General features: G+C 39.1%; 2 protein-coding genes and 1 long non-coding RNA gene across 5 annotated transcripts; all 3 read right to left on the bottom strand.

Moving 5' to 3' along the window:
• Nucleotides 1–31,640: 31,640 nt before the first annotated feature.
• On the bottom strand, nt 31,641–62,336 carry LOC108646154. The gene is made up of 3 exons (XR_001924177.2): nt 62,281–62,336; nt 37,224–37,304; nt 31,641–32,521 (listed from the first exon to the last, which is right to left on the bottom strand). It is a non-coding gene; the product is annotated as an uncharacterized LOC108646154 (long non-coding RNA).
• Nucleotides 62,337–73,872: 11,536 nt separating this feature from the next.
• On the bottom strand, nt 73,873–99,929 carry reep2 (receptor accessory protein 2). Of its 2 annotated transcripts, none has more exon segments than NM_001097293.1 (8): nt 73,873–78,654; nt 84,513–84,673; nt 87,597–87,744; nt 88,200–88,313; nt 88,727–88,847; nt 94,098–94,174; nt 96,920–96,992; nt 99,508–99,782. In NM_001097293.1, coding segments are annotated over 8 exon segments (801 nt in total). In that variant the 5' UTR covers nt 99,540–99,782; the 3' UTR covers nt 73,873–78,579.
• A 5,230-nt stretch (nt 99,930–105,159) lies between these two features.
• Nucleotides 105,160–141,816, bottom strand: kdm3b (lysine (K)-specific demethylase 3B). 2 transcript variants are annotated; one of them, XM_002936848.5, is made up of 24 exons: nt 140,903–141,816; nt 136,862–137,029; nt 132,515–132,628; nt 132,304–132,412; nt 131,226–131,350; nt 129,839–129,913; nt 127,413–127,925; nt 123,109–124,303; nt 120,152–120,353; nt 118,786–119,000; nt 118,554–118,706; nt 118,091–118,195; nt 117,838–117,965; nt 116,796–117,048; nt 115,794–116,041; nt 114,668–114,931; nt 114,137–114,308; nt 112,678–112,768; nt 112,110–112,240; nt 111,205–111,324; nt 109,211–109,350; nt 108,948–109,124; nt 107,998–108,132; nt 105,160–106,437 (listed from the first exon to the last, which is right to left on the bottom strand). In XM_002936848.5, exons 1-24 carry the CDS (start codon nt 141,068–141,070, stop codon nt 106,357–106,359), a joined length of 5,082 nt encoding a protein of 1,693 aa, XP_002936894.1. In that variant the 5' UTR covers nt 141,071–141,816; the 3' UTR covers nt 105,160–106,356. The 2 variants fall into 2 exon arrangements, with proteins under 2 accessions (XP_002936894.1, XP_004912946.1); XM_004912889.4 differs by having other exon boundaries at nt 118,091–118,192.
• Between the last annotated feature and the right edge of the window lie 2,363 nt (nt 141,817–144,179).

Below are 144,179 nucleotides of genomic sequence, written 5' to 3'. Positions count from 1 at the left end.
GGGGTTGGAGAGCAACATGTTGCACACGAGCTACTGGTTGGGGATCACTGGATTAGTGGAAGAGTATATATGCTGAGGACTTCCCATACCAGTCAGTTGAACTGAAGAAGCTGCTCGGATGAGTAGTGAAATGTCTTCAATGATTACTTTACAAGTCCAGTTGCAATATACCATGACCTGGATGAATGAAAATCTTCATAGTCATATTAAAATCATGCGTTTTTGTTTTTTGTGTGCGCCTTGTTCTCTTTAATCTTTTTTTGTCCTATTTTGCATATACAAATTAGGGTTCAGTTCGGGATTTGGGGTTCGGCAGAATACCAAAAATAGTGAATTTGATGCATCCCTACAAGTTACCTCTTTGTATGTAGGTCCAGACAGTTGGCTATCTGGGGCTTTTTACAAGTATGGGGCCACTTTCAAGCACAAAGTATTGCTTTTCCAGCCACCAGGAATGATGGCCCCCACAGATTACTGTGCTCCCAGATTTGTAGAAGCAATTTAAATTCATCAGCTCCTCATTCTTATTTGTTTTGACTGATCTGCTTATAAATGGAAATAAAAACAACTATAAAGCCCAAAATATACACACATACATTTTCCCCACACGTAATCATATAAATGTAGCATCTTTTTATCTGTAATGCACCATCCAACTCTACCAAACTGCACAGCTCACATACAAACTATAATGATAAAAGCACAATAATCACTAAAGGTTACAGTTTGCTAGAATGCACAAGGGCTGCACTTTACAACCTTCATATATAATAAAAAGGGAGCTCATTCATATTTTGCTTTTCCCATGACAGCATGCTAAAGACCATTTATATTGCAGGTTTAAAATATGAGGAGCTGGTCACAGATATAGGTGAATGGTTTTTTTTTGCTCTTGAATCTATTCTGTCATCCCTAAAGAGGAAATGCCATGTCAGACTTCTCTAGAATGTGTTTTTTTCAGAGTTAGCAGAGCCGATTAAATCTGTGATAATGACACTGACCCAGATTTATGTTAATGGGATGTGGTCTAGGTATGTGGTAATGTATACAGAATTTTCAGGTTATGAGGGTCAAAAGGTTGAAATGTTGTTTTTTCCCCAGAGCTCTAACATTAACATAGTTTTAAAGGAACAGTAACACCAAAAAATCAAAATGTTTTTAAGTAATCATAATACAATGCACTGTTGCCCCGCACTGGTAAAATTTGAACATTTGCTTCAGAAACACTTCTATAGTTTATATAAAAAGCTACTGTGTAGCCATGGGGGCAGCCATTCAAGCTGGAAAAAGGAGAAAATGCACAGGTTACATAGCAGATAACAGATAAAACACCATTGTATTGTACAGAACTTATCTGTTATCTGCTATGTAACCTGTGCATTTTCTCTTTTAAATGACTGCCCCCATGGCTACACAGCAGCTTCATTTACTAAACTATAGTAATGTTTCTAAAGCAAATACACCAGTTGAACCAGTGCAGGGCAACAGTACATTATACTGTAGTTCCTTTTATACATTTTGATTTTTTGGTGTTACTGTTCCTTTAATGTAGTGTTGCCTACATCCTCACTCCTTTTGACTCCTATGAATTCATTCTTCAGGTTGGAAAAAAGAGGTGAGAACAGCATTACTAAATTTTGCCTAAACTGAAATAGGTTTTGCCAGATTAGGAAGCAGGTTTGCAGGTTTCCACTGGTGCCTGTTTTCTAAGCTTTCCAGATATAGGAATGCCAGAAAAGGGATAGAGATACTAGTTAGTCATTCACCATCAAATCCTGTGCATCAGTTTGTTACAAGCTTTTATTTATCTCAATATTATGCCAGTGTGGAGGCCATTGAATAGAATGAAGGATTTTGAGCAAAATAGAACATATGGGCTTTTTCTTTTACAAAGTACAAATGAAATATAATAAGAGGTATACATCCCTAGCTGATGATGCTTGGTTTATAAAGTGATTTTTCCCCAAACAACAAAGCTTTGCACAAAGGTTAGGCAGCCATTTTTCTTGTTTTATTTGAGGCAGTAATGATTTTTACTCTGGAAATGATTGGAACCTGCTGTAAAGAGACAGAATTATGGAGACTGGAGAAGCAGAAAGTCCCAATTTTTAAATCAGTTATGTTAGTATGTTATATGCACCATCGTATGGAAGCAGGTCTGACTGGCAATCTGGACTGCTATAACCTACCATGGCTGGCAATATTTATTGGTTGGGCCTCTGTGTACCTGAAATGCCAGAGGGAATTTTAAGTCTCAGTTCAGGCATGTATGGAAGCCATTTTGTAGTTACCTAATAAAAAGCCTCAGGGCTGTTAAGCCATTTTGGATGTTTCATAGGTAATGGTGCTTATCTGTTGTGATATTCTAGTTTACATGGTAGGATTGAGAGTAATCATTGGTGGCTCCTTTTGGCATAATCCAGAAAATATCATATACTGTATATTGGCTTGCAAATGCCAAAGAAACCATTAAAGCAGGGGTGTAACTATAGAGGAAGCAGACCCTGCAGTTGCAGGGGGACAGGGGGGCCCGGACCATAGGGTCTGCTGGTTTAGGAAGTCCCCCCTCCCCAGCTTCTCTCTTACTTACTCAGCGGAAGCAGACGGGGAGCAGGGGACACAGCAGGCTGGTGGTTGGAGGGAGGGTCAGGTAGGTGCATTTCTGGCCCCTCTAAAGATTCTTTTCTGTGGGGGGGGGGGTTGGCCTGGCATGTTGTTGTTATGCCTCTGCATGAAAGAAAATATATATTTCTAAGACACGTCCTAACATACATTAATTTAAAATGTCCTAAAATACATTAATTTAAAATGTGCAGTTAATATTGGGGGGTATACATTGTTTCGGAGGGACAGGGGCAATAGGAAAGGAGGAAGAGTGTGTCTGTTCATTAAGCACGACTTAAAAGCAAATATTAATGAGGAAGTGATGGGTGTAACAGAGGAAGCTGAATCCTTATGGGTTGAGCTTCTCACAGATAGTAAAGAATCTACCAAGCTAATTGTAGGGGTATGCTATAGACCCCCTAATGTAAGCGAAGAGGAGGAGGCCCAGCTCCTGTTGCAAATAGAAAAGGCTGCTAGTTTGGGGCAAGTGATAATAATGGGGGATTTTAATTACCCTGATATTGACTGGGGCAATAGTACTGCCAGGACAGTAAATGGGAACAAGTTTATAAACTTGCTGCATGACAACTTTATGTCACAGGTTGTTGAGGAGCCAACCAGGAACCATGCTATACTAGATCTAGTGATCTCTAATGACCCAGAACGTATAGCAAATGTGCAAGTGGTGGAACCCCTGGGTAATAGTGACCATAATGTTATTTCATTTGATGTTTGGTGCAGGAAACAAATTTACACGGGGCAACAAAGACACTGAATTTTAGGAAGGCAAATTTTAGCTCCTTAAGGGCAGCGCTTCAGGGCATAGATTGGGGCATTATGTTTTCTGATAAAAACACAGAGCAGAAATAGTTGTCATTTAAAATGATATTAAATCATTACTGTTCTCAATTCATTCCATTAATAAGAAAAAGCAGAAGTGTTAAGAATCACCCCATGTGGCTTAACTCTGAGGTAAAGAAGTTAATAGGGAAAAAAAGGAAAGCTTTTAAGAAATATAAGTTAGAGGGGACAGTAGCTGCGTTTAATGAATATAAACACTATAACAAGTGTTGTAAAACAGCAATCCGGAAGGCAAAGATAGAAAATGAGGAGCGCATCGCGGCCGAGGCCAAGACTAACCCCAAAAAGTTTTTTAAGTATATTAATAGTAAAAAGATGCAGGTTGAGGGTGTGGCCCCATTGAGTTATAATAACAATATGGTTACAGCGGATACAGAAAAGGCAGATGTGCTTAACCAGTTCTTTTCTTCTGTGTATACAGTAGAGGAGCCAGTGGGCCAAGTCTCACCCAATAGCTTCACTGTTGCCTCAGCTCCAACTACACAGTGGTTGGCACAGGATATGGTGCTTAAAGGGTTACACACGATAAATGTAAACAAGGCACCTGGGCCAGATGGAATACACCCTCGGGTACTGAGAGAGCTAGGGGCAGAATTGCAGTGGCCCTTGTTTCTGATATTCTCAGACTCGCTCTCATCGGGTATGGTACCTAGGGATTGGAAGAAGGCGAATGTCACTCCCATATTTAAAAAGGGAGTAAGATCTCAGCCTGGCAATTATAGGCCTGTAAGTTTGACATCCGTGGTGGGCAAGTTATTTGAAGGCTTGTTAAGGGATCACATTCAAAATTATGTAGTGGAGAATGGCATTATGAGCAGTAATCAGCATGGCTTTATGAAGGACAGGTCATGTCAGACCAATTTAATTGCTTTTTATGATGAGGTAAGTAAGAAGCTGGACAGTGGGGATGCAGTAGATATCATCTATTTGGATTTTGCCAAAGCATTTGATACCGTTCCCCACAAACGACTGCTTTCTAAACTAAGGTCTATTGGTCTTAGTGAAGTCGTTTGCACATGGATAGAAAACTGGCTACAGGATCGGGTACAGAGGGTGGTTGTTAATGGTACATTCTCTACTTGGAATAAGGTCCTCAGTGGGGTCCCTCAGGGTTCTGTACTGGGTCCACTTTTGTTTAATTTGTTCATAAATGACTTAGGGGAGGGTATTATGAGTAATGTATCAGTGTTTGCAGATGACACAAAACTCTGCAGACCAGTCAATTCTATCCAGGATGTGACATCCCTGCAGCAGGATCTTGACCAACTGGCAATCTGGGCAGCTAAGTGGCAGATGAGATTTAATGTGGATAAATGTAAGGTCATGCACCTGGGATGTAAAAATATGCAAGCCCCGTATACCCTTAATGGGACTGCACTAGGCAAATCCATAATGGAGAAGGATCTTGGAGTCCTTGTAGATAATAAACTTGGCTGTAGCAAGCAATGCCAGGCAGCAGCTGCAAGGGCAAACAAGGTTTTGAGCTGTATTAAAAGGGGTATAGATTCACGGGAGGAGGGGGTTATTCTTCCCCTTTACAGAGCGCTGGTAAGGCCCCATCTAGAATATGCTGTTCAGTTTTGGTCTCCAGTGCTCAAACGGGACATTATTGAGTTAAGAGAGGGTCCAGAGAAGGGCAACTAAGCTGGTAAAGGGTATGGAAAGCCGCAGTTATGAAGAAAGACTGGCCAAGTTGGGTCTGTTTACACTGGAGAAGAGGCGCTTAAGAGGTGACATGATAACTATGTATAAATATATAAGGGGATCATATAATAACCTCTCTAATGTTTTATTTACCAGTAGGTCCTTCCAACGGACACGAGGGCACCCACTCCGTTTAGAAGAAGGGAGGTTCCATTTAAATATTCGGAAAGGATTTTTTACAGTGAGAGCTGTGAAGTTGTGGAATTCCCTCCCCGAATCAGTCGTACTGGCTGATACATTATATAGCTTTAAGAAGGGTCTGGATGGATTCTTAGCAAGTGAGGGAATACAGGGTTATGGGAGATAGCTCTCAGTACAAGTGAGGGAATACAGTGTTATGGGAGATAGCTCTCAGTACAAGTGAGGGAATACACGGTTATGGGAGATAGCTCTTAGTACAAGTTGATCCAGGGACTGGTCCGATTGCCATCTTGGAGTCAGGAAGGAATTTTTTCCCCTCTGAGGCAAATTAGAGAGGCTTCAGATGGGGTTTTTTGCCTTCCTCTGGATCAACTTGTAGTTAGGCAGGTTAGGTATAGGCATTATGGTTGAACTTGATGGACGTATGTCTTTTTTCAACCCAACTTACTATGTTACTATGTTACTATGTTTCAAATGTATTTGTTAATGCAATAGCAATTGAAGGCTGTGTTTATCTGCCCCTTCCTGTTTTGATTCCCTTCCTGAATTTGAATTTTGAAACAATGTAGCAGATGTCAGTTCTCATCCAGGTCTGTTATTCAGCTGGCATCTCCATTGTTTCAGGAATCAGAACCAGAAGTGCAAAGAATATAAACAACCAAATACAGATTGCAACAGTAATTAGATTTACATTTGACTTTAAGGGCAATGGCACACAGTAAGGTTTGTTGCCGGCGGTTAAATCTGCGCTACCATGGCCAACATGGCTTTTTTTAATGATCATATATTGAAAAGTTGGTCAAAATTGTATTTTGCCTCATGATGCAAACAAATAGTTTTTTTTCTGGAAATCCCCTTTAAAGAAGACGAAATGTTAAAAAAAAAAAAAAATCTTCAAGAAATGAACCATTAGAGATTAGAAGTTGTGTAACATTTTGGGACATGTATTCTTAGACAAAAGATTCTTCTAAATAAAGTATTTGTACAGTTTTTTGTAGCCAGATGGGAGGAGGATTTCTTATTACTATGCTGTAGTGTTTCTTTAATACAATGGAAAAAGACTTGGTTTATCTTTGTCTTTTAAACTACACATCCCTTTTTTTCTGTTCTGTTTTTTTTTTATCTCTCAGATCCTTGCCACTCTCGCCTGTGACTGCTGTCTGTGCTGCACCCAGCTTATTTTACGCTACTCTCTGTGCAGGAAGTTCTTTCTAAGTTTGGTTGTGATTTGGCTGGAATCCAATGTACATGCCTTTGAAATGATCCTGTATCAACATCACGCAATATTTTCTAGTGTCTGCCTCCCCCTCTTGTACAAAGTAACTAATGCTAATTCACTGGTGATCACTGTACAGTGTTATTCCACTGCCCATCCAGTAGTTATAGTGCTTACATGCAGGATTCACAGGAGGCTCCAGTGAGCTTTGGACTGTTCAAAATTAGACCCTATTCTGTTATTAATTCTAGACAAAGAATTATTTAAGAAATATAAAAGTACTGTATAACTGTATATTTGGCTTGTTTTATACATAACTCAACACAGTGAAGTGGGTAATTTTCCCCATAATGCACGTGTATTGGCTATGGGGATTTTCTTGTTATTAGATGTGCAGCATCTGAAAATTTGTTTAAAGGTGTATTGGCAAATTAGTGGCAAATAAAGTAACTCCTTGGCGGTCATTGGGAATTGAGTTTTATGAAACAGTTGAGGGCTCCGGCACACCACTACATTTATTCTTGATCCAGTGTTTGAACTCCCCAGTTGTTCCACACCAGCATTATGAAAACAGGGAGAAGCACATGCAATTTATGGACAAAAGCCCTACAGCATATGTTACAAAAAGAGGGTTAGGACAAATTTTTGAAGGTGTATGCCACTTTTCCGGTGGCTAACAGAGTTGCTCCCTGGAGGTTAAGTGGTCACTGACCGTTGCACCTTGACAGAAAAAGTGCCAGCATTACCAGTAGTGATGGGGTGGTCTCTTTGCACTAGTAACCTCAGCCCCCAACCCTCTGTAGGACTGTACTTCCTCTCTAAGCTAAAGCTGAAGACAATTTTGTTTTCTTTATCCTGTCTCCATTCATTTATTACTAAATCCCTTATTTTCTAGTATAATTGTGGTGACCCAGATACATGTTGTCAGTGTCTCCTTAAAGGTTGGTTCGCTAGGTTATAATGTATAAACTAGAATAACTCATCGAATTATCAACACCCTTTATGAGTATACTAGTATATTTTGATGGCTATATGTTTGAGCTGAGCACACAGGCCAATAGCATGATTGTCAGTGCTATAACAGGAGGGAGTAGATCCACTTGGATTAGGTTTTTCAGAAATGCAGGTGTAGAAACAGCCTTGTGTGTAAGATGTAACAAAGCACAGAGATGATGTAAAATGATAATTAGTGTTTCCGTAGTGAGAGCAGAAGAAATGTATATTTATTTGTGTTGAACATATTTTACCCCTTTTTCTTTTCATGCATGAGATTACTGTGACTAGTTAAGATGACCACCCCCAGAAGCCCTCATTCAACGACATTTCCATCCTCACAACAAATAAGGAAGTTAATCTTAAATCATCCATGAAAAGAGTGGTTTGAAGTTTGATCAGCAAGTCTTTTTTAAATATTCCAAACATTCTATCAGAAGTGAAAGTGAGGGTTTTATTGTTTACATTATCGGATGGCTTCAAGTTATCTACTATTTCTGATAACAACCTTCATGCCTACAGTAGTCAGTGAATGGCATGATTAACCTGATCACCAGAGCTAAAACAAGTACTGAATGGGAGATCAAGACCACTAATTCTAGCATAGATCCTTAATGAAATTAGTCTAAATTTGTAGCATGGACACTTAGCCCTTACTGCTTCCTGTTGTCTTCTTGTTTCCCATGCCCCCATTTTCCCCCACATCCATGCACGCAACATAAGCAGCTGCTGTGAGTGTTGGAGCATTTCTGATCTAATCCTATGTTCTCTAAGAGGATTCCTAGAGCACAGTAGTTCAGTGCTGCAGTTAGGAAGTCTACAGAAGAAACAGCAGGAATAAGACCTACAGGGGAACCCTTGCTTGAGTACTTCTTTTAAGTCAGGGCCTAAGCCTTCAGATCGATGACACCCAGAACTATGCATACAAAATTTAAAGGTGTAGCTTTCTGTAATATGTGATGGAAATGCAGCTGCTGCTATTAAGCAGTGAAAAAACAAATACAAATAAAAGATTTCAAATAAAACACAGTGAGAACCATGGCACTAGGCATGCCTCACTAGTATTTTTCTGAAGACAAGTAGACAAGTTATGACCATTATGTGTAACACAAAGGGTTTGACATTTTGTGATATTAATTTTAGGGTTTTATTGGTTATTATCTGGTTAACAGTGGCCTGGGACCTGCAGCATTTGTAGGTACCGTGATACCATACAATATAGCTTCTAGAGTAGGTGCAGTGCCTACAGTACATCCTATTTCTGTGATGTTGATGGCAACACTCTCAGTAAATATCTAGCGTGGGATTATTGTTCTCCCCTTGAGAACTGTGTGTGTATTTTTTATTCAGACTTCTCATTATCGCTATTTTAAGTTACAGTGAAGTCAGAAGCCTACAGTCACTTATCACTAATCTTACCAAAAACCCATCCTGTCCTATACATGATCTACAAATCGGTTCTAAATTGGTAAACAATCACTGGAAAATTCAAACCTTTCTGTTTCCGTCTCCTAAAAATAACTGTTGCTTTTTTTAAAGAAGCAAAAAAAGCTTAAAACACACATTTTCCACTACAGATCTATGGCCGCAGAGCTGTGTCACTGAAAAAAACAAGTGCTGTGTTCTTATTTGAGCTGCGGTTACAAGTGACAAAGGAAGTGTTTAGTTTCTCTTATATCACAGTTTCCATGAGCCCTGCACACCAAAGTAGATACTGTATGAGTGGAACAAAGAGCAGCTCTATGAAAAAAATGGCAGAGGAAAGCGGCAGATAGCAGTACAGTAAATATATTTTATTGTATTTCTGTTTCTACACCAATTTGGGCATATTTATATATATCCATTTGTTACCACTTTTTTAATTATACTTGGCTTCTAGTCAATGCAGTTAAATGGAGTCTGCCCAGCTGCGTGTTAGGGTTATATTTAAGTCTATTTACAGTTTTGTTGTGTTAAGTGAACGTCAGTCATAGATATTAGTAGTTGATACTTATAGCTAGCAATAAAGTGTTCATTGTTTTCTATAGGACTCTATCTGGACTGCTTGCCCCAAATTACAATGCATTTCTAGCCTGCTACAAGTAGCAGCTACTTTTTGCACTTATGAGCTTCCAGCTCCAGTTCTGATTTTATTTCACTTTTCACAATTACGCTGCATTCTTTTTGTATTGTCTCTTTTCTAATCCTTAGTTACGTAAAGGACGTTTTAAGGGCAATGTGCCCTTAAAAACTTTTTAACAGGTTTTTTCAAGGGCATTTAGAAGAGGAAAAAGGATGCCCAGTTACAACTTGCAATGTTCAGTGTTAATTTTCCACAGATAGAATCCTCTCCATACATGCCACCCATCAGAATTGTGCTTCTGTGGATTCCTGTGCTGCCATGTGTGGCCACCTGTGCTTTAAATATTAAAGTCTTGCAGGAGAGAATGCAGACTGTCATTTTAATCATGGCTTCCTATGTCAGGGGAGAGAACGCATTCACACAGAGCCCACAATTTAAGAGAGAAACCCCCTTTACCAGGAAATGTACTTGGTAAAATATAACTGGCATGTTGATACAATGTATAACACTCATTTGATATTCTTAATACAGTAGAATATACGTTTTTTTGGGGGGACCCAAAAAAAATGGTGTAAAATCTGGGAAAATGTAAAATAAGGGAAATACTTTATTCATTATATATTGATGGGGCCACAAAAATGGTGTAAAATGCAGGAAAACTTAAACCCATGGCAAAGCAAAATGGGACAGATTCACTCATAACTAAGGGCCGCGGCAGGCGGGGAGATTAGTCACCCACGACAATCTCCCCGTCTGCCACGGCCCTAAAGGTGCCTATACATGGGCAGATTTAAGCTGCCAATTCAAATCCTTTAAACCGTTTCAGCAGCATATCTGCCTGTGTATGGGGACCCCTGATGGGCCCCCCCCCCAATCGATATCTGGCTAAAAATTGACCAAGTGTCGATCAGCAGGTTTGATTTTCCCATGGGATCGGACCTGCATTGCATTGGTCCTAGGGCCAATCGACTAAATTATCCCAATGTTGCTCAACTTAGGTGGGCATATCAGAAGATCCACTTGTTTGGCCACCTTAACCCATCAGATCTGTGGCACCAGCTATTTTTAAACTTTTACTCCAACATATGCACTTTAAAGCAAATGGAGGTTGGGCAGCATTAAGATACTAAAGACCACTTTTTCCTTTCTTACATCAGTTACATATGCTATGTACAATTAGTAATTAATTAAATTAATTAATGCCGACTGTTGTTCCTGTGCACACTGCCGGTAATAACCCTATTTGTGCTGCTGGTTTTCTATGAGCAGAATTGCAAGTTGCTAGGCATTGTGTAAGGTTTTACAGTTTACAGCACTTTGTGTGAAGCCTAGTGCTCTCTCTAACTGGCATTTTCATAGAGAGTGGAGAGTCAGCCCCATTATATCACAAAAATCCACATCTCAGATATAAACAAACTTCTGTAATATTTACTCCTTTTTTTGTCTACATATAAGTATTGAGCCCTGAATTTTCTCTGTTTGTATTATTGTGTATTATATGTATAGTTCTGGATTAACTGCAAAACTGTTGTGTTGCATGATTTAAATAAATAATTATTGCCGTTTACTTATTTGTAATTATTTGACTTAGTTAGTAAAGCAGCCCACAATGTGGGACATCTTTGCACACTAATATACTAAATTGTACCAGCTTTCCTTTTCTAACTAGTACAAAACCATGTGACCCAGATTAAGTCAGGGATTCAGTTGAGTGTAGAACCTATTTTTCATTGTAGGGAGACTTTATAACTGTAAAGGGGATCATGGTGTTCCACCCTAAACAGTTTAGGTTAAAAATCCCTAGATTTTATATAACCAATTGCTGATTTCTCTTACCAACTACACTTGTGCAATTTAGCATCTGCATTAGTAGATTAGCTCCTTTAATGTTGTTAAATGAAATATATAGATGAAGATATAGATTGTAAAATGTCAACTGTCTGATTCATAGCAACTTCCAGCATGCACAGTCTACTCGCGAAGTTGTAATGTATGGAATCTGCAAACCTATTACCTACATAGCTTCAAATTACAGGAAGCCCATCCCCCACAGAGTACATAGAAAGCAAATAATTCAAATTTAAAAAAAAACACAAATTTATTTTTTTCTACCTTATACCTGATGGAAACTAAACTGCATGAATCATTATTGGTGTCAAAACATCATTTTTGTTTTATTTAATGTTTTACAGTAGGTTAAAGTTATCAAAAGACCCCTAATCCGGGAAGCCCCAGATCCCTGTATTGAAATATATTGTGGTTTAGTCTGATACCCAGTCTGATACACAGCCATTAGATGCTCTGTAAAGCCTATTCCAACACTTCTGGTTTCTGTAAGGGCCCTATAAATGTTTATTCAACAGTCATTTTTAGGTTGCATGTAATTCTATTTACAATTTTATAATTACATATAGTTTGTGATGTTTCAAATGACTGGGTGTAAGCATGTGGGACCTTGGTGCAAGGAGACTGAAGACTGCTAAACTAGATAATTTACACACAACACAAGAACCAATTAGGTTAGCAATGAAATAAGAATAAGTTTTCATTTATATTATGCTTCCTGTGTACTGGCATTCAATAGTCAATATTATAGAATTATTTGCCGACACAAGTTACAACTGGACCTTGGCGAGTCAGTCAAGGTGACCAACAATTAGTGACCTACCACCATACATGCTTTTCAATAAAAATCTTTGTGAAAACATCTGAAATCAGCAGAAATTAGTTTCCCACAAATTCAATCTATTCTAAATTTTATCATACAAAACATAATTCTGAGTGCTTGCCAATGAGCTGCACAAGAAGACTTTAAGCAATATTATTGGAACTACTACACACTTTATTGTATTAGAAAATTCAAACCTCACTTTATATTATGAAAGAACGCAATTATAAAATGTTTTTCATGCTATTTCCACTCTCCTAATTAGAAAGAAATGCATTATGTGTCAAATTTAGAACTCACTAATGTATCATATAATTTATTGCAGCAGTCAGAAGTCAGGCTCTGAGAGGAAGTGAAAGTAGCTTTTTTTATGCACCGGTTCTTGGTTAATTGTGCAAGCGTCTACTTCCTTAAAAAGCACAATGGAAACATGTACGTATCACTATGCACCAGTCATTGCAATTAACTGTTCCACTTTCCTAAATGTCTGCTCTCTTTCGCCTGACAAATTTACATAGCTGAAAATATACAAAACCAAATATGTCATTTTCCATCACAATTCAAATTAAAACTTTATCTAAAATTAGCTCTGTAAATTACACTGCAAGTTAACTGGACAGAATACACTCGTAGGACACTGCTATTTACAGTAATACACAAAATCACCTGGATCAAAGAATACTTTTGAAGGAGTGGTGTAACTAGATACTACTGGGCCCTACAGAAAATTTAGGGCCCCATTAAGTTTAAGTAAGCTGATCTATTCTACCAAGATATATTGAAACTGATCATTAATTAGGGCCTTACTGGGCCCTTCACACGTTTGGGCCCCCCTGCAACCACAGGCTCTGCATCCTCTGTAGTTACACCCCCAGAGCAGTAGTTGTTAGACTTTTTCAGTAATGTCCCTTTGGTCAGGGCCCCCCTAGCTCAAGTTTCAGATATAGTTGATATAGTAAAATTTCAGTCAGCTGCAGCTCATAGACTATCCACAGCAGCAAGTAAGAGGTCCCACCAAATCTCACCCTAAAGATGACCATGCACGTTCAGAATTTAGTCTTTTTCCAACGAACGTTCAGATATTGGTCGTACATTTAAATGCAAGGATCTGAAACTAACATTCAGACTGAATGTTGTAGGATAAAGCCCTAAAAATACAAATCGGCGGATGTTATGAACATGAAATAGTTGGCAGACACCAATTGTACGAAAGTGACTTCCATTGTAGGTCTTAACAATTTCATACATTTATGTAAAAATCGATGCATCTATTTACTCCGCCTTAGCTTAGCCTCTTTATCCCTAGCAGGGTCACACGTTTCTAGTCCTTGCTTACAAGCAGCATGCAGACTAGGGGGCTGATTTACTTACCCACGAATCCGACCCGAATTGGAAAAGTTCCGACTTGAAAACGAATATTTTGCGACTTTTTCGTATGTTTTGCGATTTTTTCGGATTCTGTATGAATTTTTCGGATCCAATACGATTTTTGCGTAAAAACGCGAGTTTTTCGTATCCATTACGAAAGTTGCGTAAAAAGTTGCGCATTTTGCGTAGCGTTAAAACTTACGCGAAAAGTTGCGCATTTTTCGCGTAAGTTTTAACGCTACGCAAAATGCGCAACTTTTTACGCAACTTTCGTAATGGATAGGAAAACTCGCGTTTTTACGCAAAAATCGTATTGGATCCGAAAAATTCGTACAGAATCCGAAAAAATCGCAAAACATACGAAAAAGTCGCAAAATACCGATCATTACGAAAAAAACGCAATCGGACTCCATTCGACCCGTTCGTGGGTAAGTAAATCAGCCCCTAGGCGTGAGTCCTATACTTTTACTGACCCATGTGGGAAAACAAGTTTGTATGAACCAGAGCTGTTTGAGCCCTTGAAGTTTAATTATAATGTCAGGGCTGGCAATAAACACAAATATATGGCATCATGTAATTATTACAAAATGTTTTTATCATGCATACCACATCCAGGGCTGTCTAACTGTATCCCTTCTCTCTTCGGTTATTACATGGGGTACCAAACAAGGCAGAGTAGGCTGCACAGGTAGATACATGAGAATTACAAAGACAAATAGATGTAATAGAGTGAAGCCTAAAGGCATTAATAGAGGCCAAATATGTGCTGACCCATTCCATTAGATTTGTTATTATACAGCAGGTGATGATGGAGGACTAGGTCAATACACCAATACATTTGACACCCCATGTAATTCAGTCACTTTGTGTTTTAACCCAGGCTGGCGCTTCTTTCCATAAAAAAAAAAAGCAATGGACCCCTGTGAATTCAGGTTTTCTTGTTATTTAGGCATGCTGTACATGTACAGATATTGTTGTTTGATACTTAGTTTTGTACATTTTTGATATAGAGACACAATAGCTACATCAACAGAATATATATATATAATTCTCTGAAACATTTTTATTGATTGGTTTATTAGTGATGAAAGTATGGTCTACTCCTGTGTCTTTTGATTAAATTAAATCCCTTCTACCTTCCCTACAGAAGTTCTGCTGACTTTAAATAAAGAATTAAAAAGAAAACAGTAGCAAAGGAAAACAATGGTATGGGGTGCATTACCGAAACCATGCATGTTTGAGCCCCATCCCAAACACTATACCATGTATATTGGTATTGTGTCTCTCTCTCTCTAATATATTATATATATATATATATATATATATATATATATATATATATATATATATATATATACACTGTATATATATATATATATATATATATATATATATAAAATCCTTTGGGAGGATCTACTCAAACAAGGGCTGCCTTATATAGTGTTTATTCTCTAGCTAGGCAGAATCAGCAACTCTGGATTAGTTTGAAGAGTGTTTTGAAAGACTAAATTTGATTTACATGTCTTTTACAGCCTTAGGGATATGTACCTTTGTAAATTCCATCAATCCTTTCTTCATAGCTTTTAGTCAGCTATTTCCATAAATAAATAGGTTGCTTTTCTAATCCTTTTTAATTTCTCTGTACGCCTACTCTTTTTATGCATGTGAAGACATTAATGAAGGAACATTAATGTGCCATAAAACTCACTAATTTGTACCCCTTAGCTCCCCCAAGTAGGACTTGCAAGCTTAATTTTTAGATGCAAGATGATTCACCTATGAGCATCAGATGGGATAGAGATAAATGTGTTTAATGTCTCCAGTAATAAACAGGGATCTGGGTGTGTACAGAGCAGGCTGAATTCCCATTAGAGAACCCTCTACATCGGAAGAGAACTTGAAAATTCCCTGGTGTCCCAGTACCCTTAGGTAATAAGTACCATTGTCTAAGGACCAGATAATAAGTCTGTATAATGAGCAGAGATAGAGCAAATATCTCTTGATGCCCAGGGCAACAATCCCCTCTGTCTGCCCGCTGGCAGTCCCAACATGCCCTCACACCAACCTAACTGCTAGCTCTCCCCTGCCAGTCTCTGTTCTCCTGGAATCCCCACCACTCTGTCCAACTGCTGCTCCTCCACCTCCCTATTGATGCACCCAAGACACATGCCTACACCTACTTCTGGCCCTGATAATTATGTTATGTAATGAAAAGGTGTAAGGTTTGCTACAGGTCTAGTCACCTAAAACAACCTATCAACAGGTAGCATTTACTGGTTACCTTTTTAATATCAGTTGATTGATTGTTATAGGTTATTGCACCTGTGCAAACTTTGTGTCTTTTATAACATATGGGGGTCTGAAATATACACAAAGCTCAGTTTAAGGTTTTATTCCTTTCAGGAAAGCAGATACTTGTAAAGAGTAGTTCCCCTGTTTATGACCTCTGTGTTATAAGTTATAGAGTAGGAGGAAATAGGTATTCATATGCCTTCTGGGACTGCTTGCCATATGGCTTAAATATCACTTTTTATAGATATGTGCAATTAAATGTTTTCAAATACAATCTATTCTATTTTCTTACTGTGCAAATAGAAACAAACAATCAATGTACTGTATATTTGAGGAGTATTGCACCACCTAACCACACAGTGTACAATTTTTGAAGCTATGACATTTTCCACTTCTTCTCTAGAGTAATGCTGGACTTCCCCATATACTCAGTGACCCCATTCACTACTTCTTGGGAAAGTGCATCATTGATTTTAAAAAAACACAGCTTTTTATTAGTAAACTTGTGGTTAGAAATCATGTCTTCCTCATATACGTGAGCCCTTATTCTCATTACGGCTGAGAGTACCCTCTAGGGAGACTGCAGTTAAAAGTCTGTGATGTGCTGCATTTATGAAACAGTAAAGTTACACAGCAGATCATGAAATGATTAATTTAAACTTTTATCTTGACTGCAAGCATGATACTTCAGTTCAGCTGCAAGTAAATGCATGATGCTGCCATGATTTGACTGTGCCCATGTATGGGGAATCTGTAGGTGCTGTAAATGTGCATACACAAAAGTCACTTCAGTCTTGCCATTATTAATTCAGCAGATATATTCTTTATACTAACGGTCACATAAATCTTAAGCCCTGTGAAATGATACTATCTGCACTTGATTGAACTCTAGGGCTATGTACTAGCAGGTCCTGCCAGTTATAGACAGCCCTCTGCTGGAGAAATAAACCAGAGAGTAAGGGGTGTGTTTAGTAAGATTGGAGATAAATATCACCGGTGATGTTGCCAGTAGCAAATTCACTCTACTCGTTGTTTTCCCTACCTCCTTCAGACTGCAACACATATATTTTTAAGTTAAGAGCTCTGGTCCAGTTTAATTAAAAACAGGATATGCTGCAATGCTTTGAGATTCAGCTTAAAGACAATGGGACAGTTCTGTATAAAGCTAACTTTTGTAGAGGGTAACTACTTACCCTATCAATAGTGATGATATAGGCACTTCCAGAGTTGTTGTTTCGCAGGTCTGTTTTATGGTTTGGAAGGTGACAGTTCTCTAAAAGTCATATTTGCTTTAATCTACCATGTAACCAGACATTTTAATTTTGACTCCAACTATGCAAGAAATATTATCATTACACTTTATGGGAAGCTACTCAACAAAACAAAATATATCTTGATTAATGATTACTGGAGAGGGAAAGGTAAAAATTAAGTAAGCTTTATCAGAAAGGTCTATGTAAATACAGTCATAAGCGCTTACAGTAATGCTGCACTGAGTCCTCTACCAAAAGAAACACAGGATTTCTTGTCTCCTTTTTTGTAAACATGTTCTTTGGTATCAGACTTCCTCTCTCAGAAAAATCCTTCATTCCCAGGCTAGAGTCTGCTCAGCTCTCTCCCCTCTCCTGCTCCCCCCTCCCACAAATATGCTAGGAATGTGTAATCTAAGCTAATAGCCTCTAGAGCTGCAGCTTGAAGGTAGGAAGACCGAGCTAACATGGCAGCTGCAATATTAAACAAATGGAGGGAATGTCTAGGGCTCTTTACTTGGGTATGGTAAAGATTTCTGCAGAATTAATATAGCATTCTAGGTGGCACTAATGTGGCAAATCTATTGGCAGTAAATAGCCAAAATGACTTTCCTTCTCTTTTAATGCATCATTTTGCCTGTCACCTTTTGCACTACTGATTGCCAATATTATCAAAGGCTACTTGTAATCCCTAAAGGAACAGTTCAGTTCAGAGTAAAAATGAAACTGGGTAAAATAGATAGTAACATAAAAAATGTTTTCAATATAGTTAGTTAGGCAAAAGTGTAATGTATAAAGGCTGAAGTGGACGGATGTCTGACATAATAACCAGAACACTACTTCCTGCTTTACAGTTCCCTGAGCTGTTAGCAGTCAGTAACAAATCAGTGACTGTGGTAGACAAGATAGATGAGGTAGTGGGCATAGTAAGGGAAAATGGGGGAGGAGACTTGCTTCGGGATACTGATAATGGCAGGGAGGCCCATAAGTTGTTTACACGTCATTCTCACGCTGGTACCAGTATTAAATGTATGTTTACCAATGCAAGGAGTCTGACTGGTAAAATGGGAGAGCTGGAGGTACTGGCGTTGGAGCGGAAATATGATGTCATTGGTGTTGCTGAAACTTGGTTGAATGAGTCTCATGACTGGGCTGTTAATATTGGGGGGTATACATTGTTTCGGAGGGACAGGGGCAATAGAAAAGGAGGAGGGGTGTGTCTGTTCGTTAAGCAGGAACTAAAAACAAATATTAAAGAGGAAGTGATGGGTGTAACAGAGGGAGCTGAATTCTTATGGGTTGAGCTTCTCACAGATAGTAAAGAATCTACCAAACTAATTGTAGGTGTATGCTATAGACCCCCTAATGTAAGTGAGGAGGAGGAGGAGGCCCAGCTCCTGTTGCAAATAGAAAAGGCTGCTAGTTTGGGGCAAGTGATAATAATGGGGGATTTTAATTACCCTGATATTGACTGGGGCAATAGTACTGCCAGGACAGTAAATGGGAACAAGTTTATAAACTTGCTGCATGACAACTTTATGTCTCAGGTTGTTGAGGAGCCAACCAGGAACCATGCTATACTAGATCTAGTGATCTCTAATGACCCAGAACGTATAGCAAATGTGCAAGTGGTTGAACCCCTGGGTAATAGTGACCATAATGTTATTTCATTTGATGTTTGGTGCAGGAAACAAATTTACACGGGGGCAACAAAGACAATGAATTTTAGGAAGGCAAATTTTAGCTCCTTAAGGGCAGCGCTTCAGGGCATAGATTGGGGCATTATGTTTTCTGATAAAAACACAGAGCAGAAATGGTTGTCATTTAAAATGATATTAAATCATTACTGTTCTCAATTCATTCCATTAATAAGAAAAAGTAGAAGTGTTAAGAATCACCCTATGTGGCTTAAAGGAAGAGCAACACCAAAAAATAAAAGTACTTTAAAGTAATAAAAATATAATGCACTGTTGCCCTGCACTGGTAAAACTGGTGTGTTTGCTACAGTAACACTACTATAATTTATATAATAAGCTGCTGTGTAGCCATGGGGGCAGCCATTCAAGCTGGAAAAAATGAGAAAAGGCACAGGTTACATAGCAGATAACAGATAAGTACTGTAGAATACAATAGTGTTTTATCTGTTATCTGCTATGTGCCTGTGCCTTTTCTCCTTTGAATGGCTGCCTCCATGGCTACACAGCAGCTTATTTATATAAATTATAGTAGACTTTCTGAAGTAAACACACAACTTTTACCAGTGCAGGGCAGCAGCACATTATATTTTAGTTACTTTTATACACTTTAATTTTTTGGTGTTACTGTTCCTTTAACTCTGAGGTAAAGAAGTTAATAGGGAGAAAAAGGAAAGCTTTTAAGAAATATAAGTCAGAGGGGACACGTTTAATGAATATAAACACTATAACAAGTGTTGTAAAACAGCAATCCGGAAGGCAAAGATAGAAAATGAGGAGCGCATCGCGGCAGAGGCCAAGACTAACCCCAAAAAGTTTTTTAAGTATATTAATAGTAAAAAGATGCAGGTTGAGGGTGTGGCCCCATTGAGTTATAGTAACAATATGGTTACAGCGGATACACTGGATGTGCTTAACCAGTTCTTTTCTTCTGTGTATAGAGTAGAGGAGCCAGTGGGCCAAGTCCCACCCAATAGCTGCAATGTTGCCTCAGCTCCAACTACACAGTGGTTGGCACAGGATATGGTGCTTAAAGGGTTACACATGATAAATGTAAACAAGGCACCTGGGCCAGATGGAATACACCCTCGGGTACTGAGAGAGCTAGGGGCAGAATTGCAGTGGCCCTTGTTTCTGATATTCTCAGACTCGCTCTCATCAGGTATGGTACCTAGGGATTGGAAGAAGGCGAACGCCATTCCTATATTTAAAAAGGAAGTAAGATCTCAGCCTGACATCCGTGGTGGGCAAGTTATTTGAAGGCTTGTTAAGGGATCACATTCAAAATTATGTAGTGGAGAATGCCATTATGAGCAGTAATCAGCATGGCTTTATGAAGGACAGGTCATATCAGACCAATTTAATTGCTTTTTATGATGAGGTAAGTAAGAAGCTGGACAGTGGGGATGCAGTAGATATAATCTATTTGGATTTTGCCAAAGCATTTGATACCGTTCCCCACAAACGACTGCTTTCTAAACTAAGGTCTATTGGTCTTAGTGAAGTCGTTTGCACATGGATAGAAAACTGGCTACAGGATCGGGTACAGAGGCTGGTTGTTAATGGTACATTCTCTACTTGGAATAAGGTTCTCAGTGGGGTCCCTCAGGGTTCTGTACTGGGTCCACTTTTGTTTAACTTCATAAATGACTTAGGGGAGGGTATTATGAGTAATGTATCAGTGTTTGCAGATGACACAAAACTCTGCAGACCAGTCAATTCTATCCAGGATGTGACATCCCTGCAGCAGGATCTTGACCAACTGGCAATCTGGGCAGCTAAGTGGCAGATGAGATTTAATGTGGATAAATGTAAGGTCATACACCTGGGATGTAAAAATATGCAAGCCACTTATACCCTTAATGGGACTGCACTAGGCAAATCCATAATGGAGAAGGACCTTGGAGATAATAAACTTGGCTGTAGCAAGCAATGCCAGGCAGCAGCTGCAAGGGCAAACAAGGTTTTGAGCTGTATTAAAAGGGGTATAGATTCACGGGAGGAGGGGGTTATTCTTCCCCTTTACAGAGCGCTGGTAAGGCCCCATCTAGAATATGCTGTTCAGTTCTGGTGTCCAGTGCTCATACGGGACATTATTGAGTTAGAGAGGGTCCAGAGAAGGGCAACTAAGTTGGTAAAGGGAATGGAAAGTCTCAGTTATGAAGAAAGACTGGCCAAATTGGGTCTGTTTACACTGGAGAAGAGGCGCCTAAGAGGTGACATGATAACTATGTATAAATACATAAGGGGATCATATAATAACCTTTCTAATGTTTTATTTACCAGTAGGTCCTTTCAACGAACACGAGGGCACCCACTCCGTTTAGAAGAAGGGAGGTTCCATTTAAATATTCAGAAAGGATTTTTTACTGTGAGAGCTGTGAAGTTGTGGAATTCCCTCCCCGAATAAGTCGTACTGGCTGATACATTATATAGCTTTAAGAAGTGGCTGGATGGATTCTTAGCAAGTGAAGGAATACAGGGGTATGGGAGATAGCTCTCAGTACAAGTGAGGGAATACAGGGGTAGGGGAGATAGCTCTCAGTACAAGTGAGGGAATACAGGGTTATGGGAGATAGCTTTTAGTACTAGTTGATCCAGGGACTGGTCCAATTGCCATCTTGGAGTCAGGAAGGAATTTTTTCCCCTCTGCGGCAAATTAGAGAGGCTTCAGGTGGGTTTTTTGCCTTCCTCTGGATCAACTAGTAGTTAGGCAGGTTATATATAGGCATTATGGCTGAACATGATGGACGTATGTCTTTTTTCAACCCAACTTACTATGTTACTATGTTACTTGAGGGGGGCTATAAGGAACATAACTGCTCAGTTAGTTTGCTTTTGAGTCTGCTTGCTCACAAACTAACTGAACAGCTGTGTCCCACGTGCCCCCCTTATAGTTACTGACTAAATATTATATTAAATATTAGATATTAGGAGTCATATTGGATTTCTATGACCTGTATAAAAGCAATCTTTTATCCTTCTGTCTTTGTATGGCCGTGGCCTTGGTGCCTTATCATAGCCCTATATTTTATAGTAGGGAGTACATTATTCACTATATAAAAGTTCTAAAGCTGCACTTCCAGGGTGTCAAGAACTAAAAGTGTATTCTAATATACTGCTTTATACTGCAAAATTTCACCGCCATTTTGGCTCCTTTTACAGTTTTATACATGTGACCAACACACAGAGATCTACATAACTGAAAACAAAAGTGTCTCCACCTTTTTCTTACTATGCAGTAAAATTGAAAAAAAAACTTTTTTGACCTCTAACTCTGAAGTGTCTTGATGATAACACATTAAATTGGCGTGGTGGTAGCATACAAATTAAGTACTTACACGCTCTAACATTTAACCGGGGAACGAGTTTCGCATTAATGCAGTCAAGGTTATTCTCCCAAGGTAGCTGGCAAGAATGGCAGTTGCCATGGTGACCATCTATATCATGTGCATTAGAATGCTCCCTGGTAAACCCTCACACATGGGAATGTATGGAACTGACTTGCAATAATGACCAGCTCCATCTGCAAGAACTGTAGTACAGGTATGGGACCTGTTATCCAGAATGTTTGGGACCTAGGCTTTTCCAGATAAGGGGTCTTTCCTTAATTTAAATCTCCATACCTTAAGTCTACTAAAAAATCATTTGAATATTAAGTACACCAAGTAGGATTGTTTGCCTCCAATAAGGATTAATTATATCGTAGTTTTATTATTAGAGAAAAAAGGAAAATCAGTTTTCAAAATTTGCATTATATGCTTATAATGGAATCTGTGGGAGATGGCCTTCCCATAATTTGGAACTTTCTGGATAATGGGCCTACAGATAACTGGTCCATACCTGTACTACCATTTATTATAAAAAAAAATAAATATATATATATATATATATATATATATATATATATATATATAGGGAACTTAAAAAGCAATAAAGTAATTTTGTTAGGGTTTTTAGGTTTCTTGTGCCCAATATAAAACATTCTACTACAGGTATGGGACCTGTTATCCAGAATGCTCAGGACCTGAGGTTGTTAGGATAAGGGCTCTTTTCTGTCATTTGGATCCTAATACCTTATGTTTACTAAAAAATAATTTAAAAATGAATTAAACCCAATAGGATTGTTTTGCATCTAATAAGGATTCATTATATCTTGGTTGTAATCAACCACAAGGTTCTGTTTTATTACTACTACAGTGACAGTAATGTAAATGATATTACAGTTCAAGGGATGCCATTAGAGCTATTTGGACTACAAATGAGATAAGGTATTTTCTTCATCACCTGCCATGGTTTTACCCACTTCTCTCACAGCTTTCCTTTTCACCCCACTAATAATGACACTCTGTAGAAGAGATGCTTCCCTATTGTATCTGTGTGACACTACTTTACTCATTACTTGTGTTTTTGTCCTTGATTCTCACAGCCGTACCGCTTTGTTCAATGTGTGTGCGCCACAAAGATGGTGGTTGGCTGCTATTTCTGTCTCATCGACACTGTATGGAGTGTTTGCCAGCAGCTCTTTAACAGAGCCTTGACAAATGCCCCAGTTTGCAATACTGTAATGACATACCGTCCAGTTTTCCCATTCCAGAAACATGCATTATTAAACCATCAGCTATAGCTTTAACCCTTTCCTGAACTCCCATTCTAACCCTCAGTGTGATTCTCTACATTAGGACATCTGTCAGCCTGGTATGACCTTGGCCGTGAACTTAGGGCAGAGCATAGATTCTTAAGTTCTGAGGTGGATCGCACCACTCTTGAAAAAAGATGCACACACTTTTATGATGGGCAAAAATGACACGCAAAATCATCCTCCAGACAATAGGGCTGATTCACTAAGGTGCTTAGAGGCTATTATCCCCACTGCTACTATAGGCACCATCTCTCCCTACTATACCTGTTATCCCACAGCCACAGTCCCTTCCCAGAGGCTATTATCCCACAGCTACTATAGGAACCATCTCTCCCTACTATACCTATTATCCCACAGCCACAGTCCCTTCCCAGAGGCTATTATCCCCCCACTGCTACTATAGGCACCATCTCTCCCTACTATACCTGTTATCCCACAGCCACAGTCCCTTCCCAGAGGCTATTATCCCACTGCTATGATAGGCACCATCTCTCCCTACTATACCTGCTATCCCACAGCCACAGTCCCTTCCCAGAGACTATTATCCCCCCACTGCTACTATAGGCATCATCTCTCCCTACTATACCTGCTATCCCACAGCCACAGTCCCTTCCCAGAGGCTATTATCCCACTGCTACTATAGGAACCATCTCTCCCTACTATACCTGCTATCCCACAGCCACAGTCCCTTCCCAGAGGCTATTATCCCCACTGCTACTATAGGCACCATCTCTCCCTACTATACCTGCTATCCCACAGCCACAGTCCCTTCCCTGAGGCTATTATCCCCACTGTTACTATAGGCACCATCTCTCCCTACTATACCTGCTATCCCACAGCCACAGTCCCTTCCCTGAGGCTATTATCCCACTGTTACTATAGGCACCATCTCTCCCTACTATATCTGCTATCCCACAGCCACAGTCCCTATTTATTTTGCCAAATTGTTATTTGTTATCAAACAGGAAGGGGATTGTGTTGGACCCTGACATGGACCATAAGCATGCTAAAAATCAGATGAATTATCAAGCTTTCCCACACTGCCTATTCCAATGTTGCAGTTGAAGATACCTAACACCCAGCACCAATCTGGAAGGCTGTGCATAGCATGATCCTCAGTCTGTTGCAGTTGTGTTTAACATAAGGCACTGCTGTTTAACTACAATTCTCTGCATTGTGGTGGGAGATCTTGTGGTGTGGTGGGAGATCTTGACATTCAGTAACAGATCAAGAACACACAGTACAGTAATTAGAAGTAATTAGTAGAAGAAATACTACATATCTTAAGTTATTTTATTTCCTGCGTTATTTTTTCTCATGCCAAAAATGAAAAATTGCTATTTAAATATTCTTTTATTTTAAGAAAATATATCTTCATAAAAAGGCCACCCACAATCAGGTTGTATGTAAAAAAATTCCATTCCATATTCCAAGTTTTTAGGCTTGTTAGAGTAGCTGCACCCATATATAATTTAGCATCTGCAGGCTTGAGGATTATACACTAAATTGTGTATTATTATGTATTTTCCCTTGTTTCCACATACCCACAGCAAAGCAGGACCCTGACATGAACTTTGGTTGTAAACAGAGGGGTGATTAATTATATTCAGAGTTCCCTTCGCTTTGTTATACTGTTGTGTCTCTCATATTCAACTTGTTATTACAAAGAACTCATTTTCTTGTATTTGTTAACGTCTTGCCTTGTCATTGCCTTCGTTTTCTCACGCAGTTATGCTTCTGTTTGTTCACTGCCAAATATCTTCTATTACCCTTTACCTACCGCATGTAATCAAATACCTAAGCAAAAGTCATCAATGACTCTGGGTGAATTCCTCCTCCATATTTGCTGTGGCTGTTTACTACACCCCAGCCCCTCATTAACCCTCAAGCTGAAATTAAATTCATGGGTAAAACTGCTAAAGAGCAAACCAAATACAAGAAATGTGTGACTCTACAATACTTCTGTTCAGTTGTGCCTGAAATCAGCGAGAATTAAAAAACTACTCAAATTCTCCTGTTGAACTGTGCACACAAGGTATACATACAGCAACATTTTATAGTACAGGTATGGGATAGCTTATGTGGAAACTTGTTATTCAGAAAGCTCTGAATTATCAAATTATTCACATTTGTAAAAAAAGAATTTCTTTTTCTCTGTAATAATAAAACCATGCCTTGTACTTGATCCCAACTAAGATATACTGAATCCTTATTGGAGGCAAAACAATCCTGTTGGGTTTAAAGTCCCACACGGGCCAATCCACCTGCTTGGCGATGTCGCCAAGCGAGCAGATCTTCTCCTGATATCCCCCACCTACGGGTGGGTGATATCGGGAGAATCCAGGCTAATTCGATCATTTGGCCCTGGGGCCAAACGATCGCATTATAACAACGGGCATAGGAAAAGTTGGTCCGGGGGACCACATCAATGAGCCAATGCGGTACCCGATCCGTCTAGATATTTTAACCTGCCCGATCGAGATCTGGCCGATTTCAGGCCAGATATCGGTCGGGGACCGATATCGGCAACCAGAATCAGCCCGTGTATGCGGACCTTTATTCATGTTTTATATGATATTTTAGCAGACAAGGTATGGAGATCCAAATTATAGAAAGGGCCCTTTCTTGGAAAACCCCAGGTCCAAAGCACTCTGGATAACAGGACCCATACCTGTGTCTCTAAAACTATGGCTGTGATCAAAAGAACTATTGTTAGGGACAAAAACACTACTCATGTATTTAGTACATTTTTGTCCATTTCCAGATGGCCACATTCCTCATTGGGATACAGGCTTTACTTGTCAGCACTCCTACCTGTCTCTTACTCCTAGAGCAAGCTGATACAAATTTCTTCTCTATCTAGCACTATTTCACCTTAGTCTTTACATATTGATACTTTATTATAGCCAGAGAAAACTTTTCACAAGACCTGTGCTAGTTTGCTCCTTCTCTGTGCCAGTGCCATGCTGAATTGTATAGAACTTTCCTTCTGCTTCTGCATCCTCTGTCCCTATGTCTGTGTCCTCCTTGTTTGGCTTGAACTTCCTGTTCTCCTTCTATGGTCAGCAGCAATAATATCACTTGATCTGTAGGAAGGGAAATTAAAGCTGCTATCTTGTAGATATTTATGTAAATATGTCTCACACCATCACAACGTATCCCCAGCATTTTTCACACAACAAATGAGTGCATGTATTTATAGTCAGAAACTTCAGAAGAAAGTCGAACAAAATCCTTTCTGCTCAATAATTTGGATCTCTCTTACAGTGTTAATAATTGTAATCTGACATTATTAAAGAAAAACTATACCCCAAACAATGTAAGTCTCTATAAAAAATAAATTGCATAAACAAGCTCAAACCCTGCTTCATCTAAATAAACCATTTTTATACAAATATACTTTTTAAGTAGTATGTGCTATTGGGTAATCCTAAATAGAAAATTGCCATTTTAAGAATTAAGAGCCGCCTCCTGGGATCATAGGATTCACAGTGCACACAAACAAGACAAGGCACACATACATGCTAGGCCCCATCAGCCAATGAATGGACAGAGTTCTGCCTTTTGCTTCCACACAGTTCAACTGTTGGTGGCAGCATATAGGAGCACTTTGCCTGTACAACTGCTTTACCTCTTTTACCATCCTGACCCCTTGATGCCACTCTGTAACTGTTTGCTCATGTTACAAACTGGCCCACGTCCACTCTTTGTAGCCCAGCTTCTATTCTCTTCTCTGATTCGCCACACTGAGCAACTGTTAGAACGGAGAGAGCTTAATATTATTCTTTTTCTCTAAATTGTGTAGGCAGGCAGAAGTTTCCTGGGGTTTGGTGGCAGCTGTAATTTTATTGTCAGTCACTCACACAGTAGCTCATTCTGTAACTATCCAGAGGCTTGGGGTGACACATACATTCCCTTATGCCACATAGAGAGGCACAGGATTTTTTTTCTCCTCCATCATATTTATATGTACATATAAATATTTACCATATGAGTTACAGCTTAGTCATACTTACTTCCCACTCTCTGTCCCTCAGTTAAACTGTGGCTCTCAACTCGTCCCTTTGTCACTCACACCCTCTGTCATTGATACAATTTAATATTGAGATATATTTTGAAATTAAAGATATTAGTGTTTATAAACTGATTCTGAGAAACACACAGAAAATTAGAAATTATTTGTAATGCAATAGCCCATAACCTATGATAGTTTCTGGAAAACTATCACTTGCAAAGTTATTTGTGGCACTTCCCATTGCTGGTAAAGACTAGCAACCTGCAGGTGTTATACTTTCAACTAGCAGCAGTAATCTTAATATACAAGTTGTAAGATTAGATGGTGTACAGGGATGTAACGACAGAGGAGGAAAACCCTACAGTTGCCGGGGCCCATGAGTATAGAGGACACAGTGGCTCAGTTTCAATAAATATTATTTAGTCAATTTCTAGATGAATTGTATAAACATTGAAAGGGCAATTGAGGCAACAGGAGCTGGAGGGCTGCCCTGTTTATACTTCTGGGATGTTTTCTCAAACTTCCATCTGTATCAAGACCAGTTACACTTAAGTAGTTTGGCTTGTTGCTATAAAGAAAGCAGAGGTTTGGGCCCATTCTCTGTATAATTATACAAAAGGAAAGGTGACTTGAATTAGCCTGCCTTCAGCAAAGTGGGACACCAATGTGCGAGGTTAATGTAGGTGTCCTGAGCAGAACTAATTAAACGGCTGGGTTTTTTTATATGGACACCAGATAATGATATGTGTTGATGTGTATAAATTTATCAGAGATTCCAGCCCAGATGTGAAGTTATCTGGGGGCATTTGGCCACATCTGTCACATCTTAGTCACACCATCTTCCAGAATGGGTAAGTTAAGTTTCATGTGCAAATTAGCACATAAACAGCAGCAGACAGACATTTTAATGTTGGTGACCAGGTGAGAGAAACTTAAATTAAGGAGATTCCCAACAAATACAGGGGAGTTCCCACATGCCCAATAAACTATAGCGTGCTTGTGCTCATACGACTGTATACATATTTATATTAATGCTGGAAAAACTGATCATTGCACAAAAATGAACATTTGCCATTTGATTTTCTTTTGTTTCTTTAGAAAGGCTGAAGGTTATAAAATTGACAGTATAACAAATAAAAAAAACAGTTAGAAGTATACGCTTACCCCTGTAAACAGAGGGTCTGGGTATACATTCCCCACACTTTTAGCATAGGGAGCAACCCCGTGGAACACTATAAGGAGGCTGGCACAGATCTAGACCCAAAAGTGAAGACTAGAAGCAGCTAATTGTTTAAAAGAATTTTAAGTTTATTTTACATCATTACATGATCACAAAACAGCCTTATGCATTTTGTGCCACCCATGGCCCATTATCCAAGGCTGTTCTTTCCCAATCATAGTTTTTACTGACCTTTAATGATTAAACAATTAGCTGTTCAAGTCTCCACTTTTGGGTCTAGACCTGTGCCAGCCTCCTTTTATTGTTCCATATGAAATAAATGGCGCTGGCTTTAAGTCATATTGCCAGTGCTTCAGATTTTACATTTCCGGTTTGATTTATTCTAGCAACCCACATTGTGGCAAGTTCAAAAAGCACTGGCACAGAAATAGTTAAACAGGTTCTGACAATGTAAGAGTCCCATGAGCTGCCAATAAGTTGTACTGACACACATCCATTCCCTGGAAGCATCACCTGCCATGTTTCGCTTCAAGTGCAAACAAAGTGTAAAAAAAAAAAGCAGAAAATGGAAAATTATTTGTTTTCTTAAAAATAAGAATCTCTCTAATAGATGGACTAAAAGGGGTTTATTTTTAATAAAGGGGCAGTGGTGCTCCAAGCAATGAAAGTTCTATTCAGTATATTATAATACAAGGTGATCCAACACCATTTCCTCTGGCTTAGTCAAGGTAGGACACAATGGGTCAGATTCAAATCAATGAGAAAACATTATTTTTATGTTTTATCATGTGAAAACGTATGGGCAGAATTCAGTTTGAGGAGAATAATAGTTTTCTCCTAATTCAATTCTAGTTTTTCTTGTTTTTTCAATAAATTTTTCATGTGATAAACAGTGAGATAAGTATTTCTGGAATTGAATTCAAAGAGAAGCACCTCATCAAACTGAATCTGGCCCAATCTGTTGGGCCCTTTACACTATGTTAAGAGTGCATTAACTTAACGCTCGATTCACTAAAAGGACACGTGTCATAATTAAGAAGCAATGTTCTTTGCATTATTTAACTTGCGATGAGTGTTTTCTTGCGTTATTTTCCGCCGTGTGCGTTTTTTCCCGCTGCGAGCGATATATTTCGTCGCATGCTATATTAGTGCACGATATTACGCACGTAACCATTACTTTCGGGAAACTACTGTTCTGAAAATGACCATTTGCATTTGGATGCATCACTCTAGGGCCAACACATACTTGAAAAAATCCCACTGCAAAGTCCATGTTGTGTTGCAAAAAGCTCACGAACCACAATTTTCTTTAAGTACCACCTGCCAGGGGCGGGCTAAGCAGACCGGGCGCCCTAGGCAAACCGGTCGGCCGCCTCCCCCTTGCACCCCCTTCCCCCGCTAGTGTGTTTTGGCAATCGGCACTCTCTCTCTCTCTCCCATCCACCATCCCCCCCCAACGGCGCATGCGCACCAAAGCACATGCAAGGGGGGCGGTGCAATCGGTCATTGCCTCCACCGTTAATGACAAGCGGCGGGGGCAATGACAAAGTACCACAGACTAGGGGTAGGCAGGAGAGGCTCCTGCCTGGCACCCCCCAATCGTTGCGCCCTAGGCAGCTGCCTCTTCTGCCTACCCTTAGTTCCGGCCCTGCCGCCTGCCCCAAGTAGGTGTTAATCTTTGCACAGACTAATGCGATATTTAGCGCATTTAATGTGTTTGTGAATCATGGGTTAATATTATTTCTATTCACTAATTTAAAAAAAGGAAATTAAATAACGCATTGCGATATGCGTCTTAACGCATGTGAAATGACTTTGATGAATTAATTATTGCATGCTTTTTAACGCAAAAAAGCATGTTATCGACCTTTATGTTATTTTCATGTTGGCATAGGGTGCTCCAGTTTCCTTCCACGGGTCAAAAATATACTTGCATGATAACACAGAGCCTAGCATTTGTGTGGCAGTAGAAAGCTGTGCTAAGGCCAGACTGACGTGCTGATGTGCCTTTAACCATTCACTACTGTATTAATAAAAGATAAGAAAATAATTATAAAACAGGATAAAGCTAACAGGAGTGTTGCACTGGAACTGAATGAGGGTTTGCTGGAGAACTCATGGCCTCCTGTCACTGCCCAAAGGTACACACCAGGGGGTCAAACTCTACAGTTTGGGAACCACTGTCCTAATTATAGAGCTACAAGTCAACAAACAGAACAGTAATAGTAGAGAAAAATATCCTACCTCGGGAAAGGGACTGGGGTCCCTGGGTTATACCCAAACTGTTAAGCCACTGCATATTCTACTATTAGAATTCTCCAGTAGGATGGCAGACTTCCAGGCATTATATAATAGTTTGATTGCTACATGAGGTACTGTTTGTTTATTATCTTTTGGGGATGCTCATCATCATAAGGAAATATGTTGCCTCATAAGTCCATGTATCAGGACCCCAGCTCTCATTACAATTTTTAAAGGGACCTATACCTTCCATAGTAGTATTGCTCTGCAGTGTTGCTGACCTACAGCTTTCAGCATTTTGTAGCACATCTTTAAACTTCACAATTGTGGATATAGTGCTGTTTAGGTTACTTACCAAGAAACTAAGAATAGAGACAACAGTCAGTAAACACAAAAGTGATACACAATCTGTTCCTATACTGACTCACTGACCATGGCCACTGTCATAGGAGGGATAGGCACCTTGGGTGGCATCCCTATGGCAAGAAAGGGCTTGGGCTTTCCACAAAACAGGATGAGGTTTGGTGCATTGAACAGTTGAGTGGATCGGGTGGGCACAATTGGTATTAATACATTTGTTCTGTGGAATCTGTGAGTGAATAGTTTATATAAAAAGTGAATTCAACTATTAATAAAGCCAAATTTGGGGTACTTACCAGCCAGATCCTATTACGTGGCACAAACGCACCTTCCGTATTTGTTTGTCATTATCAGCTTTTCTACATAAGATTCAATACCACTTGACATTTTTTCCTGTGCTTTATTTTACATTGCTCAATACTTGTAACCATGGCAATGGACAATTCTGGTTCATGTTTATATCCCCGGTGAAAAGTAATAGAATGAATAAAGGGCAGCATATTTATGTCTGCGCTATCTCCACAATAGATCTGGCATATTTATTCTTGTATTTTTCAGATCAATATGCACTTATTCTGCCATACAGACAGGAAAATTGGATATTTGTGTGTGTCATGCACGTGTACTGTATGCAAACACACAGCAAACACAGAATCAGAATTTTATAATGCAACAATAGCATTTATGTAATTATGGTAACATTATTTTTACTTTGCCCATCTGGGGACTATATACCATAATTAAACTAAGGGAGTAGCCATAGTTGGAGAAGAAATTAGCATGCAAATACAGGGGGGCTTTTAAATTGTGTTTGTGTAGCAGAAAATGATTGAGTGTGTGTCATTTTGTTTTGCCAAAAGTGAGAATTTGGAGCTAATTTAACTCTTTTACTGTGAGAGCCGTATGCAACATATTGAAAAGCACTTATACTGCCCCAGGGGAGCCCAAGATTAGGGTTAAAGCAATGCAATAAAAAAAATAAATAGCTGTTGTGAGAGGCAAGAGAAGGAGTGGGGAAGATTGGATAAGCAGAAAGTTAGCGCAGCTCTACTGAGTCATCAGTCCCAGGAGAAAGGGGCCGAACCACAGAAATGTCACACAGCCCTTCTGGCATCTCAATAAGAAATAATGAAGATCTCCTGCTCACTCGCTGCCTTCCAGATACAATACAGCAATACGGCTTTCAGAAAAATGGACACAGTTGAATTCCATTGCCACAGATGTGTCCCCCTAGAGAAGGAGATGGAGTGACTTATTACTGGGGAGGTTAATTCACTTAGATATAGGAACTGTGATCTGGATGGGATTTTTCTTTGCCCACACTGAGGTTTATAAACAAACACAGTGCTGCAAAGTGTATAACTAAGTGTATTATATGATTCTATTCAGCCCCTCTTCTATTTATATTCCATTCTTTCATTCAAACCACGGGTTGATAGGGTAATTTGGACCCTAGCAACCAGATAACTGCTGAAATTCCAAACTGAAGAGAGATTTTTCTTTGCAGCACTGTGTTTGTTTATAAACCTCATTGTGGGCAAAGTATATAGCTAAGTGTATTATATGATTCTATTCAGCCCCTCTTCTATTTATATTCCATTCTCTCATTCAGACCACTGGTTGATAGGGTAATTTGGACCCTAGCAACCAGATAACTGCTGAAATTCCAAACTGTAGAGAGATTTTTCTTTGCCCACACGGAGGTTTATAAACAAACACAGTGCTGCAAAGTGTATACCTCTTTACGGAGGGTTTGATATGAACATGGTTGCCTCCTTCCAAACTACAGCTGAATGTAATGCCTCTCACGCCCATCAGCTCACTCTCTTTACCTTTAAACAATACCATGAATCAAGCTAAGGATTTGCCTGTTTTTGTTTTATTGTTGTATTGTTTTTTTGTGCATACCCATGAATAAGATTATATGAAATTTTGGTTGATCTAGTACAATGCTGTTAAAGAACCAAAGGTAATTTCACACTGATGCTAAGTAGTCATAGGGCAGGCACGCCATCACCAATAGGGTAAACAAAATAGTCCTTTCATGCTCTATAATAAAAGTTGCTTTCTTAAGCAGTGTTCTACCAGGTAGTAACATGGACAAAGTTTGCCCTGGTCATTAGCAACCAGTCACATGTCTCATTATTCTAACTGTTCTAAATAAGCTTAAAGGGGTAGTTCACCTTCAAGTTAACTTTTAGAATGTTATAGAATGGCCAATTCGTAGAAACTATTCAATTTATCATTGTTTTTTTAATAATTATAGCTTTTGAATTATTTGCTTTCTTCGCTGATCCCCAGCAGCCAAAAAACTATTGCTCTGTGAGGCTACAATTTTACCATTATTTTTATCACATACAGTAGCTTTCTATTCAGTCCCTCTTCTATTTATATTCCATTCTCTCATTCAAACCACTGGTTGATAGGGTAATTTGGACCCTAGCAACCAGATAACTGCTGAAATTCCAAACTCAAGAGATGCTGAACAACAAGCTAAATAATTCAAAAACTACAACTAATAAAAAATTAAGACCAATTGTAGATTGTTTTAAAATATCACTCTCTACATCATACTGAAAGTTTATTCAAAGGTAAACAACCCCTTTAGAGCTAGTTACTGATTGGATGCTGTAGCTTACGGCACTATGGCAAAACTTGTGCATGTTCCTGCACAGCCCATCTTTGTACTAAGAAGTGGGTAACAACTAGTGTTTGCTCAAGTTATACATAAAGAGTAGATTACACTGTAAAAGGTGCCAGGTAGCTGAATGTACTATTTTTAAACCTTTATTTGTGTCTGGCACCACCAGAAAAGTAGAATCTACAGCAGGGATCTCCAACCTTTCTTAAGGTGGCCATACACGCACCGATAATATCGTACGAAACCTCGTTTCGTACGATATTCGGTGCGTGTATGGTATGTCGGCGAGTCGACCGATATCGCAGGAAGCTGCTGATATCGGCCGACTCGCCGATCGGACCAGTTTGAAAATTTTGATCGGGCGCCATAGAAGGCGCCTGACCAAAATCTCCCTTCAGCGCTGAATCAGCAGAAGGAGGTAGAAATCCTATTGTTTCTACCTCCTTACCTGCCGATTCAGCCCTGAATGGTGTGTGGCGGATCTGACGATGTTTTGTGCGACCGATGGTCGCATGAAACATCATCAGATCGCCACGTGTATGGCCAGCTTTACTCGTGAGCCACAATCAAATGTAAAAAGACTTGGAGAGCAACACAAGCATCATAAAAGTTCATGGAGGTGCCAAATAAGGGCTAAGATTGGCTATTAGGGAGCCTCTATGCACACTATCAGCTTACAGGGGGCTTTATTTGGTAGTAAATCTTGTTTTTCTACAACCAAAACTTGCCCCCAAGTCAGGAATTGGGGTCACTAAGAGCAACATGGCATGCTAGTAATTCCATGCCAGTTCTATGATCCATGGCACAGAGATGCACTGACTCTGTCTAGCTGCTTTGCCTTGCCACCTAGCAAGTACAGCTATGGCCATACAGAGCAATCTCTACTACTTCTGAACTGGCAAAGATTTGATTTACAGCAGATGCTGCAAAATTGAAAAAAGGCACAGTAACAAATAAACCCTGGTTAACCAAGTAAGTAAAACATTTCTTTTGCAAGACAATTCTTATTCATTTTTATTTTGGCCCCTTTCTGCTATTGTACTTATTTGATATCCATTTTCATTAAAATACGAAAAAATCTGTTTACTGCCTTAGATGTAGCAAAATGCGATTTTCTTATTGAAAGTGAAATAACTTAGGGCAAAATTGTGAAAATAGGTGAAATTTTCCTACCTATAGATAACTCTTCACAGCAATAGAAAATTAATGGGATTTTAGTCATAGTTTCTGTTTCAGTGAAATTTCTGATAATGGCAACTATTTCAATTTGCTTCCATAGAACTTTTTAATGTTTTACAAAGAGACCATTGGCAACAAATATCCTATAGAGCAGGATACTTGTTTATACATAGGAAATTTGTTTAAAGTAGTTCTGTTTTAATTCCAAATCTGGATATCTTAATAATAGACAATTTCTCCCCATTAACATTTACATATTGATATGAAGTGCTGTAAGCAGAGAGTCTTAGGGCCAGCTACAAAATGGTCATTTTCACATGCGGCAATATACACTGCGTCACAGCAAAGATGCAAGTCTGGAAATAAATTAATCATTGAGCCAAACCAAAGAATGCACTGGTCTCTTGTACAAAGGAACAATGAAAATCAATGTCCTGTTGAATTATCCAGCATATTTTCCCTTTAATCATTTATAAGAAGGAGTAATTGAATATGCTGCTATGACAGAAAATCACATTGTAGAATGCTTAAAATGAATTTAATAGCTTTTCTGATAAGTGGTGTGTTGCTGGTCATTTTAGCAGACACTGGGCTAGAATCGGTTATTCGTTGTCTCATTATATAGTTATTTTGTTAGCAAAGAAAATCACTTTGCACATATTATCCCATTCTAATGCTATTAGATATCATCTTGAGTTTGTCTCTTTTCTTTGTCCTGATTATAAAGTGTGCAAAATCATGTGGCAAAATATTCCACCTTTTGTTATTTTCATTACAAGACTGTGTTTACTTGAAGTTACAGTTGTACCTCATCGCTGTAGTATGTTGCAGGGCTCATAACTAATCAATCAGGTAATGAATGCTGAAGACTGCACTGATTTTATACTGTCATGCCCTTTGCATTTTGACAAATTTTAAATCAACTCAGAGTGTTTGGATTTTTTAAGGGTGATTAACAACAAAAAGGTTTAACAAAAATCAGGTGTTTATGTCACTGCAGGATTTTGATCCCTAAAGAGAATTAATTAGCAAAGTGGTTTAGATATGAAAGCTCAGAAAGACAAGGGAAACAGCACATAATGGTAAAAGTTGTGCATTTGCTTCAGAAACACTACTATAGTTTATATAAACAAGTTGCTGTGTAGCTATGGGGGCAGCCATTAAAATGAGAAAAGGCTCAGGTTGCATAGTAGATAGAAGATAAGCTATGTACAATATAATGGTGTTCTACAGAGCTTATCTGTTATCCGCTGTTTAAAATGTGCTATTTAGCCCTATTTAAATTTCCTCCATTGCTATACAGCAGCCTGTTTATATAACTATAGTAGTGTTTCTGAAGCAAACAGATTAGTTTTATCAGTTCACGGCAACAGTACATTATATTTTAGTTGCCAGGGTCGGACTGCTGCACCCCCTAACCCCCCACAGGAGCCCCCGCTGAGCCTCCCTAACCCTCCGCAGGGGCCCCCGCCCCACATCCTCCCCTGAGCACGTAAGTTTAACGTGTCAAGGGAGGAAAAATGCTGTTTATCATTGCCCTAAATGTCATTTTATAAAAACTGCATCTGTTTAGTAACAGAAAGGTGCCCACGCTGAAACTTATAAGCATATATAAATGGAAAAAAATTAAAACAATATTTCTTAGGGATAATAGTATCACTTGCAGAGATCATTTTCTTAAGGTCTAGAAGGAAAGTACTAAAGGGGTATAAGCCGAACTCCTGCTAAGCAGCTAAGGTAACTTGTTGATTTCTGTTCTGGGATGTCCTTCCTCTCAGGATTCTACTAATGGCATGTCGCACAATAGTGCACCTAAATAAACCCATGAGATGGGAGCTTCCTCGGCAAGGCATTCCTTGTAAAGATTTCCAGCTTTAAATTGGAAGTTATTAATGTTATATGCACACATTGCTTCTGTTTTTTCCCTCAAGTGCTTAATGTATGTAGGTCTTTGCACACACTAATTATCCCTAACTCCTCCACAAAAAGAACCTATAAATAGCATGGAATGACATGGAAAGAACTGCAAATGTCAGCCACTGGTGAAAAGGTGCCATTTTCTAGCAGCTGGGAAGGAAAATGTGTTGAATGGTAACAGTTTTAATTGCTCACTGTTGATGTCATGTGGTTCTGCATCTTTGAAATCCAACGGATCCAGCACTTTCTTGTCAGAAAATTCATCTCGGGTGAAAGCTGATGATTTAAATCTTATTGTTAGGCATTTTCCGTTTCTTTGCACAGAAAAGACACATTCAAAACAGACAGGCAGTATCTGCAGCTCGCTGAGGTAAAGCCACTTCTACCAAGTAAAAATATCTGCATGGCTTCTGTATCACACATTGTGATGGGAACAAATATGAATGTATACACTAGGTTTAATTCTTCATCTTTATATGTGTAATATTGTATGATATTTTTCTCATTGTTGTACTGTTGCTTTGTTAAATACGAACAGAGAAAATTATAGATACTTAAAGGAGATATTTGCCTTTCCTAAAGCATTTGCCCCTAGCCCCCCAAAGAATAATGAACATAATTACAAAAGTGGTTAGCATTACTACCCTGCACCTCTCAGGTCCTGTGTTGGATTCCGACCACCATGGGCACTGCATGGGTATTTTCTGGGTACTCTTTTTTTTTTCCACTAAAAACATACTGTCTGGTTAACTGACCCTATTGTGTGTGACTGTTATTGTGACCTTAGATTGTAAGCTTCACTGGGACAGGGAATAATACAGTGGCAGAAATACCCCCACAAAAAAGTCTTAGGAGGGGCCCGGCGCACACAGGGACCCCCGACTCACTTGTGTCCCCCGGGGTCTGCTTCATTTATGCAATGCTTAGAAGTGCTGGCACTATTTAAATAAAGGATGATGTTTTATTGAACAGGCTCTTCTTTACCGCCTGTATCAGTCAATATTCATATGTAATATGCATATTCTAAGTTTTACCCACCTACAGAATATGTTTGTGCTTTATAAATATATATATTACTTATATATATATATATATAAGTAATAATAATAATGAAGGGGATTGTCCAGTAAATTTTACCTATCCCAGCACCATATCAGTCACCTGTCAGGGAGGGGCAGACATAGGGCGCGTTAGTGTGAAAATAGCACGGTGGATTTTATTTTGATTTTATAATGATTTACATTATATATCTGCTTTGACATATGAATCAAATCTTAGGTTTGAGTCAAGTAAAACCAGCAGATTTTGGGACATCTATTGTCCAGTGTTCAAGGTACAATGTCTTTGTTCTATGTATATTGCTGGGTAAACAGTAAACACAGGTATTGTTACCCAGCAAATATCCTTGGAATAAACAAACAGACAGCATATAGACAATACACTTTATGTACAACTTATTTGAGAAACAAATAAGGCTTTCTACAAAGTTAGTAAACTGTCTAGTTAATAGGTTTTGTTCATGACAAAAGTTTGTACACAAGTTAGCACTCGGTGTTGGGGGTTTTGCTAAGAACTCTAGTATAAAAGGGAGCCTCCACCATGTGTCAGGAGCTTCGCCTAGGACTCCTGAACGAGTGCCGGGACATTTGGATCATCGATTGGTTATCGGGAACCTGAAGGTCTTGCACCAAAGGTTGTGGGGCTCCCCGATTGTGCAGAACTGGCTATACTTGTAACTATAATCATACAAAGTTAAGTAATCTATTTAATTCTATTATTACTTGTGTGTGTGTAAGTTATTGCTCACTAACAGTCTATCAGAAGGTTTAATCATTGATCCTGCATATATATTAATATTTGTTATTAATGTCACTTAATACAAATTATTAATATTAATAAAGGTTCACCCCCTTTATTACAATATGCATTTAATGCAGCGGCAAAGAGAGGGGACTGGGTAAACAAAGAGAAGGCTGGCCCTCAAAAATTGGGAACAATTTTATTGAACAGTGTGTCTTTAAGAAGCCATTCCTGCTTCTGCTGGACTACAGTAGTCAGTATGCTCTAACCCTTCATAATATGGCAAAGTATGGTAGGAGTTGTACTTCAGCAACATTTGGCTGAGCAACTCTGTTATGCAAGATGCATTTCCCCTCTAAATGAATATAAAGTGGATGAGCTTAAAGTTTCCATAAATCAACATAAGAGTATGGTGTACCTTTTATTTCAAAATGACACTGTCTACGTAGCAAATAATTCACGTAACAGTTAAAATTTTCATTTTCCATTTTTTTGGCTGTAATAGGCAGCCATTTCAGTGCATTGTGCCTGATTCTGAGCTTTCAGAAAGAGCCAGCGCTACACATTAGAACTGCTTTCAGGTAACCTATTGTTTCTCCTACTCCCATGTAACTGGAGGAGTCCCAAGCCTACTACTATTAAGTGCTATTCTGATATCTAATGGGAGCTGCTATCTTGCTCCCATTGTTCTGCTGGGGGAGGGGGGTGATATCACTTCAACTTGCAGCTCAGCAGTAAAGTGTGACTGAAGTTTATCAGAGCACAGGTCACATGGCTGTGGCACCCTGGGAAATTAAGAATATGGCTAGCCCCATGTGAAATTTCAAAATTAATTATAAAAAAAACGGTTTGCATTTTTGAAAAATGGATTCTTCTGGAGAAGCTCTATTAACTGATGCATTTTAAAAAACAACATGTTTTACCATGACAGTATACCTTTAAACTCATTGTTCTTATACAGACCACACTAATCACAACAGGCATTTAGAAATTTCTCAGAATTCCTCAGTAGGTAACTACAGCTAGAATGAATGTGAAATGAATGAATCACCTTCATGTTTAGAAATGATAACAATAGTAATGCCATTTAATAGCGATGCCATGGCACAGGTGCATAGTTACATGAATTGCTAAATGCTGGAAAATATATTTAACTGTATAAAATCAAAAACCTTATGAAAACAGACTATTCATTGCGTACTGGCTTGTATTTGTCTCTCATGTAGAAATGGTCATTGTTGAGCTTAATGAAGAGGCAGCAAAGTTAATGGTTACTGTACTTCAGAAGTTATGGGGTAATGTGCTAAAAGGCAGAGGAATAATCATCCATAGCAACCAATCAGCTGATTGTTTTCAAGGCCTTGTATTGTTGTATTAAATGGTTCAAAATGGTGCCCTGACCTTAAATAACTTGCAGATATTTTATTCATTGTATTTATTTTGTTTCCTGCTTTTATTATCTAGTTACATGAGGTTACAAAAACCACATATGTTTACCATGTTCAACCTTTTGGCCATGTTATTGCTGCTTGTTAGCACAAATACTTTCCCTGGTTGTACAGTAACTGACCAATATCGCAAAACCCCGAGGCTGCAGATCCCATTTATAAGGAGAGTAGTAGCAATGAAAAGAAGACATACAGTACATTGGCCTGCTAGGGCCAGATTCTTCTGGGTAGATTCATTATGTGTGGCAGTCCTGTCATGGGCAGTGTCTCAGTGGAAACCTGATCAGTTCAAGTTCTTTGGGTATCAAAAGAGATGGCTCTTGCTGGGACTGGTTCTTCAAATTCAAGATTTTTTCTAATTGGGATCTACCTATTCCACTGGGTTTCAGATTTTCTGATGGACACCCTTCCTCTTATTCTGATAAGATTTGCTAAGCTGCTTGTTGACAAGCATGGAGAAAAATCACAGAGATGTTTGGAAAAGCTCATCTGACTTCTGCACATTTCTTTCCCACATGATTATCAAAATTCCAATTATACAATTCATAGAATATGATTCAGCTGAATGATTTAAATGCTCACAATGTTTCTGTAAAACAGAAAAAGTTCCAACCAAACCACCAATAATGACTAAGTTAACCCAAAAGTATTTCCTAAAGAGCCAGATTGTCAAAATGCTTTTAAACTTTGATTAAGTTGGCCTTTGCAAGAGTTGTGAGAAAGAACCTTGAGGTGTTCTGCTTCATAGAGTGGATAATGTGATTCTGTCCTACCTCAGTGACTTCTGATGGACTTGTGCCATGGAAAGGACATCTGTTTACATGGAAAACAGAGTCACTGGGTCCATATAAGAACTACCTGCAGAAATAAAAGCTGGCAAGCACATCTTCCAAACAGAAGGACTGCACGAGACAAGCATAGTGGGGATCAATTATAAACAAAACTCGGCACAAGGGGGCTTGGTGGCTCTGCATGGTGTCTAGTGTACATTTATACATAATATATTTATAATGAACTAAATTCCATGTTTTCAGCTTCTAATACTGAAGATGAAACTTGTTTACCCATTTTATTGCACTTCTTGGAGAATACTGCACCAACATGTACAGACACATAAAATACATAATCCAAAAATACTAGGCAATTGCTAAAAAATACTAGGCACATGGATATATCTATCCTTTACATAGTGCAACTTGGTTTTATTTTTGAGAACAAGTCATTGTCCCTTTGAAAAATGACCTTCAGTATCTCAGTTAACCTGTCCCTTGTTCCATGCTGAGGAAAGTAAACATGGATAATATCTACATATAGAAAAGGTACCAAAGGGTTACATTATTTTTTATTATTTTGGCAAAATTAAACATTTTAATGGTTTCTTGTTTATTTCTGTTTAACTTTTCTGATTATTCCAAATTCATTTTGCCCTTGGCTGCTCCATTTCATCACTGATTAGTTTTTAATTAAGCTTGCTCACTGACTAATCATAAGTTTGTTAGCAACATAGGAAACTACATCCCTACTCTGCCACATATGCCCTCAGCTCATGGTCTCTTTCAGTCTGTGCTGCAAAGTCATAACTAGGACTATGTGCCTTTTCCCTCTGTCTCCTATTTGTCGAACAATTAAACCTTTCTTTGGCTTTCCTGTCATTATCTATTATGTATCACAGTAACCTAGGGAGAATAACTAGAAAGGAAAGCTGACCTTTGTGAACATACAATAACCTAAAAACTAAGAATACAAGGTGGAAAGAAGAGGCAAAGATGCATGCAGAGAGAGTTATAACTAGCTTGCACACATATATACCTAATATAGAACTGACTAGATTGAGCAGGCAGGATTAAAAGGAATGTTAAATTTTAAGAGATCACACATGTTAAGGTGTTATATCTAAAAGTAAGCATGCCCAGCTTTAGTCAATCACGAGCTTGTACTTAGCATCCAGATGGCTAGCAGATTCCCTGCTATGCTATCAGAGCCATCCAGTAGACCTAGATATTGCCCTTTTTCCAAAATTTCAGGAGGGGACCATTGCTATTAATACAGGCTTGGGATCCAATTTCCTGGGGACCTGGGTTTTTCCGGATGTGAGGTCTGTAATTTGGATCACCATATCTTAAGTCTACTAGAAAAATTTTAAACAGGATTGTTTTGCCACTAATATGGATTTAAGTAGTTTATATTGGTCCTTTTGATCAGCAAGGTGCCTGCTCGACAAGATATTATAACAATATAATCAGAACCCTGTTTCTATATCCATACCCTACAGAATAAGGGCAGCAACTTGTCATATTAGTTTCCTTTGATACTTCCAGGACAATAATCTTCTTGGACATATATTTAAAACTAGATTTACCTGTGAATCTGTAGGTGGTCATAATGCCTAAACAGGGAAACAAGCAAACCTTTAGGGGCCTTTAAGGTTTTAGGTTCAAGAGTGTAATAGAAGAATTGAAGGAGCCCAGCCAACTCAATTTTTTTAAAACATGTTTTTTCTTTATAATTATCACCTAAAAAACAGTACTCCCCCAAAAGGGGGGCCAAAGCTGACTGGAATGCAGTGCTGCCCTTTCATATAATTTTTCTGTAAACAATAATTGATGTAAGCCGTAGTGAAGGAGGATGATTACACACTCGGAGAAGAAGTCATAGGCGTGATGTTACTTGGCATGTCAGGGGATAAATGATATTGCAGAATTGTGTGTTTAAGTACCATAGATACCTTGAAAACCTTAGATGTAATAGAGATGGCATTAACCTCAAAACAAGAGAAAGAGAGTTTGAGGGAAAAGTGGATACAATCTGGGACACAGAGTGGGAGAACTGGAGACCTTGAGATGTGAATTAATGAGAGATCACTGTAGGGAGTAGCTAACCCATAGCAAACGTTGCACCTTTTATTACTTTTCCCCCAAAGAACGAATAGGCAGAACACATTTTTTTTACATGAGACCTACTTGTTGGGCACAATATAGGTGTTTTCATATGTTGGTCTGTTTACCATGCAGAGTCAGACTTGGCCCACATGCATTGGATCTGACACACTTGTGAAATGCCAGCTATAGTTAAAGAATCACATCTCCCAATATCCCCAGGTGACCAGAAATGTAATGCTGATGTTTGAAGTTCAGCTGCATTCTCCTACTCCTGCTTTAGCACATTCAAAAAGAGAAACTAGAAGGTAAATCCACTTCTTAAAAGGTTGAACTTGATGGATGTGTGTTTTTTTTCCAGCTTTTCAGCTTCCCTGCAACCAATGATCACAGGAAAGGTCATTACTGTAATTTGTACCACCTTAACCCATGTCTGGGATTGCTTCAGTTGCCCATCATACATGCCTGATCACACAAAAACAAAGTAGTCAAAGTGGAAAACCAAAGAGAACAATGATTCAATTTCACTAATCTGGAATGGAGGGGCCAACTCAGGTAAGTACAATCAAACAGTACAATCTGTTCTTTCATGGCCTAATTCTACTACAATCAGCCAATGGTAATAGATATCCAGGAGCGATTTTACCTTAAACACCACCTGAGGCAGCTTTTCAATGCTGCCACCTCAGCCCCCCCCCCGCTCAGTGCCTGAGGGTGTCTATAGGGGCCAGAAATTGGGCTTCTAAAGTGACCAGGAGTGGCTTTTTGCAACTTGAGGTGAGTATCTCACTTCATGGCAGCAGTGCCCCTGTAGATATCCTCAGGGGCGGGCACCGTAGGCAACCCAGTCGGTCACCTCGTCCCTGCGATATCGCATTGCACCCACCAAACACCCACCTCCCTGGTGCGTACGATGCGAATCAATAGTTCATTGCCCCCACCACGTGATGACAAGCGATGGGGGCAATGAAAATGGAACACAGACTATGGGGCCCATTTACTTACTCACGAACCGGCCGAATGCGTCCGATTGCGTTTTTTTCATAATGATCGGTATTTGGCGATTTTTTCGGTAAATTATCTTTTTCGTTGCCATTCCGAATGTTGCGCAAAATCTGGCGATTTTTTCGTAGCGTTAAAACTTGCGCGAAAAGTCGCACCTTTTTCGTAGCCATTCCGAAAGTTGCGCAAAATGTTGCGATTTTTTCGTAGCGTTTGGATTCATTCAAGCTTCAGTATGGTGACTTTTCTTGGGCCAGGTTGGAGCTGCAGAGTGCCATTGAGCCCTATGGGAGACTTTCCTTGGGCCAGGTTGGAGCTGCAGAGTGCCATTGAGTCCTATGGGAGGCTTCCAAAATCATGCTAAGTCTGAAAGTTTCACCCACCGCTTACGAGTGCTCAATACGAAAAAGTCGCGACAAGATACGAGCGAATCGTAATGGCTACGAAAAACTTGCGTTTTTCTCGCGAAAATCGTATTGGTAACGAAAAAGTCGCGACAATTTCTGAAAAGTCGTAAAGGCGCCGAAAAAAATCGGAAAAAATACGAAAAAGTCGCAAAATGTTCGTTTTCCAATCGGAATTTTTCCAATTCGGATTCGAATTCGTGTCTTAGTAAATCAGCCCCTAGGGGTAGGCTAGAGAGGCTCCTGCCTGGTGCCCCCTAATGGTTGCACCCTGGGCAGCTGCCTCTTCTGCCTACCCCTAGTTCCGGCCCTGGATATCCTTAAACATGGTCAGTGTGTGATCAGCATTAACATACAGCTTCAATGATGGAGCATTAAATCATCTGTGCCTCTAATGGCTTCCTGCATAGTCTGATTAATCTTCTTTCATAAACCAAATTACATTTTACCTAAGGTTTTCCATTAATAAAACAACAAAATGTTGTTGCTCAGCTGCCTCTAAAAACATTTATATTACTACAACCACTAAATAAAAATCTTTTTTTGTGCAACAGAGGAAAAGATTCTGTGTATCATACCAATTATGTTGAATTTGTGCTGTGAATTAGTATTATTTTCTCTGATTTTAATGGGTATTCCCTTTCTTATTTCCTGTTACTGTGTTTTTTTCTGCTCTGTACCTGCATTCTCATTTTCTAACTGGCCTGTGGGGACACATAATCCCAGCAAAACCTGATTAAAATGGGATTTCCAGTATCTGACGTCAAAGGGAATCCTAGCCCATCCATCACTGCTGAGGCTTTGGTACTGGTGGCGTTTGGAATAACAGGGCTTGTGTTCTCTATATGAATCCATCAGTGAGAAGCGGCAGGTGAGCTGCAGGGGGGAGGCAAGCAGGTGCAGGCCGGAGAGACACAGACAACGTGCAGCTCCCACTGACAGACACACATTAGCAAACAAAGACTTCACTTCATCACAAGTGAGCTGCAGAGAGGCCATGTCTGGCATCCTTGTAGCTCAGTGATAACCACCACCCTGACTAATGATCCAATTAAAGGTTATACTGTTGCTGTTCTTTATTATGGAAGAAGATGATTTCATTTGACCTTGCGTAACTATTACAGCTCTGATTAAAAATATGTACTTACTGATTACCGTAACTGTTATTTTCTTTTAGTCTGTTATTTTTAGGGACAGCTGTGGGTTTATTTTTCTGCATAATGTGCCAAGTTGCTTGTCAGGATAAGGGTAAATGTATAGATAAGGCTTAGGAAACCTCAGCATCCCCCCGGCAGCTGAAGGATCATTAAGTTTCCCATCATTGCTGTAGCTTGCTCTTAGACAACACCTGAAATCAGGGCAATATTTTCTATATATTCACCGTTGGGCCAGCGTAGGGCAGAAGCCTTGTGGCTTCCATCTATGGCCAGACATGTACAGAGAAATTTGAGGGGGTGGCAGGGGTCCTACTCTTAAGGTGGCCATACACAAACTGATTTTTTATTTTAAAACAACTGATTCCAGAACAATACAATAATATTGTTAACTTATTGTATAATTCATGGTGCACGAACGATTGTTGGGCCACTAACTGGGCCAACATTATCGGGCAAAAAATTGATTGGCTGGGTTTAAAAATTTTGGTCGTTCAGCGATAAAATCTGCCAGTTGGTGTTAGGGCCAAAAAGGTTAATCTCATTTTAGATTATATAACAGATATGTGGTTAATGTCCACTGCTAATGAATGGGGGGATGTCCCCACAGAACATAGTTTGCTTTAAATTTAGTAACCTATAAAAATCATGTTTTTGCTAATTTTCCATGGAGAAAATTTAATATATTGTGGTAGTCAAATTACAAAACTTTTGAGGCCCTAAATTGAATTTGCAGTGGGGACATCTAGTTATGCCACTGATGGTGGTTAAAGACTGTCACCTCCACTGAAACAGGCTCTTATATAACTTTGTGCATTAAAGTGACTATGATGGAATTTGGGTGTTAATTGGCAGCTTGATGACACTGCTAATAGAAGCATCCCCCTCCAGCCTGTAGCCACGGCAACAGGAAAATCCTGTGTTCTGGTCAATCACAACATAGGAACTGCCTTTCTGGTTCTGCCACAGGTTGGAGTGGAATCTTTAGTGGCAGTGTCTTCATGCTGCCATCTAACAGAAACACACCACCAAGGTACCTGAAAGAGCCACCCATAGACTTGTATTGAAACTGACAAGCACTTGTCCCAGTGTGTTAATGGTCTTATTTATTAAACGTTGGTGAGAAACGTCACTGGTGATGTTGCCTATAGCAACCACTCATATCTTCGTTTTTTGTTTACTAACTTGTAGGTGACTGTTGAAATCTAATTGCTGATTGTTTGCTATGGGCCATATCACCAGCAATGTTTGTCTTCAGTGTTAATAAATACACCCAGGGTCAGACTGGGAAAAAACCTGGCGGGCCCCTATCGGCCGCCTGTCTGGAACTGTGGGGGGTATTGGGGTGGGGGGCCCCTGCCATCCCAGTCCCATACTGGATACACCCCCCTGGGGGATGGCAGGCAGGTGAGGTGATTCCCAGTATTTGTTCCCTGTGTGATTTCCAGCTTGGCAGCAAAACACTTGCTATTGACTCTTCATTCACTTATCATTAGGGATAAGGAATTAGAGTTTCCCACAATACAGGGCTTAATTTTGACACTGCAAATTTGCACCCAGTCAGCGATTAACATTTCCTGTAGGTGGAAGAATGAAAGCAAAAATGTGATTGGTTGCCATGGGTTACTGCCCAGGAGCATGGAGCTGACAAGAGGGTAAACATGGTTACAAAAAAAAACAAAAAAAAAACTCGTACCCTTTACTGATAATGACGTTCCTAAGTTTTTCTCTTTATATGGAACGGTGAAAAAAAACACAAACCACAGAGCTTCCTCTGGTTCCTCTATCTATTTTTAAGCCGTCGGAAATAGGACCATTAGTCACTCTCAGTCTCAGTGTAGGTAGACCTTTTAAGGTTTTGAATTCTGATTATTTGACTCTTTCCTGGTGAACAGCTTGTATGTTTTTTTCCCCTGGATTTGGAACCCTGGTGAGAATGTTACATTTACTCAGAACATATGTAGAACATGAAAGCGGATTTGGTAACCATGGCTATAAAACAATGGCTGCCACTTGGAGCATATTGTTTCGCATTTATTCTATGAAAGGAGCCCGTGATCCTACTAAAAGTCAAGCTGGGAGATAACCAGGCTGCAAAATAATTACTGCTATACTTTTGTTGCTACCAGCTGAGCTTCTAAATAAATAATACTCTGCTTTCTTGTTGATCTAATCCCTTTGTGAAATATTTATAGCCACTTTTAACACAGAGTTATAATATATTTATGTTTCAATTACAAGAACGCAGTTGTCTTTGTTTCAGGTGCAGCCAAAGTGTTCATTGCAAAATACAATTGTATTTCTTTTTATAGGACGGGGAAACCACACATGGGATTACAGAGGCTGGAACATCCGCTTAACTGAATGTCAGCAGCTACCGCTGGCTTCCATCTACAGAGGGCAGTTATTTGCTTTCATTGGCATTTTTCTATTTTATCAATGGTGCAGTGGACGGAGTATCCCTGAAAGGGGACAGCATATTTTGCAGTCAGTCAGCTAGCAGATACTCTATATTCCTAGCAGTGGATTCCTGCTTCTTGCTTTAAACCTTAAAAGGGGTCCATAAAGAAATGAAAATGACAAACAGTTAACACTATAAGGGGCAAATTTACCCAAATCTGAAAAGAGGAATCTTGAAGGATTCTCGGCCATTTGAATGTATTTCATTTTTTAAACATTTTCATTTCTCAAAAATATTCCTGACCATCAGAAAAAGCATGTCACAAGCTGATATATTCAGCAAATGCTCAAATGAGTCAATTCATCAGAATGTGTTCAACTAATTTGAAACTGTTAAGATCACCATTCTGTTTAATGGGTTGTTAGAGCTCAGCAGAACATTAAAGGAACAGTAACACCAAAAAATGAAAGTGTATAAAAATAATTATGATATTATGTACTGTTGCCCTGTGCTGGTACACCTGGTGTGTTTGCCTCAGAAAGACTACTATAGTTTATATAAACAAAGCTGCTGTGTAGCCATGGGGGCAGCCATTCAAAGCAGAAAAGGCACAGGCACACAGCAGATAACAGATAAAGCCCCATTATATTCTACAGAGCTTATTTGTTATCTGCTATGTAACCTGTGCCTTTTCTCCTTTTTTCCAGGTTGAATGGCTGCCCCCATGGCTACACAGCAGCTTATTTATATAAACTATAGTACCGTTACTCTAGCAAATACACAACTTTACCTGTGCAGGGTAACAGGGTATAGTTTAAATACTTTAATACACTTTCATTTTTGGCGTTACTGTTCCTTTAAGTTATATGGAGGTTAAATGTTTTTAGTTGCCCTCAGGCAGTGATCCCCAACCAGTGGCTATGGGGCAACATGTTGCTCACCAACCCCTTGGATGTTGCTCTCAGTGCCCCCAAACCAGGTAGTTATTTTTGAATTCCTGACTTGCTGGCAAGTTTTGGTTGAATAAAAACAAGATTTACTACCAAATAAATCCCCCTGTAAGCTGATAGTGTGCATAGAGGTTACCTAATAGCCAATCTTAGCCCTTATTTGGCACCTCCATGAACTTGTATGATGCTTGTGTTGCATACCTCCCAATTGTCCTAATTTTCATGGAACTGTCCCTCTTTTGACAGCTTAACCTGCAGTCCCAGATTCTTACTGAAAAGTCCCTCATTTCATTTTGATCTCCTGCACTGAAGCTAAAAAAAAGATACAAATTTAATTAAAACGTAGCTTTTGGCAGAGAGCCCAGAAATCTTAATGAGCATCATCTGCACTTAGATACATTGTTTCTCACTATTAATTAAATAAGTGGGCTTTTGGCAGAGAGTCCATAAAGGTAAAAAGCCACACCTGCACTAAAATACAATTGTAACTAATAAGCTAAACAGGTCTCTTAGGCTGATGCCACACCAGGCGTAGGGCTGATTTTTTCGGCAAGCGGAAAAACGCTTGCCGAAAATTCAGCCCTACGCCTGCTACTTGTGCCTGCACCCGAATGAATGGGATACGCTCGGGTGCAGGCACATGTAGCCCTACGCCTGGTGTGGCATCAGCCTTAGGGGAACTGAGACTTGCAGCTCAAAGGGCAATTTCACCCTTTTCAGCAAAACTGTATTAACACATAAAACAGGACCTCTAAACCCCCAGAAATGTGTTCAAACTTTAAATAAACTGCCAAATTTAGTCAAATGGGAAAAGTATTTAGGGTGTGCGGTTGCAAAAATGGGCGCGGTCAAAAAAAATGCCGCGATGCGCGTGGCATTTATTTTTGTCCCTCATTCCATTTTCAAAATGCTGGGAGGTATGGTAAGGCATAGTCCTCCATACTGTATTACAGAAATACCTTGTATGCTGGTGATAGATAACAGAACTGCAATTTTGAAAATTCTACATTATATTTGGAATACATGATATTTTATTTATATTCACCAGAAAAGCCAAACTCAGTTATCAAGAACACAGCATTTGGTAGCAGTTCAGCAACAGCAGCCAATCAGTCTCCATAATGCACATGGTCAGACTGGCCCACCGAAATCCCTGAAAATTAAAGATGGTTGTTCGTTCCACACAGGCATTTTTAAATTTTCCTAATAGGTACAGGCTGATGTTGGGTAATAAGTAGCTGTGAGGAGCAGTGGGGCAGGGGATTTCATTGCAGCAGTGGTTGGGTGGTGGGCCATTGACTGGCAGGGGTTGGGTGGTGGGCCACAGGTACCCCAGTCCAACACCACGAACCTTACTTACAGGTCTTATAGATGCTTTAAATGGTTCACAATCCAGTGGTTCTGCTGGATCCTCAGCCTGTTATAGACTTTTTAATTGTATTTATAAATACACATAGTTTGGTTTTGTGGGGCTTAAGGAAAATGGCCATTAATATGTGTGATCTTGAGCTCAACTAAAAAAAACACATTAGGTTTATAGAGCTATATTACAATAGATATTTACCTAATCTGAACAGGACATAAATATTTCTAAAGTATACCATCTAACTTGTTTATAATGCATGATTAACATTATGTGTTTAAAGGTTCATTATCACTGTCTCCTCAGCCAAAGGAGATATAGGTGTGCTCACACCTGCAGTTACATTCTGACACATTGGAGAATAGGAATGTCTGTATCTAAATATAACACTTGCACCTGCGTTCTTGTAAGAAGGACACATTTACTTTACTAAGAGGGTTTGTCCCTTGGGTAGGTGTTCTAGTTAGGTCAGATATATGCACTATTACTTTATAGCCTATTCCTGGGCACCTTTGTGTAAAGATCTCAAGCTACTCCTCTAAAGGTGGTAATACACAGACAGCATCAGTGGTTATTACATTCAATCTTTTGAAGTCATATCAATGCTTGATTATGTTGACAATAGCCAATCTCTTTTGCATTCTCTTTTAATTTTGTAACCACCAATATACGTTACAATTTAGTTGTTACTTTCCCCTATGTTTAGCCATCTGCCATCCTCAGGTTGCTAAAGACTGCAATATACTGAGAAATCTGTCTCTCTATCTCTGCTAATTAATCTGTGCTTCAGTCTATGTATAATTTGTATACACAAGTTATTACTATAACTAATTAGAGAGTGCTGTGCCATTTCTAGTTTTTAGACTTGGGAAAAAAAAATCTCTAGGGGCCATGCTGTGCATCATCCCTGCAGGGAATTTAATCAAGTTTATTAGCTCTAAAGTTGCAGCTGCCATAGTACTTCTTGGCTGAAGATAAGGAGCGGACTGCAAGCATATTGCACAGATAGATAAATCAAACTCCTTAGAGTCAGAAAGAACATATTATTGACAGCCCTGCTATAATGCAGTGCCTGATATCCCCAGCACCAAGTGCCACTTTAGCAGCAAATGACCCCAAACTACAGAATAAGAGTAAACATTATATCCAAAGGTAAGCACCAGTGGGTGTGTGTAAGAAAGCTGCCAGTAACAGGCTTTTAACAGGTTTTATCTGATCATTCATCCTTTTGGACAAGCTAAATACTTTGTAGATATAAGTGAAAGATGACCACATTGACTTGTGGCACTGACCAGATCACATGGCAGAAGCGTGACCCGTGCATTATGGAATCTAATGCATTGTTCAGCCTGATCTTCCAAACTTTGGAGCAATAGCACCAAATTTCCTCTTCAGGGTTGGAGTAACACATGGGTCAAGGATCATACAGTTTGTCAGTACAACAATAAAAAACTGGTGTTTCTGAGTCTAGCTAAGAGGAGACTTAGCCCAAGGTACCTGTTATCTTTATTAATTGAAGAATACAGCTGTTCAAAACATATTAGGGACCCTAAGTGACAACCACCCCTAGCCTGTGTATGGGATAATAGATAAGAAACACTGTTCTAAATGACTCATGCATTGTTATTACTCACAAAATATATTATGAAGGAGCCAGGAACAAAGCACATAACCCAAGGCTGCTTCTTTATATCACTCAGTATATTTTATTGGATAGTATGACATGTTATTTAGGGCTGAATAATTCAGTTTTGAGGACTTGATCTGAGAAAATAGACCTTTTGTTGGAGTGCTTATCCAATACAGCACAGGGGACCTTTTGAGCTTGAGCTATATGTTACAAAACGGTCTATGGTGTGTGCTTAGGAACACTCCCTCTGTTTGGTTTTCTTCAATATATCATATATATTGTTTTTCTTTCTATTTTTTTTTTTTTTTTGCTTAGGTTAATCACTGTACATTATGACTCCTTATTTAATATCAGCAAATTCAGAGGCACATCACACCATTCTGCAAATAACTGCAAAAATATTGTTTTATTTATCAGATAGTGTCAAAGCTTGTCCTGTGGATCTCCAAACAATGGAAAGTCTACATTCACCATCTTATCAGCACAGATGGCTGTAATATAGGCACAGATGGGTCGCTCACAGTGATTGGGACCCTATTGGATCCACCTGTCCCTCTGTAAATGAATATATATCCTACATGAATTCTGATATCCAATCTGCTCTTGAATTAGACACTGTCAGTGACACACAAACATACATTTAGTGTTTATAGAATACTTTCTTTGCCGTGGACTCCATAACCCAAAGTGAACAATCAGTGAGTAGCCTGGGTAAGTCATTGTGTGTTTCAGTAGAAAAAAGAATAACTTTAACCTGAACGTTTTATTCTATTTCATTATGTATATATTGTTTTAAAATTATAGCAAGAATATGTAAATATATCTGTTGTCTGAGGTCCTTTTGTAAATATTTGTGCATGAATGCTATTACACTGTTATGACAGTATAATATCAGCATAATATCCACATAACACAAATGCTAACAATATTAGGGACAAGACATTGGGACCACAAGCAATCATTTTTAGAAAAACAGTAATGTACTATAACAATAAAATGTTATTTGTTAATCTGTCACTGATTTGTTTCCAGAGTGTAGCAGTTTGCATTCACTGGTTTACTATTAGAAATGCTAAAAGAACATCCAAATATTTCGCTACTTCCAACTCAGGCACGCCTTCAAAGCTCAATTTATGACACTGGAGCTAGCACCTGCCCCCTCAAATATCGAGCTAGTAGCAAGGAACCCCTGTACAGGCAAATTAATTTCCAGATTTTATAAAACTCTGCTGAACAGTATTTCCCCCCCTTTTAACACGGCCCGCTGTAAATGGCAACAAATAATCCCCAACATGAACAATGGGATGAATCTATTGATATTGCTATATACTGATCTGATCTCAATTCGCGACAGACTAATACAATATAAGTTTATCCACCAACTGTATGTTACCCCCCTCAAACTGCAAAAAATGGGACGCAGTCCTGAGGCCACATGCCCTAAATGTCACAACACAGGATCTGCTTTCCTACATCTAGCCTGGGAATGTCCACCAATCCAAAGCTACTGGTCTAGGGTAACTAAATACATGGCAGACAACTTGGGCCTTCCTAATCTATGCACCCCAGAGGTATGCTTGCTGGCTCAGATCGAAGATCTTGTGCCACTCAACAAAACTAGATCCCTATACCGAACTATTCTGTACTATGCTAGGAAAGTCATAATACTAAACTGGATGGGCAATACTGTACCCTCACCGGAATTATGGCAAACCCTCATCAATGCAGCGCTGCCCTCTATCAGACTCACTTATGAAGCTCGTGGGTGCCCCTTGAAGTTTGAAAGAATCTGGTCCCCTTGGTTGGAACTAAATCCTGGTATACCCGATGGGACATGAAAATCCCAGTTAAATAACCCCTACACCCTTAAATGGACCGCTATACTAACTTCGCCCAATCCATCCAGTGTAATAATTACTGCAATAGTGTCGCAAAATACAAATATCGTACTGTTCGCCCTCTGTATGGTAAACCTCTGTACAATGTTATCCTCACTATGCATGTAAACTGTACCGTGACAATGTAATGTACTTCCGTTGATCCCCCTTCCCCCTTCCCTTCCTTCCCACCTTTTTGTGTTAAAAAACAATAAAAAATGAAACTTTAAAAAAAAAGAAATGCTAAAAGAAACATATGATTTGTCTAGGTTAAGCTGACCATACTGCCAACTTGGTCCCTCCAGTCCCATGGAAAGGGCCCCCACTAAAAATCAGAGAGATATTAATTGGACAGATTGAAAGGTCCCTTCAGACAAGGAGCAGTTTGGCGCATGCGATCCTCAAGCAACAGGGGGTATATTTATTTATAGTGTGTAAGCCAATATCACTAGTGATGTTGCCCATAGCAACCAATCAGATCTTAGCTTTTTGTCATCTAAATTGGTGGTGACTGTTTAAATCTAATTGCTAATAGGTTGCTAAGGGCAACATCAGCAGTGATGTTGGCTTACACACTATAATAAATATGCCCCAGGTATATTGTTGGCCTTATTGTATCATCCGATTAGTGGCCCTAGGGTAACAATAAATGTAGTCTGATTTGTCCTAGCCCGGGGGGGGGGGCTGATTTTTACATTCCTCAGCACGTTTCAGTATGGTATGACTTAACTTGAAATTCCCCAAATGCCCTATAAATCTTTTGTATGTTTTTTTTATGAATAAATAAGCATATAGGACTTTTGTATTTTTATCAAGATCACAGGTGCCCTGGAATTCTGGCCTACCCTAAAACAGACCTGCCTGTACTTAGAATATAAAGCCCAAAAAGTGCCAACTTGGGGAAATGGATTTTAAAAGAACTGATTATACAATTACTGCAAAGGGGAGTACCAACACGATGTCAAAGCCTAAAATTAAATCAAAGAAGGTGTGCAAGGTCATAATTATATGAACCTATTATTTTACAAAAGAAAAAGTATGATGCACCTTTATGATCATACTTTTTCTTTTGTAAAATATTAGATTTTTACAAGAACTGTCCTTGCTGTTTGCTACAGTGGGTAAAATTCTAAATGGTACCTGCTCCCCCAACCTGACATTTTAGCATGGTACAATCTATTGCTTCTGCTGTCAGTCTGGGACTTGCACTATAAGTAATGGTTACAATATACAGTGGCTTGCAAAAGTATTCGGCCCCTTTGAACTTTTCCACAATTTATCACATTACAGCCACAAACATGAATCAATTTTATTGGAATTCCACGTGAAAGACCAGTACAAAGTGGTGTACACGTGAGAAGTGGAACGAAAATCATACATGATTCCAAACATTTTTACAAATAAATAACTGCAAAGTGGGGTGTGCGTAATTATTCAGCCCCCTTTGGTCTGAGTGCAGTCAGTTGCCCATAGACATTGCCTGATGAGTGCTAATGACTAAATAGAGTGCACCTGTGTGTAATCTAATGTCAGTACAAATACAGCTGCTCTGTTATAAAGTTATTGAGAAATTTAAAGCAGGCTTAGGCTACAAAAAGATTTCCAAAGCCTTGAACATCCCACGGAGCACTGTTCAAGCGATCATTCAGAAATGGAAGGAGTATGGCACAACTGTAACCCTACCAAGACAAGGCCGTCCACCTAAACTCACAGGCCGAACAAGGTGAGTGCTGATCAGAAATGCAGCCAAGAGGCCCATGGTGACTCTGGACGAGCTGCAGAGATCTACAGCTCAGGTGGGGGAATCTGTCCATAGGACAACTATTAGTCGTGCACTGCACAAAGTTGAGTGGCAAGAAGAAAGCCATTGTTAACAGAAAACCATAAGAAGTCCCGTTTGCAGTTTGCCACAAGCCATGTGGGGGACACAGCAAACATGTGGAAGAAGGTGCTCTGGTCAGATGAGACCAAAATAGAACTTTTTGGTCAAAATGCAAAACGCTATGTGTGGCGGAAAACTAACACTGCACATCACTCTGAACACACCATCCCCACTGTCAAATATGGTGGTGGCAGCATCATGCTCTGGGGGTGCTTCTCTTCAGCAGGGACAGGGAGCTGGTCAGAGTTGATGGGAAGATGGATGGAGCCAAATACAGGGCAATCTTGGAAGAAAACTTCTTGGAGTCTGCAAAAGACTTGAGACTGGGGCGGAGGTTCACATTCCAGCAGGACAACGACCCTAAACATAAAGCCAGGGCAACAATGGAATGGTTTAAAACAAAACATATCCATGTGTTAGAATGGCCCAGTCACAGTCCAGATCTAAATCCAATCGAGAATCTGTGGCAAGATCTGAAAACTGCTGTTCACAAACGCTGTCCATCTAATCTGACTGAGCTGGAGCTGTTTTGCAAAGAAGAATGGGCAAGGATTTCAGTCTCTAGATGTGCAAAGCTGGTAGAGACATACCCTAAAAGACTGGCAGCTGGAATTGCAGCAAAAGGTGGTTCTACAAAGTATTGACTCAGGGGGCTGAATAATTATGCACACCCCACTTTGCAGTTATTTATTTGTAAAAAATGTTTGGAATCATGTATGAGTTTCGTTCCACTTCTCACATGTACACCACTTTGTATTGGTCTTTCACGTGGAATTCCAATAAAATTGATTCATGTTTGTGGCTGTAATGTGACAAAATGTGGAAAAGTTCAAGGGGGCCGAATACTTTTGCAAGCCACTGTATAACTGCAATATAAATACCACCCCCTAAGGTTTTCTCACCTTCTATATTACTAATATATATATATATATATATATATATATATATATATATATATATATATATATATATATATATATATATATATATATATATATATATATATATACAGAGGGAGATTGGGACCTCTAAACAACCCAGCTAAGGGACTATAAAGGATGAGGGTCACCCTGTGGTTATAAAACAATTGCAAGTCTACAAATCTCCTAGAGAACATGAAGCAGCCTTATTGCTAATTAACAGCTGTCAAGAAAATCCTGAAAAAAACCTTATTGTTTCCTTTCACAAAACAGTTAATTTCAGCTTTTTTTTATTTTTAACAAATCCCTGAAAGCTTATTATTATTATTATTATTATCATCATCAGGGCACGACTGGGGTTAATAATACAAAACAACATCGAGCTGATTGATTTATCCCAGCAATGAAAAAAAATAACCATGACAACTACATATAATTCATAGGAAAGAAAACGAATGCGCAGAATAACCTAAATAAGAAGCAGGATGCCGGGAGCCTGATTGCAGCAGCATCCAGAGAGCAGGGAACATATGCATTTATGAAAGCAAAGTGATCATTTAGAGTGTTTACGGAACTAAGTGGCAGAATAGCTGTGATTACCTGAAATAAAACAATGTAGTGCGAATGCTTTATTTTCAGCTATGAATTCCATCAGCAGGAGAACTATTGTCCCGTAAACCCTCTGCCCCCCATTTGGTACAGAGTTCTTAAGGCTTGGTATCCATGGCAACCATCAAGAAACTTGGAAGCCGCAGGGGGACAAATCAGCCATAATGCCAAATGCTGCTTCCGTACTGGTGCTACTTTACAGGTCCTTTTTACCCTCATTCTGGGCACTTGAAAGAAAACTACAGGCACAATATAAACTGTTAACTTTCGCTATTATGTATTTCTATTCTAAGATAATTTGCAAATAAGTTTGCATTTTTCCAAAATAAAATATCAAATGCCCTCTGTTTCCTGTTGTCAATGATCCCATAAATAGGAAAGCAGGATGATGACGGCTAGATTTTTTTTTTTTTTTTTTATATTATAACTATTTATGACTAAGCTTTCTATTCAGAAGCAATCATATCCATGTTCCAGTTATTTCATTTAAACCAGTGCCTTGTTGCTATGGTCCTTGGAACTCCAGCAACTTAGAACTCCAAACTGGAACTGTACAGGTAAAGTTAACTTATTTTTGCCAAGGTTTGTCATAACTTAACATTAATAAGGGCTAATTTCACATAGAACTCACAAAAAATGTAGACTAAATAGGATCAAAATGATTTCATGAGCACTTCTGCAAATAGTTTTCATTAGACACATGCCTGGGACCACAGCATGGAATATATATATTTTTAGACATCTTTAAATAGACACTTCAAAATATTGACTATTGCTAAGATATTGTTTATAGTAAGTACTCAGGGTAACTGCAGCATCTCTTGCTATCTGAATATTACATAGACAGTGTATTTAGGCCTTATTTATGCTACAGATAGCCTCTATGCTCTACCTTCTGGTCCAGTGGTGTAATTAGAGATTACTGGTCCCAACACAAAATCATTTTAGAGCCACCTACACCTTGCAAATGTTTCATAAATTTATACTGAAACTGCTTATCAGTCACTGCCCATTGGGCCCCTATACCTCCAGCCCCCAGCAGTCGCAGCTTTTGCTTCAAAAACAGTAGTTCCCAAACTCAAACTGTGGGACTGACCCACCTAGGGCAGCCCCTAGATATTCCTGGTAGCACAACTTAAAGTCAATTAGAGCAAGATTTTATTTAAACACTTATTCAATGTTCTAGATATTTTTAGGACAATGGATGAATAATATAGGGGTATTTTCCTCTGTTTATTATGGACTAAAAGGTGGTCCTGAACAAGTCTGAACACCACTGCTCTCTATGGTACCCCTGGCGGGGTCACAGTGGACAAGCAATCCAACAGTTGTAAATGTCTATGAAGACATATGGGAACCGAATATGCATCAAATTTCCATGACCCATTTCCCAGTCACAGCTTGAAAACACATGTATTCAATTTTATGTTCTTACAAAATAGCATTTTACTGAGCTACATCAGATTGTAAATAAACCAAATTGACTAATCTGACACACGCAGATGCATCACAATCTGAAGTGTGAACAGGGCCTTATGCTCCTCCAGCATCTCCTCATAATATGTAGCCTTCGCCTACTACTGAAACACATTCTTATACAGAGTAGTTTAAAGGCCCCGTGAAGCCCAGCATGGTAATCTGAGATCTTATAACAGCAATTGCCTTACCCTTACTTCTTAGGATACAAACTGTTGGTGCAGTCTTGTAGGCAGTGTACAAAAGGAGATTTATCACATCTATATGTGCATGTGGACACTTTCATATATACATAACTATATATATTTTTTCTTTTCTCCAAATTGTTTAGTGATTCATGGTGACCATGGTTGCCATAGTTGGTAAAGCATAATGTAAAGACAAGCGGGTTTTGATTAGACACAGTACTGAGCTAAAGAATAAAGTTTGCCAAGACTCTCTCCAACCCTCAATCCAAACACCTGAACAGGTTATGTAGCTGTCTTTTATAGGAGCCTGGAACAGAGATATCCATGTGGAACTGGGCAAGGCATAGATTGTCAATATAATTTGCAGACAGTCTTCTAGCTCTAAGTATGCTTGAACCCATCAGTTATACCCAAAAAGACGTAAGATTTGTGAATCATTCTACAAGAGACAGATGCTGGTTTGTCAGCAGTTGGTGCTCTAAGACATATTTTTAGGATTTGTCCATGCGAATGTGCAGTAGCCTGATTTGAAATTCTGACAAAACAAATTTGACTGTTTAGACTATATATTTCTTTTTCTTATTGATAGACACTGTCTACTTTTCTGACAACATCCATGGGGCTCCTAGTACCTGAGGCAGCAACTTAGATACTGATGCTTTTACCTCATTTAAACTCCTACCAGGGCAAAGATGGGACACATATTAAATGTAGAGAGGGCAATTGTGCTCTCTGCACTAAAAGAACTAAAGTTCTGGTTAAAATAGAAAAATTATTCTCTAACAATTACTAGGGCCAGCATGGCAAGAACACCCCGGCCATTGTTGAACAGCAGTTGCTTAAAGCTGCAAAATTACTACTCTGCTTGAACAAAAAATCCACTGTCTCCCCTTAGAGAATACATAAAGAAAATATGTCAAGGTCTGGTTGCCATGGTTTACTTCCAAGGAAACTGCCTACTATAAAATCTTTATCTTGCCTCAACCAGTAACCTCCTCCCGCCCAATAACTCCTCATCCCATATAAAAACACACACATATATATATTCCCCCCCCCCCCCCCCCCCCCCCATACTCAATCTCCTCCTGCCAGTTATCAGTATCCATCCTAAGGTATAATTTACGAAAACCTTTGGAATCATTTACAAGATGTTTTTTCCTATTTGGTGTTGTTAATTATGGCAATGCCCATTAAATTGTAACACCCTAAAAGGGAGGTCAAATGAAATCCTTTTCTTCCACACAACTGATATCAAGTCAAATGATTCTCTTTCTCAGCTGAAGTGACTGAGGGAACTGTGTTGTAGCTGAACTGTAAATCTCACTTTAGAAAGCAGAAAAAATAAGTGGTGCCAGTGGTTCTCAGCCAATTATATTATGTATATTTATTTAACAAATCTATAAGAATAATAGGTACTCCCTTTGTACACTGATGAGGAAAACAGATTCAATGTACTCACATGCCAATACTAGTGAATCCCCTCCGTGGGTACCTCCCAGGGATAATAACGGTAGCATTTCGTTTGGTTCCTACACCTTGTGGGCATTTCCTGGGGATTACCAACACCATAGAGTTAGTATGTAACTTGTTAAACCTTGTACATGAGGGCCTTTAGCCCTGGGTTTACTAAGGTGTTGGCTAACCTTAGGGTTCTAAAATTTTTCTCCAGTACTGAGGCTCCCTTGCCCCAGGCGCTTCAGCATATCCACCCTCACAGTAAGAAGGAAAAGCTATGGATTCTCTTCCCTAGACTATGGAAACTCTAAAAAATCTTTAATGCCCATGGACAATGGAAATTCCTACAGAGCATAAAAGTCAAAAAAGGAGGTTGTCTCTGGCAAACCCAAAGCAGGGCAGTAGCACTGCAATCTCATTGCATTCCAGAGCTTGTGTTACCCAAGTTTTAATGTGCATCTCAGATAATTTATGTCGTCTTAAAGGGCCTATTAAAGAATCTTACCAAACTTGATTTTATATATATCAGAATATTGCCTTTTTACATCTTTTACCTTAAGCCACCATTTTGTGATGGGCTGTGAGCTCCCTCAGAGATCACCTTAAATAATGCAGCTCTAACTGTAACAGAAGTAGTGTGGGAGTAAAAGGCAGAACTTTGCCCATTAATTGGCTGATGGGGCCTAGCATGTATGTGTGCCTTGGCTTGTATGTGTGCACCGTGAATCCTATGATCCCAGGGGGCGGCCCTTATTTCTTAAATGGCAATTTTCTATTTAGGATTACCCAATAGTACATACTACTAAAAAAGTATATTTTTATGGAAATTAATTATTTAGATGAAGCAGGGTTTTACATATGGTCTTATCCAATATACAGTATTTTTATAGAGACCTACATTGTTTGAGAGTATAGTTTTCCTTTATTGCCACTCGGAGCTGGATACTTTTTAACCTTCCATATGCTCCATTTGCTGCTTAGTGGATAATCTCAAAATGGCAGAGCTCCCAGAGGAGAAAAGAGCAGAATTCACATTTGAGAGATTATGAAATAAACCTTTGGCTATTAAAGAGAGGAGTTAATAAAGGCTACAGCGCACACTGGCATTCTGTAGTTGATTTGTTGTGTGTAAGCCGTGTCAGTACAGGAACTAATAAAGGATTCCTGCAGTGACATCATCTGGAGCAACTTTAACCCCCAGGAGCCATGACTTTCCAGATGTTAGTGCTCCGCAGTGGCAGGTGAATGTGAAGAGTCGGCATATCTAAATGTGTTTCTATCCCAGTAGGCATTATATCTACTAAACATAGCCAAGCGCAGGAAGATTATTGCATGTGATATAGGGGCTGAGAGCTGCAATTCACCACCATCTATCTTCTCTGGGTAAAAGTAATGTTTAAGCCTGTTCAACTGCAATTGTTTGCTGAATTCTCTGATTATAAGGCTTTGTGTGATGCCAGTGGCTCCATGGCAACTGCACGTTTCTGGAACACGCGACAGCAACACTGGTGTTATAGTAACTAGTAACATCGATTAAAAAATCGGATCTATAAATACTTGCACTCATTTGCAATGCAGAGGAATGTCCGGCTTTCATTAGCACAATGGTGCTGTTAGGTTTGCTTCCCACCCTCTCCTCTGTGCAAGAATTTTCAAAGGAACCTTCAATTAAACACAGATAATTAGCTTTGTAAGGACACAATTTAAGCAAATGTACGGATTAGCCTTAACTCAAACACTTTCTATGCTAAGGCTTTCGGGATAGACGTTAAAATCAGCACAGGTACATATAATGCAACAGGCCTTCCTCTACTCACGTTTGCACTTCCTGCTAGCACCCTGGAGCCAGTGCCGGGTCTGGGTCTGAATAAAGGGAGGGAGCTACAAATGAATAAGTCAATGGGGGCTATAAACACTGGGCAAATTTGCACCTGGGCAGTAACCCATAGCAACCAGTGATTAGTGGTTAGCTTTTTCCAGCCAGCTGCATGTTGAACACTGCAAACAATTGGTTGCCGTGAGTTATTGCCCAGGTGCAAGTTTGCTCAGTGTTTATAAATGACCCCCACTGTTCCCAGGATCTTCACTTTTTTAAAGATCCTTTAAAAATCTATTTTACTGTGGGGGTTTTTTGCATAACCAGGTATAGGATCTATTATTTGGATTGCTTGGATAAATGATCTTTACACAATTTGGATCTCCATACCGTAAGGCTACTAAAATTATTTAAACATTAAATAAACCCTTTGTTTGCCACCAATATGGATTCATGTCTTCAAGTACAAGGTTCTTTGGAGATTGCCTTTGGAGATGGTAATTTGGAGCTATCTGAATAACAGTTTTCCCAATTTCTCAACACAGGTTATAGTTTAAATGACCATAGAAGAGAAATTGGGAGCTTAAAACACTTTGTAAAAGGGCATTACATACATTAATGCATAAGAAATGTTTATTAATGCTGCTTTGCTGAACTGGAGCTCTAAATTCAATGCCAACCAGAGCACTATCTGCAAGGAGAATGTTGGTACTCTTACTGGGGCAGGGACTAATGTAAATGATTGATCTCTGCAAAATATAAATAAATGATAATACTTAACTATAAATACTTAACTTAAGATATAAAGAAAGGTTTGCAAAATTTGGTTTGTCGTCATCAAATATCTGTATATATCTACACAAATACAGCCATGGCCACTCAGCTCTTTCTTCTGGGACCATGCAGGGCCAGTTGTCAGTGGCAGAATGAAGTATGAATAAAGCAGGGCTGGGCCTAGTAGAGCTAGTGCCCAAGACAATGGACATCCCCCACCCCAGAATGAACAGGAGAATACGTGAAGTGACAAAAAAGCATTCCACCCTGACCCTGAATTAGGGGTATCAGACAGAACAGTTACATGACAATCTCACCCCAGTTTGCGCACTAGGCAGGTGCCTCTTTTGTTTTGACTGTGAATTTTGGCCTTGTGTGAGGTTTTCAGTGATGCAGCACATGTGTGCACTAAGCTGACTATACCTGCACTGACTTGCCACTACAGGAACATTTTATAAGCAATGACACTCACAAAGCAATACAACTGGCCAGTAAGGATTTGGGCAGGCTAATCTAGCTCAGTCAGTATATTCATTTACACACCTGCCTGCTGCACAGTTCTAGCAAACAATACAGAAAGAATGACATGACCAGAAAGCCAGAAATGCATGGGCAGTACCTGCATAAAGCAGTGAGGTTGTACAGTGCAGCACAGTGGGCAACAGAGATGCTAGAAGCCACATTACATAAATCTGTAGGAACAGCATCATTTGCTGTCCATGGTGCTGAAACATGAACCTTCTCAGTCTTCTACATCTGTGCAACTGATAGAATCTTCCTTTTTTTGTTATTTGGTAACAGCGGCAGCGAGTTGGCAGCAGTGTAAGTGTGCTGCTCTCTATTCCCTAGCATTCTGTGGGTGCACACACTCTCATGCATTGGAGTTCATTTTAAAGATATACAGTAGTTGATAGGGGGCTTATGTTGTACACAAAGCTTTTATAGGATTCCAGTTCTAATTTTAACATGGTTTATTGTCAGTATAATGATTTTGTTCTAATCGTGAACCAAAAAAGGCAGAGCTCACTAAATATTCAGTAAAAGGCTCACCATGCACTGATAACTTTTATAAGTCCTTCCTGGAATATTCAAGTGAGCTCTGTCAGGGATTTGGACTGGTTGTGTTTTCAGAGGCATTTAGAAGGACATTATGTATATTGTGCTGCATTCCCTTTAGGTTGATGGCACAAGGGTTGCTTTGCCTCCTGCAGTAAAATTGTGCTCCTCAGGTCTGGACTGGTATTTAAATTAGTCCCTCAAATTTCAAATACACAGAGGCCCAAACAGCCCCCCACCAGCCCACCTAATAGTGACTGTCTGTGGCATCTTACAGCAGCCCCTCTGGCATCTGCCACAATTTACAGATTGCCTGATTGAATCACATAATCATGCAAAAGTGCAAATGAAGGCATTTAGAATCTCAGCTCTACCACTTAAATTACATTTTACAGCTTATTGCTATTAAGCTGAGAGAAGCGGGATGAGGTCAGCTAGAGACAGTGCACCAGAATAATGTTTTCTTTTTTTTTTATAGTGTTACTATATATTGAGAATGTCCTTAATGTTATGCACTCACAGTATGGCCTTCTCTGTTGTCCTATACCTGATATTGTTTCATGCCTGTCAAGAGCACATGTAGGTCTGAGCAAAGCCTGCACATTGAGTAGTGTTTGGCACCCAGCAGGAGGCAGACAGCTCCATGAACCCCATGCACTTTACATTGGCTAATCTTTAGCAAGATGTGGGGTAAAACAATCACACTGAGTAAATACATTTATTCTAGTAAAACTTTACTAGATATACATTTAATGCAATTGCCACACCTACTTCTTCCCAAACTCTGCCCTAGTAGAGTAGATTTATTAAGGTTTTACAGTGAAACAGTATTTCATATCCAATAAGCTCCTGTAATTTAAATATTTTATTGACACTGCCAGTTTGAGTGGGACCACAGGTGGAGGTGAGTGCAAGATCAATAATGTTCATTGTGAGCCATCTTTTAGTGGCAATAACCTGTCCAAGCATTACAACAAGCAGCAGAGATTTGGGGCATCTATATGTTTCCTGTGCAGCTTTCTATGGGCGACAGCAATGATCTTTATTCCCACCCTACATGTACCCTTGCATCACTCATTTGCTCAGTAATTCTGTTTTGGTGGCCGTAAGAAAAACAAAAGTGTTATAAAATATTCAATGCAATGCAACAGAGACATGTGAATTTCCCCAGCCAAGACAAGGCAGAGCAATAGCAGCTGACAGTAATGCATTCTATTAAATTTTGAGTTTGACACTGCAGCAGTAGGAAAATGATTTTTGTAATCCAGTGTCAGTCTTAAGATGAGAAGCTTAAATGGCTGTATTGGGAGATGTGACCTAGCGCTGCTGGGGAGGACTGACAGCTCTCTCGCCTTGTGTTATGATACTCCCTGCTCTCATGTGACTCAGACAATTATTTCGCCATTGAGTGGTTGATAGCTTTTGCATTTAATCAATCATTCTTTAATGCAATGGCAATTAAACACATTGCACCGATTAAAGCAAAAAGCAGCTACAGATTGGATGGGAGGGAAGGGAATTCTGATACCTTCAGAGAACAAAGCACTCATTTCTGATTTTCTGATTCTAGAGTTTCCTCCATCTGTTCCTAGGCCTGGCTGTTCAGATGTGCATATGTAGTTTGTTGCCTAGCAGTCATTGAAATGTTGGTCTTGCAGTCAGGCTTGGACATATAAAATCAACATGGAAGATAATGTATTTGATAATAATGTTGGTACCCCTACCCCAATCATGTTCTTTTAATACCTGCCTTTCTGGAAGGGGAAATACCTTAAAAGTTAGAAATATAACTCCCCATGGTATCACAATGGACTAAATCGGGAAATGACTGAGCAGAATGACTATAATACTCTCTCTATCCTCTCTATTCTTTTTCTTACTTTCCTTCTTTCCAACTATGGTTTCACACTATCTCCCCTCTTTAATCCCCTTCCCCTATTGTTATATCATATTTTGAATTTGTTATATTTTGAAAATCCAGACAGCGCACTAACGAAATTCACTAGCCTATAACCTTTCAAGCAGAGTTTAGAAGGATAATGGTACAGAGGAGCGCTTGGACGCCCCTCAATGACGGGAATCCCATCTCCTGAAATATCAGCTACTCTCTCTTCACGCAATACTACCTCATACTGATGGTTACCTATCTTTCTTTTTGGGCATAATCTGATACATTTATGTTGTGGAATAAAAATGTACTAAATGTGCGCTGTACTGGACTGTTATGCTATAAATTTCAATAAAAAATAAAATTTAAAAAAAAAAAAAGAAATATAACTCCCATTGACTTCTTTAGAATTTTTTTACTTGAATTTTCATACAAATGGAAAACCAATATACAATATTTGCCTTCAAATAACATAAATGATACGAGAAAAATGTCTTGGAATGTTTTAGAAATCAGCAGATTGAGGTTGTCTCCTGTAATCTGTAAACTGGGACATTTCAAATCATTTACTTAACAACAGCACAGATATTTGCACATCACTTTGCACTTAAAGGGTGTATTTAGCACTTATTAACAATCACGCATCATGTAGGCAATGATAAATAACATATGGCATCGATTTGGCTCAAAAGGGATTGTTATGTTTAAAATGTATGCCTCTACTAAAACACCCCATAGATCCTTTAGAGGCAATAGGAGTTTGGTGGTAATATCCTAATGGTCCTTCCACAGAAGTACATAGAGATGTGTGCAGCCAATCACTGCTAAGCCTTCATACAGGGAACGATACACTGCAGTTCCCTAAAAGATTCGCTAAGCTGCTGGCTGCCCACAGCATTTTCTGGTTTCTACAGTGCAAAGTCCTGAGTGCTGCTGGCTCTTCAGAGCTGCCTGGGAAAGCAGCAAGCAGGAATGAAATGTCTGACTGCTGCTAACACAGATACATTTCTTTAAAACAGCACAAAAGATTCCTTAAATTCTTTCAGGTGTATAATGCAATAGGAATGACTTAACACTATAAGGGTCATTTACGAATGCAATGAATATGAAAAGTAAATTTTTTGGAGGCAAACTACCATGCTTTTTACCCACAATGTATCGCTTCAGCCACCAGGGAGAAGCAGTTGTCAAACCTTATCAAGCCTTGGAAGGCCAACCTTTGGTCATCTGTTGTTACAGTTATTGGAAAATATTGATAAACTATTATCCTACTATAGCTCCAGGAGGACCCAGCACTCATGCCAAATCTTACCCTACTCGGCCATTAAAACAGGCCCCCCTTAGCTCATAGCAGGGTTACAGATACACAGAAATATTGGTGTAACACTCAGCCTGCTTTAGTCCTAGGTCTGTAAATCAGCACTTACCCCAAATCTGGCTGGACTTGCATAGCACTTACCAGTGCTGCAGATATACAGAAACACTGGTATAATAGTCACCCTCATATAGTTACAGGTTTACCCAGAGAAGCAAAAAGGCACTTACACTATACTAAATCTTACCCTAACTAGCCCTTTAGGCTTGCCCCCTCATTACAAATAGAGGAAAATATTGGTGTATTGGTCAGTCAACCATAGTCTGAAAAATAGTGTGGACATGAAACACGGTTTCAACTCAACTCTCATACTAATTTGACTTTAAGCAGGGCTTTCATATGCTTATGTCTTGTATTGGATATTGCCTGGACTGCATGTAGCTCTTATGACTGATTTCTTAGTAAAGGGGGACTTGAATAAATAGGTGCAACAAACCAAAAAGTTTGAAACCCTGTGCATCAGATGAATATGAAGCCCCCCTTTCTTTAGATCTCTATACTAATAACAATAATTCTTATTTGTATTACTTGTGGGCTAATCAGTTAGAGCCGTGTAGCCAACGTGTTTGGGTCCAGAGTGCTGCCCATGTGGGTAACAAGCTAAAACATTACATAAAATGCCTTGTTATCAGTTTTAAATAACAGTTTTCTTTCCTGAATACTTTATAATATAAATGAGTTATCTGCATTTTACTAAATGTGACAGACACATCTGGAGACAGGACATTCCCATGTCAACTCAATCTTCATTACCGATTTCTATCTCCTTTCCTTTGCCTTTATCTCTACTGACTCATACTTTCTCCCACTGAATTAATTAAAATGCAAGCAGCTAGGAAGAATCCTCATTGCTGCCTTATATGTACATATACGTATTTTTATTGAAGTAACCAAACGCGCTGTGCTTTCCCCATGTATTCCTCCACTGACTCCCCTGCTGTGTGGAATAGGTTAAATGTAACCCAGCAGAAAGGCACACAGTTGGCTTACTCAGTAACTGCATTCCTATACACACACACAGATGGGAGACCTCCTCCTATATCACCAGCATTGATGGGGATCCTCACATTGCTACTGCAGTGGTGATCCCGCCCCTTTAGCTAGATATTTGTGTGGGCGCAGGGATGGCACTCTGACATTAATAACATCTCCTCTGGGCAGCCAGAGAGGTAGACTTCCACCTACGCAACACGTCCCAAGGGAAACCCACGCTGAAAAAGAAAACAGGCTGTATTTCAAAGCCAAGGGATTCCAGTCCAATCAAAACTCAGAGGGAGAGAAAGAGAGAGATAGAGTATTAGTGTGAGTAATCTCCATGAGCCTGTCCGAGACTCCAGAAAAATGAGGAAAACAAGAGCCTTCCTCTCCATACTGTGTATGGGAACTCTGATTTGACCCTTTCCTGGCTGTAGGAGAGGCCCTGCTATCCTTCCCCTCCACTAAGGCTTCCCCTTCACCCTACAGCTGTTGCCTGCAGATGTGCACAGAGGCTGGGCATGGGTGCTGCTGCTGGAGAAGGGTGCTGCAGATGGGGATGGGTGCTGCTACTGGGGATGGGTGCTGCTGGGGATGGGTGCTGCTACTGGGGATGGGTGCTGCTGCCTCACTTGCCTTTGCAATATGCTCTGTCTCTGCTGTACTCATGCACTGTGCGGCACACAAGCGTTACTATCAATTACCAGTTCTAATTAGCTCTCTTCTCTTTGCTTGTTTTGAAATCTTCCTGTATCATTTGAAAAATGAATTCCCAACTTCTGTAATAAACAGATCAATGGTAATGCTAGTGTGTTTGCAGTTGTGCTGTTCATCAGTATCACACAGAGCATGATTCTATGTGTAAATATCCCCCCCATTTCTTTTCAGCATTTACAACTTGAAACATTTTGCATTTGCTTTAAAGGGAACATTTTGTGTAAAAACCATTATTGTGCCGATAAATTGTACTCATCTAAATATAGAAGGAATGTGCTTTAAAAAGTTGTGTTTTAGGCTGATTTATTGAAAATTTCTTCAAAATCCCTACTAGTCCCGCACATCTGTTCCACTTCCTGCTTGCTCCTTTTCCAGGCTGTGCAGGGGGGGGCGGCAGCATTTAGCCCACTGTACTGCAGCTGCAGCTAGGCTGACCTGATAGGGAACTGAAGTATGTGCTTTTGGCAGGAACCACTAGGACACGCCCACCCCTCATTTGGAACACGGACAGGGACCTGAGAGTATCTAAAGGAAGCTCCAATAAAGGGACCATTTTTACAGATAGTATCAATTTTTGTACCAAAGTGAAACCAGCACCGTATATTATTCATAATTGCCTACAGGATTAGTCGTTTAATTAATACCATCAAATGTTTGTGGTTTTCCCTGCAGCACAATTTGTTATTATCTGATGTCAGTGGTATGCAGGTGGAAGAAAAGTCTAGGTAACTACAGTCTGACAGTTTATACAGGGACAGCTACTGTGGCTGGAGGAGATAAAATAAGAAATGGGTGGAGCAAGTTGCTAAATGTTCTAACAAACTACAACCATTTTTAAACTTTAGCATTAGCAAGACAAAAAAAAATACTTCAAATCCTTACTATAGTTAATATAAACAGAGCTGCTGTGTAGCTATGGGGAAGCCATTCAGAGGAGAAAAGGCACAGGTTACTTGGTAACACGTAACAGATAAACCTCCATTAAATTCTATAGAGCGTATTTATTATCTGCTATGTAACCTGAGCCTTTTCTCCTTTTTCCAGCTTGAATGGCTGCCCCCATGGCTACACAGCAGCCCAGTTATATAAACTATAGTAGTGTTTCTGTAGCAAACACACAACTTTTACCAGTGCAGGGCAACAGTGCATTATATTTTAATTACTTTTTAAAACACTTTAATTTTTTGGTGTTACTGTTCCTTTATGCTGGCCATACACATTTGTAAAAAGATCTTTTTGTAATCGTAGCACCAAGCTTATCTTGAAATGATCAAAACAACGATTTGTCCATCAACAACCATTTCAAGGGATAGCGTCTAGCTGATGCTAGGAAAACTACCTGCTTGGTCCCACAAACAGCTGGACAATGGGCAAATTTCATTGCTAACAATAACATTTTCAAACTTGCCTGACTGATTTTTAATGATAAATCAATAGATTTGTTGGATCGCTCTGGTTCTTAGTGAGAGAAAAATCGTGTATGGCCAGCTTTAGCCGGTGCCTGAGTGGAACTGGTTCTAGTTTCTGGTCACCGTGATTAAAGGCTATCCCTAGCTACTGTATATCTATTTAAAGATATTAATACATATTGTGTGATTGTTCCCTGTCAAGCCTGTATATGGTGCCATCATTTTAGAGCCCATCTCTAAACTCTATCAAGGAGATTGCTAATAAACCCTGCTATGTTCTCTTGGCTGCCCATATGAAGCAGCAGAAGAATAACAGCTGGGATAGAAACTTAAACTCAGATCCATACACAAATTTTAAAAACTCATTGAAATGAACAATGTGAAGCTATTAATTACATTAACAACAATGGGAAATTTGCAAGTTAATGTTTTTTTTACCAGTAAAAACAATCTCATTTGAGCGCATACACTGCACACACTCTTGTGCCTCTTTTAGACACACTCAGCCCCATTATAAATGCATTCTGTTTGAACTATGTATTATTTGTGCTCATGTCACAAACAAGACTCAATGGAAATTAATTTCAAATGAGCTAAAATAAGAGAAATCAATAATAATAAGCATTTTCCCTTGTGAACTAAATGTGATGCTTGTGACATCTAGTGGGCTGAAAGGAAATGTTCCTCTGAGTGTTTGCTGGGCCGAGAGGCTGCTAGCACCTTCCCACTACACTTATATTAGTTAGTGATTTCTCAAGTGTAAAGTTATCGAGTGTAAGCAATATTATCAATAGGACACACCTTAATCTCCCGTATTTATAACAAGGGGACATAGGCAAGTTTGCTGTAAAGCACTTATTTTGTAAATAATCTTTCTTATCCAAAACCTATTCTTTCCTATTCAGTACGGATAAACTGAATCCATAAGCTTCATAACTGGGGAGGGCCAAGGTTGGCCATGGCACACCTTCCAACTGTCCTGATTTTCCCAGGACAGTCCCAATTTTAACAGCTCAGCCCATAGTCCCAGATTCTTACTGAAAAGTCCCTCATTTCTCTTTGATCTCCTGCACTGAATGCTAAAAAAACATGCACTGTCTCTCAAACTAAATTAAATAAGTAGGCTTTTGGCAGAGAGCCCAGAAAAGTTAACAAGCCACACCTGCACTGAGATACAATTGTAACAAATAAGCTAAACAGGTCTCTTGGGGAAACTGAGACTTGCAGCTTAAAAGGCGAAAAAAAAAAACACATAAAACAAGACCCCAAAACACCCAGAAATGTGTTCAATCATTAAATAACCTGCCAAATTTAGTTAAATGGGAGTGATATCTAGGTGGCATGGTGGTGAAAATGGACGTGGTCAAAAAATGTTGTGCCGCTACGTGCACCATTTCTTTTTTTTTCCCCTCTTTCCACTTTTCAATGTTGGGAGGTATGGCTGTGGCCACTCTGCACAGACTGCTAGTGAGAACATCTTCTGCTGTCTATGATCTCAATACAATTTGCAAGATTTGGTTGAATCATTAGGGGCAACCAATTTAAGTCACCACATTTAGAAGCACTTCCCAAATAAAAGTGTTACATTTTTGTTCATAAATTAGTTTATTTTTAAAGTCACATTTAAAGATGTAAATATGTTAATTAGGTTTCAAATTAAGTTTGGTGTTCAGCCAAAATGTTTCTGGAGAATTCAGTATTCAGTAGGGAGACAGTGTGCCTAAGCTCCTTGGAAACATGGAAGTCACTAATGTTCTGGAATTCTTTTTGCATATTTATATCTGAACACCCAGTAACCCAAAGGGTGCCTAGAGGCAGTGTTGTGACCTATAACTTTGAAAGGCAGAGAATCCTGTGTTTTTTGGGCCAATCGTCCCCATGCTGAAATGGTGAGACTGAGGTAGGCCCAAGCTCCCCTGCTAATAAAGGGTATTCTTTCCTATAAAAGACAGGTGCAAGGTGCCCAACTAAAATGGATTTATTCCAGTAATGCTCTATAGTAGTGCAGGGGTGAGAACCAGTGTTAAGGCATAGCCTAAGTGATTGTAATACACTATGTTATCTAGCAATGTAGGCATGGGGGGCTACAGGGGGCACAGTTATTGCAGCAGGACCCAAGGAGCAGAAGGAACAAAGAATTGACAATCTAAATACAAAATTCAAGTGCCTAAAACACAATCCTTGATTTAAAGGTGCAGCATGACCACAATTTTTACCTGGTTAGTAGTTAGGTTGCAATATGAAAAGAAAAAAACAGGATGGTGGAAAAGCTTTTGAAGACTGTAAAACACATTCTTAAATGTATTAACTGTTACTTAAAATCAATCAATTTCGACTTCCATAGAATTTATTTTTTAATATTACTATTTATTTTTGTGTACTTTTATGGGGATGTTGGGATATTACACCAGTGCCAGCATCACTAATTCTGGGGGGAAACAAAAATACATAAAGTGTTATGTAAACTGGGCAAAACTATAAGTTCCATGCAGGATGCTGCCACTTTGTGGAGCAATTTGACTAAATTAGAAAACTTGGCTTGTTAAAAGGCCACACGGCCTGAAACGTTGCTGCTGTTTGCCCCTGAAACTTGCAATAAAGGCATTTTAATTTAAAATACAAGAGGTGCTGTTCTGGATTGTTTGTACCTAAATTAGTAAACTGGGCAGCAAACTGGAAAATGAGGTTCAATGAGGTTGAAAAATGCAAAGTTATGCACTTTGGTAGAGATAATAGAAAAGCAAGTTATACGCAAAATGGTAGTGTGTCAGAGAATCTGGGGATTTGTGTAGATAACAAGTTGTCTAATTCCAGGCAGTGTCATTCAGTGGCTACTAAAGCAAATAAAGTGCTGTCTTGTATAAAAAAGGGCATTGACTCAAGGGATGAGAACATAATTTTGCCCCTTTATAGGTCCCTGGTAAGGCCTCACCTTGAGTATGCAGTGCAGTTTTGGGCTCCAGTCCTTAAGAAGGATATTAATGAGCTGGAGAGAGTGCAGAGACTGCAACTAAACTGGTTAAGGGGATGGAAGAGTTAAACTATGAGGTGAGACTGTTGAGGTTGGGGTTGTTTTCTCTGGAAAAGAGGCGCTTGCGAGGGGACATGATTACTCTGTACAAGTACATTAGAGGGGATTATAGGCAGATGGGGGATGTTCTTTTTTCCCATGGTCGGTGGGGACCATGATGGCCAGAGCCCACTGGGTTTTTTCCAGGCGGTGTCCCAGTCTGACTGTGAGGGGAAGGGGGATTCTGATTTATAAGAGACCCAAGAGGTTCTTATGTTTTTGACTCAACACTAACCATTAACACACTTCAAAGCCAAGGTGTTTGGTTTGATACCCAAGTCACACAACACAAAACAAGACATGATTTAAATATTTTATTGTTTACATTCTTTTTTTTTTTTTTTTCAATTGTCATTGCTCATAACACATTCAATTATTCAGAGTGATTCCAATAACATTGTTCATTTTTCACAGTACCATCAGTGAATGTAAAAGCTTCTGTTTCACATCCTAATGTTCCTAATTGTGGCCCATCCCTGCTTTGAGCCTTTGCAGGCAGTGCACGCCATTTATTGTAGTGCATGCTAAGTGCAAATTAAACAGGAAAGTAAGGGAAGCGTGTGTTCATTATATGTATGTACTGTACATGAGTTTTTCATGGTCACTGATGTTCCACTGCCTTTTTCTCTGGGTGAGACATTCACTTCTTTGGTCAACAATATTTTTCATAGTAATTTATGAAAAGGAAAACAATTTGTAAAAATGCATGGAGAAATTCTATGGGGTTATATAATAAAATGGCCAAACATTTGCCCTCTCCAGTGATCTACAGCAAACAATAATTTTTCTACATGATCATTTTTCTAATGATCTACATTTTTCTAACAGTACTAAACCTATAGAAGTTAACTGCTGATTGGTTGCTATGGGTTATAAGACTAAGGCAAACCTTATCTAGGTTACTGAATAAACTTGTATGTAGCGCCAGCGCAGTGGGAACTTGTCAATACCAGGTGAAACCTACTGTCTTCTTCTAATACTGTAACTGGCTCAACCTAGAATGCTAATGGGTTTCAATAAGCACCAATCATATTAATTGGCAAAACACAATATAATTTATAGACTCAATTACAAATGGACTGAGTAATCAAATACAATCAAAAGCAGTGCAAGTGTTACCTCTAGTCCCTGCACACATACTTGGCTCCCATACTTAGTCCTCTAAATGGGTCGATCACCTTTAAATGACATTTTAGTATGATGCAGACATTTTGCAACTGGTCTTCATTTTTCCTGGTTTTTTTAATGACTTCATTTTTAGTTTCAATGATATCTGGTTGCTAGGGACCAATATACCTTAGTGACCAGGCAGTGGTTTAACTAGAACTTTAAATATTAGCAGGAAACGACCTAAATAGAAAGATGAGTAATAAAAAAATAAATATACAAATGTCGTTTTTTGGCTGATGGGGTCGGTGACTCCCATTTGAAAGCTGAAAAGAGACAGAAGAGGAAGGCAATTCAAAAACTATTAAAAAAAAATGGAAACCAATTAAAGTTACTAAGAATAGGCATTATAGATCATACTAAAAGTTAACTTCCTAGATCCCTAGAACAGAAGCTGGTTGTTACAACAAATTATATTCTAAACTTGTTAAATAGAGCAAAATGTACTGTGTGTGCAAACTGTATGTATATGAATCCATCACCAGCTTCCTTTTAACAGGCCAAATCAAAATGATTGCAGCCAGATGAAAGGACACAAACTATCTGTGTCTGTCATAAGCTTTCAGCAGTTCTAGTCACTGTCTCCCTTACTTACAGCTTAGCAGACACAGTTACTGCCCAGGAGTGTAAGGCTCTGATCATAGGTGGGTTTCAGACTGATTTTCAGCAGTGTGTCCACAGGCAGTAGAAAAAGCAAAGCAAACTCCACATGTATATTTCATGTTTCTATTAAGGATATACTAGTCTCCCTCCAGTTGTTTAAGGCCTTCATTTTCCAGTAACCCAAGTATATTTGGAAGTGCAGCTGAAGAGTATCTGGAGATCAGGGGAGTTGGATACCCTTGTTACTATATATCATACATAAGTTATAACCTCTGTCTGTGCCAAATGGAATTTAGTTTCACAGTAATGTCTGTAAACTGTGTTATTATTTAATTTTTATAATGTTTTTAATCCTAGACATCGCAAATACATATATTAGATGTTGTAATAGTGCCTACCCTGTATATGCTGCAGAACACAGGCTGTTGTCTAAGGTTTACAAAAAGGCCAGAGTACAACTGTCCCAGTTACTAAATGTATACCAGCTAGGTTCAGGGTTCCTGCGCAGGTACCAGGAGAGGGGGTCTTGTATCTTATGGTGCCTATTCAGCTGCTTATCAATGATTTTTCAGTCTACAGGACCATATACTATGCCAAAAGGATGCCCAGATAGATCAGTATCTAAATGGAGTCTGTTCAGATATTGATAAATCAGGCCAAGAACCCCCACAGGGACAATCAATTCTGCCCAATTTAACCTAATATATAGGTGCTCAGATAAGGCAAACATCCGCTTACCTGAACTGGACAAAAAGGATGATATGTGTTTGTGAAACAAAACATCTTCTTTAATATTTAGGATCCTAAAATGTGTTGCTGCATTGCCCACTAGCTCCTAGTTATGCCTTTACTGTCGACACCATAATCTGCTGCATTTAGTGCACCCATCCCATCCACCACTGCCAGGTTAGCTCCAGTATTTTCTTAAACCTGTGAAACAGGTTTAAAGGAGAAGGAAAGTCATTTTTCCATTTACTGCCAATAGATTGGTCACATTAGTGCCACCTAGAACACTATATTTATTCTGCAGAAAGTTTTATTATACCTGAGTAAGGAGTCCCAGAAGCTCCCTCTGTTTGTTTAAGATAGCAGCTGCCATTTTAAGTAGCTTCCTTCTGCAGCTCTAGCAGTTGTAGCTCAGATCACACAATCCTAAGGGAGGGGGAAGTGACTTTTATGAATTCTTATGGGAGGGGGAGCAGGAGAGGGGAGAGAGCTGTGCAGACTCTGGCCCCCAGAATGAAGGGGTTTTCTGAGGGAGGAAGTCAGATACCCTAAGAACATGTTTACAAAAAGAAGACAAGAAATCCTGTGTTTCTTTTGACAGAGAAGTCAGTGCACCGTTTCAGTGAGTGCTTATGGCTGTATTTACATAGACCTTTCTGATAAAGCTTAGTTTTTACCTTTCCTTCTCCTTTAAGCCCTTCAAGCTAGCATACATAATATAATGCTCTTTCAGTCAGTCATGGAATCATACCAGCATAAAAACCTTACTCTGGGAAGATAAATCCCTTTTCCCCCAATGAGATTCTATTAGTTCAGCCGACAGTTTGTTTTACACTGGAAAAAACAGACACCGTGTGATGAGTGATCAATCAGCCACTTAGTTCACTAATACAATGGGTCTACATACAACCAGACAAAGCCTGCGTGAGTTTTCCAGCTGCTAAAGAAATTAGCTGTGCAAACATATAACATTTCACAGAAAAGTTGTGTCACGCTGGTTGGATAGCGATGATTTGAACAGGTTTGCCTGTTCTGCCCTGCCCTGCATGCAAACCTCATCATATTCTCCAGCCCCGTCAGCTAGCTCAGGTTTTGATGTTTAGCTTGCTTAAAACTGGCATTAAAAGTCTACTGAGCTAGGTCCAATTCAACTAGAAGTTCCTGCATTCCTGAGCAAAATAACTTTAGGGCCCCCCAAACTGAGTAAGGTGGCCTTTTGAAATGACACATTCCAGTAATAGAGAAGAGCCTTCTTTATTACTGGAGCCCAAGCAGCCATTGGCTTGCAGCCCCTACTGAGCACTCTAACGCTAGTTTTAGAGCAAGCAGAGATACTGCTATCTTCTGTAAATTACCTTACACTACACTGCCACATTTTTGAGCCAAAATAAACATAGAATGCAAAAATCAGTCAGCCTCTTGTGGTTAATCGCAATGTACACAGTAGAACATGGCACAGGCAGGAAGAGCACAGCTAAATTCACTGACTTGTCAGTAGCACAATGATACATTTCTCCCAGCGTATAGCTGCCAGCCTTGGGCAACAGGAAACAATCACTTTTATAAAGTGATGCAATATCATTATTTACTTAATTGTGAAGCCATGCCCTGTGTGTGCTTTCCATGGAGCACTGAGCCGTACTGACAATACACAGGCCACAAATGAGCAGTAGCAAAACCCATTGCAGCCCTTTGTGTGTGTATGTGGCACCGACATTCCCCTATGCACCCATCTAATGTAAATGAAAAATGATCCCATTAGTAGTGGAAATTACCATATATCACTGGAACAATATATTTGCTCCCATTTTGTGGGAGTGTTACAATCAGAAAGAGCACCATATCTGAATCCATAAATGACTACACTATGCTAAAAATACTGCCTGTCCATTTGCCATTTGTACCCTGCTGTAAGAAAATGATCACCTTAAATAATTTACGTCCCAATAACTGTATAAGAATTTCCATCTGCATACAGCCAACCTTATATCAAGATTAGCATTCAATGGTACCCCAAATAATACAAGCTGGTAGTGAAATAGTACTGAATGTGCATATCTGTGCAACTACACTGTGTGTATCTTTATATTAAATAGAAGTCTGAAATCCCCTCAGAATACAATTGCATATGCATGCCAACCACTATACACCATCCCACCTTGATCACTGAACGTGTTGACTGTCCTAGTATCTGATTTGACACTTGGCAAGTTCACCTATCCAAGCAGCCGCAGATAAGTGACAGACTGGGCACATTTTATCCATAAAGTGGATCTTTGTTCTTCAGTTGAAGAATTGCTGTCAAGCAAAATATTTTGCGAAGGTCTTTTCAAGCCACTGCAGTCAGTGTTTTCCAGTACAACTGGGATATGAGATATAAATCTCAATGTGGCTTTGTAAAATATACTTATACTTAACAAAATGCAGTTTTCTTGCAGATATTGATCATCCCACACATGGAATGACCCTAAAAGCAGTTCTGTTACACCTGGTCCTCGAAAAGTCTCCAGCAGAAGGCGAATTCTGGGCAGACACAGTGTTCATGCTGACTCTCCGGAAACGCTAGACCCTGTGGCTTTCTTCTTGGGGCGTACTTTTGTGTTCTTAGGCTGTGCCTGGTAAAGACAATAAGCATTTTATGATTATTCTAATAAATATCAGTGGTTACAATGACATACAATTTTCCATTAGAGAGTGTTAGAGCTTATGCACTCCAGGCCGGAACTGGCAATCTGTGGATTCTGGCAAATGCCACAGGGGCTGCTGTAAGATGCCAGCATAGACAGTAACTATTTATTGGGCTGCTGGGGGGCTGTTTGGGCCTCTGTGTACTTGAAATGACAGGGCCTATTTTGTATCTGTCTGGGCCAGATATAAGGGTTGCACTTTTCACAAACACTAAGTTCAGGCACTGGGCAGGGCTGTGACATTTCAGGGGCGAGCCAGTGATGTCAGGGCATAGATGGTGACATTTTGGGGCAATCCATGTCATCAAGGGGTGGTTATGATGCGGCAATCAGTGATTAGCCAATTCCTGATTTGGAATTCCGGACAGGCAGTTGTCACCGGGATGGCACCCCATTGACCAGGGCATAAGTGCTTTAATATAACTGATCCTCATGGGTAAGACACAGGAGCAGGAGTCAATGGCAAGGCAAATAGAGGGAGAAACTATTCCAGAAGCTAGTGAAGGCTCACAAATATGATTTTGCATCCACCTCTTAAAGGGGAGGTTCACCTTTATGCTAACTTTTAGTATGTTATATCATGACATATTCTTCTAGCAACTTTGCAATTGGTCTTGTTTTTTTTTATAGCTTATAAATTATTTGCCTTTGTCTTCTACATTTTTTCAGCTTTCAAATGGGGGACACTGACCCCGGCAGCCAAATACCAATTGCTCTCTGAATTTTTGAACAATTTTATTATTATTATTACTTTTTATTATTTATCTATTCAGTCCCTTTTCCTATTCATAGTCCAGTCTCTCATCCCAACCATTCTGCTTTCTAAGCTAAACAAGACCCTAGCAACCAACTGCTGAAATTCCAAACTGGAGAACTACTGAAGAGAAAGCTAAATAATACATAAAATCTCAATTGTCTTAGAATATCACTGACTATGTCATACTAAAAGATATGATTTAAAGGTGAATTAACCCCTCAAAAATTACATAAGAGAACCAAAACTAGCTAAACCATGAAATGTTACTGTGCCCTCTTGTACTGCCAATAAGATGAACAGAGGTAAGAACAGATATTTACGTGAAAGAATTTCTAGGAAATAATCTTATAAACAAAAGTGCCAGCTGGTAAATACACTGCTACCATAGGCTAAAGGCAACCCCCCCCCCCAAAAAAAATGGCTTCTTCCTACACTTTGGGCGAACAATTTGTATGAACAAATGTTTCCCTATAACACAGTCAAGTCATCTGAATGCAGATTTAACAGTCCTAGAACTAGCAGCTCCCTACAGCTCCCCACCAAGCTGGGAATGTTAGTTCCTCTGACACATGCTGGAATGATATTTACATGCTGATCAGAGCACAGAGACCCAGTGAAGTAGGAGCCCCTGTCCCATGATACCCTCATGCCAATGTTATTTTAGTTGTCTGTACATTGCTTTGCTTAGTTCTTCTTAAAGGAACAGTAAAATCTAAAAATGATGTGGGAGGGGTTGAGTTTTAAACTTTTATTGGGTATATCAGGTAACAAAGGTACCAAAAATGAATGTTTTAAAGTAATGACAATATAATGTACTGTTGCCCTGCACTGGTAAAACTGGTGTTTTTGCTTCAGAAACACTAGCCATGGGGGCAGCCATTCAAGCAAGGGATACATAATAGATAACAGACAAGCTGTGTAGAATCCCATTGTATACAAAAGAACTTATCTGTTATCTGCTGTGTAACCTGTACCTTTTCTCCTTTTTCAGCTTTAGGGCTCTGACACACGGGGAGATTAGTCGCCCAGTGAAATCGCGGAAGTTGCCTTGAGAGGAAACTTCCGCGATTCCAGTAAAACTGCGCCGCCGCGTACGCCATCCCACTGGCGATTTACATTTTCACTGGTGGGATGGCATTTCGGGGAGATTAGTCACCGGCGAACAGGGAGATTTGTCGCGGGCGTCTAATCTCTCCGTGTGCCAGAGCCCTTAGGGTGAAGACACACTGAGCTACTAGTAGCAGCTACTTTTTTATGGCTACTAAACACCAGAAAATCCCTTGCCATAGATAATACTGAGAATTGCCTCTGCAATTGAGACAATTATCAGTAAATGATCAGCATTGTCTTTTTTAGTAGCTGCTACTAGTAGCTCCGTGTGTCTTCACCCTAAGGGCTCTGGCACACGGGGAGATTAGTCGCCGCAACAAAACTCCCTGTTCGCGGGCGACTAATCTCCCCGAGTTGCCTCCCCTGCCATCCCACCGGCGAAAATGTAAGTCGCCGGTGGGATGGCACACGCGGCGGCGCGATTTTGCGCAAATCGCCGAAAAAGCCCCGCGTGTGCCATCCCACCGGCGACTTACATTTTCACATAGTCGCCCGCAAACAGGGAGTTTCTGAAGAAAACACACCAGTTGTACTGGTGCAGGGCAACAGTACATTATATTGTAATTACTTTAAACCACTCTTTATTTTGAGCGTTACTGTTCCTTTAACAAAACAAAAGAAACAAGAAGCAATACAAGCTGACTCACATAAAGGGATTCCTTACAGTACTGCACAGTGGGGTTATGGTGACATGGACATGACTAATACTCAGTTAAATGAATCATATATTAGTCAGGTGCAAGGGGTAGGACACGTATCCAGGCTCTAGATCCTTTATCACATGAATTCCAGAACATCAAAACATGCAGACAAAGGTAAGTGCTATCCAGAAAGGCATAGCTTCATATTTGACATTTAAAGGGATAGTGCACCTTTTAAGCACTTGTTCCAGTTCAATTAGTTTCAAATAGTACACCAGACAAAGATGCCTAGTGCTTCTTAATTTTGCTGTTTTTTTACCATTATGATTAATCTAGTGTTTGCCAGTAGCATATTGATAAACAAGTTTGCTGACTCTCTATCCTGTTACAATTTGCTATATTATTTGATATATTTCTCAGCTGCACCAGAGTAATATCAGCAAGAGGCATCAGGCTAGTTACTATAAGTGGAGTGTGTAAAGTGCAATTTCTGACACAATCACCATGCTTTTTGTAACTCGCAATGCAGTTTTTCCCATAATTCCAGTGTCCAGTGGCATAACTATAGAGGAAGCAGACCCCGCAGGTAGGCCTGGGGATCAGGGGGGCCTTGACCACAGTGTGGCTTCCACTACAGCCTCACTGCTTACAGAAAATGCGCGTGCCCACTGCCTGTCTGGGCAGGTGCGTACACACATTTGAGAGGGCGTGGGGAGGAGGAGGTGGGGGGCCGAATCGGTTGCAGAGCACTGGGCCACTCCAAAGTTTTTTGCAGGGGAGCCCCAGACTATTTATCATGCTGTGTAAAAAGTGGAGTGAAGCATTACCAGTGATGTTGCCCAGGGCAACCAATCAGCAATTAGATTTCAACAGTTAGAAAACCAAAGCAAAGCATCTGATTGGCTGCTATGAGCAACATTATCAGTGATGTTTTATTCCACTTTTTACATAACATGATAAATATATGCTGCGGCCAGTGTCACTGCCTCCACAAGGGTGGGATGCAGCAGGTGGCATGGTTTCCAGCATTCAGCATCAAAATGATGTGGGTACCTGTTACTTTAGATGCAAGTTCATTGTGTCCATTGACGCTGGCTGCTTTGGGAACCCTGCAGACAATTTTGCAAGACTGCAACTGCGGTACGTAAATGAACCGACCTCTAGACAGACTTTATAAAGGTCAAGGAGAATGCTCAGTAGGGGCTGAACCTGTTGCTTTTTAGCCACCATCACATTTCAACAGGGTGTAGAGTCAACAAACAACTTCCCACTTGCATGTCAGCATGACAGAATGTGGTTATTTCAGCCAACTGGATACAGTCAGTAGAAAATGAAATTAGGGAATAAAGGGGAGTTTTGTGATGTTACATATGAATTTTTAACAGTTTCTGACTTTGGTTTTGAACAATGCAATGTCGAAACATTCTCTAGGCTTCCAGTAACTAAAGTTCCCACTGCATTTCACTGTATTTATTGTATTTGGGCTGTCTCCCACTGTCTCTCACTGTATTTAAATTATTTGTGGTGCCTCTACCCTCTGTCTTTTAGTGTGTATATATCGATCTATCCTTTACTGTTCAAGCTAATGACTCATTTTCTACAGTGTTTTAAGTTGCTAGAGAATGCTCGAAGCCACCCATGCCACTTATTATAAACAGATTCACACTGACACCAATGCAATACAATTTTTGAGAGATTTATTGCCCATGTGTAGCACAGATTTTCCGTGGTCAACAAATCTCCCCATGTGCCATCATTTTAAAGTAAATGGACAGTTTTGCCTATTTCCCTATGGGATTGTTTCTCTATTAGGAGTACTATTATCCCAAAGACAACGAGGTGCCCGGGGAGCTGTTATCTTGTCACCTTCCCACTTTTCTATTGATAGACAACTGTGGGGGAGAGGAAGGTTGGTGACATCAATCCAAAGGCACAGTCCAAAATACAAAAGCATGCATTTTCAGCCCGAAATCTACTCTCTCTACTCAGTGTAACTGCACACAGGCCGAGCCAGTGCCTGCCTGTGGAGCTACACTGCTGCGGATGAGAGTGGAGGAAACACATGTTGTGTAGAAAATACGGGTTAAGAAAAGCAGATCATCTGCCACGTGTGACTGTGCCCCAATTTGCAGTGCAGCAGTAAAGAGAGACTAAAGTCACATGGCTCAATGCACCTGGGAAACTAAGAACTAATAGCTTCATGTCAAATTTTAAAAATAAATATAAAAAAATCTGTTTGCTCTTTCACAAAACAGATTCCAGTGCAGGATTCTGTTGTAGCAGCACTATCAACTGGCGCATTTTATAAAAAAATCAGTTGACTGAAATGAAGAAAAAGCTGAGCTGTTGTTTTAGAGTCATCATATTAGCAGTCTAAAAAACTAAAATTAGAAAAAAATAATGAAAATTGCGGAAGTGCTGAAAAGCAAGCAGTTTCACATTCAGTTATACTTCAGTTAGGCTGATGCCACACTTAGGGGCACATTTACTAACCCACGAACGGGCCGAATGCGTCCGATTGCGTTTTTTTTGTAATGATCGGTATTTTGCGATTTTTTTGGAAAATTGTCACGACTTTTTCGTTACTAATACGATTTGTGCGAAAAAACGCGAGTTTTTCGTAGCCATTCCGAAAGTTGCGCACAATCTGGCGTAGCGTTAAAACTTGCGCGAAAAGTTGCGCCTTTTTCGTAGCGTTAAAACTTAAAAGGTGCGACGTTTCGCGCAAGTTTTAACGCTACGAAAAATCGCCAGATTGTGCGCAACTTTCGGAATGGCTACGAAAAACTCGCGTTTTTTCGCACAAATTGTATTGGTAACGAAAAAGTCACGACAATTTCTGAAAAGTCGTAAAGACGCCGAAAAAATCGCAAAAAATACGAAAAAGTCGCAAAATGTTCATTTTCAAATCGGAATTTTTCCAATTCGGTTCAGATTCGTGTCTTAATAAATGTGCCCCTTAGCGTATGGCGTATATTTTTGGCAAGCCGAAAATTGCTTGCAGAAAATAGCGCCATACACTCCTACCTGTGCCTGCACCCGAATGAATGGAATACGCTTGAGTGCAAGCACATGTAGCTGATATCCGCCGAAGATAAGAAGTCTCGCGTTTTTTGGCAGATATCGGCTACATGTGCCTGCACTCAAGGTATTCCATCCATACAGGTGCAGGCACACGCAGGGTAAATCTACAGTAGCAGGGCGCATTCTCGCCAAGCGTTTTTCGGCTTGCCGAGAATACACCTGTGTGGCATCAGCCTTAGTACTGAAACACTCACCTCCACTTTTGTCACTTTTTTAACACTTTTGACACTGGCTGTACGCTTTGGTACTTTCTCCGTGGCATCTTCATCTGATTGCTCGATTTTAACATCTGGCTGTTCTGCGTCTGGCTTGGCAGCATGGTGCGGATCCTCAGCAGCTGCACAGATTGTTGGCACTGCAGGCAGAAAGAGCTGTTAGCAGTGAGAATCATTATAGAGAAATACACAATCATTTATAACCCATAAGCAGTATCTTATGTAGATATCCAAGCCTTCTTCTATGGAGGTTAACGGATTGTTCTAAATCAGGGGTCTCAAACTCGCGGCCCGTGGGCCATTTGCGGCCCTCGGTACAATATTTTGTGGCCCCCACCAACGCCATCTTAAAAGCAATGAATGGATCGCGATTTTTATTGCGATTCAAGGGATAATGCAAGGCACGTCGGGCGGGAGCTGCTGATTGCGGAAATGACGTTATGCCATCATAAGGAGCTAATTGTGCACACAGAACGTCTTCCCATAATAACTGTTATGATGGCATAACGTCATTTCCGCAATCAGCAGCTCCCGCCCGCCGTGCCTTGCATTATCCCTTGAAAGCCAATTTTTTGTGAAATCCCTTATGCGGCCCAGCCTCATCCTGACTTTGCCTCCTGCGGCCCCCAGGTAAATTGAGTTTGAGCCCCCTGTTCTAAATTAACAAATACATATAAATAGTGTATACAGAAGAATAACAAACTCACACAAAATCCATGGAGGCAGCAATAAAAACAAAAATAACAGAATGTTACTTTTACAGAGATGCATATATTAACCTTAAAGACCTAATTCTGTATTTTTAAGGTCAATGAAAGGCTTAACAACAGGGCAGTGGCAAGTTGTTGGGCACCCCTACAGTAATTATAATAGCTAACCTCAGGCACCATGCCTCTTCACTGAAAGCAGCACTGGCCCCGGATATAACTGTAGGGGGAGCAACGCCACTAACTTGAGTTTATCCATAGCTGTTGCTGTGGGAGTTGTACATGTGCAATACAGCAAAATCGGGACATAGAAACTGAAGGCCAAAGCTTCTTCCCTATTGTGCATGTATATTATATAGCCTTAAGCAGCAGAAAGCATCGCAGGGAACTGGAGCAAAATGGCAGGGCTGTGCTCCCTATAACAGTATACCAGATTGGTGCATTTGTGGGAGAAGTGAAGCACCGGACCAGGGTCTGCGATTATAATCGGGGGTTTCTAAAAAATTGGCAGCAAACAGTTATTATGCCTTTCCTTGAAAAAAAAATGTTTAGGAAAACCACAACCAAATTAACTACTATCTATAATAAAATCATGTCATTTGGTTGACTACGTGGGTCATTTATCAGTTTGCGTCTGTGAAGTGACAAATAGCAACCAATCAGTTGCTTTTTTCAGACAGCTGTAGACAGAAAAATGCAGTCAAAAATGTGATTGGTCGTTATTGGTTACTACCAGGTGCAAATTTGCCCAGTGTTGATAACTGAGACCCTGTGAAAAAAAACACAAAATGAAAAAAAGCATTATAAAATGTTCCCTTTCACCAAATGTCTCTGTTGGTTCTTTGTGGGACAGATCGGAGCTTAAATGGCTGAGTATAACAAATATAAAGCAATCAATATCTCTATGGGAAGCTCTGATATCATTTCACTTCTGTGTTCTATATTTAGTGACTGTACATTGTCAAACTATGCTTTTAGTCTCCTGGTGTATATTTCCCAGCATGACCCTGGGCAAGTGATTGCATGCTCCCATGGCCAGATTTTGAAGCAGTGCGCCCCAAGGTTGCTCACCCCCGCAGCCCCCCACACACACTCGCACCCCTGTACGCTCGGCCCCCCTACACTTGCATTACCTGACCCCTCCCCCAGTGCTAGAACCACCTCCAATACTACTTGGCTGCACTGGGGACCCAGTGAAGATGTGGTCAGCGGGCCTGCATGCAACAAGTTCTGAAAAAATCTGAAAAAGTTTTTAAAATATCTCAATTTGGGTAATACATCTTATAAGAAAGGCTTAATCATTAGGCCTCATTTACCACCACCTCTATAACTGCTTTTTTCCTGTGTGTTTGAAAGTCACTTTGTACTATTCAGTCATTATTTTTTTATACTATTTTTAAAATAAAACACAGATTAAACGTCAAACTTGAACACCCCCAAATTGTAGGCTGTTACCTTATGGCAAAGGACATTGCCCAGAATTCTTACTATGGAAAACAGGTACTGTTACATAAGCTGGACTGAATAGAGTGCAATTCTCCTGTTAAAGTGCTGTTTACATTTGCACTCCAGCCTACAGAAGCACCGCCTAGCCCCCAGCCCAGACATAAAATGAATATCCATGTTTACAGCACAGTAACTATTTGGTGGGGTGGGTGGCTAAAGGTTTTTAGCTAATAGTGAGCAAGTTCATAACTAGGAATTGTTACATGTTATTATGAATTATGGATATGTACTATAGGTATGTATGTCAGTATCATTTTGTCAATTCTACCATCTTAATATAGTACCATTCTCTATATGAGGACAACACACAGTGGTGGAATTAAACTGATATTTGTTAAACAAAACTGATACTCACCTACACCCAAATTATACATTAAAGTGACACCAGAAACCCTCTCTTCAAATTATGAACGTACATTAAAAGTTACCTATAGGTCTTGTTGAATGTTTTTCGCTTACAGGTTTGCTTTTGTAAGTAAGTGTTACTGGAAGTTCCTAAACCTGACTGGTTTGCCAACCTGACTGTCCCTTCCCAACCTGTCAGTTAGAGCTTCTAATGCTAATGGACTCCTGCTGCACAAATATGGCAGCCCCCTCATAGAGGGACATGGGGGATCAGAGAGGTAATGTGAAAGCATCAGGCAAATACTTTTAAGGCAAAATTATAAATAGCATGCAAGGACAATGTTATTACAGATGTAAAAAAGGGTTTCTGGTGTCAGTATCTCTTTAAGGTCTGAAAAGAACTGGATGCACCACTTGTACATTTGCACTACTGATTCCTTTCTATCCTTCAGAAAGTTCTCTAACCAGGCATATACTTCAGTGCGTCTCTCGATATCTGCCATACCTGGATCAGCAATGGTTTCTACCAAGCCAGTGGAAGCGCTACGTACTCGAGGCTCTGGACTCTGTAAATGAGCAACATCATCATCCTGAATCAACGTCAGGTCCTGCATGCTGAAGCTGCGTAACTTTTCCGAGAGGACCCCTTGACCCTGGTGAATAATGGCACAATGGCAATGTAAGTGGTACAATGTTTTATTGTTAGGCAATATATTCATTAGTAGGGTATGAGCTGCCACATTACAACATACGGAATTCCACAGAATGGCTATGGCTGTATTAACCTGCCAATACACATGAAAGCTGGATTTCTGAAGGTTGCAAGTAAAGAAGCACAGTACTCTGAAGTTCATATCACATATTTTAGAGATAAAACTTCAGCTTCAGATAATGCAATGTGCTGAATATATTTTGCCTGATGAAGAGATTTCATTTAAATGTTTAAAATATCCATTGATTGCATTTTATTATAAATCAGTTAACCATTAAACTGTATCAAATTACCACAAAAAATGTCCTTTTTTTCTGGACAAAGGCAAACACAGTACACCTCCTCAGGTTATATAAGGCTGTAGGAAATGCCCTTGCCCACAATCCATGACAGTACCTTGGTAGCAGCTGTTACAGCAGCATTCGCAGCAATATTCAAACCTCTTTTTCCAACCCGCATCATGGTTTCATAGCTCTTGTCCCTCGCCTGAGCAATATATTCATCAATTTCCTGATGGGACATTAATAAATAGGAGATTAAAGCAACACAAACTTGGTGCGCAGGACTCACAGCAGCCTTGTATAATGGAGTGGAGTGATTTGAAACCTGGCAATGAATTAAAAAGTTCAGGCCAAACCACATATTCATTGGCAAATCAGTTTTAATACATTAGTTTATACTATTTTGCCATTTTATACTAAACAGCCTTTAAATAACTGGAACTTTGAAATTTTGAGTATCACAGAACAATTTCAGAAAAACAAACCAAACCACTACAAAATCTTTTTTCTCTTCAAATGAGTTTTCTAAGAGCTTAGTAAATGAGCTGACAATAGGGAAAAGTAAAGAACATGTAGCGTTAAAGTGGCTGGCGTAGTGAATGGCTGTGGTGTAACCAGTTCAGCGATGCTCTATACACGTACCTTTTCTTTACTGGACAATGTTGGGTGGACAAACTTCCTGTACAGTACACTGGAGCCTTTTGTGTAAGGTGAGAGGAGCCAAATCACAAATGCAATTTTCAACTCGAAATAGAATGGAAACCTGCAGGGGAAACAGTGTAATTAGAAATCCAGTAATGGCCCAGGAGGTTATACACAATAATGGAAATAAGGTCAGATGAAGCTAATAACCCTTTCATTCTTCTTATCTAGGTTTCATCTACTAAGGGCTTGTATACAACATGAGCTGTGTATATCAACTATGACCTGGCTGATTTACAAACGTTACATAGCAGATAACATCTAAGATCTGTAGAATAGAATGGTATTTTATCTGCTATGTAACCTGTGTCTTTTTCTTTCTTTTTTTCTGCTTGAATGGCTGCCCCCATGGCTACACAGCAGCTTATTTATATAAACTATAGTAGAGTTTTGGAAGCAAACAATTTTTACCAGCACAAGGCAACAGTAAATTATACTTTGATACAATTTAATTTTTTGGTGTTACTGTTCCTTTAAAAAATCATAATGGTTGTAAACTCAGTTAAGTGTTGAATCAAAAAAAAAAAAAAGAATCATAATGGGGTTATATGATATTTTCAATTAAGAAAATATATATCAAGTATTTTCCATGTCTGAAACAAGGGTTAGTATTATTACTGGGATATAAGCCAATGGACAGTTATTTTATTCATGTCAAATAATAAAATGCATAAATCACATTCTGGCCCAAAACAGTCAAAGACATTCTGATGAACTGACACAGGTATGTGCTTTGAAAAATTGGTCAGATTGATGGAACCTTGCTAAAAAATAAACCCTAGAGTTTGAAGTAGGTGATATGGGGTTGATCGGCCAAATGAACAGATCATATGCAGGACTTTGTATCAGGACTGCATTGACACGCAGTTCATCAGTCACATGGCTAAGGGCACCTGGGAACGTAAGAATATGTCTAGCCCTATGTCAAATTTCAAAATTAAATATAAAAAAATCTTTTGAAAAATGGATCACTAAAAAAAGGCAATTGCTAAAAACATCAATAGTGCTAATAAGAGTACTCTAAGCATTAATTTTGACTATTCATCACCTTTTTACTACTTAGCATATACTAAGGCTGTGTAACCATGCACAAAGCCATTGACAAAATAAACATCTATGAGAGTCAAATATTACTGTATTTTTTAAACATAACCTAAATTTCCAAGGGCACGGGCATTTTTGTTTCCTTGATAATAGGGAGAAAAAAGCAAATAATTTCCTTCACTATGGTGAAGGCTGATGGGAATGGAGAATGCCAGGTAAGGAGTTAAAACCCACGGGACATTCTGACATACAATAAGTTGCTTGGGTGTGATTCTGTGTGCTTATGGCAAACTTAAAGAAAATGTGTACACAGTAGATGTGTGTATGTGGCCATACATTGTCTGTATATTGTATTCAGCTACTCAGTCTGCTGTGTAATTGATATATATGTAAGTTATTGACATGAGCTTGTATAAATGTACCATGTGCTTTTACGGTATATACTTTTTAGTGTATCTATATGGAAAGGTTACCCGATCAACTCCCCAATCAGGGATACTTCTAGTATATAAAAGTTGCTGGGCAGATTTATCAACATTCTGATATTAGTGGTTTTAGAGGTTTTGAAACGAAGAATAAACTCATTTCCACTAAAACCACAAATGTCTAGTTATTTATTTATTTAAAGATCCAAATTAAAAAGCATGAATGAATTAAAATGCGTTTTTCCACAAATCGTTGTGGACTTAGAAATAAATAAAAAGGTAAACCTCTAAAACCACAAATTAAATAAAGATTGTTACAGTTTGCCTAGGTCAACTCCCATTGACTTCTACATGACTGCAACAGCTTTTAGATGGCAAAGTTTTGTATTAGTTATTATTTTTTACAAAAAAAAATGTTTTTACAAAATCTCCTCAAATGCTTTCCTACAGGCTAGAATGTAAGTCATAGGTTGGAAACCTTATTTGTCACTTCAGCTTTTCAAAGTGGCCCAGTGTTGCCTCGCGAGGAAACTTCAGAAATCCTGCCCTCCTCTTCCTGCATCCAAGGCCCCTGCCTACCCCTAGTTCTCTACCTGCTACTCATATGGTATCTGTCTGCTATAAACATCTCATGTTGAAAAACAGGTCCTCTATATAATGTCTTTCTAACAATAAAAAAAAAAATCACTTTTTGGTTTTTGTAACAAGGAGTAATAAAACGAGTTCAGTATTTTTAGAATAAACTAATTATGAATGACACAGGGGATTAGAGCCTCATACAACTCAACCCTTAGTTTGCTTTTAAACCTGAGTTCTGCCCAGCTTATATATTTACAAAAGTCCTTCTTTTATGTGAAGTCCTGCATTAAATAACCTGCACAGGGGTGTTCCTTTCACAAGACAAAAAACAAACTCCCTTTAATTTGTGCTGCAGGGCTATATACATGATAATAATAATGTTCCCTGCAGATAAAGTTATTTAAGTAGATAACTTTTGTCTGTGATTCTGTGAATTTACTTTTGTCTGTGATTCTGTGAATTTACTTTTGTCTGTGATTCTGTGAATTTACTTTTGTCTGTGATTCTGTGAATTTACTTTTGTCTGTGATTCTGTGCCTTTGGGCTGGGCCCTGCTGTGCTGGGCAGTAAAATTATCCAAATTGGCCCCAAACCTGGTAGCAAGCATGCTGCAGGTTAATCCTGTTAGCTCAAACCATTTAGGTGAGGCAGTGTTATATTTTGCTACAACAGAACAAGTTAATGTAGAGTGACTGTAAAACAATAGAATGAGGATTGTAGGGTGCTAGCACAAATAAATGTGTACAAATAAAGCCAGAAGCCAGCAGGCAAGGGGCTAACATAATATAGATAAATACTATACTACATACTATATAGCCCCAAAGGCAAAAACACCAAACTCTGCACCATTTCCGGATCACACCTTTCACACTTCATCCCATCACAGATCTGTTTCAAAGGCACCAAAGAAAACAAGCCTGGATTTACAGGAAGGCTATAAAGCCCTGAGCCTATGACACCAGACCTTTTTAAGGCATGACCAGTAGGATGACCCTATACATAAAAGATGAATAATGTTACAATTTCCATAAAAGAGTTTTCTTATTTTGAATGTAAACTGTACTTAATATGTTCCTTTCGCTGAAGTTAAGTACAGGGTTCCCACCTTAAGCCAAAGGTCCAGATGGCAAAGATGCAGCAGCTTTGTGTGCATAGTATGTGTGTATATATATATATATATATATATATATATATATATATACATACAGTGGCTTGCAAAAGTATTCGGCCCCCTTGAACTTTTCCACATTTTGTCACATTGCAGCCACAAACATGAATCAATTTTATTGGAATTCCACGTGAAAGACCAATACAAAGTGGTGTACACGTGAGAAGTGGAACAAAAATTATACATGATTCCAAACATTTTTTACAAATAAATAACTGCAAAGTGGGGTGTGCGTAATTATTCAGCCCCCTTTGGTCTGAGTGCAGTCAGTTGCCCATAGACATCGCCTGATGAGTGCTAATGGCTAAATAGAGTGTACCTGTGTGTAATCTAATGTCAGTACAAATACAGCTGCTCTGTGACGGCCTCAGAGGTTGTCTAAGAGAATATTGGGAGCAACAACACCATGAAGTCCAAAGAACACACCAGACAGGTCAGGGATAAAGTTATTGAGAAATTTAAAGCAGGCTTAGGCTACAAAAAGATTTCCAAAGCCTTGAACATCCCACGGAGCACTGTTCAAGCGATCATTCAGAAATGGAAGGAGTATGGCACAACTGTAACCCTACCAAGACAAGGCCGTCCACCTAAACTCACAGGCCGAACAAGGAGAGCGCTGATCAGAAATGCAGCCAAGAGGCCCATGGTGACTCTGGGGGAGCTGCAGAGATCTACAGCTCAGGTGGGGGAATCTGTCCATAGGACAACTATTAGTTGTGCGCTGCACAAAGTTGGCCTTTATGGAAGAGTGGCAAGAAGAAAGCCATTGTTAACAGAAAACCATAAGAAGTCCCGTTTGCAGTTTGCCACAAGCCATGTGGGGGACACAGCAAACATGTGGAAGAAGGTGCTCTGGTCAGATGAGACCAAAATTGAACTTTTTGGCCAAAATGCAAAACGCTATGTGTGGCATAAAACTAACACTGCACATCTCTCTGAACACACCATCCCCACTGTCAAATATGGTGGTGGCAGCATCATGCTCTGGGGGGGCTTCTCTTCAGCAGGGACAGGGAAGCTGGTCAGAGTTGATGGGAAGATGGATGGACCCAAATACAGGGCAATCTTGGAAGAAAACCTCTTGGAGTCTGCAAAAGACTTGAGACTGGGGCGGAGGTTCACCTTCCAGCAGGACAACGACCCTAAACATAAAGCCAGGGCAACAATGGAATGGTTTAAAACAAAACATATCCATGTGTTAGAATAGCCCAGTCAAAGTCCAGATCTAAATCCAATCGAGAATCTGTGGCAAGATCTGAAAACTGCTGTTCCCAAACGCTGTCCATCTAATCTGACTGAGCTGGAGCTGTTTTGCAAAGAAGAATGGGCAAGGATTTCAGTCTCTAGATGTGCAAAGCTGGTAGAGACATACCCTCACAGACTGGCAGCTGTAATTGCAGCAAAAGGTGCTTCTACAAAGTATTGACTCAGGGGGCTGAATAATTACGCACACCCCACTTTGCAGTTATTTATTTGTAAAAAATCTTTGGAATCATGTATGAGTTTCTTTCCACTTCTCACGTGTACACCACTTTGTATTGGTCTTTCACGTGGAATTCCAATAAAATTGATTCATGTTTGTGGCTGTAATGTGACAAAATGTGGAAAAGTTCAAGGGGGCCGAATACTTTTGCAAGCCACTGTATATATATCACCATAATCATTAAGACGGACATTCTAGTTAGGAAGGATCAGACCACATGTCCCTTGGGAAATGACAGCCCTTTAGATATTGCTAACTATACTTCCTAACAGATGTGCTGGTCAGTGAGATGTAAGAAGTTGCTGTTCAACATCTGTTCAACTACCATCAATCAGCCTCTGGGAATTAAAGAAGGTCGGAAGTTAATTCCTAACATTCATAACAAGGAACCCCATGTCATCAGAGTGATAAGGATCCACTCAAAGAATTTTTGAGATCTTGTTTTATGTTGTATACCTTGTTTCATAATGGATTACTGTCACCCTCATGACATGGGGTTGGCTGACAGCTCTGCATTCGTATGAGCAAATAAGAAATGTAAGCTACACTTTTCTGTTTATAGATATAGCTTGGGACCAGCCCTATAAGCATACAAAACAGGGCATTACTTACCAGGAGAGGATAATATCAGTAAGAGTTTCCGCCGTCGTAAAAAACGCAAACACAATCCAGTACATCATCCATTTTACCTGCAAAACATCAACAATCTTTATTTTTAACCATGCCACATGTACCATGTACACAAATCTATCACCCACATCAGTGCCTGTCTAAAGGTGGCATATTTGGGGCCCTCCAACCTCCCCGACCAATATATGGCCAAAAATCACCCATATTGTGATCAGGCAGGCTTGATTTTTTTTTTGTCAGTTTGAGGACTCCATTGTTTAATTGATTCGGTCCTTGCTCTGACTTTTTATACTCCCTTCATTGTAATATGATCGTTTGGAATTAGGGCCAACCAAAGGTGGGCATATCAGGGAAAGGTTTGTTCATTTGGCAACTTTTCCAAACGCGACAATCTTACCGTGTATACCCACCTTAATTGATCTTCGAGAGCAAGCAAACCCAAGTAAGTCTGCAAATTCCATGCAGGTACTGAACCCAGGACATCTAGGCAGCATACTGACACCTGGGCCCCCATGCTGCTCACCTGGCATATTGCCACAGAACTAATTGCAATCATAGTTTTGTATCTCCACTTGTTATTTTACACATGTATCGTACTTTGCATAAGAACATGTAGTTCTTGCATCTAATAGCCTGAGGGTTAAATCTGCACATTCCAGCCCAACAGAACCATGTAATACTCAGCATAATGTATTCCCTACAGAGTGATCTGATGTGTATTTAATATGTTGTTATAAGCTGAAACACAACTCCCTGCTTTGTGAATCCAGTACAACAGGCACAGGTAAATGATATCAATTTAAAGGAATTTCCAGTTTAGCTATCATTCATTTTGGGGAACTTTGTTCTCGTATTAGATACAGGTTTCCAAGGGCATTAACATTAATGTTCTCCCATCTTAAAATGCTGAAAAATCAAAGGATACTGGGCACTGGAGCCACAAGCTTGGCTATAAGACATGAACCACAGTATTGTGTTCTCTTCAAAGAAGCCCAAATCGGTGCATAAGAACAGCTTCAACAAAACAAAACATGGAAAGGAACCTCTTACATAAGAGCCATTGCCATAGCAACAGTTGTCAAGAGAGCTGATGAAGGCAGCACTTTATCAGCCCCTTTTAAGCATTCTCAGTTTCTCACCATTCGCTCTACAACAGCCAAGTTTCCATCAAGTTAATGTCCTTTGCAGAACTCTGAAGAGAAATAGATGGCACAGCACTGTATCCAACTATTATTCTTCATCCAAAACAGGGCACAGTAAAACAAAATGTCTTTTACTTTCCTTTACGCCTTGCTGATAATACTCCTCAAAAATAAACTGGCTTAGAAGCAGGAAAGCTAAATCAGGGAGGCCCAAGAAATGACTTCTCTGTCTCATGGCATTGTGCGTCTTTAACCCCATGCCAAATTGGAAGGCTGAATTTGTAGGCATTTGTGGTGAAAGCCACTTCAAGAAAGCAATGTATAATAATTGGATTGGATTGGTCCTATACCATTCTGCAATATTTGCTGCCAACATGTTAGTTGTGCTTCACTGTAGGATACAGGGTGATCAGCCCTAAATACTTCAGTTCTGCAAAGTAGCAACATGTATTGATGCTGTTATTTCTACCCTAAGGCAAGGGAAGTAAATTTTGCCAAAAGTGTTAAATCTATGAAATGATAAGCGAGAGTTCTGTTTCATCAATTTTTCCATATTCATAATTAAAAGGGTTATATATAAGACTGTATAATGAGGGAAATCTACTGCAACTGAACATAAGTAATGCATTGAGCTATTTAATGACCAAGTCTAGTGAAGTCTGAAATCCTTCTATCCTTCTAAGTAAAACCAAGGGAAATCTATAAAAATGTCAGCATATGACAGCTGGGCAGTGATGAAGGGGGGAAGGGCTGGCATTTGGTATTACCATAGGGTGTCTAGCCAATACTTTGGCCCTAGAACCCAATATTTTGTATTATTCTTTACACTTTTCTTATCAGTCCACTGGTTAAAACTGCTGGCAAGAAAGGTTACACATGTATGTGGCCTAGTGATTGTTTCTTTTCTGGTGGTTCTGCAAGTACACACTGGACAGCATTTGTCTACCTACTGGCCAAAGCCAACAAATAGGTATTCAACCGCACAGCCTTTTATTCAGGCTTGATGCATCAATCCTCACAAGGCACACCGCTGAGCCCTTCAATACAATCCAAATATAGAGGAGAGCACCATAAGGGCCCAAAACATGTTGTGTACTATGGTCTGAAATAAATAGTGTCTTAGCAGAATTCTGCTTTATGGTGCTCTCCTCTATATTTGGATTATATTGGGCCAAAGCATTGGCCTACCCAGGTGATATCTGGGAGCAACAAGATATCTATCAAAGCTGGTGGGGTTATTTCCTTGACACCCACTGTGATCTTTCTGTGCATGGTCAGTGTAAGAGTCAGATTAATATAAATGAGGTAGAGACAAGCTGGGCTGGCTAATGTCTATAGAGAACAGCAGACTTAAAATATGTATATTGCGTTAGTATAATGCTTTAGTTAGGACATCTCTGCAATGCAGAAACACTTTTTATGCCATTGAACTATCCGTGTAGAGTAAATTTTTGACTATCACGTGTATATGAATGTTCAATATTAAAACCTAGTTTAATATGCTAAACACACTGTAGCAAAGCTCAGACTCTTTCAATATGGAAAAAGCCCAGTTGCAAAATGAGTTCAGAAATGATAGATGTGGAAAAGATAATGTATGTGATATATACAATATATTACATATTCATTCAGATTATATATATTGAAGTTTTGATAACTTACATATTCTTTAACATTTTTTGTCTTGACTGCTTTGTATGATGAATACGCTGGATATAATGTGCCAAATATTAACCTGAAAGGATGAAAAAAAACAACAAAACAATAAAAAACATAACATCAAGCTGTATATATGTATGTTCATTACCAAACCCCACTATTCATTAGCGAACCCCATTCAGATAATATAATACACAATACACAAAGCATTAGTAGAACAGACGTGTATGTTATATTATAAATATGTGTATAAATATCATATTTATTCAGCAACTTTGTGTCAGTAAAAAAGTATTCAGTGGCATAATTACTTGAGGAGGCAGATCGGGGGGGGGCAGATCGGGGGGGGGGGCAGATCCCCAAATTACACCCGTGTCCAGACCCTTGGCCACCTCTCAATATCTCTTTTTTTCCAAACAATCTTGAATATGTTATCATATGTATATTTTAACATGCAAATTGTTTATGCTACAACCACCTTCAAAGAACAGTTACACCAAAAAGTGATTTAAAGTAATTAAAATATAATGTACTGTTTCCCTGCACTGGTAAAACAGTTTTTTTTTTGTTACAGAAATGCTACTATAGTTTATATAAATAAGCTGCTGTGTAGCCACGGGGGCAGCAATTGAAGCTGGAAAAAGGAGAAAAGGCACAGGTTACATAGCAGATAACAAATAAACTCTGCAGAATATAATAGGGGTTTATCTGTTACCTGGGCACCAGTGCAGGGCAGTAGTACTATATATTGTAATTACTTGTAAACACTTTTTACTGTTCCTTTAAAGTGCAGCTTTTTACAAATCAGAGGTTGCAATGACTGAAAGAAATGGTAGAGGAATGGGATGCACCTTGTATAGCAAGAAAAGCACACCAGTGCATTCCAGCAGTTGCCTTTAGATCATTTATTGCAGCAGAAATGCGGCACAAGCTTTCGGGAAACACCCCCTTCCTTCTGCAATGTTCGGGCTATTCTAGCCAATTCGAGCAGACTATAAAAAAGGTTCACTTGCAGTATTTCCCAACAGACATTCTTATTTCTTCTTTTATGCCCAACTGTCCCTGCTGGTGAAAACCATTCTACTACCAGTATAGTTTACTGTAGGGGTGGAGTCTGGGTAAGCCCTGCCTATTACTGAGAGGCGCAAGTACAGAGCTAATGGCACAGCTTCAGAGCACTAGGAATTCTGCAAAGTGTCTCCAGCACTGGCTAAAAGAACTATGCCAACTAACTACCAACCAAGTGCTTTCTTTAAAAAAGAATAGTATCCCCCCCACCAAAACAAAATTCACTTAACTTGCCCTTTACATTTTTTATTTTTCCATTGTCTTTTTTCTTCAATAAAACAGTATCACATTTAAAAAAACAAATAGTAAGTTTCAGTGCAGGATCTGTCCATTAGTAAAATAAGAGAAGTGGCTAACGGCTGGAATACGTTTCTGAACTATATATATGGATTAAGGAAAGTAAATCAGCTATGATATAACTCTAATTGAAGGTGCTTATGTACTATAATTCATCAATATGGGATGAATCCAAAAACAATCATTTCTTCCTGCTGTTTGATTGTAGAAAGGAGTTATCTGTCTTCTGTTGCCCAAATAATAACCAGATTAGCATTTCTGCTGTAGCACACATTTCTGCTGACTGGACTAAGCCAATATGGCAGAGGCCACACATCAGGCCACTGTCACTGCTGTACGTAAAGTGAATGTGTGCGTGCCTGCAGTATCAGGAATATATAATGAGGAGCTCCCACCCGCAGCCCTCTGTCACTGAACTACAAATCCCAGAAGCCCATCACAGCACCATGGAAGGCAGAAAGTTGGACAGACATGTTCTGTCATCAAGTGCTTGGGTGCAAAGTTTGGGTGCAAAGTTTGCTAAACTCCAGTCCAAGGCAGAAGAAACTCCATAATTTATATGGAATCAATCGCCCACTGCCCCCACAAAACTAATGTAACCAGTGACCACATTAATATTCTCTCAGCCTCCCCCCAAAATCAGCCCCTAGAGGTACCTTATCAACTTATAGACAAATTCAAATAATTTTGAATTAATGACAATATTCCTACAAAAGACAGAACTAGACAAATGTGAAGCGTTTATATGGTGTATATACTTTAATAAGACAATGGCTTCAACATACATAATCATAAAAACGGTAACTGCGTTTGACTTATTTATTTTTACCCTTCTGAGTGATCCAGTTCATCTCTAGGCACAAGGGTGAGTGTATAAATAAGCAAAGGAAGGCTATGGCAATTTATTCTTCATTATAGCCAACATATGCACCATTACTGCTTGGGTTTTTTTTATACTGGAATATAATACAACCTTCTAGTCTTTTCTTACACTATAGGAGGCAAATGCTGATAAAAGTCCCGATAGTGGAGAAATGTTCCCCTTGCGTGTATGTGGCGGGTCCCATTCCCAGGGGCAGACAGAACGCACCGGAGCCGGGCAGGATGGTACAGGCAGGGGATTGCGCCCATAGCGGCACAGTGAGCGCAGGGGAAGCTGTAAGCGCAAGCAATTGCTCATTTTATCATCACATCCCTATAGAAGTGACTGGTACATTGGTACTTACACTACCAGCCGGGAAATGATCCAGGACACCATGGTGACAGTTCCAGCTTTAGAGCCCACCGATCTCGGTAGAAGCCCAGGGGGGACACCCGTCTCTTTAATAATCCGCTTTGCTGGCGACGGAGGGAGGGGGTAGGCTCGCTGGTTATTGCAGGGAAATAGTCGGGAATGAAATGCCCGGACCCGGTTGGACCCTGAGACAACCTCTATGCAGCAATCCGGGAGGCGTGGCTGAGCGTTAAAGGGTTGGCCGAGATGAGATACTTCTTGTCGGAGGACAGTAAAGAGATGACGTTTCCAGCATCCCTGTATCTAGAGGGATGTGCAACCTGTGCGCCTACAGCTCATTCTATTGGGAAAGCTTCTGTCGCCTCTGGCTGACGTGGGATTCTGGGAGTTGTAGTTGAACGGCTGCGCTCTATCTCCTGTCTACAGAAAGACCAGGGGGAAGGGTTTAATGAAAATGACTGATTGTATTTGATAACTTTGCTCAGGGACCACGTGGTGTAAAATTGGTGTAAAGTTGTTATTTTTGTGGCTTTTACATGTACAGACCAACACAATAAAACCTTTGCTATGGGGCTGGAATGGGTTCCTTTACTCCACAAAACCTGGGTAAAAAGCAGTGGGAAATGAATGGGGAATTTATATGGATTTTCCTTTATGCCATAGTTATATTTATGGCTGTGTCCATTCAAAGCAATGGGAACATTTCAGGTGGCAAGTCATTTCCACAGTATTGGTGTAAAATGTGCCAAAAAAAGATCTGTTATTTACACTGCATTTTCAAAAAACAGTTTTTATATAGCAATGTAATATTGTGTGGCGACCAGATTATGTGTGGTGTATTTGGTCTTTGTTTTTAACACACTTTTACACAATCAGACCTGTAGCATCAGTTGACAGGCCAACCTAATATTCTGCTTGATTTGTGACATAGCTTTCAACAGCTGCTCAGAGCTCACTGAGCATGTGCACTGGTTCTAACAGAATCCAAGATGTAAAGCTCCTGTGACAACTGTAAAGACCTATATCATTACTACTATAGCGATGCTGAAACTCTAGGCTAGTGCAGTCAGTTTAGCATATAAAATATGGCATTTCTAGCCATATTCGTTTTTAGTATTTAGTTCTTCTTTAAGAACTAGACCCATTTTATTCTACAAAGCTTTTTTTGCTGTCTGGTAGTTACTTGTGCCTTTTTGTCATATTCAACTTGAATGGCTGCCCCTTGGCTACACAGAAGCTTATTTATATGAGTAAATGAGTAAGATGAGTAAACTGAGTGATTTTAACTCCTTCATGTTTGGTCCATGCAAGGTATATAATTAAATTACCAATAAACAATCCCACCCCTATTCATAATTTTTTAAGAGTGCTTTGTAAGCATGATTCCATGATGTAGGGGTATTATCTGTGGCACAATAAGCTTTCTTATAGGAACCATTTAGCAAGTAGCATACACTGGTCACCTGTTTAAAAGAAACCATCTTATTGGTTGCAATGGGATAATGCACCTTGGCAAAACATTGTGCCTTTAATTACATATGTAGGTTAATATCTGCATTGTCAGCCATGCATCAGAGCTTGGGGAATGGCCAGACAAGGCTACAGGTTGGAAGTAAACCAGTTTGCTTGTAGCCTGTCAGATTGACAATATAATAATTCCAAGCGTGATATTTTGTACCTGCTTGCCCCTTGCTTGCTGAGACAAAAACAACTGGACATAATCAGAGCAAGCTACAAGCTACATTACATCAAATAAAGTAACTAAAGTTGGCTATGTGGCTCTAACTACAAATTAGCATCACAAAGCTAAACTTAAATATACAGATTTTACTTGAAAGTAGTTCAACTGGCAATCATTTGAGGTAGAAACTCCTCATTCTAAGAGACAACCAGGGGCCAATAAATCCAGAGGTTTTAATTCCATTTTATGTCTGAACATAGATCTCAAATGTAATAACGGGGATTGAGCTAAAAGAGTTTCCTTCCTCCATCAGTATCAGGGATGCATACCTCCACATCCTCATTCACTGGTTTCACCCCCATGGGCAATAACACACAGGGAGATTTGTTGGCCACAGTAAAAAATTGCTATGCTATTCATTTAGCATCCTCAATGGTGGTGGCTATCAGCAGGAAGGTGCTGCAGCCCACACAGTTCAGGTCCAGGACTAATTCCATCTTGCCCCCCCCCCCCCCCCCGACCAATATCTGGCCAGAAATAGATTGGGCAGGTTTAAAAATTCTGCCAGTGCAAGAAGCACATGGGTTCTTTAATGTGGTCCTTGCCCTGATGGCATCCGTCAACGTGATCCAATCTGAGATTATAAATTTGGGCATACTGGCGATAGATCTGCTTATTTGGCAACTTCGCCAGACAAGCAGATCTTTCAGTATATGACCAGCTTTTTATGACCTGCTCTAGTGCCTGGATCTCACTGAAATTAAAAATAAATTCAGATTTTTGTATTAACCATAAAATTTTTTTCTTCATATAAAGCAAAGCCCTCCTCTTTATGTACTTCTGTGCGCAATTGGATTGTTTTGTGGAGCCTACCTTGAATGGTTTTGGTAGGAAACCTCTCCCTCCCCTCTGTACCTTGGTCTCTGATTTCCCAAGGACGGGAGCAACTTGACTCAGCAGCATGTCGATATGCAACATCTCATTCATTTTCTAGGTTTTCCCGGTTTCTTATGTTGTATATTTTCATGTGTGGGTGTTCTTAGCCCTCACAAGAGGCATGCCTCGGTGGAATCAGATTTAAATTGCTATAGGGAGGGCTGCTGGTTTTGTCTGTTAATGTCATGCCTCCTGGAAGGTAAAGCTTATATAGCCTGTACTTCCCTTTCAATGAACAAAAAAAAGAATTTTACAAAAATACATATCTCTACTCTGCCAACTGTATTATTGAAAGAGGAAGAGAAATAAGGCCTTGGGCCTCATACACGGTTTATTATTGCAATTGTTTTCGATGTTCGCAGGGATAATGCAAGCTCTTACACATGTCCACTGCATCCAAAGTACACCTAAATTTTGTTTTAACTTTAAAGGCAGTACAACAAGCAATATTTGAAGAGAGCTGAAAATTTACTTTGTAACTTATTTATGCAGACACAGAGATCATCTTTTTCCCCTTTGACTGGCATTCATGATCCAATAGATTTCTTTCAACAAACAGGGTAGTCCAAATACTGGGGGGATTGGTCCCTTAAAAGGATTCTCTCATGCTTTTTATGGTGCGGTTTTTATTACTAAATTATTGTGTAAATTTGAAATAATTCACTTAACCATTTAAATTTTTCTTTCTTTCTTGAAACAAATTCATTTTTTATAGTTGTAATATTGGTGTGTGCAGCCATCTCAGTGCATTGTGCCCGAGTCTGAGCTTTCAGAAAAAGCCAGCGCTACACATTAGAACTGCTTTCAGGTAGCCTATTGTTTCTCCTACTCCCATGTAACTGGAGGAGTCCCAAGCCAGACTTGGATGTTTTACTATGATGTGCTCATATCTACCACTTGGTTGGTTAAGAGAGTATTTTTACAGCACAAGACACATGGCTGGGAAAGTTAAGAAATGGCTAGTACTATGTCAAACTTCACTCAGTGCAGAATTATGCTGGAGTAGCATCATGACCATGACAGAATCCCTTTAAGAAAATACAAAGCAGCAAATAGGGGCTCAGCCTAATGTCAAAAAGTATTAGTAATAAGACTGTTTAATATATCTATAACCTTGTCATTAAGATGAGCTCTGACAAACTGTTGGTCACTAAAGGTAGTTTGGACCGCCCCTCCCATCAAAACTACTGATCTAGAGTACTGAAGTCCACACTTGCATATGGCTGCAACTTTTTTTTTTTTTTATTCAGTACGTTGGTATTTCTACAACCCAGACTTCAGGTTTATCAGCAGAGACAATTGTTGTTGCTTATTACTAAACCACTCAAGTTCCCCTTGTGAAGGTGAATGTGTTATTTTCCCCATAGGAGTAGAAGTATTAAGGAGATAACATGCTGCAATCTTAGTGGAGTCCTGTGTTCTTTACCTACAGCTTGTGCGGCTCCAGCAATTCAGTATTATGATTAGTGGCCAGTTCCTAACAATTAAAACAAATTGCAGAGCCTTAAACTAGGTATTTTAACTGGCACCCCAGACATCTTTTAGTGGATTATGGTTCCATACAAAAATAAAAATACACCCCCCCCCATCCCCCTACATTCAAAGAAAACCAATTCAGTTAGCAGTTGCTAAGCAAGAAGAACCCAAGCCATCCAACAAATTCCTGTACGGCAGGGTAAAGATACATTTTTCCAAAAACCTTTGCCGGTATGTCTAAATTCTATAAAACTTCCAGATATGATGTAAAAGCTAAGAACATCTGGAAAAACAATTCACTACAGGTACGGAATCCCTTATTCAGAGACATGTTGTCCAGAAAGCTCCAAGAGCCCATTTTAAGCAAATTGTTGAATTTTTTAAAAATGATTTCTTTTGTTTCTAATAAAACAGTACCTTGTACTTCATGGTAGCTAAAGGCCCCCATACATGGGCCGATGGAAGCTGCCGATATCGGTCCCTTGGACTTATCTGCCCGTGTAGGGGCAGAAACGAGCGGGCTGGCCGACCGATATCTGGCCTGAAATTGGCCAGATAACGATCGGCCAGGTTAGAAAATTCAGTCGGATCGGGGGCCGCATCAGCTCGTTGATGTGGTCCACGAACCGACAGCCCCATTGCCGCCTACATAATCCGGTCGTTTGGCCCCAGGGCCAAACGATCGGATTATTTATTTATTTATTTTTTAACTTCAAGCTCCCCGATATCGCCCACCCGTAGGTGGGGATATCAGGGGAAGATCCGCTTGCTTGGCGATCTCGCCAAGCGAGCGGATCTTAGTGTATGGGGACCTATATGCTACATAAATCCACATTGGTAGTAAAAAATCCTATTGGGTTCAGGATCAAACTGGCCTGTGCAGGGCCCACTGGAGCTACTTCCACAGGTACCCCTCACCGCAGCACCCAAAATCCCTCCACCGAGTGCAGGTACATTTCTACTTATCTTCAGCTCGATGGGGGAGGGAGATCAGACAGTGGGGGAGCGCCACGGGGATTGCCTACAGTTGGGCCCACTGTTTTTTTTCCTAGTGCCCTGTCAGCACGGATTATTTAATGTTCAAGTGATTTTTAGCAGACTTAGGCAAGGTGATCCAAATTATGGAAATATGCAAAGAAATTCAGGTGCAAGAATTCTGGATACTAGGTCCTGTACCTGTCCAAGAAAGTCTTTTGATAAACAGAAGTATGTGAGAAACAGGGCCCAAGAGAGGGGCACAGTGAAATCTGGAAGTGCCGAGAGAGGGGCGCAGTGACATTAGGAGTGCTGAATAGAAAGTTAGTAAGTTATTGTCTGATAGAGGCGGGGCAGGCAGTTCATGATTTACAGCTGGGATTTTTAAATGCCTTTATAATGGCTATGGATGGATTAATTAATTAATAAATAAAAAAAAAATTTGGGTTTCATGTTTAATTTGCAAAGGATTTTTATTATACAGCTTTTTATGTCTGGGTGACAGGTCCCCTTTAAGAAAGTTAGATAAGAAGCTTCAGGTCATAAGGAATTTTAGGATAAATAAGTCAAACCACAATGATTTAATGTACTTTAATAAGAACATGGAAACCCTAGTCAGCCCTTCACAAACTTAAAATACAGAAAATAAAATGAGATGTATTCTACAGTAAATGACTTAAAAATGTGAATAACTGAACATATAAAACAGACCTGCAAGTGGCACTAAAGTATAGGCGCAGAGGTTAAAGGTGAAGAACCACTCTCCGACCATATTCTGAAGAGCACTGGAATTTGAAATGATGATACTGGAATTCATTAACCAACTGATACAGATAACAAATATCCCTTTTTATTTATGGGTAGAATCTAAAAAATGACATGTAAAATGTTTGAAACCTATATTCTGCAGGCTGCTGCTGTTTACACACCTTTAATGCCATGGTTCTAGCACGTTGCCGAATAATGGCTTATTCTTTCGACATGAAGACCTTGTTCAGTTTTAAGAATCTAGGATTCTTTCCCCATTACCTACACTCATTCCATGATTTCATCTACAGAGAAAAATGAAGCTGAAAGGAAGACTAAATGCAATGTGCCTTTTTGTCTAATGCAAGAAAACAGCTGTGGTATTCCAAAAGTTCTAAAAGTGTCTAAACCCATGAACTTGTAACTGTTTCACTACAAACCTATTTATCTGAATAAATGCACAAAGTTACAACCCTTCAGCAACCCCAGGAAAAGCATCAAGCCTCCCCCGTTGCAGTCAGAACGATAGCACATTAAACTACACTGCAACTAGTTTGGTACTGTCACCTGGTCTGTATGGCAGATAACTACAGGAACAAAGAATACATTTTTCTTTGCATTAGTTGGGTGTGATCATTGGAAAACAAGGTTAGTCCACTGGTTTTTTGTTTTTTTTGGGAAGTCTTCAAAGACTGAAAAATAAAGCATGAGAAGTGCAGAACGTGTGCTCTTCTATAGTCTAGTTCTGTATCACAAGAGAAGCACAATTCCCCAGTGCTAATGTAGTTAGATAACAAGGCAACATTAAAAAAATGCCTTTTCTTTTCGTTTAAGTGCATAAGTGGAACATGTCACTAGTTCTTCTGATATGAGGCTGTATAGAAAATCGCGGCTTGATTGAATAAATGCCACACAGTGTCCCAGGGGCTGCCTCTAACGGAAGCAAGTAACAAGTCCGAATTGTGAAAATTGCTTGCGGCGCAAAATTCTCCAAGCAAAAAACAAAACCAAAAAAAATCCCAGTGTTTATGTTCTGACCAATCTACACTCAAAAGCCTTTAGTGTTCCAACAGCATCCTTTACAGCATGGTAAATAATATTCTTCACCTACAAAATAAAAAGAATTTGCATAAACAGAAAGCACTTTATATGGGAAGCTATACAATTATACAATATTACGCTTTAAAGGAGAAGGAAAGTCTAAGTCACTTTGGGGTGCCAATTTTAGGCTTAAATCGCTTACCTTTTACCCCGGGCTGGTGCCCCTGTACAGAGAGCACCAGCCCGGGGTAGAAGCGAGCGCTTCCTTCTTCCTTGTTCGCTGCGCGCGCATGCGCAGTAGAGAAACTTTGAACAGAGAAGTCGGCGTTTCACTCTACTGCACATGCGTCTGTCCCGGACATTTGCCAGCAGCGCGAATAGGGAAGAAGGAAGCGCTCGCTACAGCTATCCTGGGCTGGTGCAGTTTTCTCCTAACAGTGGCACCAGCCCGGGGTACAAGGTAAGCGATTTAAGTCACTTGGGGGTGCCTAACATTTTGGCACCCCCAAGTGACTTAGACTTTCCTTGTCCTTTAAGATTGAAGCACTAAACAATATAGTGCTTATTTATCTGGCTAGCACTAGTGTCAAATGTGTTAACTGTGCTTGAGAAGATTTCATTATTTGCTGATTTATGCTACAAAAACAATAAAGGCTGAAGGATACTATGGTTCATTCCCAAAGCCCCCCCCCCCCATGCAGTGCCTCAAAGTGCAATAAACAAAAAAACTGATATGAAGTCTGTTTTTGCAGTTTTCCCAATTTTTCATTGTGCAAATAGACACAGGTGTCAGCCCTTCCCCCTTCTAACTTGCATGTCATTCTGAGGCGCAAGGTAGGAACAGCAGTCGTGAGTGCTCTTGCGCCCCCTCAGGGTCATAAATGGACAATACAATTCAACTGTAGTATTACAGCAGTTATACACTGCTAATACCAGGTCTACAGTTCTTTCTGCAAGTCATTGACACTAACGTTCAAACTTGATATTAACATTGTAAAACTGCTAATATCCCAGAAACCACTAAAGTAAGTTTACTTTAATGCTTGCTAATATATCACCATCAAATTTTAAATAGGCTCAAGGGAATTCAGTTTGAAAGTTTAGTTTCACAAATGCCTTTAAAAATAATGTATAGTATAAGGATTCCAGGAATAAAATATACACATAATAATGGAACAGTAACACCAAAAAATGAAAGTGTTTTAAAGCCCTGCACTGGTACAACTGGTGTGTTTACTTCAGAACCACTACTATAGTTTATATAAACAAGCTGCTCTGTAGCCATGGGGGCAGCCATTCAAGCTGGAAGAAGAAAAAGCACAGGTTACATAGCAGATAACAGATAAGCTGTGTAGAATATAACTGGAATCTTCAGAGCTTATCTGTTATCTACTATGTATCCTGTGCTTAAATGGCTGCCCCCATAGCTACACAGCAGCTTGTTTATATAAACTATAGTAGCATTTCTGTAGCAAACACACCAGTGTTACCATTCCAGGGCAACAGTAAATTATATTCCCATTACTTGAGCCCACTTTAATTTTTTGCTTTTTATGTTCCTTTAAACGGATATGTTTTGCAGAAATGTTCTTGCAATAATAACTGCAATAGTAAGCCAAGATTTACCTGTAATTTATCCTCATGGTTCGTGTGAGTGTTTGACAAATGCCTGAATTCCTGCGTCAGGCGGAAGCAATGCTTTACATGTTCTGGAGAAACAAAGTCCTCTGCTACCTTTATACAACTGTACAAATTGTGCACCTTTGAATAAAGACAAAATAAATAAATAAAATGACAGTGATAAACCATCTTGTGCTTTTTAACAGTTCAGCAATGCTTTCCATCTTCTCACATGTAGCAGGTCAATTATATTTCATACTGCATGTTTGAGGGCTGGGCTAGATCATACAAATAAATCTATGGAGCCCTTGACTTAGAATATCAATGTCTACATCATATTTTGAGACAGTTTGCAATTTAACTTCATTTGTTTACTTTTTACGTTTTTTCAGTTATTTAGCAATCTGCTTCCCCACAGGCATTCTGTAATGGCATTAACCTGTAACATAACTTTCCCAGTTCCCACGCTATGCCAGTCTTTAATGGCACCCAGCACCCCAAGTAGCACTAACCTCAGGGTATATTCCCTTTCTTTTACTTCACTCACTCTGGTGTTTTTTTTTTTTTTTTTTTTTTGTGAGCATATATTATATCATTTTATATAGTACACAGGGAGGAGCACACCCTATACAAGTCCAGATGCCCTTGGTGCAGGTCAAAAACAAAAACATAATAGAAAGTGCCGCACACGCAGGGACACAAAGGGTTTGTCCCTAAGGAAGAGCACTGGTTGTGCTCCAAACGTTGGAATTTTTTTTAAATAGAATCACTTTTTATTTTGTATCATGTCCCTGCGTGTGCGGCACTCTTTGTATTATATATATGTATGTATGTATATGTATTCAGTGACTTTTAATAAATGGTTATGGTCATGGAAGAAACCCCTGACTTCTAAGTGTCCTTATATTATGGCTGCTTGGAGTAAATCTGTTAGAAGTTTTTACAGGCAAACCTACCTGATGGGGTGCACCAGCTGGAATGAACACAGCATCTCCCAAGAACTGTACAATAGCCCAGCCTTGTACACCATATTCATCATACAGCCGCTTACGCAGTACCTGGTCTAAATACCAGCTTTGGTCATGGATTGGATCATGGTCTGGAGGGTTTTCTTGTCCTTGCTCATCACCTACCTTTAAACAGAAGAACCAAAATACAAGCACATATAGAATTTGTAGAGACTATTCTAGTTAAACAATATAGTTTAAATATATCAGACCTTGCGGAGTAGCTCTCTAATCTTCTCTGCGTCCTTTGCAGCATAAATATGCCACAAAGCACCAGGCTTCTCCTTTCCATCATGAATACGTTTTTTTGTTACTTCATCAGCATCACCCTCCTCAATCGTTCTTAAAACCTCTAGAATAGTAGAAAATAAATATTTATATCAATAAAATCTCTTAATGGTCATTTTCTCTAATCTCGGACACAAAACCAACTATATATTAACTGCTGTTATGCAATTCCATAGTCGCTGACTTACACATTAACACTAGAATCATGTTGTAAAAATGTTGTTGGAAAGGGGCATTGTTATCCTTTATACAAAAGGCAGTCACTAAATAATTTCTAACATATGTTTTGTTAAAGCAGGTCTACCTTAGGGTTTCATTATGGAAGTTCTGCTAGATCAGTGCACCTGCTAGTCTGACACGTTATTTCACCACTAAATAGGTTTGCCCATTACTGGTAAAAATGTTGCTTAATTCCAATATTTTTAATAGGAAAGAAATACAGGAAGGCTGCTAATTTTTTTCCCGAAAAGTTGCCAACCATACCTCTTAATGGGCTTTCAGTGAGAATCTGTCACAAGCCTGAAATGCTTAAGCCAACAGAAGGTTAAGAAAACAGTGGCACAAATGGGAATTGAGGAAAATCATGATTGAGCAACAGTCAATGATCTAGTTTAAGTATAGAATTCAGCTGCTGTAAGCAGTGTAAAGCCTGAACTAGCACTGAAAGTATTTTGTGTCACAAATTCATAGAGTTTCTGTTTGTTGACAAAATAGTGAAATAAAGATTGATGTACAACAGCACTCCTGTATATCATATAGTCTAGTCCTGCGGATACTGTAGATATAATAATGGATAAAGCTTTAAAAGCAATCTTGCGACTTTAGTGTATATACAGGGCAGGACCAGTAATCTTAGGTTATACCTAACCAGCCCCTAAATTATCTAAGCTAGGTGTGCCTTTTTAAAAGAAAACAAAAAACGAACATCTACACCAATTAATACACCATTACAAAAGACATGGATCAACTGCAGGAAAAGGACATGTCAACCTCCCTAAGAAAAGCATAGTTAAAACATGCCTTATGTCATCAGCTTGAACAGGCAACTCACATCTGTAAATTCCCAGTGAGTTAATAAGTGCCAGTATTTTGGTATTAAATATTAAATTGGATGGCTGTGCTAAGTAATCTATACACTCAGATCTCTAGAGAATTTCTCCAGACATTTCATGGGTTTAAAGGGGTTGTTCACGTTCCAAACAATATTTCTGGTGTATTTGAAAACCCATGACCAGAATAAAGACCTTACTCAAATGCCCTTTATTTATTTTTTATTTTAGACTGTTTTTTCTAAAACTGAAGTTTAAATGCAATGTTCTTCTCTTGGGTGTTTTGCTAGAATCTCAGTAATCCAGGTAAAGACACTGAACTGTTACAATTAACTATATTAGTTAATACATTTCTCAGCAGCACTGTGGACTGTAAGCCATTATTGTTATCCAATATACCAGCTACCTTTAATGAAACTGTTCAGCAGAGCCAAAGATTAGAAATGTATCAATTTAGAACAGATTTTAGAGTTGGATACTCCACTCCCAGAGCTTCTCTGAGACATGAGAAGGCAATAAAAATAAAAAAAAGCAATTGGCTAAAAGTTTTTGGGTGAGCCGTTACCTATTAATGGGGTTGTTCACCTTTCACTTGTCATGTTGCATGGTGCTAGTGTGATAGCATTAATAAAAAATAGCACAAAAAAAGACAAATTTCCTATAATCTCCCCAAGCAATATTAACACCAAAAATGTTTACTGCATTTTCAGTTAAGAATCTATGGTGACTATCAGCACTAGAGAGAGCTTCACTAGTAAAAGAAAACAAAAAAAAGTCAGAGGGCAATTTTATCATCCCTATTGAGCTGTATCATATCCTACACCGACTTGTAATGGGTAATGAAAAAAATGCCTACAGTTGATTCTTACCTTCATTTTGACTGCTTTCCCCTACTGGAATCCCCACATATACCATAACATTAACTGCATCAGACACATCCAAATGTAGGTTAGTAGTACCTACGCGCCGGTCTTCAGCAGTAATTAAACCTGAAAGACAGAACACAAACATTCTTAGTACAAAAACATCATGGGGCTCATTTATTAAAGGAACAGTAACATCAAAAAATTAAAGTGTTTTAAAGTAATTAAAATATAATGTGCTGTTGCTCTGCAAAAAAACTGGTGTTTTTGCTACAGAAAAGTTACTATATAAATAAGCTGCTGTGTAGCCATGGGGGCAGCCATTCAAGCTGGAAAAAAGGAGAAAAGGCACAGGTTACATAGCAGATAACTAGTAGATAAGCCCATATAATGGGGGTTTATCTGTTATCTGCTAAGTAACCTGTGCATTTTCTCCTTTGAATGGCTGCCCCCGGGGCTACACAGCAGCTTACTTATTTAAACTATAGTAGTCTTTCTGAGGCAAACACACCAGTTGTAGCAATGCAGGGCAACAGTACATTATATTGCAATTACTTTTATACACTTTCATTTTTTGATGTTACTGTTCCTTTAACACTGGGCAAACTTGCCTGTGGGCAGTAACCTATAGGAAGCAATCAGCACAGCGATTAGATTTTTTTCAGTCAGCTGCAGGTAAAGCAATGAATACAACAGTTTGAATGGATGCCATGGGCAAATTTGCGCTGTGTTGATAAATGACCCTTAGTATGTACCTGTGTTTTGAAGAGGTCTAAACAGCTCGGAACAGACACAAAATCAAACTTAAGTTGCCTTTATCACTAGTAAATTTTATCATGAAGTTAGCAGATTTAAAATAAATGCAAAATGCTCACTGATGGAAACATTTTCACAGAAAAGCAGCTACATACCATAAGCATTGTACATTTTAGGCCCTAAATCTGGTCGTACAAAATAACTAGGCAATCTTGAAGCCAAATTGAGCCTGCCGTCTCTCTTTGTGTATTCTGGTAGTGGAAGATTATCCATCAAGTCTTGAAATCTTAAAAACAGAAAACAAAAAAAAAAAAAGATGAATGTGAACAGAATTCTCCATGACCAATCTAGTCTCTGTGCTGCAGAGAAGTTCCTAACCATAAGGTGACACATAAATCACTAATAGCTAATAATGTTATTTTATTTTTAGATTTCAGAAGCAGCCCTATAATTAAAAAAAAAACTAAGTTGCATCCAAATAAAAGAATTCACAAAGAAATAACTTTTAGTATGACAAATCCATTTTAAGGCAATTGGCAGTATGGTCTATCCCTTTTTTCTTTTAAAGCGGTCACTTTTTTGTTCCCAAATGTTGGGGACATGAAAAGGAGCAATTTAATCTTGCTGCACATGTTAATATCAAATTCAAAATAAAGGAAAGTCCACAAAAAAAAAAAAAAAAACCACAAACGTATCAGAGCAAACTATGATGCAAATATTTACCGAGTGGGCATCATATCCCGAAAGTCTTCTCCAGGTGGCCAGTCTTTTAGCTTGAGGACCATTGGACTTCCATCTTCTGCTCTTAACCTCTCTAAAAAGTGAGGGATATTATTCAGGTTAATATACATCATTCTATCTAGAATAATAGCTTGCTCAAATCCAAATGGTTCATGAAAAGTCCAGTTTGTAGGGAGACACTTGACCTACTCTCTTGCCAAACCACAGAATCCAAGGTACACTGTTATTAAAGTATCTGGTACTATGAAGCAAGCAGCACATTAACCTTAAAAATTAAGTCCTTAAGTTGATTATAATTTTAATACGGAATTAACTTTGTGAATATCTTCTGCAGGTTGCTGATACATAATTCTTTGCTGCCTTGAACCTCAATAATGAGCAAAAAAGGAAATAGTGTTTGCTATCTTCAGTAAAGACAAGTTATGACATGTTATATTTGTTTTCAACTTTTTTTTCAGTTGTTTTTTCTTATTTGCTTATTGCTTTTTGGATTTCTTTTATTAGATGTACAGCATTCTACTGGTTGTACTTTTTGTATAAATGCAAAACTCCTAATAAAAACGCAACATTAGCACAATAATTTGCCTTTTTTTGGCCAAACTGAATTATACTGCTTAAAAGCACTGATGCCAACACAAAGTATTTCAGGCTAACTATTCCCTTGGGAACTCTGATTATACTCTTCTCCATTAACTTTATTTTTCAAGGAGCCATCATGTTCATCTCTCCTGAAAGTTTTTTTGTCAAGTAATACTAGACTGAAGAACAACAAAGTAGGGCATCGGATGCTGGATTCGGTTCGGGATTCGGCAGATGCTTTTCTTGCCATACATGGTAACTATACTTTCTGCCATTTACAGTGGATTATGGCAGTTTAAGATCTGGCAAACTAATCACTATCTGGCAACCAGGTTCTTCACTGCCTAGTGAAGGGTGATTTTGGGTTTGTTCAGAGTTTTTTCAGAGTTAAGTAGCCCAGAAACAAAAGTCAAAATGCCAGAAATTATTCTGTTGACAGAAATAGGAAAATTACTGTTATCTGACATTAAGTTAATGCTAGAAGATTATGACAAGTGCCGCAAAAGAATGCACCTCTATTACAGTATATTGGCTTTTAAGATAATTAATTATCCTATGCATTTTATGTATAGTGCCATCAACAGGCGGCTATTGCTTATGAAAGAAGAGGTAGGGGTGGTGAAAAGATCCTAGACAAGAAAGTAATTAAAGGAGGCAAAAGAAAGAATTGTGAATTAATTGTTAAGCCTTTGAGGCCTTGACCAATGGATGGACCCTCCAAGGTCCAAACACAGTACACAAACAATGTACTTGGTAATAAGATGCAGAGGTGGTGAAAAAAACAAAACAAAGCAGAATTCAGCATATACAGCGCCATGCATATATCAGACTTAAGAGGTACTAAATAAAAATTAATATTTACTTTCAATGACTGCAAAGCCATCCCAAAAATCACGAACTTTCACATCAGAAATGATAGCACAATTTCTACAGTTCACCAAATCCACATCTTGGTCTCCAAACTCAACGCTAAAAGCTTCAGGTTTCCAAAGTTCAGACTTTAGCTTTTTCTGTACTCCAGAAACAAGTACAGGCTAAAAAAACAAAACAAAACAGACATCACATTAAAAGGGACATTATACTGCTCATGGGACAAAAAAAGGGGATGGTACTCCCGTGTCAAATGTTCATGCATAGTAAAAGATAAACATTTTAGGAGCACATAATGCATGCAGAAATTCCCATTCAATATGCAGGTATGGGACCCGTTATCCAGAATGCACAAGACTTAAACTCAATAGGATTGTTTGGCCTCCAATAAGGATTAATTATACCTTAGTTGGGATCAAGTACAAGGTACTGTTTTAATATTACAGAGAAAAAGGAAAGAAATTTAAAGAAAGAAAACCCAATTTATTACCAGGTTTTGCTGCAGCTTTGCTGAATTGCTTACCTGACCCTGTTTCCAACACTCCCTGAATATCTTCCAATTATTCTTGTTGCTTGGATCATGAAGGCACAGCAGCCTTCCATCACAGAGCCAAGAATGTGAAGTGTGTGGATCAAAGACATTTAATCCCATGACCATTTCCTTTCCCTCTCTCAGAGCTTCCGTTGAGCTACTGGCTCTTTTAGCGGCATCTGAAGTCTTTTTATTTTCGACCACAGAAGCAATAATGTGATCAAGGAAATTTGGTAAACTTGTTTTCCCCTTTGCCTGCATGGTGGAAAACAGAATAAAAATGAGAACAGCATTTCTTTAGTTGATGGAACCGAAAAATGGGTGCCTTTGTTATTCCCCTTAAATACAGTAAAATATGCTCCTTCAATAGGAGGACGGCACAAAGTCAGATACAGATCAATGTACAATACAAAAAAATAAAAGTAGCACATTGGTTTTTTAAATGCCATATGATTGTTTTGTACATTGTATGGAATCTTGAGTAGCAGAGTATCCAGTGAGAGGACCACATATGTAATTAAAGAGTATGTGAGTTTGCCATGTGTTCAAGCAGATACAGATGAAATAAATCTTGAGATTGGAGATGTCAAGTCAACCTTCAATGAATCTCAATATGAGATATGTAATTGTTTTGGGTGCAAACTATTTTCAGATTTTACAGTTAAAGCAATATACACATTACAAAGCTAGTTTCCTCTCCATAAGAAACACCATATGTTCCCTATTGAAACAATAGTTCATACAATATTTGGTGCATGCATGGTGGGTTGACGAGGTGACTGATATCGCCAAAAGCCTTTGATATCGGTTGTCTTGCCAATGGGGCAGGTCTAAAAATTTTGACTGGTGCTCGAACATCAGCTGCACAACAATGCTGAATCGTCAGATAGGGGTAGTAGAATTCCAATTGCTTCTACCTGCATATCTGACATACAGCTCTTAATTCTAGTGGAGTGGACGAACGATCTTTCCTGTGACCAACTGTAACAGGCAAGATCATTATTGTAATGTGCATGGCCACTTTTAACCCTTAATACTTAAGATATAATCATATTATAAAAAGGGAATGTACATTTAAAATACAGACTGGATTGCTACATTATTAAACACTACTTACTGAACTTGTGGAAAAGACAGGTGGGAATGGAATTCCTGCTTCCATATTTCCTTGAGAAAGTTTTCCTTGGCCAGAATGGAGCAGATCTCTAAGACTGGAGCCTTCTGTCTTAGTATTTGAAGCAGCTGGTCCCAATAACAGGCTATTAAAAAGTTTTGGAGATGAAGTCTTAACATTTGCATTTAATGGGTCCAGTCCAGAAGGTGGACTTGACTCTTTGCTGGGTGTTGATTGTGGTGTTCCATTGTCTAAAATTGAAGAGATGAATAAACAAAACTAAGTAGGAAATTGCTTTCAATTGTAATTTTACATCACAGAAAATGAATGTATATAGGAAACCAGAACAAGAACATACATAAAATAGGCTTTCATTACTCACACTTTGAAATCAAAGGAACACAAAGCCCTATTTTACATTTATATTAATTATCTAGTGTTCATACGCATTATACCACCATGCCAGTGTCTGTCGTTGTCCCTAAAAAGTCACCATTTGTATAACATGGTATGCACTGTATGGTACAGGACACTGGTGCATTAAGACAATATATGACAATCCATCTAGTGTAGGCAACTACTGGCCCAGAGATAAAATTCTGCAACAATCAAGGCTACTGCCACATGAGGCAGTTTCTCTGCCTGCATTTAAACAGCTGGTCTGTTTCTTCCTGCACCGACAGGCAGTGCCTTGGCGTGTATAGACAAACTGAGCAGATTTGGTGTAAAAATGTATATTTGTTTTCCTATGCTGAAATCCAATCTGTGTGCATGCACACAGACTAACACAATGCCTGTGGACAACAGCTGTGCATGGGGTTACTGTACCCCTCCATGAGGAAGGAGTGGATGGGAATGGATCAGCTGTTTCTCCACTGGCTTTAAACACAGGCTGAAAACCAGCCTTGATTAGAAATACTACGCCAATTTAAAGTAGCATTCACTGAACAAAATGTTATCATTAGTTATGGAATACAGAAAAGTAATTAGATTTTACTGTGATACCTTTTGTCTCTTCTTTTGCTTTCTGGGCTGCAAGGTCTGCTAGCCAATGTAAGGCAGAGGAAGGAGTAGATTCCGGGCATTGAGGACGGCTGTTTTTGCTATCCGTGCTGCTATTTGCAGCAATATCGATATCATTATTGGACGATGCCTCATTTTCTGTTTCCTCTTTCTTTAAAGGCTGGTCTGATTTATTTTCAATCCCCTCATCTGCGGTAGTAGTTGTATCAGCAGCAGCATTATTAGCATTAGGCAGCTAAAATTGGGGGAAAAAAACAAAAACTCAAAATCAACCTTCCAAAATATCTGTGAAATATAGGTGCACAGGTCATCACTTATTCATACCTTCTTATTACCACCCAGCATCTGCAATCATCAAAGCATTTTACAATACTTTCATGTACTGAGGCTCTTTGTGAGAGGCAAAATTCTATGTGTGCCATGGCCCTAAGAATGTCTCTCTAACAGTGGTAATAGAAAGCAGTTAAGGGCATATATATTTATGATTTGTAAAAAAAAAAAAAAAAAAAAAAAAAACAGCCTAAAAAATCATGGAGAAGACAGCAATCTACCACCCCCTCCCACAACCACCATGCCTGGGCCAAGATTCAAAATAAGTCCTGGCATTTCAAGAACACAAGGGTCCAAGAAACAACAACATAATGTAGATATATGGCAGCTTATAGCAGCCCTGTATAGTGGATAGCGAGATGTGGAGCTTTCAATAAAATACTGACCTTTGCTAGTGCCTACTGCCAACCTCAAAGCACAAAGCAATACAGCAAATGGCAGGCAGGGTACAAGACAACAAGCCCCAACCATAACACTGTTCGGTACTGCCAGTTTTTGCTTCTGAGTTATAGCGATGGCAAGTTCCTCTATTTGCTTCATAAAATAAAACCATTAAACTGCAAAACCTATATGACAAACCAGTGTTGAGGCGTTTTACAGACAACAGGAATTTCCAAGTTTTACACAGCAAAACTTATAAAACCTTTCCCTGGGCAACATAAAAAAAAACCAAAACAAAAACATCACAACATACCTGAGACATTCCATTTGTGACTGCTGGCCTTAATACAGATTTATTCTGTCTGTTAATACATGGACAATTGGCTTTAATGCCCCATTTCCCTCGTGCTGCATGGACCATATCCCCAATGTTGTAAAGAGCTGGAGGTGGAATTTTAATATAGTTATTTGTTGATAAGTTATTTTGCTACCTATGAAAATCTACTTTATGAATTAGTCTAAGACTGATCTGACTGCTGTCATTAAAACAATTTAGATTTATTTACCAGTGCCTGGAATAATCTGGGTAGGCATAAGATTCTCTGGTTCGTGAGGTTGTCCTTTCGCACATTTTAGCCACGCAAAGACTTCTTCATCACCAATTTCATCTTCTTCAAAAAAAAACAACAAAAAAAAAACACAATATTATGTGTGTGTGTGTATATATAAACAGTGCTTAGTAAGGTCATCGGTTATAATCCGTTATAATATGAGGATAGTAGAAGTCACCTTAGATTTCCATTAACTGTATAAAAGCACCTGTCCTTTGGTCTTGTGCCCTTATATGGTCCTGGAACTCCTCTGTGAATTATAATATCCTTATATTTTACAATAGGGGGTACATTATAAATAATAGACGTTCTCAACAACTGATGAATTGTGAATTTCAGAGATGATGAATTTTAAAGAAAATACTACAACATAAATGCACTGTATCCAATAAGTTCCAAAAGAGATAACGGTTCTTACCTCTGCGAGGTCGATTTTTTCGGAGCCGATAACAATCAAGACATACGCCAAAGCCACACTTGCGACAAACCCAGTGAATGTTGAAGAGTGTCGTCTCACATACATCACACATCTCCCTGACACCACGTACAGCTCTCTTCCATGCTACCTTTTCTATAAAGAAAAAACAAAAGTTACTAATTTTGGACTCACCATAATGATTACAAACAGCAAGGAAGCAAAATAAACTTACGCTGGGGTTCCACCATCATCATGGCTTCTTTTTCAGACATGACCAACTGGCAAAACTGATCTCCAACATTAGCTAGAATATATTTTGAGGTCTCCAAATCAATGCCGTCCGCTGGAACAGAAATAGGAACCCAGAGGCGCATTGCTTCAGCATCACTTTGCTGGGGACTTAAGAAGCCCTCAACACGAAGAATACCTTTCCTGGTAAAAGCCAGCCTGAAAAGATGCACAGTACAATACCAATATCAATTGTCAGCTCCGTTCAGCATCAGATACAAACAATCAAGTCGATCAATCTATTCTTTGGTTTAGTCCCCATACCAAGAAACCTTTGTACATGTTCTTATATGTGCATAAGTATGACATTGTTCACCAACCAAGAAATGGGAGTACTGGGTAATTCTTACATATTTAACCATCACCTTATTAAAGGAGAACTAAAGCTTAACTAAAGACGTAAGCTAGAAATACTGGACATTATGTTATAGGCTTCTGTACCAGCCCAAGGCAACCACAGCCCTTTAGCAGGGAAGATCTGTGCCCCCAAATATGCCCCAGTAGCTCCCCATCTTCTTTTCTGCTGATTCACTGCACATGGTCTGTGCTGCTGTCAGTTACTGAGTTTAGGGACCAACTCACAATATACTGTATATATAGAATATAAATGTCACAATATAAGGCTGAGTAGTAATTAACACAGATGATTACTGCATGACAGATCTGAAACCAGTGCTATTAGCATCGGTCTTTAATCAGCAGCCCATTAGGATCAGTTTATATGACAGACAAACATAATTTTCTTGATAATTTCTGACGACCCGTAAGCTTAGCTTCACAACAGTTGCTCAGAGCGCACTGAACATGTGAGTGTTGCGGACACTTCTAACTGTCTAGTATGTTCAGTATGGTCACCCCCTGTGACAACTTTAAAGGACTGGATTACTACTACTATAGAGATGTTGAACCTTTAGGTTGGTTCAATAAGTTCATTATATAAAATATGCATGTTTAGCCATATTCATTTTTAGGGCTTAGTTCTCCTTTAAGGACACTTCTGTTTTAATTTTACAAGTCAGTGTTAGAAATCTATAGGAAAGAGGTACTGCAAAGTTAAAGAGCATCCCTTTGCAAAATAAAAAGCTTCATAATGACCAAAAAAGTGGTAATGCAAATTGAACAAATATGCGTCAGTCTTATTGTTTCCAAGGAGCAATTGTGGCGCATGTGGTGGTTTGAAAGCTACAGTACTATATTCTACAATAATAATGCTCAATGGTATAATGTGCATAAACCATGTTTAGAAAAAAGCAGAGTTTCTTGCAAACATTACATACCTAATTATTAGATTCAAAGAAAAATGTAGATACCTGCGAAAATGAAAGAATCGACAAGCTACAGTTGAATCGTCCTGATCCTGCTCTTTGAACTTGCGGTATCTTTCTAGCCTGCATTCACGGCACTTGTGCAAATGTGGCGCAACATTAATACAAGACCCATCTTGAAGAAAAGGCTCTCCAGACTGTTTTAACTTTCTTACTTTGCTCATGTCTTTCAAAACGGATTGACCAACTGCAAGAAATGTATTTAGTTATTTTTTTAATTAAGCAGTTAAGAAATGAACAAAACAATTGGCAGAGGCCAGCCAGAAAACTTTTTTTTATAATGGCATAACACACAAAACAAAACCATAACAAGTCCCTCATCTGGTAACCCTTTTACACACTGATGTTACAGATCTTATAGGTTTGGGTAGTTTCAAGTGACTCTACAGAAGTCCACATTAAATCATGCAGAATCAGATATATATATTGGAAGTGTAAAATATAGTACATTTAAGGATAGGGGGGGAAGTGTATTTTCTCTAAGGGGTACCGAGATTATACAATGGTATCCACTTCAAAACATAGCAGTGCCTTTGCATGTGCAATATTAAAACCACTTCTTTATTCCCAGTGGTTAAACAATAAAAAGGTGTTTACAATACAGATGTAATAACTTAACTAAAAAAAGACACCAAGAAGTACCATGACACAAGGCTGCAGGAACCATGGCACAGCGCTACGGAATATGTTGGCGCTTTATAAATAAATGTTAATAATAATAATAAAGGAAGACTATTTTCATACAAGACAATTAACTCCAAGTTGACTTATCTATATCCTCTGTTGTAAAATATGAGGATATCTACACACACACATAATAGGTTTGTGGCCTATTTGTGATGCAGTGGCTTTTAAGGGGCAGTCAACAGACAGCAGCCACAAGACCAATAAACTAATATTATGAATACTGGAACATGTCTGTTGCAAAAGAAAAAAAAAACCCCAGCATCTATCTGCATGTGGTGCAGGTACTAGTGTGCCTGATGTTAACTGTGCTCATAAAATAAGGTATAGATCTAGTCAGAAAGATAACTGCCAAGGTCTTGGTAAATTCTAATTTTTATTTTATTTTATTTTTTTTTTTTTTATTGCTTGCCTACCCCCAAGCCTTTTTGAGTCTGGCTCAACTAAATTTTTATAATATATCGGTCTGACAGCTGCTGTGCTTTGAACACCATGCCAAGCTGTCACAATGCACCAATATACACTACAACTTAGTGCTGCTATGAGAATTTGAAAATACCTGCACATCAAATAGGACCATAGTGTCCTAGGTAGTTTCATCTAAAAAATGGTTAATATACTGCAGCCCATTTATTTCAACTGAAACAGTTCTTTCTATTCTGTATGTAAACGAACAAATGAGATCAATTTGAGCATCTATCAGAAGGGTCTGCACAAGAATGTCATTTTATCTGAATAATAATGTATTTGAAGCATAAACTATAAATGAATGCAGATGAAGTCTAATTAAAAAGAAAATGTAACATACCTTTACATACCAAAATACCATCAATAACAGACAAACTACATAGCAATGGTATGGAACCGCTACCTATTATGTTCCCTTTTTTTTCTTTTATATTGTTCTAGCAAAATGTTTTATTTTTCCCTGTTCAATTCCCCTTTTTTCCCATTTTTGTTTGTTGTTAACCTACTGTTGAAAAATGTATAAAGATAGTTTTTTATTAAAAAAATGTAATTCTTAGCAACTTTTCCACAAACATAGAACAGTTTCACTGGTTTTAAAGTCATTTGTATATTTAATTACAACTGAATGTAGAATGTGTTTCTCCCTTTCTGCACTGCTGGTTCTGCCTCTTAAAACAATGTAAACAGCGCTCCTCCATATACGATTTAAAGGAATACTGGCATGGAAAAACATGTTTTTTTTTTCAGTTAATAGAGCTTCTCCAGCAGAATCCTGCATTGAACTCTGTTTTTCAAAGAAGCAAACAGCTAGCCATATTCTTCATTTCCCAGGGTGCCTCAGCCATGTGACTTCAGTCACACTTTATTGCTGAGCTGCAAGTTGGAGTAATAACGACCCCCTCCCAGCAGCTGATCAGCAGAACAATGGGAAGGGAGCAACATAGCGGCTCCCAGGAGATATCAGAATGGCACTTAATAGTAAGAAATCCAAGTCCAGCTTGGGACTCCTATTGTTTCTTCTACTCCCATGTAACTGGAGGTTATCTGAAAGCAGTTGTGTAATGTGTAGCGCTGGCTCTTTCTGAAAGCTCAGACTCAAGCACAATGCACTGAGATGGCGCCTACATACCAATATTACAACTAAAAAAAAATACATTGGTCGTTCAAGAATAACATTTTAAATGGTAGAGTGAATTATTTGCTATTTAAACAGTGTAATTTAGAAATAAATTATACCATAAAAATCTCTTTAAAAACCCCTCTTACACTGTTTCAAGAGTCACAACAGGAAGTGCAGTAAACAGAAAAGGACAAACACTAGTTTCAATAGCAGCTGCATGTATAAATAACTCGACAACCAATGAAAACATTTAATTACTGCATTGTGGAAAGTTGCTTAGAATTACATTTTTTCTTTATAATACAAGAAAAAATTGGCATGGAGTTCCCTTATAGTCTAATCAAAGCTTTCCATGCACTTTGGGGTTCTATAATTAAATCCACAAACACAATGGATATTATTAGCTGCCCTTACCATACAGCAGTAAATACTATTAACACAGGGATATCATGATAAAGCAGGCTGCAGCCAGTAAGCTATATACTTAAATATACACTTAAGAAACCAATCTGGCTTCTCAAAAAGGGATAACCAACCAGTTGCCTTCCAATTTTAATCAATCCACATTCCAGTATCCCATAATAGGTATATAAACCACTAAAGGGCAACAAATTAGTTATACAGATGACAATAAAGGTCTGAGCTTATTTAATATAGTTTGCTATCATACCCTTTAGCGGAGCTGTTCTTGGTCTGCCTTTTGAAGGCTGTTTTCCTCTACCTTTTGCCATTAACAAATCAACGTTACGTTCTCCATTATGCCCTAATCTTCCAACCAGATGTTCCGGTATTCCTCTATAGCCAATCTTTGAATTCAGCTGCTCCTCAGAATCACTTAGATCACTTAAATCACTGTTGGTGCTGGAGTCAGAATCTTGTTTTGATGTCCTACTTCGTTCATCTAGGGTAAATCTGTTAACAGATTCAAAAGCTGCTTTGTTTTCTTGAGGGTAATCTGAGGAGCAGTGGACACCAGGTTGGAGCCTACTTGAGAGTACTGTAAAGGTTCTTAATAACGGATTGTCTATCTGTCCAGATCCAATTGCAGGCTTATCCTCAGTAGGGCTAGATGACAATGTAGGCATTTCAATAGGCTGACTTAAGCTGTTTGCTGGTGAGCTGGAACGCCCATTTCCAAGAAAGGCAGAACTTTGTACAGTTTCACTGATTGATGAACCAGGAGAAACAGGCAATCTTTTTGGAGATTCCACAGAAAGAAACAAAGATTTCTTCAAAGCCCCTGAGTCATCTAACTTGCGTGGTTCTGTCCAAGCAGAAGGGAGAGCACTAGAAAAGGAACTTTGAGGTGTTTGAGAAGAAAAGCCAAATGGTGAAATGTCTTTTTTCTCTGAAAAAGCCAAGAAGGGATTTGAAGGTTCTTCCCTTGAAAGTTTTGGGGGCTGAAGAAACAGATTTTCATGAGTCTCTGCAGGTCGTGCACTTACAACTTTCCCAGGGAAGGCAGGTGTTAGTTTTGGCATTGATTCAGAAAAGGACATCTTTGAATTTGCTTTACTTTCCAGTGTCACTGGGGGTTTAAGTTTTCCGAAACCAGAAGCCAGTCCCTCCTTATTTTGCTTTGGAAGTTCTTTGTTAGGTTGCTCTTCTGGAGCACTAGTAGCACTCTCTGATATGGAAGTAAAATAGGTACTTGGGGAGATATTTTGTGACATACACTGAAAAAATAGATTTTTTGATAAATCTGTTTCCTTAGGAGGCTCCTGAATACTATTTGCACCAAACTGAAACCCAGTAGCTTTGTTCTCTTGAAGTGCACCATTAGATAGGTTTTTATCAGTCCCAAATAATGGCTGAGAGAGTGATGGGCCAAATCCACTCTTGGTCAGCAGTGATTTTCTGAGGTTCTGAAAATGTAAAAAATTAAAATACGTATAAATGGATTGGGTAAAGTTGAGTGGGACTCAATCACCAAACTGAACTACTGACACCCTTAAAGGTAAACTATACCCCCCAAACAATGTAGGCCTCTAAAACAAATATATTGCATAAACAACTTATATGTAAAACCCTGCTTCATCTAATTAAACCATTTTTTTTTAGAAAAATATACTTTTTTGGTAGAATGTACTATTGGGTAATCCTAAATAGAAAATTGCCAGCATTAAAGGAACAGTAACACCAAAAAATGAAAGTGTATAAAAATAATTAATATATTATGTACTATTGCCCTGCACTGGTAAAAGTTGTGTGTTTGCTTCATAAACACTACTATAGTTTATATAAATACCCTGCTGTGTAGCCATGGGGGCAGCCATTTAAATTGAAAAAATGAGAAAAGGCACAGGTTACTAAGCAGCTAACAGATAAGTAGCATAGATTCCCATTGTATTCTACACAGTAATCTGTTATCTTCTTATGTAACCTGTGCCTTTTCTCCTTTTTTCAATTTAAATGGTTGCCCCCATGGCTACACAACAGCTATTTCTATTAACTACAGTAGTCTTTCTGAAGCAAACACACAACTTTTACCAGTGCAGGGCAACAATACATAATATTTTAATTATTTTAAAACGTTTTTATTTTTTAGTGTTACTGTTCCTTTAAGGGCCGCCCCCTGGGATCATAGGATTCACAGTGCACACATACATGCTAGCCCACATTGGCTAATTCTGCCTTTTGCTTCCACACTTCTTCCTGTTACAGTTAGAGTTGCATTATTTCCTATAAGGTGATCTCTGAGGGAGCACACAGCCCATCACAACACAGTTGGTCAAGGGAAAGAGTTTAAAAAGGCATATTTATTAAAATATATATTCCAGAGTAGTGAGATTCTTTAATAGGTCACTTATAATCTAATCCAGTGCTGTCCAACTGGCGGCCTGCGGGCCGACCCCCCTCTGTGTGGCCCCCCACCTGTCTGGCTGCTTTGATGGCTTACTCTTGTGTAAGCTTTAAATGGTATCAGTACTGTGATTAACTGGCCCCCTGCATGGTTCTCACCTCAGATTCAGGCTGTAATCCCTCTGTATTGTTTAAAAATGTAATCCCCTGTGTTTTTCACACCTTTTAATACCTGCATTGTTCACCCCCTGCAGTATTCACACCTCAGGCTCAGACTGTAATCACCCCCATTGTTCACTTCTTCACACCTCAGACATAGGTACTGTAGGCAGAGTATGGCACATACAGCCAGCATAGGGCAGGTAGAGTATGGCACACACAAGCAGCATAGGTCAGGGAGGGTATGGCACACACAGGAAGGGTAGGGCAGGCAGAGTATGGCACACACAGTCTGGGTAGGGCAGGCAGAGTATGGCACACACAGGCAGGGTAGGGCAGGCAGAGTATGGCACACAGAGGCAGCATAGGGAAGGCAGAGTACGGCACACACAGACAGCATAGGACAGGCAGAGTGCTGCCTGTGTGTGCCATACTCTGCTTGCCCTTTGCTGCTTGTGGGAGGTGAACCCGGCAGGGGTTTGTAGTGGGAGTTTGTTAGCAGTTGGAAATAGCCATTAAATGGTCCCTAAGGTGTGTAATTATGTACTGGGGGTTGCTCTGCTATCCACAGGGGAGGAGGAGGCATATGGAATTTAAGGGTATATCTTAATATGACATAATTCTTTCACATATGAATGATGGTTGATATCCCCACAGTAAGGACCAAGCATTTGGGATTTTGCTGTGCTACCACCACTGTGATAAAATAGGTGTGGTTTGAAGTGGGTGTGGTTTCAAAAAGGGGAGTGGTCAAAACTGGGTTCCATTAGCGGCCCTCCACCATGTATGCTAGAGAAATTCCGGCCCTCGGCACCGTAGAAGTTGGACAGCACTGATCTAATCTGTTGGTTCTGGGAGATATTGTTTTCCTTTAACACCAAGGTCCTGCTAAATAAGCATACCCTATATAAGCAGCCTTAAGTGTTGTTTTCTTTTAAAGATAAATAATAATTGACAATATAATTGTAAGTCCAAGCAATTTTGTGTAGGCCTTTTTTTTTTTTTCTTAATTAGCATTGCATGCAGGTTTCCTTACCATTTCTAATACGTCCCTCATCTGGGACAGTGAATAAGAGTTAAGCTGTCCCAGTTGGCGAGGCGACTGATATCGCAGGAGGCTGCTGATATTGGTTGACTCGCCGATCGGGTGGGTTAAAAGATTTTGATCGGGCGCCATAGAAGGCGCCTGAGCAAAATCTGCCTTCAGAGCTGAATCGGCAGAAGGAGGTAGAAATCCTATTGTTTCTACCTCCATATCTGCCGTTTCAGCCCTGAACGTTAGTGGCCGTTTGGAGCGATCTTTTGTGCGACTGATGGTTGCACGAAAGATCGAAAATCGCCATGTGTGGCCACCTTTAGAGAGCCCAGCTTATGTGAATGGTATAATATACCACTATATACTCAACAATCACTGAACTGTCACACTAGTCACTACTAGTGTTTAATGTGGCCATCTGTCATCTTATTTGTGCCCCCAAATCATTTTATTAAAGGTTTCCCTCAACATTTTCACTTTTCTTTTTTTTCTTGCAATTTTGACAATTTGCTTAAAACCAAAAATGTCAAACCAGAAAAAATGTGAAAAAAGAATCCTGCTTATCCTTGTATACTATATTTTCTTCTTTTAAATTACGTTCACAATCTATTTCGGGAATCTGCGACCCTCACAGAGATTTACCCTCACTGTCCAGTTGTCTATTATGTCTGGGATGTAAACATAAGCCTATAAAGTATTTAAAAAAATCCCAAGTTCAGAGGACAGAGTGTATAATAGAGGTTAAGTAAGATGCAAGTTACAAAAAGACCCCTTATTTGGAAACCCCAAGGTCCCAAGCATTCCAGATAATAACAACCTATAACCATAGTAGCTGATGGTGTTACTTCATGTAAAAATACTGGGGTTAAATTACTTTTAGCTTTTAAGTCTGTTAATTATTATAGCAAGCTGTTGTAGAATTTCTTTTACTTAATCATGCTGTAAAGATGGATTCTAAAAATAATTAAAATGCAAACCTCTCCAAGGGACCAGTTTGGCTTCTTTTCTTCTCCAGTCAAAGCAGAGAGACTAGTATCAGAGATTCGTACTGTGGTAGGAGTAGTACCACTCGAAGTTACACTCTCAGAGTTCCCAACACTTTCACCAGACAATATACCTTTAGTCATTCCAGAAAAAGTTGGAAAAGCTAATGAGGTTCCATCATTTACAGGCTGATCTTGAACCACTAATGTGCGTCCATTCTCTTTGGTGTAGGTTGCAAATCGGATATTGCGATTAATTTGAGGAACAAAGTGTAACATTTGCTTAGATCTTGAATCTGGTGTAGCTTCTCCAGTGCTGCCTGCTTTCCAAACTCCTCTATTAGCTTCACTGCCATCATTTCCATTACTGTCCACATCTTTCTTATCGCCTTTCTGCTTTTTTCCAGCAGAATCATTTTCAGCATCTGAAGGTAATTTTCTTCTGCGAGCATCTGTATTCTCCTTTTTTTTCTTTGATTTAGATGCTTTACCTGCTTTTGTAGCCTCCTTTCAAAAAAAAAAAAAAAAAAAAAAAAAAAATTAATTAACTTAACTTATTTAAAACACAGATGAACATTCACATTAAAAATATATCAGAAATATCTACTTAAGTAAGCCTTGAAAAAGCTCCTGGGACTAAAAAGTGTAACATACATGCATTAAATAAACAGGAATGATGCTGATGACGACTTCCTTTCCACCATACCTAGAAAATGCTGCTAATGTGCATCAGCAAAAAACAACGGACTGTTTTGCCACCCGTAGAGAGGATGACATTACCTTACCACTTGTCAGGCTATACCGATTCTACAGAGATTCCTGGGTCGTCCCTAGATTACCAGCGGCTATAGGAAACTAGGGCATGAGAAAGAACAGTGCCCATGTTTTATTGGACATTTGAAACATTTTGTTTTAGCAACCTTTTGGTTATAAGGACAACTGATGTTTTAATATCATCCTACATATATGTTAAAAGTTACTTCTTAACTGCCTGATATACCTGAACTGTATTGAAATCCAAGAGGACATATTTAAAATAAGGTTTGATGACTTATCTGTACCTTAAGTTAATTTGACAACTATGCTATAAAAAGTAAAAAGCCATAGTCAACATTTGGCTGAAAACTAAAATCATTATATTCTACACAGCTTCTATTATGTCCAAACAGTGTTTCCTACAGGCCAATTTCAACTTTAATTTTTTTGTATGGCTAAACAGCAGCTTACTTATATGAACTGTAGTAGTGCTTCTGAAGCAAATACACATTTGTTTACCAATGGAGGCAACAATTAATTAAAAAGCATATAAACTCCTTTCATACTTGGGTGTTACTAGTGTTACTCATGCTACATATTTTTCACAATATAAGAATAACTGTGCAGCAACTTTTAGCCAATTCAAATCTATTGATCCAATTGTTTAATGATGCATTGTCAGTTACTGATTTAAACTCATGAGGTTGTTTTAATATTTAAGATAGTTCCTAAAATTTCATAATAAACATGACAATTTCTTTCTTAGAACACAATAAAAAATGCACATTTAATGGAAGGGATCACGTAAATCAGTGCTGACAGAGGGCTTGCTGCTGAAGACTGTCCTTCAAGCATTCATTTACTCACTGAATGATACCTTGCAGTGGAAACTTTTTTTTATTGGCTCTACACTTTCTCAAATATCTGAGCACTGCAAACTTCCTATATCAATTCTAGGAACTGCATACACATAAGGAATGTAAAGCTCTTTCTTTTTATATTTCTACAAAATTATTTTGTAATGGTGACTAAAGGTTTGATTGCTTAACCTCTGTACTGCAAATGTAGCAACACTGGCATTCAAGGCATGGTTAAATACAGCTTCTTTTACTGATCAAGCGTCCTTTACTTCTGTATTAAAGGACATGTCAACAACAAAAACAATTTTTTGCCTAATAAAAGAAAACATAATTCTAAGCAATGTTTCAATATTAATTTATTAAAAATTATCAGTGCTTTAAAAGTTATGTGTAAATGTAATTGCTATAGAAAGCAGCATTTGCTGAACTCCTGGTTGTTACTTTTTAAACAATGTTCAGCAAGTCAGGTCTGTAAAATCTGCTGCCTAGGGCAGAGAATAGAAAGGACAAGCAGACACTGCTTTTAATAGCAGTTATATATACAAATAAGTAAAAACACATGTAATGAATGTATACTGTAAAGTTGCTAAGAATTAAGTTTTCTTTATTAGGCAAAAAAGTATTTTTGGAGTATTCTTGTCCTTTAAATCAAAACAACAAGTACTCAATAACCTTTTAATACAAGATTCCTTAAAAAGGTGTTGGTAAATATTATACAGGAATTTCATTATTTCATGTATACATAGCCTTGACGGACTTTTCAAATTCTCTACACTGCTTCGCAAGAACATAGTAAAGCATTACCTCAGGTTGTATTAAAGTGTCGTCAGTAAGCACCACATGAATTAATTTTGGATCAATAGACTTGATCTCATTTCCCTGCAAGTAGAAAGAGGGAAAACATTTTTAAAGAAGACATTCATAGGATATAGCATAACAAAAACGAACTAAAATGAAAACAAATTTTGGCAGCATGGTTCAGCTTTCTGGCCAATTGAAGCATGGGCTAAATAGGGTGATAATTGTACAATTTGGCCACACACCTTTATGTATAAACGGCAATGATCTGGCCCATCATCCAGCTAATTCTGAGCAATAAATGCGAGTCCATGTCAACAGATGAATTTGGCCAAAAAGATCAGTGACCTGATTTACAGTGTGTTTCAGTCAGTGTTAGCATTTGATCAGTCAAAGACTTCTCAGTGTGGATGGGGCACAAAAACACACCGGTTTGCACCATTTTATAATGCTTCAAAACATTTCCATAACACTGAAATCCAACATTTGAATATTTGTATACACCTAAACTGTTAAAATTTTGCACGTAGAGAAATTAGTTACAGAAAAGAAATGGTAAAAAAGTCCATTTACTGCATTTAATTAATATGTGATGTTAGAATTGTTTTCAAATTTCAACAATTTTCCAATTTCTACACTTTAAAAAGAAACCCTAAAATTTTAAAGCTTTAAAAGCTTTAAAGACCATATTGTAACGTAGGAGTTACAATATGGTCAGTCCGAGATTATTTTTTTTGGTTACTTGAACCGAATTGTTCACAGACTTTAAAATGAAATTAAGATAAAGTTCTGTGTTCAACAAACGTCTGCTTAAAAAATTTGGTATTCAACTAAAATTCTGTAAATGTATTATTTGCTGCCACTGGTAATGTGTCAACAAAATACAGATTCAAGACAAGACCAATATGCCAAGGTCTTAAATTGCCAGTTGTGAGTCTCACAATGATATGGTCATGATGACATCAATAGTTCCCCCCATTTTATGGTTTATAGAGTGTTAAATTGCACTTCGCCATGAAAAAATGAGCTGTATATCTAGCAAAAACATTTGATTTTGAAATGCACTCACAAGTCACCAGATTCAGGGACACATCTAATAAATGCATATTTCAGGGCTGCACTGACCATTTAAACTCAACTACAATCCACTTTCGATTATTAAAACCCCCTTCTGGATCATGAAAACATATCTAGTTATAATTGTGGACTATTAACCTTTTATCACATCAATCTATTCTTCCTCAAAATTCAAAATAATAGTGTTTTTTACACAAATGTAAGGAAATAATTGATGGCCAGCCTACAGATTTTTTACAGTTAGCTGAATAGGCCTAAGAAAAGTATATTATGTTGCTTTTTTAACATCAAAGACCCAAATCAACATCATGCATACCTCATTCATTGATACATTTATCATGCGTGTAATAAGATCCTGATGGGTCACAACTCCACAAGACCATGGCACTTCTGTATCTGGTTGATAAACCTTAACTTCCTGGCCTTGAATACTGCAAATACCTACAAAAAAATTAAAAACAAAATGCAATTCGATGCAATATTGATCACACCAAATAGAAACATATAGGTAAAAAAACTTTTAATACATTCCACTAAAAAGTATTTTATCCACATTGGAAAGTTACAAAAAAAATGATATTTTCTTTCATTCTAAAAAAATACATTGAGGCACATTTCCCCTTTATGTATGCTTAAAACTGTACAACATGATGTTGATGTTATTGTGTCTGTTTGACCATTAATGATTTTAATGATATACCGTGTATACTCGAGTATAAGCCGATCCGAATATAAGGTACCTAATTTTACCTAAGAAAACTGGAAAAACTTATTGACTCGAGTATAAGACTAGGGTGGGCAATGCAGCAGCTACTGCTAAGTTTATTTTTTAACTGTCAGGCAAGTTTGGGAAGGCTAAGAAAGCTGCCATACTAAGTAATGATAGTAATGATAAGATGGAAATCAAAGCAACTGGCAAGCTTTGGTAAATTCTGTTTTTCTGCCCCAATGTCCTTGCTGAGGGTACCATATATGGATTCCCAAATCAGTGCCTGCTGCCTCTTCCATTGGCTTGGCCTGTGAGTAAAGCACACTGTGTTCTGCATGTGGCAGCATTGTGTGCTAGAAAATATTGACCTCTTAACTCTTAACATTTAACTTACTCCTTGTCCTTCAGCCCGCTGTAAAGATTTTCCATATGGGATCCTCAGAGGCTCCCATCATATGTGCGCGCTGTATGCACTTCCTTTACATGAAGCGTGCACATGCGTTTCACCGGGGGGGGGGGGTTGGGGTGCGTGCGCAGCGAATGCCATATTCAAATGCATATACTCGAGTATAAGCCGAGGGTAACTTTTTCAGCACATTTTTGGTGCTGAAAAACTCAGCTTATACTTGAGCATATACGGTATTTATATAAATGATAAATGTTCCACTAATGAAAATAGATATACCTCTTAAAATGAGATCTTGTGTTTTCCTTGAATTGATCACAGAAGTCACTGCATCCTTTAACAAAGGCTGCTCTTTCAAAACCAGTTTATGACTGTCTGCTCCCATTTGCTGCAATTAAAGCACAAATGTAAAATATTCTGCTGCTTTTTAAATAAATATCCATAATATCCCACTAGAATCACCAACAAGAGACCAACACAATTACCATACCTGATAAAGTTTCAGAGAGCTGGCATCTGGTAGGAAATGCAGAACCTCTTCCAAAAGAAATTCTATTGGAATTAAAGTCCCTAAGCCCAACTTGTCCACCAGTGGAGTAAAGGTCTGTTGATAATAAGTAAAGGTGAAAAGAGCAATTATGAACATGTTAGTTTGTCATCTATAAAAAGAACAAGACTTTAAAAGTATGACCTACTTTTTATGAATAAAGTATTTTAGGCTTGTAACAGCTGGTTAGCGAGCAGATTACATAGGGTCACCTAACAAAATACAGTACACATGGAATTGGAATAATTCCCCATACAGGGGCAGATAAACTGCCAAATTGGTCTGAAGGACCTGAATTAGCAGCGGAAATCTGCCCATGTATGGCCACCTTTACATTGCCTTCTGTACAGTTCCTTTGCTTGACAGGAATGAACATTCCACCACTGGTTTAAAAAGAGAGGAGACATGGTTAACACTTTAAAGGGAACCTGTCACCTTAAAGGACATGTAAAGCCTACATCTGCCTACAATGTATATCAGTTGGGCACGTCTCCCCCACCCAAATGGCATCATTTGTACTGCATATATCCCCTCCGTTTGCCAGCACCATCATATTTTCCTAAAGGAAAATAGCAGCTTTCACCCAGTGGCCATTTTCCTCTGATACATAATCAGATACATTTAAATCTGCAAACAGCATACACACACAGACCCTTATTCAGCATACATTTCATCAAAAATACAGGCTCACACAGGCAGAACTGTCTTTGATAAAAGTTCTGCTTTGTTGAAGCTGAGCTCAGAAGAGGGGGTTAGGAGAAAAAAATTGAAGCAGACAACTAAAGCGGAGTTTCTATGGAAACCAGCAATGCCATCTCTTCATTGGCTGCTAGACTGGAGGGTGTGTTTAATAATCTGAGCTTAGATCAATTGAGCATGCCCGCAAGCCAGAAGTTAAAGCAAATTCCTGAGGGGGGGGCGAGTGGGTTTCAGGAGGAGAAGGAAACATTAAGGGGATGTTGCAGCCTTACTATTAACCTCTTGACAACCAGTGTGGCAGGTATTGAAAGACTTCAAAGAGGCTGTTCACTGATTAAATTTTTGTGTGTGGGGTTTGCATGTCCTTTAAAGAGATACTAACACCAAGAATAAAACCCTTTTTTACATCTATAATAACATTATCTTTACATACCATTTCAAATTTTTCCTTAAAATTATTTGCCTAATGTTTTCACATTACCTATCTGATCCCCCATGTTCCCCTATGAGGGGGCTGCCCATATTTGTGCAGCAGGAATCCATTAGCATTAGAAGCTAGAACTGACAGGTTGAAAAGGGTCAGTCAGGATTAGGAACTTCAAGTAACAATTACTCACAAAATCAGTCCTATCAGTATAAAATGGTCAACAAGACCTATAGATAACTTAATATTAAGTAAGTTTTTTAGTGTCAGTATCAATTTAAGAAATAATTCCAAATCTCTAGCATATTAGTTGAGCAAAATAAACTTTACTTACATTATATAAATTATTTACATTTTGCTTTCTTTAGTCTTGAAATTCTCAGTCACATACATACCACAATGGGAGACCTAATATCCATGCATATACACAGGCTACAAAATTATAGACCATAAGAAGGGAGGGGGAATGCGAAGGGCAGCAACATCTAGGAAATGCTGAATAGAAAGTGAAAGTAAGCCTCAGGCATGGGGGACAGGCAATATATGATTGACAGATTTACATTTATAACGGGTAAGGGTGTTTTTCTTTCATTCTCTTTCTGTCTACTGACACTTTCTCCTGATTGGATCACAGTCAAAAAAACCATTGTTACAAAATTCATTATATTAGCATTATACATTTTTCTTCATTTTTTGGAATCTTCAGAAAAAATATATAAATTGCAAAAGTGCTTAGAACACTAACTCTAGCAAACTCTATACAAATTACATTTTAATAGTTTACATTTTCAGCAGATGTACAACAGACCACATACAGTGGTGTGAAAAACTATTTGCCCCCTTCCTGATTTCTTATTCTTTTGCATGTTTGTCACACAAAATGTTTCTGATCATCAAACACATTTAACTATTAGTCAAAGATAACACAAGTAAACACAAAATGCAGTTTTTAAATGAGGGTTTTTATTATTTAGGGAGAAAAAAAATCCAAACCTACATGGCCCTGTGTGAAAAAGTAATTGCCCCCTGAACCTAATAACTGGTTGGGCCACCCTTAGCAGCAATAACTGCAATCAAGCGTTTGCGATAACTTGCAACAAGTCTTTTACAGTGCTCTGGAGGAATTTTGCCCCACTCATCTTTGCAGAATTGTTGTAATTCAGCTTTATTTGAGGGTTTTCTAGCATGAACCGCCTTTTTAAGGTCATGCCACAACATCTCAATAGGATTCAGGTCAGGACTTTGACTAGGCCACTCCAAAGTCTTCATTTTGTTTTTCTTCAGCCATTCAGAGGTGGATTTGCTAGTTTGTTTTGGGTCATTGTCCTGCTGCAGCACCCAAGATCGCTTCAGCTTGAGTTGACGAACAGATGGCCGGACATTCTCCTTCAGGATTTTTTGGTAGACAGTAGAATTCATGGTTCCATCTATCACAGCAAGCCTTCCAGGTCCTGAAGCAGCAAAACAACCCCAGACCATCACACTACCACCACCATATTTTACTGTTGGTATGATGTTCTTTTTCTGAAATGCTGTGTTACTTTTACGCCAGATGTAACGGGACACGCACCTTCCAAAAAGTTCAACTTTTGTCTCGTCGGTCCACAAGGTATTTTCCCAAAAGTCTTGGCAATCATTGAGATGTTTTTTAGCAAAATTGAGACGAGCCATAATGTTCTTTTTGCTTAAAAGTGGTTTGCGCCTTGGAAATCTGCCATGCAGGCCGTTTTTGCCCAGTCTCTTTCTTATGGTGGAGTCGTGAACACTGACCTTAATTGAGGCAAGTGAGGCCTGCAGTTCTTTAGATGTTGTCCTGGGGTCTTTTGTGGCCTCTCGGATGAGTTGTCTCTGCGCTCTTGGGGTAATTTTGGTCGGCCGGCCACTCCTGGGAAGGTTCACCACTGTTCCATGTTTTTGCCATTTGTGGATAATGGCTCTCACTGTGGTTCGCTGGAGTCCCAAAGCTTTAGAAATGGCTTTATAACCTTTACCAGACTGATAGATCTCAATTACTTTTGTTCTCATTTGTTCCTCAATTTCTTTGGATCTTGGCATGATGTCTAGCTTTTGAGGTGCTTTTGGTCTACTTCTCTGTGTCAGGTAGCTCCTATTTAAGTGATTTCTTGATTGAAACAGGTGTGGCAGTAATCAGGCCTGGGGGTGACTACAGAAATTGAACTCAGGTGTGATAAACCACAGTTAAGTTATTTTTTAACAATCACTTTTTCACACAGGGCCATGTAGATTTGGAGTTTTTTTTCTCCCTTAATAACGTAAACCTTCATTTAAAAACTGCATTTTGTGTTCAATTATGTTATCTTTGACTAATAGTTAACGGTTTTTGATGAGCAGAAACATTTAAGTGTGACAAACATGCAAAAGAATAAGAAATCAGGAAGGGGGCAAATAGTTTTTCACACCACTGTATTAAGGGATGGCTTTGTAATTTCAACAGGCTGCTAGTGTCACTTTGCAGTTTCAGTCTTCCACAACTGTCCTCTCTGACCACAACCAACCTCTGCCTTTGCATTGATTTGAGAAAGGCAATGAATACACATTTTATCTGGCCCAATCAAACCCTATTACGCCAAACCCCACCCACTATATCCCCAAATCTCTTACAAAAGATTAGTACTGGCAATTACTTAACCTAGAGTACACTATAGGTGTCTCACTAAAGCTTATACTAAAACGCATGGCCTAGTGCCTAGTATTAAAAGTGCCATCCAAAGCCTTGTTCAGTTGACCACAACCCCACTGACAGCCTGTGTTCTTTAAAAAGATTATAAACACAACAGGATACTTGGCAAGGATATAGGCAATAGCACATAAGGAGATTTGGGGTGTTTATTTTGCCATGGCTTTTAGTAGCCAAATATAAGACAGGGCCAAACCACCCTTGGTTGGGCCCAAACTTTTGTTCTACAAATCAAAACAAGCACTTCTATTGCCCTAAATCTAAAAGCTGGGACAGTAATGCCTTTATAAAAAATATAATAAATAGAGTAAAAACTACTGGACTCAGCAAGTCCAGCTGCTCAAGATTTACTTATACTAGATATACCACCACGACCTGGATGAATGGATGAAAATCTTCATAGCCATAACAAATAGAGAAAATGAAATACATTTATAAATGTAGTTTATTTATATAGCATATAACTTACTAAAGCTGGCCAATGAGTTGGACATAATTTGCTTCCTTGGATAAACATAGGCTCTTTTCTTGGAGACCAAACCAAAGCTCCTTCTATCAGGATCACCAACACATCCTCCCCATGAACCTGCACCCAAGAATTTGACTTGTAACTTTTCTCATCAAACTCCACATAAATCTGTTGAGATAAAAAGACATGCATCAATTCACTGTATCTATAGTCATTGATATTAGTCTAGTAAAACATGACCACAAGTAAATATGAATAGCAAACCAGGGTTGTCTCCCCTTCACTTCCATTGACAAAATGTAATTGCTATTTCTAGATGAGTGTAAAAAGTTACATTTACACTTGAATGGTTTCAATTACAACAAAAAAATGTGTATTTTAGCATCAGCCCCACAAATGTTCTAAAAAAGAAAGGCAAGAGAAATACAGAAAGGTTTCTAGACCTGTTTGGTTGAAAAACTGAAAAGTAGCGGTAGTGCTAGGGGGGAAAGCAGTGCCTATCCCAGCATGTCCAGTTTTGCTAGCCTCTAGTGTTCTGCCTCCTGGAGGGAGAAGCTTTACATCTGTCTCCCATGGCCCCCAGAGACAGCAGAGCAATAAACCAGAGAATAAAATCTTGTTTACCTTAGCAACCAGCCTGTGGTTTGAATGAGATACTGGAATATGAATAGGAGGGGGCAAGAAAAAAAAGTAACAATAATAAAACTGTAGGTTCACAGAGCAGTAGTTTTTTTTAGTTGCCAGAGTCCGGGACTCCCATTTGAAAGCTGGAAGGATTTAAAATAGGAAGGCCAAAAATTAAAAAACTATAACAAAAAAAACAAATAATCAAAGAAAACAATTGCAAAGTTGCTAGGGATAGGACATCCTATAACATATTAAAAGTTAAAGGTGAACCACCCCCTTTAAGAAATGTCCTCTCTTGCACTGGTGAATGTCAGTGTTGATAAGTCCGCCATCAGGATGACACTTAACAACAAAGGTGAACATGGTATGGTTTCATGGAGAATGCGAGCGCTATCCAAAAAAAGCTTTGCTGCCCTTCTACAGACCACATAGATATGTTGGAAGGCTATTGGAAGAATATTATGAGGGTGGATGAGGGAAAAAAAACTAACTTTTAGCATGAATATATGGGTTATGTTTGGTGAAAGGCAAACACTGCATTCCAGCATAAGAACTGTACTCCATCTGTGAAACATGGTGGTGGCAGTACCATGGTTTGGGCCTGCTTTGCTGCCTCTGGACCAGGGTGGCTTGCCGTTATTGATGGAACTAAGAATTTTGAATTGTACTAGCAAATTCTGCAGGAAAATGCCTGAACTGAAAAGAAAGTTGGTCATGCAGCCAGACAACAACCCTAAATACTCTAGCAAAGAATTGTTAAAGCAGAATAAAGTTCATGTTTTGCAATGGCCAATAAGTAGTGACTGGCAAAATATTTGCCAGGCATGAATTTGCGGAAAATTTCCTCATTTCGCCACTGGCAACAAAATTCACCACACATCAAAAAATTGTCGCTCGCGCTAAAAAACAGTTGCGCACGTCAAAAATATGATGCGTAACATTTTTTGCCATTGCGCTAATTTTTCGCCACAGATTCGCTCATCACTACCAATTAGTCAAAGTTGTGACTCCTGTAGAAATGTTGAGAAAGCATTTGAGCGGGCAGATTATGCAAGAAAGCCCACCAACATCTGTAAGTTGAAGCAATTCTGTAACAAAAAATTTCTATAGCTAATAATCTTCAAGCCGAGGAGCAGGACTGATCGACAGTTACTGGAAACATTCAGTTATTGCTGTCCAATAGGGCCAAACCAGTTACTGAATGCAAATGTTAACATACCTTTGCCACACGCAAAATCACTTTGGGTCATTTTCCTTAGTAAATAAACTATATACACTTACTAATTATATTTTTGACTCACATGTATATCTGGGTTCTCATTATCTAATTTTAGGACAGTTCATGTTTAGAGTAATTTTACTGTTAGAAAAAAAAAAAAAAAAGGTTTGCTTATTCTTTAAACAGCCTCCAGAATTACGTACCTTTGTACCAGCATTCTCTCTGACCTGGTTCCTCAGTTAGAAGTTAATCGTTTTTCTTTTCTTCCTTGTGCAGAGTGAAGCCCCGCCCCCACTTGCTGTTCAGTTCTCTCTTCAATTCGACTACTCTAGTCGACTTGGAGAGCCTTCTGGGCATGCCTGGAGGCAGCAGGAGCCAGTCTGTGCATTAGCAGGGTTTTTTTTTTTTTTTTTGATGAGAGATCTGAACAGGAAGTGGGGGCGGGGCTTCACTCTGCACAAGGAAGCAAAGAAAAACGATCAACTTCTAACTGAGGAACCAGGTCAGAGAGAATGCTGGGACAAAGGTAGGTAATTCTGGAGGCTGCTTATAGTAATTTTACTGATAGAACTGATTTACTTATTCTTTAAGATCATAGTTATACAGAAATACTGAATTCAAAAGTTTACAAAATGTCAAGCACCGCTGCATGTATTTTTTTTAAAAACTACAATTTTAACAAACGCTATTACAATTGTTTTGATATCATATGTACACACATCCATGCCAAAGAAAATCATATCTGCCCTCCCTTTTAGAATGTAAAGTCTTGCGAGCAGCGCCTCCCCTAGTGTCTCCAATCCTTATCCAAATGTAACTGAAAACTATTTTTTTGTGAACTGTCTATATGCACATGTTAACTGCTTGTAACTTTTGCAAGCCTTTATTCTGTAAAGTGCTGTGTGAATTGATAGTGCTATATAAGTAATAATAATAATATCTGCATTTAAGTATTTTTAACTATAGAGTTTTACCCTGTCATATGAAAAGGGGCATAGTCATGTGACTGCTAAAATGAAAGATTTTAGTTTTGATGTGTTTTTAGAAGTGAAGAACTCATTTGATTAAAGGTTTATTAATTTGTATTATGAATTTCATACATTTATTTCCAGCAGTGCTGGTATTTTATGAATAAATGATAATGATTTACTGTGCGACAGCAGAAATATTTTGTTTTTCTCAGAAAAAAAGCTTTAATCATTTTAATTATAACTACTGAGGACACAAAAATAAATGTCAGAGCTAATTTATGTCAGATATTCACAAAAATGTCAGCCATGCATGGTGGGTTTCCATGTGCCTTGACCACACCCCTGTTACACCCTGACCACACCCCCTGTTCTACTAAAAGTGCCCCCTATATTGTGTTGGGAATACAATCAGGTGTAAGAGGACGACTGTTAACATTAGTGACAAGGAAAAGATGTGATGCCTGAAAAATTCAGGATCTGCATTCAAAAGGAAAATTATTTATTTTATTTGATCAAAAATAAAAACGTCACATAAATAAATTGTTCTTGCCACAGAAGTAAAAGTGTTTGGAATATATCCATCTCATACACTGGAATAAGGCACATCCTGCCATAGGCTAGGGAAGTGCCACCACAGCATGCAGTGTAGGAGGGCTGCTCCGCACCACAACAAACTTTCTCTTGTTTAACCCCCAAAGCTCCGCCCCCAGACTGGTCTATATGTAACTTTAATGAAGCCTGTCATCCCGGGAGCCAAGGAACAACAGGCAAATGTCGCTGTAAACACAGCAAAGACACGCCAATCACGGCACCGCGTTACTGAGACACCTGCACCGGTACACAAGTGTGTCTGCACTACAACTCCCGCTATTCCCACACACAAATGAACAAGCGCACACTGAGAGCCCCCGAAACTAGGAAGTTTGACAAGTAACTGGATGAGAGAGAGAGAGAGTAAGAGGGTGGTTAGGGAATGGCGCTGCCCAAGACACACGGGGGGGGGGGGGCTGTAGAATGGAATCTCAGGTGGGCTGGTAGGGCAGCGCGAATTGTGTGCCAGCCAGAAAGATAAGGCGCGACTGCCATCCCGACGCTGCGTTAGGCCAGTGCCCCCCCAGTGTTGGGCAGCTCCTGGACGGAGCGAATATCGCATAGTAGGGCAGCGGGAGGGCGACAAGCAGGCTCCTTTACTCCCCCTGCCTTAAGCCTATGCATGGTACTTACCGCTAGCTCTTCGGGCACCGCTCCTTTCAGGCCCCGCACCGTCCCGCCCTGCCAGGCCCGCTTCCCCAGCGGAGTGGACGGTTCAGTGGTTGCCCCCTCCCGCCCAGAGGCCGATTCGTCAAATAGAAACCGAAGCCTCTTCCCCACCGGGGAAACCGGGACCGCCATTGGCTGCCCGAGACACTAAGCGGAGTGCGAGCAAGATGAACAAACGCTCGGATAAAGGCCTCGGAAGCACCCGCGGGCTCTACGCGTTACACAACAACGCCGCCGTGCGGCAGGGAGCCCATTCCGAGGTGCCAGCAGCGCCCCGTGCGGATAGGAGGAGCTCTGCAATGTTGGAAAACAAATAGAGCGCCCCTCATCGACTGGAGTGCACATGACAGCGATTGGATGGACACGCCCCCTTCCAAATATAAACACAGGGGCTATATTTCCGCGATACAATGACAAACGCGTTACCAGTTATATGGAAACAGCTTGTCTACAGCGCCCCTTGTGGTTGTCACTGCGCTATAACATTCCCTATACCATTCCCAGCCAATAGCCAGTCTGTGCTGCTCCTCCCTAAGCTCAACCCACCTGAGAAAGAATATGGCAGCCTTGGTGGAAGGCTAAGGTTTGATCATTTGCCGTGCAAATTCAATCAGAGAATCAGTCAAGGAAGGCTGATTAAAGGAATAATCCTTTAGTGATAAAGCAGTGAAATATATACAGAACATCCAGATTTATGGCTATAAGAAAAATGGCTTCCTTGGTTTCAAATATGGCAACCATATATTGTTCATTAACAAATATTCCATGGAGCAACATTGTCACCTAAATGTTGGTTCACCCTACAGCCTGACACACTTCCATCTAGTTCCATTGAGCTTTCCATGTTCTTTTTGCCTTTATAGGTTCCCTACTAAAAACATCAATTTTACTGGCCAGGTAAATCTCTATGGTTTCTATTTGTTGATTTGATTTCAAAACATTGTATAGGAAATAAGCAGAGTAGGCAGAGCTTTCCAATTTTACTACATTATCATTTGAAATAAAACTTAAGTCTGTGGTCTCTTTGGTTCCATTGGGTTGGTGGGATGGCAAGAGCATACCATTTTGTTCCAGGTTAAGTATTATTTTCATAGATTTATCTTAATCTGATAGCTCCCTGTCATATTGTAGTGAAAGATTCAACAGTCCTTAATGAGCAAAGACACTAAGGTACAGAATAAGTGTGCTGTAGGGGCCAGATATAAAAAGTTACAAATTCAATGTAACTATATTAATTCACTGCACTTTTATGGGTGCCTTCAATAATCTACCGATGTAGTTGACGTCCTTTTAGGCTGTGACTTTGTGCTCCTCTCTCCTACATTCTGGTCTATTATCTTGTTATTGTTTCCATTTACAATGGTCACAACCCTCAGATATACACCTCACCATCATTCCATTACAAACAAACGTAAAGCAATGCTTTCATTTAAATCATGGTCCTTTACAAAACCTATGGGAAAATATTACTCAGATTGTATATGATTCCCCAGAAATTGACTTACATTCGGCAAGAATTAAACCCTCAGTGCTGGAGGATGTGTGGACAGATGGAGGATGTGTAGACACATAAACATATATTATTGGACTGTCTTATGATAAACATATTGCAGAAGTCTTTTCTCTTCTATAGAAGGAACTACACTTAACAGTAACATCTTCCACATTTTCTCTACTGACTTAGAGACAGATAAGGTGTTTTCTCCATCACCTCTTTTTTTGCAGTTTAAAGAATAGTAGCTTAAATATGGAAGTCAATCTTCACTACCTCACCTCTTCAAAACCTTAAGAACTACAAAATAAAATGTTGTACAAAGTATTTCATGACACTAATGTCTCATGTGCTAGGGGAAAGATAGCATTATAGGCTGAATAGAGAATAAACCATTAAGTTTCAGATATTACTGAGGGGTAACTAATCACAGTAAACAAGTGTAGGAGCACAAACAGACCCCTGTATCTACGAGCTACAATATTATACATCTCAAAAAATGTATTGCAAAAGTTTAATAAACAATTTACAGAAATCTTTATTAATACATTCTCTAAACCAGTGATCCCCAACCAGTGGTTCTTGAGCAATATGTTGCTCCCCAACCCCTTGGATGTTGCTCCCAGTGGCCTCAAAGCAGGTGCTCATTTTTGAATTTATGGTTAGGAGGCAAATTTTGGTTGCATAAAAACCCAGTGTAAAGCCAAACAGAGCCTTCTATAGGCTGCCAGTCCACATAGGGGCTACCAAATAGCGAATTATAGCTTTTATTTGTACCCACAAGAACTTTTTCCATGCTTGTGTTGCTCCCCAACACTTTTTCCATTTGAATGTGGCTCACGGTTATAAAAGGATGGGGATTCCTGATCTAAACCATACAAACCCGGCACTCCATGACACGAAACACTCCATGTGTTTCGTGCCCATATGTGACTTAAGTCATAGGCAGTAAGGAACTTTAAGTACAAACTGTATTTTTAAGAGCATCCAATTCAAAATGATCATCAAGAATGACTTCATCAATTACATCAACAGAGACTATTATATAAAGAACAGCGGCACAGCCAATAGGGTTATCATTTTACATCATGCAGGTTTATCTCCTATACCTATTGGATTGCATGTACAAAAATAGGAATCCAGAAGGGTTTAAGGATTTCCAGCAGTTTATTTTATTATTTTTATTATTTATTTATTTTGCGTTTTTTTTTTTAGCACAATTTTTAAACTGTCAGAACATTTTATAATGAATAGAGGTGTGAATTTTTCAAAATATATACTAGACATTGAACTGCAGCATTTATTTACTTTCCTATGGGATATCATATTCATATGTACTATGAATTATGCATGTTCATTCGTATTTAGCAAATTTGTACATTGTAAGGTCATTTAGGACACCCATGAGACAAAAGAGTGGAGAGACAATGTTGGGAAAGTCTAAGTTATCAACCAGAATGTTAAGAACCTTAAACCAGTACCTAGTTAGGGCAGGGCAAGACCACATTATATGGTAAAAATTGGCTGATGGGGCATTACACCGGTCAGGTCACCTACCCATACCATGAAACCTTAGAGGAGGTATGTGCAGTTGGTGCATTATTTTGTACTGTATGAGTCCATCCCTAGTTGAGATCAGATAGTAATTATTTATCAGTAGCTTCTCCAGTCCTCCTAGGTCATTTGAGTAATGTCGGCAAACCAACAGGCTTTAGCTGAAAAGGGTTTGCTGCAGAGAGAACAATGTGG

The sequence above is a fragment of the Xenopus tropicalis genome, chromosome 3 (genome assembly GCF_000004195.4).
Source record: "Xenopus tropicalis strain Nigerian chromosome 3, UCB_Xtro_10.0, whole genome shotgun sequence".
In the NCBI taxonomy this organism is placed as follows: domain Eukaryota; kingdom Metazoa; phylum Chordata; class Amphibia; order Anura; family Pipidae; genus Xenopus; species Xenopus tropicalis.
Note: the sequence above shows the minus strand (reverse complement) of the source record. Positions and strands in the feature narration are given on the sequence as shown.

Excerpts from the sequence above, each read along its gene's own strand:
- reep2 (XM_012958357.3), bottom strand. The coding sequence starts at position 99,539 with ATGGTGTCCTGGATCATTTCCCGGCTGGTAGT. Across the intron at positions 96,993-99,507 it reads ATCATTTCCCGGCTGGTAGT|GTTAATATTTGGCACATTAT; the intron begins GTAAGTACCAAT and ends TCATCCTTTCAG. Across the intron at positions 87,745-88,199 it reads CTGTAACAGCTGCTACCAAG|GGTCAAGGGGTCCTCTCGGA; the intron begins GTACTGTCATGG and ends ATTATTCACCAG.
- kdm3b (XM_002936848.5), bottom strand. The coding sequence starts at position 141,070 with ATGGCGGTCCCGGTTTCCCCGGTGGGGAAGAGGCTTCGGTTTCTATTT. Across the intron at positions 109,351-111,204 it reads GGAAAGCAGTCAAAATGAAG|AGGTTTTAAGAACGATTGAG; the intron begins GTAAGAATCAAC and ends CTACTATTCTAG. Across the intron at positions 108,133-108,947 it reads CAGCTGGTGCACCCCATCAG|GTGCACAATTTGTACAGTTG; the intron begins GTAGGTTTGCCT and ends CTTTATTCAAAG.